The 116666-nt window shown below is 40.4% G+C and overlaps 2 protein-coding genes across 2 annotated transcripts; one reads left to right on the top strand and one right to left on the bottom strand.

Annotated features, from left to right (window-relative positions):
• Positions 1–3592: 3592 nt before the first annotated feature.
• cblb (Cbl proto-oncogene B, E3 ubiquitin protein ligase) lies at positions 3593–72188 on the bottom strand. The gene is made up of 19 exons (XM_070982675.1): positions 71927–72188; positions 70655–70838; positions 69875–70125; positions 45766–45912; positions 39642–39798; positions 32087–32208; positions 24594–24731; positions 23601–23688; positions 23063–23194; positions 18091–18291; positions 17472–17666; positions 16428–16823; positions 13437–13528; positions 9796–9930; positions 9627–9691; positions 9073–9186; positions 7379–7564; positions 7059–7175; positions 3593–6329 (listed from the first exon to the last, which is right to left on the bottom strand). Exons 2-19 carry the CDS (start codon positions 70820–70822, stop codon positions 6076–6078), a joined length of 2958 nt encoding a protein of 985 aa, XP_070838776.1. The 5' UTR covers positions 70823–70838; positions 71927–72188; the 3' UTR covers positions 3593–6075.
• A 4321-nt stretch (positions 72189–76509) lies between these two features.
• On the top strand, positions 76510–107934 carry LOC139345053 (nuclear anchorage protein 1). The gene is made up of 3 exons (XM_070983510.1): positions 76510–76685; positions 78751–80675; positions 82875–107934. The coding sequence occupies exons 2-3, from the start codon at positions 78801–78803 to the stop codon at positions 106704–106706; spliced, it is 25707 nt and encodes an 8568-aa protein (XP_070839611.1). The 5' UTR covers positions 76510–76685; positions 78751–78800; the 3' UTR covers positions 106707–107934.
• Positions 107935–116666: the final 8732 nt, after the last annotated feature.

Here is a 116666-nt window from a genome sequence, read left to right as displayed (position 1 = left end):
GTTTGTGCACTGAGATCAAATTCATTTTAGCAGTTGCAGTATGTGAGCTGCTCTTAAGAGAACACAGGGAATACTTTAAGAGATTATGTTTCAGCTGAAATTCAGCTCACTGAGCACCATATTAGAAGTGCTTTGAGGTGTCATGGTTTTTTTTGTTGTTGTTGTTTTTTTTCTTAGGTGTTTTTCAATCCATCTCACTCCAAACTTAAATATACAACCTGGATCCACCTAAGCCACCAATGGTACACTATTGAGGGGCATCTTAATAGGATGTCTTGAGTATTTAGTATACCAACAAAAAGTGTGGTTAACTGCCATCAGTGTTGTGTGAGGAGGTTAATGAATGTGTTCTGCTCTTATATTGTTGTGGATGTTTATGAACGTTGTCACAAAAGGAGACTAGGTGGATCATATTCTATATTTTTGTTATTGTCACAAAATCATGAAAAGCCCCATACCAATGATGTCTTGGTCACTGATTCCCCCTGAAGATGCAGATCTTTATGAATAACTTATGAATATATAATTTCATTAAAAAATAGATAGATCAAACAGTATTCAAACAGAAATAGTCCATGATCCACAGTTGGTGGTCTAGTGAGTATCTGGGGCAGCAGGCTGGTGTAAGTGTAATGGAGTCAAATTATACTGTCAGCTCACCTTTCTAAATTAACGCAGTCTGTATCTAAAATGAGTAACCAGCAACGTGGATGCAGTCCAAGCCTATATACCACTGTCCAGTCCACCAAGGCAGGGGTGGAGTAGCCTAAAGCACTGCCAGCCACAAGAGTGTGAGGGCCAGTGTTAACGAGCATTTGACTGAATTCAATGTCATGATTGACACCACATTCAAGACCATCACTACAAGCCAGACTTAAACTTTACTGGAAAAGCTGTAAAGATACCAGCCTCCACCAGACAGACCCTACACTGAGTGTAGTCCTTCTGTGCCTCATTCTCTGAATGCCACAGGATGGTGGCCCTCTGAACTTACTGACATCAAACATCCAATTCACTCTTCAACTCACTACTTCAGGCTGCAGCCGACGATACACGTGGCTCCCACTCACTGGTGAAAATCTTGATGTTGATTTAGGGACAGTGACATGGCTGGATAGTTAGCTGCTCTTCTTGTTAAATATACTGTCAACTGTCATCGGTTCATCCTAGCCACTGGAGTAGTGAACCATGTACCTGTGCAGAACCATATGGGATGGCAATGATTGTTCCAGGTATTAGCCTCAGGTGTTACCATGGAAACTGAGTCATGAAAAACTTTGGATTTTGATCGCAAAATGCATGAAAATGTAAATGATTGGAGGTGAGTTTTTTTCTTTGGCAAGTGATCACAGTATAAGCTGGATAATGCAGTGTGAGGTGTCCATAATCAGGAATTAATGCAACAGTTTTTCATAGTTTTTTGGACAAAAATGGAGCTCTATGGCACAGAAGAAGATACACACACACACACACACACACACACACACACACACACACACACACACACACACACACACACAACAAATACTTGTTTGTAGGATACAGTAATTGTTACTTTGAGTCTGCACATGGGATTTGCTGACAATGATATAGAAAATCACCAAACGTATCCTTTAATGTTGTCACACAATTTAAAGACACTAACATTTTTTATTTTTTTCTTGGTTATAAAGGAGTACTCTTCTTGACTATCAGTCCACAGTCCTCGTACAGAATCACAGAGCACCACAGGCATTTCTGCTGTCTGTGTCGTTACTCTATCACTCAGTGGGTGAGTTCACTGATGGGACAATCTCTCACTTTTCATAACTGTCAGTTAAATTCAGTATTCCTTTAAATCTCAAGTACCTTCCATTAGTTGTCAGAGCACTTTCTCCTGATCTGACTTCATAGCTCGCAGGCAGAGTGATGCTCCCTGAAGTCATAATTGTGGGTGACACCCTTTTAAAATTTTTGTTGCATTACTGGAACAAACCAAACCACTTTTGACTCACTAGAAACCGCTGGCTCAAAGTAATGTGTTTATTTAATACTGGAGCGAACTGTCAGGAAGCAGCTATCCCACAGTATCATGGAGACGACACACACACAAAACATAAAACAGTAAGCGTGACTTTTTATTTACTTATCCATGAAAATAACATTTCAAGAAAAAAGCATTAATAATGTATAAATTAATTGCACATTACTCTATGCTTTACATATTATCAACACTTTGCCACCAGAACACATTAATACGAAAATGAAATTAGGAAGTAAAAACTGCCCTTTGCAACCTAAGGCCACTTACCCCCTTCACAAGGGAGTCCAATGGAATGGACAATTCTTGCTCAGAGTCGTTCAAGTTTGAGAAAATAAGAGTGAAATCAGAACAGTGCAAAAATGAAGCCTCAAGTTGAAGGAGAATCCCACTGAATTTCACATCTGAATTCCCTACCTCATGACGTGTGGTGGCTCGGTGTACTGGAAATAAACCAGATGAGTGTTAGCTCATTGTCTAATATGCAACATTAACTGAGTCGGAAAAGGAGAGCAGGCTTGCACATTTCTTTCTGAGGATCAGAGATATTTTCTTGTTCAATATAAACAGCACCGTCACAATTTAAACATCATTTGAATGTTAAATGTAAATGAACTAGGAGAGTGTAGAAGCTCTCTCTGTCATTGTCAGGGGAATAATTACATGTTTATGTATGTTGATTTAGCTGACATACTTTTATGGATGTGCTGCACTGTGGGTGATAACAGAGATTAGAAACTTGGTTGTCAGACCTCCTTGCACACAGCATCACTCATTATCATTATCTCTATTGACTGTTTCAGGCCGACAGCTGGGATAGGCTCCAGCCCTCCCGCAACCCCAAAAAGGGATGGTCGGGTATAGACAATGGATGGATGGACTGTTTCAGGCCCCAGTATTAACATATGTACACTGTAAACCACAGTGGTGTTCCCCTTTAAAGTGCTGCTCAAAAAAGGAAGGGGAGATGGAGGGGTGGTTACATCCTCCTGATGAAAAGACATGGGTGGGATGGGGGTTTCATTTGATGTCTGTTATCTGTTACACTGCGCAGGAGCCATACTCACTATGTTTGCATGCACACAGCAACTGTTTGTTCACCCAGTTGCTATGGTAACCTGATTTTGCCCAGGCGTATATAAATGTCAAATTAGGGTTAAGATAACCTCATAAGATCGAAACTATGAAACGTTCATCAATCATGAGACCTGTTGAGGTGCCTGGCTCATTCCAACACACAAAAACACCACTCAGTGAAAGAAGGTACTCTCTTTCACGTTTGGTTTCACCCTCTCACATTATGAATACAACACGACAGCAAAAAAAAAAAAAAAAAAAAAAAAAAAAAAAAAAATATATATATATATATATATATATATATATATATATATATATATATATATATATATATATATATATATATATATATATATAAAAAAAATTAGGACTGGGATCATCATATCCTCCTGCTGTATCATCAGGATGTTCCAACTCATCCTTTTCATTTTTTCATTTCTATTTCTGTTGCCAGACTGTACAACCTTTGACCAGAAACTCTGAATTATTAAGGAGCCTCAATCACAGTGGACCGAAAACAAAAAACAGTTTCAAGCTCATCTGTGAAAAACTCCATTACCTGAAACTAATTTTGATAGTCTAATAATGGCAGCAGGAACAATGAGCATGCGGAGATGAAAAAGGGTCAATACTACGCGTTGCTCTCTGTGTCTTTATTGTCCCCTGGGTACACGTTGGACTAACTCACAGCACAAAGGAGGAACCTCAGTCCAAAGAGATGATATAGAATGGATCGGATGATATAGTTGGAATCACATTATGTTGACACATCACATTGAAGTGTCAGGAACAAAAGATCCACCCGGCTGATCTATCTATGCTTCAGCAAGTATGCCGTCTGTCTCTGTTAGCCCAATGTTTCCCAGAAAATGAATTCTGCCACACAAAAATGGCTTTGTTTACATAATCTAGCTCGAACTGATTATGCAGCAGCTAGTTCTTGTGACTGCTATGTAAGCAAATACTACTAAGGGAATCATGAGTTCATTGAACTGATCTAATTCCAGATTCTACAGGTATCAATTTTGATGCCAGACTTAGGGGAAGGATATTTTTATTTTTTTACAGCTTTGGTGTTATTTCTGTAGTTTTGGCCATCATTCATCAGTAAGAATAGTCTTATACTCTGGAAACCCAGCAACGTCACTAAAAAATAGTTAGATGGGACAAGAAATATGGGCCTTCATATTCTAAGAGTTTATGGTTTGAAGCAAACACCCATGTAAGACAAACTTCTGACTGCTCGTGTTCCTCGTCCTGTCAGAATTTGTTGGAGTGATGTTGCCGTGATCCCACTTCCAGATCTCAACAATTACTTTAGTGAGTATAATGTTATCATAAGCAATGGTGACGATGGCCAAAACAATAAAGTTCCTGGAATTATCCTTTTATATGTACGAGAGTAACAGCCTGAACTTAGCATCCGTGTAAACATACCCCTGTTTTATAGCAAACTACACCTCTTACAGGTCTGGAACAAATCATATTGTAAAAAGTACAACAGGTTAATAAACACAACACTGTGTTACATTTGGAAAAAAAAAATTAAAAAAAATCCAATATATGCATAGGTGAGACATGTTGCAGTCATTAGGGAGACATACAGCTGATTCTAGATTGTGAGGTACGGGAGGTTTAACTTCACCTGTACTGTGGTCACACAACTCCACATCAGTAAAAATGCGTAATAGCTGCAAAGCTATCAAGTGACTTTCACTCCAACTCAGATCGAAAGCAATTCACCATATGAAGTGGAGACGGCAGCCACAGGGTGATGGCTGCAGAGTGCGTTGTCTCTGAGCACTAACAGATGATGTCTGGCTCGATGATCTGCATAAAGGGTTCGCTCCTGTCGTGTAAATGCTTGAGCTGAAATACAGGCACGAACATGTCTGGCTTTTGATGTGGAAAAATAAAACATTTTCCACAAACAAAAATTTTCAATCGCTTTATCACTGAAGGGAAAACCGGGCCTGAGAAGAGCTCAAAGCGTACAAAGATATAGCTCACTCATGCAGAACAAATACATTCATAGGCTTGCTGTCCATAGATGATGACGGTAATTAAAAAAGACCCCAGCTGATTAGTTCTCTGGTCTAGGAACAGAAACAAAGAGCAAAACTAACCCTCCCACCCTCTTCCTGTTACACTCATCTTGTCCAAATAGGATAGCAAGTCTAACAAGAGCTCCTCTGGAGCTGTCGTACAATTTTTTCCAGGTCTGGGGGAAACAAATGAATCAATAAGGCATCCTCTGGCTCCATCTAACCACTCCCAACTCACCAGACCTTGTTAAGACCTGCAAGTCAGCCAGACTCTGGGCAAACAGTGGAATATTCTCTAATGGGCAATACACACGGGAAGGAAGGGGAGGAAGTGGGTGAAACAGGCGACAAGAGGAGAGAGTGAGAAAAGGCCTGTGAGACGAGAAACGGTGGAGTCTGGCTCCCTCCACTGGTCGTAAATCCAAATTACCCCCAACAAATTGGCTGGCATACAAGCTGAAATGAGCTGGAAATGTCTTCTGAAAGGACCTTAAAACTAAAGTCTGGAGGGTGGCATGACTTGAAAGGAACAGTAGCAGCAGTAGCAGGATCAGGGCTTTAAAACAGGCAAACAGTCCAAGCCCAGAGACAAACAGGAGCATTTAAAAACCAGAGGCCAGCACCGGCAAAGCTCACTGTAAACAACAACAAGCCTGGTTTTTTTGTTTTTTTTTCACAGGTTAAAATCATTCACAGACAGACACAGTCTTTCCTCCCTTTTTGATTCTCTGTGTTGCGTCATGATTTGGTTTTAGCCACTTTGTGCGTTGCCATCTCTGCAACAAAAGGCAAGCCTCCCTTTGAATATTTCTTGTTTCTGTTGATTGTTGTTGTTCCAACAGTCTGAGGCCAAGCAGACTGAAAAAGCCCTTTTTAGTCAGTCCATTCAGAGGCACAGCTTTGTGTTGTGCTCCCCTTTCACCGTCTCTACGACTAGAGGTTGAGTCTCGGGGCCACTAAGGCGAACTCTTGCAGAATGTTTCGGGCCACGTCTACTTTGTACTGGGCGATCATCAGCGCCCGCTTCACGTCTTCAAAAGAGTAACCCTCCCCCATCAACTTGGCTATCTTGGCGTCCACGTTCTCTGCCTCTAGGCTGTGGGGTTTGCTTGGCTGACTGTCTGGAGGAATCTTCCTGGGCAGTGGCTTGGGTGGCCTAGCAGGGGCCTGCAAACAGTCCACCGATACTTGGAGAAAGAGAGGGAGAGAAATCATGTCAGTGGAAAACGGCCCTGGGCACATAGGCTGAAACTTGAGCGCATTATTAGTGGTCAAGGAGAGGTTTGTAAACTCAACACTGCTTGTCACAGAACCAAAGCTTTGGCATTTTTCCAGTACCTTCAGAGTTCTTCATCATTAAGTAATCACTGTCTTTCACAGCTAGGAAGTAGATATTGAGGTATTCACTGCACAAATGTCTTTGATGTCCTGCTCCTAAATGGAATGCCAGAGTTGGTAAAATGTGGTCTGTCTGCTTTAAGGGAAACAGGGAATAGTTTTGGAATTAAAAACCACTGAACCCAAACAAAATGAAGCTGATTTGGAATTCAAAGATTCAGACAAACGTTGCATGTCTGCACAAAGTGAGTCCTACGGTCATCACTGAAAGAGCTGCTCAGGACTTCCTACTCATGTTGTTCATGTTGATGAGGCTCTCTGAGCCCATGAGAGCATACATTAATCTTTCAACAGACAGGTATTTTTTCTCTGAGAGTAACAAGGGATCCTGAACAATTTCAAGTTCAAAGGCTCATGCTTTTTCCAGACCTTAATTCCTCAAGAACAAGGTTTTGATCTTTTTTGGTCACATGTCCTGTCAGAATATGTGAGAGGCCTGAGGTCTAATACGCAGTGAGCATGCCATACGTGTGCGTTTCCTCATGTAGTCATTTGCTGAGAAGGAGATGTAGCTCTACCTTGACTGGCTGGTAAATGGTCGTACTCCAGGCAGCCTCTGGAGCCTTTAACATTTTCTGTGTGTCGTCTGGCTGGAGGCAGAGGAGCAGCACTGTTCAGCATGTCAAACACTGTGTCTGGACCACAGATGACACAGAGAAATACAGGTTATCTGCCATTCAATAATACTGTTGATGATATGCAGTGTGATACTTTTGAACATAATAAACACTTAATCCACTGAGAGAGAAAATCATTAGATCAGCAGAACACTGTAGGAGATGCAGCACATTAATATGTTTCACTTTAGGTTTGATTTGATGCAACTTTGCCAACTAACCAGGGGTTAACAGCAAGTGCTCCAGTCCAGAAGAGGGCCTGTGTGGTCTTGTGATGACAGAGGAGGAGGACATGGAGGAGTTGCAGGGTGGGGACGGTGAAGAGGAGGAGAGGTCGGTGAAGCTGTGTCGCGCAGGTGGAGGAGGAGGCTGGGATGGAGGGCGGCTGTTGAAGGGGTCCTCTAATGCTGAAACATGACAGAAGCCACAGACAAGACTGAACTCTCTGCTATGGTCTGACTCACAGTTTCTACTTATTCCATGTGGAGGTGGCTGACGCTGCCATGAAGCCTAAACCAAATGCAGCTCCGGCAATAGGATTACATGCTGAAGAGCAGCTGGCATGCTTCCCTTTAGAGAAAAACCAAGAGAGGATATTTTTGACGGGAGACTTCACAGGTGGAGGAGGACAGGGACAGGATGTGCGAGGGGGCTGGCTTAGAAACGTGCTGTAGTAAAAATGATCAAAGGATTAGGATGTGGTATTGTTTTAAATACTTACCCATGCACATCTCACACACATTTAGGACTCTGTTAGGATGCTGAATTACAGCGTGTGGGTTAGTAAAGGCTGGGGAGGTGCTTTTCCCATCAAACATACAAATAAAGCACATGACGAGTGATCAATACAATCAGCAAACTGTGTGTGAATCCCAGTTCTGCTGTTTGTTTACAGCACAGTGCACACTCATTCTCAGAGGTGGGATGTAACTACAAGAGCATTTATTCAAGTACTGTACAAATCTGAGGGCGTTGTGCTTAACTTGAGTCTTTCATTTTCATGCCCCTTTTTACTCCACTACATTCATCTGACAGCTTTAGTTACTAGTTACTTTACAAATATGACAAAACATATGAAGTTTATAAAACAGATTTTTTTTTTAACTGAAACAATTAGCCCATTAATCAACTAGTCGACTGACAACTGGCAACTATTTTGATAACCAGAACATGGCATGGCTCCAGCTTCACAAATGTGACAATTTGCTGCTTTTCATTTTAATTATTGCAATAATTTCGAGGTTGCAATCAATGGATTCATTGAGAAAATAATCAGCAGATGAATCCATAATGAAAAGAATTAGTTATAGTCCTACACAAGAGCTCCACCTCAACAAACTTAATGCACCAGAAATCTAATGATGATAGAATATACAATGGGATAACAGTCACAGAGGACATTTTTTTATATTGAGCAGTTTTATTTTTAGAACTTACTATGAACATTTTCCTCCACTGCTCACTGCTATTTAAATGAGGACGATGTGATAATACATGTTTTACTCCTAGCAGAATCATCGGCAGTTGAACAGAAATGTGCTGTATACCAACTGCAGAATATGGTTTTAATAAAATGATAGTGAAGTTAATGTTATTTAGAAGTTATTGTTATAGATCTTATAGATATTCTGATAATTTTCCTGTAATGTATCAGACTGAACGTAAAGAAAAGAAACAGAATTCCTTCAGTGAATCACCTGAGATTCACTGAAGGAATTACAGAAATACAAGTCTGACAGAGGGAGACAAGAGCGACTTTCTAAAATTACACAGTACACCTGAACACACAGGTGTGTTGCAGAGAGAAGACAGGCTCAGACAGTTGGGATACAGAAGCAGAGAGGCTGACAGACAGGGAGCTGTGTCTCGGAGAGGGGACGTGGGACAGGAATGTGTTCTGGCTGGGGTAGAGTACCTTGGGGGGGCAGCAGAATGTCGTAGTCAGAGGGGGTCTTCTTGGTGCTTAAGGGGCAGATGGCAGTGTGTGCTGCCCCTGAGACCAACCCCCTGACCGACTCTGAGGGTCCACCTGAGGAACAGAAGCAAAGGTCAATATATCGTCTTGATTTTATGTTTACCTATAGTCAGACATAATGGTTAATAAGGATCTGTAAAGGGGATGATGCCTCTGTTGTTACCCAGCTACACTTTTCTTTCAGTTCGGATGACATCAGTAAACTCTCTCCCCTGCAGGATGCTTAACAGCTACCAAAGACTGGCTGTCTACCCGTAGCCTCTTCTTTATTTTAAGAATCGGTACGAGAACCTTTTAAGACTCCATAGTGGATTATAAGCAGTGTCCAGATGTGTTCAGTTTCTTCAGAACGCATTAGTGGCATCGGATTCACCTACTCATTGCAACACTCACTATGTCAGCAGAAGATGGCAACGATCTCATTGTGCAGGGATAAAGATTCTAGATTTACAACTTGCAAGGCATAAGTGATCTCTGCTTGTTTTAGGACTCACCAGGCACTGGGGGCCGAGGCTTCTTCTCCTCGATGGAGGGCTCTGGAGAGCCGTTCTCCAAGTGTCTGAATGACAGAGGACATCTTTTTGGTTCACAGCAGCTTAATGAAACTCGAACCATCGTGGATTTATCACCATAGTAACTGATGCCCAGAGAGAAGGCTCATACCTGCTGGGGACAGAGATGCAGATGGGAGCCTGACTCAAGCAGAGGTTGGATGTTGGGATCTGATAGTCGTCCTCCACCCTCTCCGTCACTCCCCGCTGTCGTTCCACCACAGGACTACTGAAAGGGTTGGAGGGTCTGTAAAAATGTGCATACTTCGTGAACTCAACGTTTACATCAGTATCACTCATACAGTTATTACATTCAAACTGCAATCACTGATGTGTTCATGGTCACATTACGAGGAGGACGGTAGTCCTGGGGCAGCGTGAGGAAGCAAGATTAGCTGTGTTTGTTATTATACATTTGAGCAATGTTTCATTTCAAACAACACGGTGACATTTACATTTACTACACCACATACTGGCTTGTCAAAATGGAAGAAATAAGCAATATATATTAAAAACATCATTAAAAAAGCCTGCTCAATATATAGTTTTGCTGCCACTTATTAGATGATAGCTTTGTCTTGATAGAAAATGAAAGAAACCTGTTGAATCAACTGACATTGTAAACTTTATTCATTGTTTATTTTAACTTAACTACTTTATGTATCTGTCAATCAGCACAGTTGTATAGCCTAAAACTGCAGACTTCTTTGATTAAAAGTTCACTGAAAGATTTTTAGGCAGGCTTTCCATGGTTAGCTGAAAAGGGTGCGTGTGTGTACACACCTGTGTTTGTGCGTGCTGTGGTTCTAAAAAATATGGGAACCACTCATCTGAATATCAGAGGAGCAGGCCTGTGGACTAAATGGTGTGTGTTGTAATCTCCAAAATTATCGGGAATTAAAATTAAAGTGGCTGAGCTACACCCTCGTCTTTCTCAGTTAAGCAGTAAACCATGAACCTCTCAGCAGATTTATGTATGAAATAATTGTGATTAATAATAACTCCTTTCTGAAGGAATAAATGTCTCAAAACAACACTGATCATGGCTTCAGTCTCTTCATGGTGCCACAAAAACAGACTGCAGACCATGGCAAGCAGGCCAAATTCATTAATGCTCTTTTGTGTACTGAAATGTGAAAACACTTATCAGCTGTCTCCACCCTGCTAGTTGTGTTTACTGCTGCATGTATTACACTACAATGTTATTGTGCTGTACAGGTACAAAGTACACTAACGCCTTAGTCTTTTGCAGGTAATGATTAAACAAGAAGACAGTGAGGAACTGTTTAGCATGAATGATACAGGGACTTCTTAGGCACACCTAACAGCCAACAGACGCAGTAATTACCAGATAAACATTCAGGTTAGGACTGTTTGGGTACCCTCTGTCATCTTCAATATTTTAAGCAGGGTTTAGTCTATTGTAGAATTTTTGATTGAAAAAAGGAAAGGAACACCATGCAAAAGCTTGGACACCCCAAGACATTTCAGCACTCGATAATTTTTACCAAGGTCTCTGACCTTAATTATGTGTAGCTGTAATCGCTGTTAGAAAGGGCCCGATGATGCAAATTTTAAAGCTTTATAAATACTCTGACTCGAATGTTGTCACAATAATCAGCAGCCATGGGCTCCTCTTAGCAGCTGCCGACAGCAAAAGGTTTTCAGGTGGTTGTTTCCTTATTAATATAATTAAGAAAGAGGAGTTAACATGAACAGTGGAGATCAAGTTGAGGTCTAGAAGACCAAGAGAACTTTCTGAGACGACTGCTTGTTGGATTGCTGGAAAGGCAAATTAAACCGCCGTTAGACTGACACCAGCACAAATTTGCTCTTTATGGCGAGTCATCAGAAGAAAACCTCTCCTGCATCCTCACCACAAAACTCAGCATTAGTCAGTCATTTGCAAAGGAACATCTAACAAGCTTCATGCATTTTGAAAACAAGTCCAGTGGACTTTTTGGTCACAACGAGCAAAGACCTCAGATGTTGTTCCCGGAATCTGCTGAAGCCACTCGCTCAGTTTTTGGGTCACTGCCCCCAGTGCTTCAATTACCACTGGTACCACTGTTGCCTTTACTCCCCACATCTTCTCTACCTCCTCTCTCAGCCCTTGATATTTTTTGAGCTTCCCGTATTCCTTCTTCTTGATGTTGCTGTAGCTCAGGATATCTACGTCTATTGCTATTGTCTTCTTCTGTCCCATGGAATCTTGGCTCGGTCATTCTCCACCACTTCAGGAGGTCTCTAACATTTTGACTTTGGGCTTCCAACCCGTACTCAGTACAGATATTCCTGTACACTATGCCTGCCACTTCGATATGTCGTTCCATGTATGCCTTCCCTGCCAGCATCTTCACCCTGCTACTATGTGCTGAACCGTCTCAATGGCACCTTTGCACAGCCTGCACCTGGGGTCCAGTCTTGTGTGGTTGACCCTTGCCTCTACTGATCTTGTACTGAGGGCCTGTTCTTATGCAGTCATGATTAGTGCTTCTGTGCTTTGAGTTGGCCTCCAGAGTCATTTTCCACAGGCCCACTAAGTTTTTGATGAAGGCTCTTACTGTCCTGTTGATGTTGCTCAGCCATGATCTTTAATCTCAGGTCAGCTGCCCTTGTGTTAAGGGTGTTGAATGCTGGGGCTTGGTACCAAGTCTTGGAGTGTGGGGAGGATGATTGTACCTCCCCTCTGACCTGTCCTCCTGGCTCCCCCTTGCTATAGCATTGGTGTTTTACTATCTATCTATCTATCTATCTATCTATCTATCTATCTATCTATCTATCTATCTATCTATCTATCTATCTATCTATCTATCTATCTATCTATCTATCTATCTATCTATCTATACACACACACACATACGTGTGTGTGTGTGTGTGTGTGTGTGTGTGTGTGTATATATAGATAGATAGATATATAGATAAATAGAGATAAAGATAGATATATACACACACATATCTAAGTGTGTGTACATCACTCTCTAACAGCACTAAATTGTTTTCAGTAGAAGAGCCTTTTTGGCTCAAGCTTCATCGGAAGTGACAGCTCTATCCCCTGCCTCCAATACAGCCCTAAGGATACACAGACATACCTAATCTAATTCTCGCTGCAGCTGAAAGGCCATTAGATGTTCAGCCATCATTTTTCAAAGCTGTTTCTAACCTGGATTTCTCCATAAGGATACTAGAACTCACTAATAGAAGGCTGAAACCATAGAGAAAAGGAGGGTGAGAGTTTGGGAGCTGGAACTTCAGACGCAAAGGACAGATCTAAGAGGAGTCCAGGATAATGGCAAAAACTATGAGGCCAATTTTGTTACTGCTCTCCCCAAAGTTTACTTTAAGACCGCAGACCACACAGCTACTTTGTCCTGTTCCTACTTCACTCTACAAGGTTCTACAGCCAAATAACCTTGCACGGTCTAAGAGAGGAAATTGGATATAACTGAGACTCAAAAAGATTTGGCATGCATGATCCAATGATTAAACAGCCATTTGCCCAGCATTTAATAATTTTTTATGATTATCACAGACTTTCATTTTAATAAACTGTTTTAAGACACAGCCTTATAATCGGATGCATAAAAAAGTTCACTGGGAAATGACAGTAAAGTACCACTGGGATACAGAGAATAAGGACAGGACATTTCCAAGGAAACTTGGTTCATATCTTTCCAGAAAAATATGTGTGTGTGTGTGTGTGTGTGTGTGTGTGTGTGTGTGTGTGTGTGTGTGTGTGTGTGTAATACTCACTTGTGGCTACTGGCAAGTGTGGACTGTGTTGGTGAGTGCTGTGAGGGAAGGATGTCATACTCATCGCTGATTTGCACACCGTTGGAGAAGGGCTGCACAGACACACAAGACAAGGGGGGAGTATTAAAAAACACACAAAGGAACAATTGAAAAGGTCAATATCAACTGAATCTGATGAACTGAAATAAACTCAAATGTTACATCAGATATCTGATGTTCCTCCTTGATTCTGCTGTAGGTGTAGTCATATCACTTATCAAACACAGCCAGGACACTGTATTGTAGTTAGATATTACAGATCTACAACAAAGGGAAATGTTTTATTCACTTACTGAAACTTCAGAGCAACTGACCAAAAAGGAAGTGTGGATTTAAGGATGCAAAACCAGAATTTATGTGCAAACGACTTGTTTGATCAAACTTGATACATGTCAAATAAAGGATGGATAGGAGTTCTCCAATCATCAGTCTTCAGTGTTCTGAGCAGCATTAATTGCTTACTGATATTTGTTATTATCCATTATCACAAAAAGTACTGTATAGATCCTGTGTCATGTAAAACAATACAATTTATCAATGTATTTCTAGCATTTTTAGAACTACTACCACTACTGCTAATAATACTACTAAACCTCTCTTTACCAAAGCCATGTCAATTCTGAAAATCCTGGGCCTTCATAACACTAGTTGGGAAATGCATTCCATATGCACAGCACACATTCAAATGAACGCTCAGAAAGTATGCAAATAACCAAAACAAATTCCTAAATATGACCAAACATACCAAAGCTCTCCACTGCAGACACTTTCTGATCAGACTGTCTCTCAAGGGAGAATGATGGGCTTGTGTGTGTGTGTGTGTGTGTGTGTGTGTGTGTGTGTGTGTGTGTGTGTGTGTGTGAATGTGTACGCTGCACACTAGCCTTTTAAATGATAAGGTGGAGTGAGTGGACAAATTCTACAGATGCTCAGCAGTATTCTGATTCCCACAGCAGTAAACGCTGAGGGAGTCTCTGCATGATGTGCTTGGTCATACTGCAACATTGCAAACACTGAGTTTAAGTCACAGATTTCATTATTTAGCATAGATTACTGATAGATTATCTCTGCCAGATGGAGAGACAGATAACTATTGTGTAAGTATGCATTTACTCATTAGAAGAGTGGCAGAGCAGCTCATTAGTCATGTGCCTGCTGCTCTCCTTATCTACAGAGCCTGTCAGATAATATCCTCAGTCCTTCCACAATCCAACAATAAAAACACGTGAATCAAGATATCATCATCTTCCACAACTGTCTCTCTGCTCAGAAATGAAGCTTTATGCATATCTCACTCTGTTTTATAACTACAGTATATGAATGTAAACTCATTAAAACTTTGACACAACATAAGCAAACGCACATTCAGTTATTTTATCTAATGAAAAATAGTTCATGGAGCCTTGCTGTCGGGTAAGCAGTTAAATTCAGGGGTGCACATAACAGATACTCAGGTACGCACGAGTGACGACAAAAATTAGAAATGTGCAGCGACCAGTTGTTTCAAAATGCCCCTTTGCATACCAGGCAGCAGCTGAATTGGGTCTGGGTTATGGAATGGACAATGTCGTGCGTGGGATTACTCTGGGTGGACACTGCAAACAGTTTGCACTGTGACGCTGTTATAATCCAACAGATGGTAATGTGACCACTATAACACTCGATAGAAGAAAAGATGGCAGTGACTGTCATTGGTCATCAGTACACATTTCTCCTCTCCTCCTCTTCTTGTCAACACATTTGACTGAATGTAGTAACCAACTGTGAGAGCTACCCAAAAAGCAACAGACTACTTCAGAGCTCTGCCACCAACAAAGAAACGTCAAACCAAACCTGAGCAGAAGAGAAGTCTTTTCTCTGAAAAGTAGCTGATGAGTCACCGAAATGTGGCTCAACATACGTCGTTACATCCACATCTCGAAGACAAAATGGTGCATTTTATTCAGGCTGAGAATTTCAATCATCTATCATTTGATAAGTACAAAAAGAGGAAGGACACCAACGCGGCAGAAGCCATTACTAACAAGTAAATTGCTGAATAAAACAAGCTGGATGAAGAACGAGCTGTGATGTTTTTCTCATAAGGCTAAACATATACGTCTTATGTCTTCCTGTACTGAGGACTTTGCTTTATTGAAGCGACTCAGGGTGAACGTGGGTGATCCAGCTGACACCTGGTCCAGCAGATTATTATCATACATAGTACATGTCCCTAATCAGAATGACTGTGTTGTTAAAAAGTGTAAAATAAACAAATGAGAAAACATGGGTGGGGCAGACAGTGAATGGCACTGAAAACATATTAGCCCTTCCCACCTTCTGTCTTCAGTTTCAGTGTCACAGATGACTTCAATTAATCTTCTAAATTAGATATGGAAATGGAAATGGAAATATATGTAAAGAATGTAAAAATACTGGTTTGCTTTCTGGCATGTTCACAAAGCTGCTGTACCACCATCTACAATTTGTTTTACTTTATTCCAGCTGTGAGGAGCTCTTCCATTTCCTTTGTGCATTGCATTGTGAGAGAATAGTGTGCATCAACAGGACACTCAAAGATCAAAGTTGTCAGTTTTCCAGTGTCACCATGGTAATCCATTCAACGTTCAACAGCTGGTCTAACGTTCCCCATGTTCACCATATTAGTTTCGTTTGTTAGCATAAGTACAGCTCGGACTGATGGGAATGTCATTGGTCTTGCAGGTATTTGGTCATAAACCAAACTAATGGACAAAATAACATTGTGACCTCATGATGGTGCTAGATGAAAAGTAAGAGGATCACCACAGTGATTCCAACTCATCCTGAGGGGAACATGACTGTCTGAAGCAAATTTCATGGCAATTCATTCAACTGTTGTCAAAACATTTCATTTAAAAGCACAACAAATAGGTTTTTCCATACTCATCCTAATTTACCCCATAAATGTTCAAACTGACATCTAAGCCCTACCTTGGAGATCTCTGAGCCTCCTGCCCCCTCCATTCTGTGATGTAACCTCACAAATCCCGCAGACGGACAACTGAGTGGTCTTCCATTCAGGTGAGAGGGGCCGGCGAGTCCCGGCTGGAGCGGGTGGAGCAGGTGTTCGGATCCAGTCCTATGGGCATCTGCAAAGTGGCTGTCTTTGGGACACCGTGTCTCAGGGTTGATCTGGGAGTCTGACAGCATGCCAGTAGAAGAGGAGATGGAAGAGGACAAGGAAGAGGAACTTGGGAGCCAAGAGTGGCGAGACTCTGGGGGGATGGGAGGAGGACGCTCAGGGGGGGGCGGCGGAGGTGGGTCCCTCTGAGGAGGAGGCGGGGCTGGGAGAGGCTTGTCCTGCTTCCTGGACATGCCTGGTGAAGACTAGAGAGGAGGAGACACATGGAATGTTCACAGAAATGACAGCAGACAGCAACAGTTCAAGATCATTTTTTTAAATCACACCACATCATTTATGTTGTCGATGCTGTGGACTACAGAGGGACTGGTAAGCTTTTTGTGGAAGCGACGTATATGTGGATCCAAATAAAACACAAAGAAGAAATCCAGATTTTGGCATTCAGTATGGTCACAGGTCTTCGTTGCATGCTGCCAAATAGAAATGTTCAAGTGAAACTGAAAATCTTGCCCATTACCTTTGGCTGAACCTAGTATGAATAGTTTTCCCTAACCATTTCCACCTTTACAAGCCACCCAGAGGAAATGAACAACTGTCACAACAACATGATTTGTGGGTTATAAAACCCTTCAGAAATTGAAACATTTCTTTCTTCTTTTAATTTGTTTTTTGAGTTATCTTTTCTCTTATTCTGAGACTGTAATTATTCTGAACGTGTTTCCTGTGTTTACATTCTCCTTGTGCAAAGTCCTCCTTTAAAGCAATTCCAAAACTTTTAGATAAAATGCGCTTTAAATCATTATGTGACAGCCCACTGACACTTGACTGTAGAGATGATGTGCAGGAACATACAGGTGACCCATTCGTCTTCTCTGGGGAATGCTGTGACTGACCTTCGGGGAGCTGCTGGGACTGGCGGATGGGGAACGAATGGCGCCCTTGTGGATGAGGTCAAGTCGTGGCGGGACAGGGGGAAGGCCGAGGTGCTGGAAGCTGTGGCCGGGGTCTCCTCCGTGGGCTTTTCTGTGTTGGCTGACAGGTGAAGAGCTGGGAGACACCATGGGCGAGTTCTGGCGGTCAGCACAGTGCTGAGGGAAAGGAAATTATCTTTTAGAGGGGTGTTCAGTTATTTATCACTGGAAGATGAATTGTTTAAGTGTTGTAAGAGAGTAAATCATGTGGATTTATCACATTAAACTAGTAGAATTATGGACTTAAGTCAAAGATAAATGCAAAATGCATTCTCTTTTACCGCTAAAAAGAAGAGCAAGTTCATCAAATTTAAAGAAACAGTTCAAGAGGTGTCTTCAGTTGGTTAAGGTTAGATATGTACTACTATTTGCATTTGATGTGAACAATTTATAGGATGTTGCACTTTTTTTTTTTAGATTCATCAGGAGTGCAACCAGCAAAAACAAACAGAACACTACAATAAAAGAACATCAGATGTATGGAAGCCCTTTCCGGCACTGATCAACAGACTGACTAGCAGCCAGCACTGCAAGTCTTTACCTTCCTGATGTTGGCGAGTCCATTCATGACCAGGCAGTCTTCTCTGTCTTCCTCATCATCCAGCTCCAGCATGGGGCAGCTGTGCTGGTCCAGGAAGAAGCACTTGTTGCCCTCATTTCTTGGGTCAAAGGGATCCACAATTATGGGCTCTGTGCCTTTGATCTCACAACGACAGAACGGACAACCCTGACCATCTGATTCCTGGAACAGACAAGGGAAAGAGTTTGCATGAAACACAATATTTCATAAAAAACACAGACACAGGTGCGGAGGTGACATTTGTAACCCAGAGACATTTCTAAATCTAATGATCTGATGACCACGGTTTCATCATTGTGGTGTTTTGGGAACACGAGGAATCACTTGGACCATCGAGCAGGAAGGCTGTTGCACACAGCTGGGATACACATGGTTAAGGTTATGTGCTTCACTGCTACTCTATCTCTCTTCCCCCGATTCATGAAAGGACTCTGGCAAGGTCAACTGGACACATGCTTATGTCGAATGCTGTTTTGCAACTTAACAACATTCATAGGCCACATGTACATATTCCACATGTTGGCCCCTGTCAAACAGGGGTCATAAATAACAGGATAAAAGAGGTTTTGATTTTAAGTGCTTCGCTCTCCACTGACTCAGGGGCTACAATCTAAGGCAGACAATATTTACAGAGAACAAAGCTGCATTTGTGGTGGCCATATGGTTGGGGACTTGGCAGGGGACGCACCAAAGGCATGTTTGAAACTTAATCCTAATTAGAGTGGGTCGAGAAGGGAAGGAGTGGGAGGTTAAAAGGAAGGGAGCCCAGATGGGGGAGGAGATGGTGTGATGCTCATAGACACTGAAGACAAACTAAGACAAACTGCTCCCAAACTTCTGCTATGGTGAAAGAGAGAAAACCTTCCAAGCTTTACTTCTGCTCTGAAACAGACAGAATACAGCATTTACTCTTGATGTACTGCTCCTTCGCACATTGATTTAGTGATTGTTCAGACGTTTAGATGTTAAAACAGGGAGGGCGAAGTTTTTTTTTTAGATATCTAATTTACATATAACCATGGTTTCACCAGCATTAAATTGACTAGACAATATTTCAATATGAAGCATGTCCAAAGATGTTAAAATATAGTCAGTTAAATAGTACTATATGTAACTTTGATGTCTAAAACTGTTAACCTGTATTCTTTTTTTTGGTCACTTAGGAGGAGCCAAACAAACCGTAAACACAACACAGATATATTACCACTTTCTTAAGTTGATATGGTGAATGTGTTAGCACACAGCTGCCTATTTACACGCCCAGCAGACAAAGAGTGAGCAAGATTTATAGGGAGTCATATTTCTTGGTGAAAGTCAACATTCACTCTCTTTTTAACTCTGGTTTAGTCTCCACCACATCCAGAGAAAAAAACAGCTGGCTCTTCAGCTGCTAAATGCTTCACTTTGTTTACCAGCTCGTTTTTAACTTTGTCTGTCTGCTGTTTGGTGCCCAGCAGGTTGTGTGCAGTGGGTTTATCAGAGCCTTTCTGTGAAAGCCGCCTGCTGCAGCTGGAAACAATGCTGATGAGAGCAGTGAGACTGAACCAAACCAATGAAGCTGTGCGCCGTTAAAGCAAAACAATGAGCTGAAAGATGCTCAATAGAAAGATGCTCAGAAGAGCTGAGCTGAACAGCAGAGTCACATGATTAATCTAAGTGAGTTTGTTACTCAAAGCAACACGTCATATTACACATAGTTGTGTGATCCTTTGTAAATGAACAAATATTGACTGGAGCAGCTTTAAAGGATCATGACCCAGATATGATTTGCGAGTAAATGATTGTTCTCTGTGGGTTTGTCACCATGAGTGACACCTTGCACATTATACAGTAGCATCCAGCGTGCTGTCTGGACTGTAATAGGGCCCATGCTGATTCCTGCTGGATCCCTGCTCTCCAGTTGGTTGGGTTATGATGGTATGTGAATGTGGTGCTGCCTCAAAACACCCCTAAGCACCACGTGTGGAGACCAGTTGCTTTATCTATCCACCAGGAGGAGCAGTCAATATGGAAGCTGACACGTTTTACTGCCATAACACTGTTGTAGTGTCACCATTTTACTTCAAGGTTGCCCATTGCCGTTGGACATTTTCATTGACCAGTGTGCCTGAAATTAGCTGGCCTTACCATGTTTGATGTGTGTGAGGGAGTGTGCTCCTCACAGAGGTACTTTTAGTGAAGCACTTATTGTTATCATAACTTCATAAAAATACTAAGCTGAAGCTTTTTCTAATGCTGATTGTTGTTTTTACGTATTAGCTAACATCACAAAGTTCTGGTTCAGATTTAGAGAGGGAGCAAGTGAGTGGGCTGAATGTTGAATATTTTTTCCACAAGGAAAGAAATAACTTGATCTGTTCCATAAAATTCAGAAATTACAAGAAGGCACGAATAATTCAGAATCTCACAGACAGTGTATCACAAGGTTAATTACATTTCCACAAACTCAACAACTACACAAGTTGCCCCTGGATGACAAAGGAGTATACTGTAGTTACCATTTACTGTAAAATTTTACATTAATCGTAAATCTTGTGTTCTCTCTTCACTTTAGTGTAAAGAGTGAAATCAGTAGACACAGACAGTGTGTTCACTTCTTGGCAGATGAGACACACTTTAGATTGTGCCTCAACGATCTTAATCCATTGTTGATATAAAGATACTGATTAGACTAGCTTTCAACTTTTCAACCAAAGCATAGGTTGGTTAACAAGTTTCAGCCTTCATGTCTACATGTCTCTTGACCCAAGAGTCACCAAATCAAAGAAAGAAAGAAACAATGGTCAAAGCTCTGGACTCTGGACAAAGCTGACTTTATACTTTGTGGACAGAACTATTAACCACTTGCCAACACTCTTACAATCAATAGAGTCATTAGTAAGATACAAAAACTTCATCATCTAATGAAACCTACGGTCAGGTGCTTTTAGAGCACAGAAATGCTCCTGTGAAGCCCACACTGCACTGATTCATGACAAAACTAATAGCTAGAACAAGGGAACCCTCTCATGTGCCCCCATAGTCTGGAAAGCTCAGAAATGGCCTTCAAAGAGAACAGGATGTGGAATTACACAGATCATCAGCCAGCTGTGTGTGAAGACTGCATGTGTCACCCCAGCTGACTAATATACAGAGTGAGAGGAAAGTCAGGGAACCACCACTGAGTCAATGACCTGAGCAGACTGGTGCTGGGTTACTCACTGTCACAGGGTAGGAGAGTTCCCTCTTTCTCTCTGACTCACAGTTGCACTAATGTGAAGCAAAATACTTCATTACTGAAGCACACGTACTGTACACACACACACACACACACACACACACACACACACACACACACACACACACACACACACACACACACACACACACACACACACCGACATACGTCACTGGCTGAGGTTGTGGATGAGGAGGGGTCATGCGGAGTTGTCATAACAGGAAGTATGATAAACAAAAACTGTTAACGTGGGTGCTGCTGAATCCTGCTGTTTACAGAGCGTAGGACTGGAACGACTTGCCTCATTTGCTAAGCGTACAACTGTGTTCAGAGTAAAGCCACCCAAGTAAAAGCTTTCCAGCTTTGAAGCCACAACACTGAACCTCTTGAGAGCAGAGCAGCAAAATAAAGTAATGCTCTAAAAAGCTTCTCAAATTCTCATAAGGCTCATGTCAAAGACCCTCAAACTTGCACTGTAACTTAGATCCCATTTAGGAAACAATTTGCCAGCCCTGCATGAATTCATTATTTCTCTGTTGTGATAACTCTGACCACTAACATATGATCTGGGGGAACATATCCAACAGGATTTGGTATAATTTGAGTTATACGTGTTTGTTTTTTGCAAGATCAGAATTTTTTTCTGGAAAAAATACTCCTCAGGATAACTTCCTGCGGCAGTGAGCACAGACTGACTGCACTGGCACAGAAGCGACTACAAAGACTTATCATGATGCTTTCATCTCAACATCACTTTGGTAAGAAAAACCATAAAATCTGATGTTTTAAAGGTATAAAATGTGTTTCATTGTTTGCTCTTAGACATCAGTTCTGATTTCTCAGTTTGAGGCAAACAAAAGGCTCATGATAAATGGAAACTATTACAGTGCTGACAGCCTGAAAAACAAAGTGCACTCAACTTCACATCTAAAACCTGTATTCATTGTCCTCTGAATCATCTTCCATGTCCTCCCTCGCAAAAGCTCCACTGCCAAACACGTAAAGGTGAGATATGCTTTGCTTGTGTAAAAATATAGATAGATAGATAGATTGTGAGGTAAAGGCAAAGGTTGTGTGTGTGTGTGTGTGTGTGTGTGTGTGTGTGTGTGTGTGTGTGTGTGTGGTAGAGGTGGAGAGGAAGTCTCTGGACTCAATGCTAATGACTTATTAGAGGAAGGTAATCATGAACACACTTGGCACAGTTCCTGATTGCAAACCAGTGCACACAGCAATGCAGGACAGTATGCTGTGGGATGGACACATAAAAAAACATGGCAGGAAGCAGAGAAACACAAGATGAAACACTGGAATATGTATACTGTGTGTGCTGTGTGCACATACTCAGTTTTCACTTCCACTTCTAACTGATATGTGGAAATTTGATTAGGACAGATGCAAGGACACAGGGAGGAAGTGAGGGAGGGAGGATTTCCATGAATCTTGCACTGGAGGCTGAAAGCTTTGTTCTCTTCTCACTTATATGTGGATGCGTGTTAATCTTCAAACCAGATTCATTCCAACATATATGTCCAAAAAAATTACAATATTAGCAGTGAAGAAGACTTAAAATGTTTCGATCTTTCATGTGAGGTTTTGGTGTTTTTCTGTAAAGCATGACATGAAGATGTACAGATTGGGCAATTACAACCGCAATCGGCCAAGCCCCTCTGTTCAAAGTTTGGATCTCGAAATGACTTGTACGGTTCATTACAATACCTGCCAGGCTGTAAGGCAGGAAGTGCACATAAGGTGACCGCAGGGTTCAATCTTGACGTCTTTGTCGTTCTCAGCACAGATCTTACAGAGCTGGAAGGTGGAGCCCATTTCACAGTACAGCTCATACTGCTCCTGTTCAGGCAGAGCAAAAGCCTGTTAGTCATCAAGTGGTGCATGTATCAAACTATACAGGAGAACAAAACACAAAATCCTGCAGACACACACATACAGGGACTTCCTATCACTAATTCAGAGCTATTCCGTGACCTTAAATAGTCATGGTTAATGTTGTTGTGGAATGGTCCATTTTTCAATTCAGTTACAGTAAAATATCTGTGCCTGAGACAGAAATCATTAGGTAGGCTGTGCAACAGATGACGATTTCCGTCTGCCATTCACACCTCAATGTCATAAGAAAGAGCGAGTTTACTTGACGTATTCTGACTTAATGAGGCTAAGAAAGGCTGTGACCTGTGGAAACCATGAAAATTCTGCTTATGCAGATGAAGCATGTTGTCAGAAACACACACAAACCCACTTGTGTCACTTTGATGTGATCATGAGGCGTTGGCTCACACAAACCAGTGAGGTCAGGATTGTAACTGCGACCATCAGGGAACAAATAGCTGTGAATGAGAAAACAATATTAGACAAGCAGCATATTTTCTCCAAATGTTTCAGCCATGTTTGTTTGTCATGTCTTCTAACATAATATTATTATTTCAGACACTGCACATGCCTGTCCTACACATGCAAGTGTGCAAAAATGTGATGAACCAAAAATACCAAAACCAAAAAAGTAGTAGAACCACCAGAAGCAACACGGGCACTAATGATTTATAATCAAATACCAATTATGAGCATTTTTTTTTAATTTAAGTCTTAAATGAATTGAGCTAATATGAGTTAGTAATATATCTGCATACATAGCATCAGCGATTATTACAAAGCTGAGTGGAAACTCTTAAAGTCTGGGTTTAACCACAATGACTGTCATTTGAAAGAGCAACTGATGGGAACTTAGTTTCCCCCACAATTGCTGAGTTCTCCCTGCTTGATCAAAAACAGAGCTACTTCAAACAGCCCCCCCACCACCACCACCACCACCGCCACCACCACCACGCCCATCTCTGGCTAGAGCGTGATTGACAGCTGAGGGGAGCAAGATGCCGTGCATTAAATGACAGGAAGCATGTTTGATTTGTCTGGGGGCCTGTCAGATTATCAGGATAAACAGATGGTCTCGCAGAACAACTTGAGCCTCAAAGACGTCCTCTTGTCTGCCTGAGACAAAAACATTCATCTTGGAAGTAGCTTTCAGAAAAGACTTGCGCCTTCAGGCACCGTGCTCTGGTCTGCCAAGTGACATTTAAGGACTTTCTAAATCAGATGTGACTGATTGAGACATAGTCAATCATTTCTCATTTGTACAGAGCATGTACACAGTGGACAGTATAGTACAAACAATCAATATACAAATAGAGAGTGAGCAGGAGAGACTGTGTGTGTAAGTGTGTGATCGGTCACGTACAAGCCCTCCCTGTAGCCATCGATGAGGGCCTGGAACAGCGGTTTGTTGTGGGGGATGGTCTGCAGTATATTGCCATCATTGGTCACATAGCCGATGGCCCACTGGCCCAGTCGTGTACAACTAAGTCTGAAGATGTAACTGTTAGGCAGACAAAAAGAAGAAGGAAAGAGAAGAGCATGGTTTCATCATCATCTGCAAACATGACTAACAAACTTTAAATAATGACACTGAAACAATACACCATCTTTTGAATGTCAACTTCTCTGTGGTGGTGTATCGAGAACATCACTGAGAACTCAATCCAGAACTCAATAGCTGTGATCGGACTGTGGGACTGTAATGTAAACCTAATTTCAGAAAAGATAGATGCTGCGTAAAATGCAATTCAAATGGAATGTGGTCATTCACATATTGTTTTTGATATATATTAAAGTGAAAACAGTATAAAGACTAGACATTTTGTGTTTGACCTCAATCACCTGATTTCTGTAAATATCTGCTTAGTTGAATTTGGGACAGGTTGGGACAGAAGCAACAAAAGTGCTGTTGTGGAACACTCCAGAAACACCTGTTTGGAACATTCCACAGGTAGACAGGTTCAATGGTAACAAGCGAAGATGGAATGACGTTCAGCACTTTCTGAAAAACCCCATGGGCACACAATCCAACAGTTGAACACCTCAGCTCAACTAAGATGGACTCATGCAAAGTGGAAAAGTGTGCTGTGGTCTGATGAGTCCACACTTCAAATTATGGAAATCATGTCCTCCACCCTTCAGAGAAAATGGACCATCCAGATTATTAATGGTGCAAAGTTCAAAAGCCAGTGCCTCCCATTGAAAATGTGTGGCGCATTATGAAGTGCAAAATATGACAGTGGAGATGTGGGACTGTTGAGCAACTAAAGTTATATGTAAAGCAAGACTGTGAAAAAATTTCACTTTCAAAACTTTAACAAATGTCCTGTTTCTTTCTGTGTCTGTATTGTATTTAGATGAATAGAAGTCAGAGAGAATTTGCAAATCATTGCATTCTGTTTTTATCTACATTTTACAAAGTGTCACAACTTTTTTGGAATTGGGGTTGTTGAAGAATTTTTACATCCATCCATCCATTGTCTATACCCGACCATCCCTTTTTCGGGGTTGCGGGGGGGCTGGAGCCTATCCCAGCTGTCAACAGGCGAGAGGCAGCGTACACCCTGAACCAGTAGTTGCCAGCCGATTGCAGGGCACATACACACACCATTCACACTCACACCTAGGGGCAATTTAGAGTCACAAGTAACCCTAATGAGCATGTTTTTGGTCTGTGGGAGGAAGCCAGAGTACCCGGAGAGAACCCACGCATGCACGGGAAGAACATGCAAACTTTTTGAAGACTGATCTTGACCTTTGTTTGTCCTAAAGAAGGTTCGATCCACCTTTTGTCTTTTTAAACCACCATCTTTCAATAAAGACTGTGCTTTCTGAATATTCTTTCTTTAGGTGCAGTTTCTCCAAAGCCAAAGCCCGCAACACACACGCACACATGCGCACAGGTATGGACACACACAGTAGCAGTAGTTATGGAGGCGTGACTGTGTGTGTGAGGGAGCTAATCATTTGCGTGTCAGTGCACTCAGGCCTGTTGATCGTTGCATTTACAGTATGTTTTCAATCTAACAGAAAGGGCTTTTCAACCACACCATGTACAAATGGTGTGATTGAAAAAGATTAGAGTTTGCCTTTTTTGTCGTGACTCTTCAGACAGTTGCTGCAGTGTGGCTCAACCAGTCTGCTGTGCATACTTATGAGGATTAACCACGCTGAATCTCACTGAGATGTGATGTAATTGCTTTTAAGATCTTTGAAAAGAGTGCCCAGATACTAAAACTGATTCAAAATGTTTCAGCAACAGACCAAGTTCTGTCAAGATTGCTCACATGCTTCACATACAATATCTTAATTGGCTGAGGGATCAGTGTAAGACACTGGCATATGTCTCTGTATATCGAGTGATAACAGGCCATAAGCATTACTTGAACAGTGAGCAATTGATAATATGAAGCAGTTTCTAAGCTGAATATTAAGCAGCTGTATGATACTGTAGATGGATAACTCTGGCAGTTTAATACAGCAGAATTTAAAGAAACATCTGATAGATAATAATGCAATATTTTGAACTAGAATGACCTTTTTATTATCAGTAATAGAATTTTGCATAGGCAAAAGTTACTATGCAGTGCATAAATACAACATAATAGGAATAATGTAATTGTATTTACAATTGGAAATAAAGTAAACTGTACTTTTTGAAACGGCACTTTTTGGGTCATTTCATATAGCCATAGCCAGTTTTATTCTCAGAATTAATGCTAATAGCCTTTTCAAATAGTCTCATGCTTTAATTGCACAGTCCCCAAGTCATCAATGAAACCTGGACACTACAGTGACCACTGGAGGGTGGAACAGATCACATGATTACACCTCACACACTTTAACTGAAGAAATGAAATGAGAAAAAAAAAAAAAAAAAAGTTTTTCTCTGATTAAATATGAGGATTCTGCCATTGCCGTTTGTATAAAACTAAAGTGCAACAAACAATGGTGCTTCTGCTTTCAACCTTCATCACAGAGGGATTTCCTTGTGCAGCTGAATACACATGGAACAGCTCAACACAAGCTGGAACAATCTGAATGTGCAAAAGATGTGGGAAAAAAAGGAAAAAAGAGAAAGAGGAGGTTTTATAAATACAGTGCAGCATGAGTACTGGGTTAAAAGCTAGCCTTGACCACAGTATGATCCCACCTCCACCAGCAACAAAGACACCAAGCTATACCCACCAGGTCTTTGACTGAGCAGAGACGTGGGAAGACAGAGTTCCAAAGTTTCAGGCTGTTTCACTGTTGCTAACAAGCTGTGTTTCACCTCTGACTAGAAGACCTTTACTGAGGCCTGAAAGTATGCCTGTCTATGTAAACAATAATGAAATGCTTCGACAAAAACAAATGCATTAATCATCACTTTCAGTGTGAAACCATGTCTGGTGTTACCGTTTAGTTGAGATATGATCAATGCATTGTGGGCTGACTTTTCATCAAAAGTTGTGGCTTATCTCAAGTGCATGCGTGTGTGTGTGTGTGCTCACGTTGTGGGGACAAAAATCTGTTTACACAGTCAAATGTGGGTGTGCGTGTGTGTGTGTATGTGTGTGAGTTGAAGCGGTAACATGTAGCAGGTCATCTGATGACTGCCATCCCCCACACAGCAGTGTGTGTTTGTGTGTGTTTGCTCCAGTGTTGGTTCATAACAATGGTATTTGCATGATTCACTCTGTGATCAGCACCCTAGACATTTGGAGATGTGTACAGACAGACAGACAGACAGACAGACAGACAGACAGACAGACAGACAGACACACACACACACACACACACACACACACACACACACACACACACACACACATACACACACACAGTCCTGTCATTATCTGCTCTGCTCTACCATGCAGCCACGCAAGACTGGCTAATTACAGGGCATGCATGGCTTAGCTCAAGGCTACACGGCTACACGAGCTGCTCACAATAAATTAGCACTGTTACAGGTATTTTCTCAAGCTACTTTCTTCCCCCCACCAGGAACTAGCCACGTGGAGGGAAAAAACACCCCACAAGATTGGCAAAACAACAAATGCAGCAGTCATTTTGTAACCAGTGTGTAGGTTACTGGTGCGTGTGCGCACACACACACACACACACACACACACACACACACACACACACACACACACACACACACACACACACACACACACACACACACACACACACACACACACACACACACACAACTTGTTTCAACTGATCCAGGACAGTTGGATTTCCTTCACTGAAAATGATTCTTGCCGTATGTTTATGTGGGATTGTATACAGGACACACTTTAAAACAAAGATATCAAACATATGACGTTTTATGAATATACATGACAATAATGAGTTTTGAGAAGTTCTTCAGACTGAGGCTTACAGGTATGACAGCAAAGCATAACCTCTTTATGACACCTATAATCCCAAATTCCTAAACATTCTTTATTTCTGAGTGACATCCGTTGCCTTTGAGCCTGAGCTCTAAGTCTGTTTGCTACGGTGGCCAACATCTTAAATATTCATGAGCATATGTGCAGGCCACAGAGATCAATGGTTACATCCCTGAGAGGTGGATTCTGAGACAGCACGTTGACTTTGAGACCTGGCTGTATGTCAGTCACACCTAACAACAGGGAAGCTGCAGGTGACCAGCGGGAGCGGTTCACGCACTGTAAGTCAAGGGTAAACAAACCCTGACATGAATTTAAATGCTCTGAAAACCTATTTTCTCAATCAGTTTCTCATTATTAGCAATTAAGAGCTACATGGACACGGTATTACCTGCTGAAGTTAGATCAGTTTTACTCCATGTGATATTTCTCTCATAACTCCATTGGAAAAAGTGATGTCACGCATTTCTGTGCACCAATCAGAATTTTTCAATGTAAGAATCAAATCAGAATCTGTTGTTGTGGGTTGCTTGCTTACGTTTTCAGCAAGACACCACTGTTAATTAAAACTGATCAAACCACAGTAACACATCCTGATGAAGCAGGTTAACAGGTGTTTGCATCTATTCTTACAAATGCCATGAACTGCTAGTAATTACTCCCATGCTGTGTCTTTTTAACTTCATCATACTTACTTCTTGGTCCAGATGCAGGATCAGAAGTGTTTCTGTCATCTCACCTGGACGTGCCTTTTGATTTGTGATTGTCATTATGCTCATTAAGCAAATTAGTCCTGAAGGTGACTTTCTGCCTTCTGTGAAGTGTTGAACATGTCAGGGATCAAAGACATACAGTGGCTGTGGTAACATGCAGGTAGAGGGCTATCCACACACTCATATAACTGGTGTTACATCCACCAACTACTATTTTCATCTGTAACACGCAGAGGTGTTACAACATGTTGAGCAATATGCACCAATTTCTCTGCTGCTGGCTGCAAGAATCAACACTAGAGTCTTCTTCTACTCTCACCATCCAGCAAGTGGAGATCCAGTGGATAAACTTAATGGAAATGTCCCCACAACAGGAAATTGAAATCTGTTGTTTTGACATTTTTATGTTGCATTACTGTTTATTTTGCTGGATAGCCTTTTGAGTGTTCTGCTAATGTGGCCAGTAGCATCTATTGTAGACACACACTGGAGCAATGTTGGACTATTTCATACTCAGGAACAGTCAACAGAAACTGTGAGAATGTTAAGCCTTGTTTGAAGCCAATCAAATAACCAGAGTAGTATCTTGGATGTGGGAAACTGTTTTTTGACCTTGCTTTTTGTGCAGTCTTGCATAGCCAGACCTAACGTTATCTCCACACTGCAACGCAAGTTCAGCTGGTTTTGTTGTTACAGGAAAGGTCCCTCTGCTGTGTGCATCAGTATGCCTGTTTGTTGCTGCTGTATGTAAATTTTTCTTGACAGACATGCCATGTTGTACACTGCCTGCTGTGCTTATAGAATAGACTGTGGGTTTTCTCTCATATAAAGGCTGTTGAGCTGCTGAATCCTACCACTTGTCTTACTCTGAGAACCAATCACATTACAATCACTAATTAACCTACAATATGGGAGCAGTCTCAGTACTATTTGGAGCTAATAAACACATCTGTTTTTTTAAATAATTTTTGCTTTCTTAAGATATGTTCCCTTACATTGTTAATAGAGTGAAAATAGGTGGAATTATGTTTTGAGTGTAGAATCGCTTTAATGTGTTACTGAATACGGTAACAAAACACACACAGAAATAATAAAGTAATACAGACTTTAGGTCATACTGTCCACTCCTTGCACCTTGTCCTTTGCAATGCATATAAAGATTGTCCAAGTAATATCTTTCTATCTCTTGCTGGTCTTGTCATAAGGCAGTGTTTCTCAATTCAGGTCCTCGGGCCCCACTGCCCTGCATGTTTTAGACGTTTCCTGCTCCAACACACCTGATTCAAATGAGTGGCTCGTTATCAGGCCACTGCAGAGCTTGATGACAAGCTGATCATTTGATGCAGGGCAGTGAGGCCCAAGGAGTGGAATCGAGAAACACTGTCATAAGGTATTGCAGCAGTAAATGATGCCTCTGGTGACAGGCATTGTATAGCTTTGGCACGTGCTCCTTTAGTACTGGCCCTGGTTGCCTCTTTCTATTCACGTGTGTGTGTAAATTATTAAATGGTGGGTTGCCTGTATTTCCACCTTTTGACTTCATGACACAGCAGGAAACCTTGCATAATGTTTAAGTTATCTCCATGTCTGATGATTTAAAACAGAATCAGTTCCAAATAACTGAGGTACCCCCTCTTTCATAATCAAAGTTTCCTCTCTTGTTACCTCCTCATCTGATTCCCACATTCCACTCATCTCTTTTCAGACAGTAGGCTACAGGCCCAACCTTACTTCATGATATGTTTATACCAGTTATCTCCTTATTGATTGATTGACTAACTGTAATTTCATGGCCGCTATAACATATTTGTTTTACTTTTTTTATTTGCAACATGATATACACTGTAAGGGGACAAGTATTCAAACCACTACTGAACTTCTTCTTCTTCTTTTTTTTTTTTTAGAGTTATCATTGATTTAGCACACTGATAACAGTTTTGCACTATCCATGTTGTGGCACAATAATAGATCAGTGATGACCATGAAGTTTAAAATGTGAATTGTGTTCATGGGAAAAAGAGTTTCTGTTGTTGCAAATGGTCTCTCATGGAAGGCATTCATGGTTTTGCACTCAGTTGTTCACATGAACGGTGACAGAAATTATTGTGTAAAAAACGAATGAGAGCTTGAAAGAGAAGCTCAACCCCTATTGACTTTCTCATGTTCTGACAGCTGGCCAATCACAGTACTGGTTGTGATTGTTTTGTTTACTTACAGCAACTGCTGGACACAGTCCACAGATGCTCTATTCCTTAGATGTATTAATACTCCACCAGTCAGCATAAATTAAGTTTCTATTTGATTTCTTGTTGGTTTGAACTGGGTGAGGCTGCTCTGTAATATTTTCAGTTCTGGTCATCAGGAGCTCGTCTTGGTCAAACAGATTTTATAGATGTGAGATTCCTCTTCTACCATCACACTGCATACCAAATTTGTCTATTGACATAGCAACCTACACACATGGCTGTCTTTCCACAGTCCTTCTGATCCTATTTGGATCTAATTATATTGCACATACATCCTGGCATCTGGGCTTCTGTGAGAAATGCCAAAGTAAACTGTTAGTTGATATTTTCTGTTTCTCTCCACAGTTAAGTACATCACATCTATACCAAAACACAGATATGGAAAAAACACCACCAAGTCAAATTTAATAAAATAATGAATGTTTCTTTTCTAACATTACTTTTGCCTGATGCTCAGTCAGTAATGAATGTGAATTTGATTAGGTACTTAAAATACACACACAGTTACCATACCTGCCAGGCTTATTGATGTACTTGTGCAGTCGGGCCTTGACTTCATCATAGGTAAGGAAGGCCATGTAGCCAGGGTGTGTCACTGCAAGGAAATTCCAGTTCCTCAGAATTGATCCCCATGGCTGAAAAAGACCACCCAGTGTTGTTTAAACTAAACAGATTGTTATGAGCTGTACATTCATTTTTCATTTTTTCAGCATAAAGTTATGTTGAGTTAGTATTTCTGCCACAAATAAATGATGAATAGCATGTTAACTTGGCTGAATCTGAAATCTCTGAACAAACTGAATGAGAGAGAATGCAGAGGGCGAGGTTCTTGATTTCTGACCAAGTTTACAACATTAGTTATGTATTGTAACAACACATTCTCAGTATAGGCATAGCCCTGTCAGAGCTGTTGCTATTGGGTTTATCTGTGTGCACTGAATATTTTCTTTACTGCCACTGCACACTGTACAGTTGCCTCTCTCAGGTGCTCATGTACAGTATACATGTGCTCCAAACAGCCAGTATTTTCTTTGGCTAATGTCAGTGGAGCAGGGGACCGAAGTCTCAGAGGCCTATGTCTACACTGCTTGACCTGAGAAATGCACTGTTTGGCATGTGCCAGATCTGAGAAGGCATCATCTGCCATCTAGCACATTTAATGCTGAATTAGTCAGGCAGGACAGACACATCATGCATACAGAAGTGGATATAAGTGCCCAAGATACCGCACGGACGTCAGCCACTGTCTTCCCGCTGAGGAGGGTTGTGGATGAGGATATAGCTATTGTGGAGTGCGCCCAGATGGCCTGTGTAGGCTCCAGTCCCGCTGCACTGTAGGACTGTGTGATGGCATCACACACCACGCTGTTTCTTTTTTTCAAAGCAACGCCTTGTGAGTGCCCTCTGTAATGAATACATAGCTGCTGAATCTGCCTGATGTTTGCTGTGTGCAAGCCATACTGAGACAAAGCACACACTGAGCACACATTTCTTCAGCCTCATTTTCTGGGACGCGGGGGAAGAACTCCTTGAGAGAATAATTCTGGACCAAGAGTTTGATTTTGGCATAAAAAAGGTATTTGGTTGTAAAGTTCCTTTGGAATAGACAGGCAGACAGACAGAAAGTGCACATACGTAGGTCACTCTTAGATTTGGGCAATTGGCTTGAAAAGGGGACGTCCAAAATTTGCATTAGCAGGGGTAAATCCCACTGTGGTGCTAGAGAATGCATAACAACCGTCATCTCGCAATGTCTACAGGTAGGTTAACATGAAAAGCAGAGAACATGACCTCTCTTCACACACTGGCGCTGAAAAGCAGACATCTAGCTGTGTAACATGCTGTAGTAGAAGGGGCTCTCACACTCTGGATAGTGTGCACCAATGTAGGGGGCAGTTCTAGCCTTTCTGAGTGCCCTCATGCAGTGGCCAGGCCCACAGCCCTTGGCCTATCAGTGGGAGATGGAAGATCGCACCATCAAGCTGTGACAGTGCATCTCTGCTGCCAAGGTTTCCCCACTAGCAGCTGCACCATTGTCAGGAACCAACATGCTCTTGTGTGTTCTGATGCGACCAAAATGACAGCTAGATTCTCTACCTGAATATACAGGTATCAGAGGAACTGGGGTTAACGCGTTTGAGACAGCTCTGGCCCACAGCCTGTGAGAGAAGACAAAGCACAGGGATGGCAGACTGACAGAGAGAGAGAGAGAGAGAGAGAGAGAGAGAGAGAGACAGAGACAGAGACAGAGACAGAGACAGAGACAGAGACAGATCCAGTGCGGTGGAGCTCCTGGCCACAGTGGGTTGTGGATATCCACAGATGTGGATGTACTTGTAATCAGACTCCTAACGGGAAGATGGGAGAGCTCCTCTGCATTCAGGTGTGCACAGTCTTGCAGGGCCACACTGAATGTGAGGCCACAGGTGGCCTGCCTAATGCTTGGCCCGTGTGCTTAGCACCTAGGCAGGCCTCAGAGCAGAGGTAAAGTTCTGCCAGTTCAGGGGTCGCCAGGTTGACAGACGAGGCAAAAGCAAACGCTTCAGAGCAACTTTCTTCATCTTCACTTCACTTTACTTCACTTCACTTGTTGACTGCTTGATCGTGCAAAATAATTTGAGAGAAGAGCTCAGCTGACACTGCTATATGAGGACCTGATAGGCATAACTGTACAGTGTACAATGACAGGAAAGAAAATCTTCATGACTGCGCATACAGTACATGCAGGAATAAACCCCATAGTGATGGCTCTTAGAGGGCGAAGCCTATACAAAATAGAACTAGGGGTTTGGGAAGGAGCTTGTATACTGCACAAGTTGTGTTTAGCGTTGTTTATAACTGGTTAGAGGTATTCTGCAGGACAGAGTTACACAGATGCCAAAACACTTAATGTGGAAGAGAACTAGCAAACATTATTGCTAAGGCGTGGAATCTGTTTACCTGACTGCTCAGCAGGAAAGACTTAATAAATGAAGTGCTATAAAAATAGCTGTTTGTGCAACATTACATACAAATACAGAAGACCTTGACCTCTGACTGTAAAGCACAAAGTCAAAACAAAAACAAAACATCTGCATCTTTTCATTAAAAGAAAAATTAAATTAGTTCATATGTGCAGGTGTTTTTGTTCCAGTATAACAACCACAAAAGCTACTCTTCTTCTGAAGCCAGAAATTCAGCACAAATATCTTTTTTTTTTTTTTTGGAAAAAATAAGACAGATACAGTAAGCTGTTTACATCAGATCCCCAAAGTCAGAGCAATAAAGCAGTGGGGAATTGTGTTTGGAGGGTCAGTGGGTCTGCCAGTTAGACCCACATGGTGCCAAGTGCCAAAGTATTCACCTTTATCCTGCCTGTAAGCTTGAGCTCACCAGGGACAATTATGTGTTGCCCTCACTGTGTAGCTGGTTGACAGAAGAAAAAAAACGTAGACATGAATACTGGAATTACTGGCTTTTGAACTAAAATGGCAGTGGAGCAAGCCCTAACCACTCCATGAGTTTGTTGATTTGAGCTGCAAACTGGATAGTGGCACAGCCCAAAGAGACAGGAGACAGCCAAATGGAAAAGAAAACACATCTAACACAACTACTGGGGGGACACATACTAGTAAGCAAGTAAAATACAATCTTCTCATTCTGTTCTTCCTGGTCAGATCACAAATTTGTGTTACATGTGTTGAGTCATTTTGTAAATTTTCGTGTAAGCAACAGCTGTCAGATTACGTACAGCTAGTCAAAACATTATGGAGTGTTGATCAAAAAGCACAACCATAGCTGGAACATTACAGCCTCCTGATCCACCCAACAACATGATCTGTCGAAAGGTTTGACACATTTTCCTTCTTTGTTCACCCACACATTCACACTATCCTGTGGGCCCATCGATCCCCTCTGTGCCTTCCATCAGGATTCCCAACCAGTGAATCAACCAGGCCATGGGCATGAGGTTAACCACAGGGGACTGCCTCCACTGACACAGAGGTTACACCAACCTGGAAGTGGCTTCCCTAGACACGGTCAGCCAATGGCAACTCCCACCCACAACTATACAGTATATGCTTTAGTAAAGCATCACTGATAAGCACAATGACCACCCATGAGTTCATGAAAAGTCAGAGATGAATGAGATGTGTTAGATCCTTTCTGAGCTTTTTGAGATGCTTGATAACCTGCTAAAAAAACACCACACAGCTATTGTGACACTGATCCTGACAAAGTCATTCATCAAGTATTCATAGTCTCACTTTTCATGTTCAAAGTAAGCATGCAAAGTACAAAGGTTCAGCCAAAGTAAAACATCACTTTAAGGCCTCACCACCCACACACCATCTTGAAGCCACATGTCCAGTAATCTGTCAACAGGGGGGGATCTAAAGCCACACATATCCAAAAACCTCAAACAAGCACAAAAATAGAAATGAAAACAAACAGAACAAATATTTTCTACATTGCTTTTGCTTTTAATTTACTGTATCAAACCCATGAATAAGGTTTTGAACCTGCTGCTGTATCTACATTACTCAGTTCAATTTGTAAATTATTTCCCCTTCTCTGAATTGCCTTAAAGAAGCAATGGGCCAAAGACTAATATTGAAATTAAAGGTGAAAGTGAGGCAAAGTGTGGCAATCCATTCAACATCCATATATATTTGAAATTGTTTATTATAGTTTAAGATAATACTATTATGGTTTTGAAGTTTGCTCAGCCTTTTCCTGGTTTCCTGGTTTAATAAAGTTCACTCTCTTCATGTGTCATGTTCTGTTTTACCTCCTGTTTTTGTCTTTTCCCGCCTGCTTTCCATGTCACCTGTGTTTCATCAGTTGATTAGTTCTGTGTGTCTTTAGTCGGCATGCTTTCCCGCCTTCAGTTGTCAGGTCATACGCTTCTGCTCCCTTTTCCTGTGTTTATTGCTTGTGTTCTCTCGTCAGTATTTCTGCCAGTGCTCTTCAAGCCATCCCACTTTGTTCTTCATTCTGATTTTGTACTTCTCCTGCGTTTTTGAATTTGCCTCAGTCTGCTCCCTCAGTTTTTGTTGCTTACCTATTCTGTCAACTGGAATCAGTTTTACATTAGTAAAGCTTGCTCTATGTTTCTTCTTGCTGCCTACCTGACATCTTGCTTTTGGATCCCCTTTTGCACCGCTTAAAACACAACAGTATGACCTGACCACATATGGACCCAGGGGACATGAGCACCACCAGAGCATCTGTAGGGGGTGAGATCTGCCATGGATACATTCTGTTTTTGAATTAGCAATACTATGGATGTTATGGGTAAGCTGAGGGCCATGACAATCAACTCTATACCCTGTTTGGTGGAAGCTCTAGGCCTGGCTGAACTGTTACTGGAGACTGATAACCTTAAAAAGACCATGCTGGCCATTCTGGAGTCATCCAGTGGCTCTATGCTCTATGCTAGGCCTAGGATGGAGTCTGCTAACCCCCTGCCTGTCCTAATTTCTTTCCTGTCATCCAGTTCCCTGGTCTCTCTTCAGCTGGACCCTGCTCTAGAGCCAGACAGCCTCTAGACTGCTAGTCTAAAGCCAGTTGACTAGTCGACTAACACAAAATTAGCCAGTTCCCTGCCTGATCTTAGCCTGGAGCCACCTTTTGAGAAGCCATTCAGAAGGAAACGTGGTTCCTGCAGATGTCATGCCTCCCACCCGTCCAGCTCCTTGTCCTCACCAATCTCAACACCTCAACCTCACCACTGGCCAGTGCTGTGGAGGTCTCACTGGCCAGCATCGTGGAGGTTCTGCTGCTCAGCGCGATGGAGGTTCCACTGACTTGTGCTGTGGAGGTTTTGTTGCCCAGCACTATGGAAGTTTCACTGCAAGCGCCCTGGTTGACATCTCTCAAGTCCCTGGGTCAGCCACCCCAAATCTGCTGCCATGTCATGTTGTTCCTCAATCTAATTTGGCTGAGTTATCCCCAGATCTTTATTTTGATGTCTCTTCAGCACCTGGGATTGGCTGACACCATGTCTGTTCCTAGTTCCTTGTCAGCTGCCTGACTGACTCCTGCCCATGGTTCCCCCTCAGCTGCCCAAATAAATCCTGCCTGTGGTTCCCAGTTGGTGGCCCAACTAACACCTGCTCCTGGTTTTCTGTCAGCTGCCCTGCAAACACCTATTCCTGCTTCCCATTTGGCAGCCCTGCCAACACCTGTTCCTGGTTCCCAGTCTGCAGTCCCAGCCCGCAGACACCTGCTCCTGCTCCCTAGTTGGCAGTTCAGCCAATACCTGTTTCTGGTTCCCTGTCAGCAGCTGATCTGGCATCTGGTTCTACCCCCCGAGTTAACAGCCAGGTTGACACCTACTCCTGAGCTGCAGCTGTCTCCAGTTCCTTTGCAGCAGCACTCTCCTGTTCCTGTCCTGTAGAGATCCACTGACACTGAGCTGAAGCAGTTACCAGTTCCCGAGTTGCAACATTCTCCTCTTCCTGCAGAGCAACAGTAGTCTCCCATTTCTGCTAAGTCACAGCAGCCTCCTGTGGCTGTGTTTCAGCAGCCTCCTGTTTCCCAGGCTCCACCAGGTCACCTGCCACTCACCCAGCCAGCGTTTTCAGTCCTGCAGTCCTGCTGCCAGCCTCCAGCTCAGATCACCAGCCACACGTATCCAGTCACACACTCCATCCGGCTGACTCTTGGCCAAAGACGGAACCCGTCAGACAGAGTTCAGATGCCTTCCCACGCAGCTTAACAGCTATTCACACCAGGACTCACGTGACCCTAACAACTCACATGATGGCCAGGTGGGTCAAAGATCCTGCAAGAGGATAAATGCCTGGGACTTCCCACCAGTCAGTTAGAAGTGTAGAAGCCTCTTGGATGAGATGTGAAACATCCTTTAGAACCTCAAGCAAGTCCAGTTGCCTTTGTAAGGCCCTTAGAAGTACCATGACTATCAGCTGTCAATCACTGGTATGATTTTGTTCTGCCAATTTTGAAACATCTAAGGAGATTCGACCACTCTCAGGAAAAACGGTATTTGGAGTACCTTCTAGAGAGTTTGCACTTCAGTGTACAGGCTGATATTGGCACAAAGGTTGTTGATGAAGTTATGATTCAATGGAACTCTGCCAAGCCATCATTACTCTATAAATAGGTGGAAAATATTATGGCATATCACACAAGCGGCTCAACTAGGATGTCTGTTGGCTCTTGTAAAGTCTGGAAACCTTTCCCCTCTTACTTTGAGAAAAAGTTATATTAAAACATTAAATCTAGATTCCCTGAACCTCTTTTTTCACCCCTCATCTCATTTTATCTTTGTGATCACATTGCTTGTGTATTTGCATGTTGGGTGTATTCTGTTTCTGGAAGCTACTGTGTTTTTTGTGTTGTGATGTAAATAATTTCCTGTTAGAAAAGTACAAAAGGAAGCTTTAAAAATAAAATAAGGAGAAAAGTATTTTTTTTCATCATAGTTTCCTCATAGTTATCTTTACATTTTCAATGCTTCATTAGTGCTTATATGGATTGGAAAATCTATCCAAATATAATGCATAAATGCATTCTGATACGTAGTTATTGCTTATTGTTAAATAGTGATGCGCTTTGTATTCTTTGTTTGAGATGCTACACCTGCAAGTGCCCAGCTGGACGTGCAATGACAACACCACACATTACAAACATCCTTCTGTTTTCACGTTTTCTGTTTTCAGTTTGTCCTCTGGCTTCTCAGAAAATATAACTATGGTATTAAATAGCTTGCCCCCATTTTCATGACACATTAGAACCGAAATGCCATGCCTATGATTATGATGAAGGGTGTCACTTCTAGCAGTAATTTGACAGCGTATGTCTGGCTTGTTATCTCATATCAGCGGGAGACTGGAAAAATGCAAGCCACAGTAAAATGGATCCTAAATGCATTTTTTTAAATGAAGAACTAGACACAAAGAAGATGTGTGCAAAAAGAGCTCAACAAACTGAAGGCACAACATGCAAATGCCAAAACCTATCGTGCATGAATACAGAATTAATCCATAGGTGAGTTAAAGTGCTATATGCTATGCGTGTCAAAATCAACTGATTTGAGGTTTGAAACTTTATTTTGACCAACCTGGAAGAGGCGTGTGAAAATATCGAACTCAAACACAGAAATATAGTCATTGCAGGTGAGGTCGATGGTGGATTTGAGGGCCATGGCTTCCAGGCCCGAGCTGATGGGATGCACTTCTTGAAGGCACTGTCGGAAAACTTTCCATGGCACTATCGTCCTGCAAGAAAACAAGAAATGCAACGATAAGAGCACAGATACAGCCACTTGGGAGACAAAAGGTATTTTAGCAGACAATGCATCTTTATTGATATAAATGCACCTTTGGCAAATGCAAAGCTAGAGTTTCTATGCAACTAAAAAATTCACAGCTGATGTGTGAGGATTCATAAATAAGGCTGTAACTTTTATTCTACTCAAACTGTCATTATGGCTTTAGATTAGATAAAATAACAAAAAGAAAACAAAACAAATCTCCAGGCTTACAGACTACGTTAGATTGATGATGAGTTCCGGTGGTATAAACTGAGGAGGCATCTCACCAACGACTGCATATAGAAATTTGACATTTGATTTGATAGGGCCATGGAAAACGAAAGTATCTGCTGTAGATCTCATTTCAGCTAAATAACAAATTACCAAATGCATGTGGTGACTGTGATCAGCAGCCTCAGTGGCCCTTACACTCTGCTGAAGCTGTTAAAAGAACACAAGAAGTTAACCTCACACTGCTCTATCCTACTTCCTGACGGTTAAAAGCTTGTCGCAGCAACTGTACAAGATTAAAATGCACCACTACTAGACAGCAATACTTTCTCATTAAATTAGAAGAAACACCTGCTTAGGGATTAGTTTATACTGTCGCACTATACATGAAGTCTTCCTTGAACAATGCTTTTGTACATGAGTGAGGAATGAGATGGTGAGGACAGCAACATCTTTTACCCACCAACTGTTAAACCCAAACCCCAACATAGCATATTATTGTTGTTCTTGTCTTCATTTCATGATTATATCTCAAGAGGCTGCAGCACATCAAGGTGAAGATAAGATCAAAGGGAGACAAAAAGACTCATACAGCAAATACTTTAGATTTAATCCATCAAGATTGAGAAGTGTCACAAGGCCCACCAAACTGAGGAGTGGTAATTCCATTATGAGGACATTTCCAGTGGCTCATGAGAAATGTCACTTAGTAAACATTTCCTCCTTGCTAGTTCCACCCGAGGCTTTTTAATTTTACCTCTCAGCCACACGCACTCGAGTGTGGCAACACGTCTTACATTGTAGCTGAAAGCCTTTTTTTCCTATTCTAATGATATTCTTCCTAAATTTAAATACACATCATAGCTGAACAGATGAGAACCTCTCCTTAAAGCTACAAACCACCTCATACGTGTTACACATCATCATTGAATATTATTATCATTGTTGTGTTGCTACTAGGGCAGGCGATTGAAAATGAAAATATTTGAGTCTGACTAAAATTACACTATCACATATTTATGATCAACTGCTTTGTTTATATATCCTTCTTTGATCAGATATTTTCTGATTTAAGTCAGATCTTATATCAGAAACATTCTTGTGTGGCTGCTTGTGTTAAGATAACCCCAGTTTGTCCCTCTGTTTATCTTAATCAATGCTACTTTAACTACTAAAACTAAACTTCTTTCTTTATAAAAAGAGCAAGGACATATCATTCCCCACTAACTAGGCAGGAAATAAAGCTGTAACTTGAGAAACAAATTAAAAATCTTTTTGAAGGGTGTATAAGATTAAGACTTTTTATCATCCAGATGGTTAAAAGAGTCTTTGAGAATTCTGGAAATACATTCAGAGCAGCTGTAGTAGTTGTGACTGACGTATGGCAATTCATGAAAGGCACAAACTGGGGCTTGCGTTTAGACCACATTAATTGCTGCTGTGCTTGAGATGTTTGGCTTCTTGATAAATGAACCAAAACAGGTTTTGAGAATAGTATTCCATCAAATGTTTTGAATGTTTCCGTATTAGCGCTGATATTGAATTGACAACAGTACCAAATATCAAATGATACCTAGCCAATATGTGCAACGCAGTGAACACAGAACAAGCAATACTGTAATCAAGCAAAGATAGGCGATTATGAAACAGAAAGCTGGAGAGAGAAGGAAAAAGAGACAACACAAGGACAATGAGATACTAATGAGAGAGAATACAGCACACTTGAATACTTCATGACCTCAGAGTTGAGCAGAATGCGTTTTGATAGCAATCAAGGCTGCAAAAAAAAGCAAGCCACTGCTTACGGGAACATCACTCTGTGGCTCAACGCATGGTCGACCACAACTTTAATATTCACTTGCCTGTATACATTAGCTTCACATTCCCACTGCTGTGTCTGACACCACCTTACTGGAACATACACGCACATAGAATCATATGATTAATATATAATATATGACTGAATCTGGGAAAACTGTGATTGAGTGACCATGACTGGGTGGTAATTGATGAGCTCCTCTGGCAATTTCTTGCAGGGTACAGGTCTCCCAACAGTCCTCCACCAGGATGATGACAAGCACACATTCTTTCCCCCTGACCAGACTGAGGTTTGTAACAATCTATAATAGATTAGTCTTTGGAGCGGCTGCTAACACACACAGTGGAGCGTGAGCAGAGCCACTTCAACTGCAGCCAGAAACACTGTCACGGGTGGGAGGTTTGTCTAAATTTGCTCTTCTGCCAGTGATTTGACTAAGATGCAAATAAAACCAATAGGGTGCTATGACTTCACTCATCTACAACTTTATCAAATGAGTAAATGGGCATTTGAATTTCCTCTTTATTCATTGGGCAGCACAAAATAGTGGCTTAACCTATAGCCTTTCATAAAACAGTCAGATTTGCTGGGATGGTAAAATGGAGACTAGCATTATGTTGAACATGAAACCCTAAAAATATAGCATCTCTAGGATGTGTGTTAGTTTAACACCATAGCCATTACTGACGAATAATACATTAGAATTTCCTTCCTGCTCCAGTTTGGTTTTCCCTTTTGTTTATTATTCAGCCAATTTACTTAGATTTTATTCCTATTTATTTATCCATACGTCATAATTATATTAATGGCAACAAGAGACATAAAGGATAGGTTCCCAATTTTTCCACGCAGTTTTTCCAACAGTCAAGTTCCCCGTATGAATATTAGGAACTGATCTCTTAATTTAAAGGAAGAAAAACCTGTTTCAATGTTAATATGGTCACCTGATTATTGTTTTAGGACAAACCCCAGAAATCTTTGTCTCTGATTGGTCATTCCTGCTCTGAGTACACGTGATAAATCATGTGATAACTTGTGATTTGCTCTTTAAAGTTCCTCCAGCACTTCACTGTCAGAAGGAATGAGCCACTTGAGACACGTCGTCTTCATGTCAGAGAACAGCGTTCTTTTTTACTCCTCTTTTGATTCTTTCGAGCAGGGGTTCTCAAATGTGTCACTCAAAGGTCTGCATATCAGCTGATTAACATAACATTTCTTGTGATTGGGTCAGCATGAAACTGAGGCAGACAAGGCTGCCAAATTTCTGAATGAGACATTTTCTTACAGCTATATTTACACTACTTGTAGAATTTGTGTACCAGAGAAAAGGCGACACATTCATGCAGTTTAGTAGATGATTTTCTGGTGTGATGTCAATGTATGAACTCTGTGGCAACAATACAAAACAGTCTCCTCAACAGTTAAAATCACCATGACAACAATGTCAACAACATATAAATTAGCCACATTCACCCAGAGACAGCGTTGCTGTGAATGATCTCCAGTTGTATATTTAAGGTAACAACAATTTATTGATCAATAGAAAATTTATTTCCAAATAGAAAACATTACTTTTCATAACTTATTGTAGCTTATTCTTAATGAGAGGTAGCAGGGGTCCTCTACTTAACTAGAAAATGCTCTCAGACCTCTCAGGCGGAGGAGGTGGACAGTGCTCAATACAAAACCCACAGTTCAACTACCAATGAATGAGTCCTTATCTTAACAAAAAAACTTCTCTTTAGGATTACGGGAGGCAAACAAAAATACTCAGTATGGGACTCAATACAACATTTGGCCAACAAAAATAAACCCAAGTGACGCCTCTTGCATCTAACAGACAAGCTTTGTGAGTCTCCACGACTATTTGTAGAGCAGGTGAACTACAAATTATGGCTTTTTGACTCATTGCCAGGTGTTGGCAAGCTGATCGAGCATCACTCTCAGGAGGAGTGGGGAATGTAAGATGTGCACATTTCTGAAATCATAAATATTCTGCAGGCCAGATGAGAAGCTTTTCATTTTTCTGTGCTAACTATCTTTGACAGCATGCAATGCTGACCTGCAGTCTGTGGAAATCAACAGTATGTGGAATAACAAATTTGCTTACATCAATCAATGCAGAATGTGTTCCTCTACTTTGGGAATTCAGCAAATGAATACAGCTGTGTTTTTATTTTATCAGTAAAATACAGCTGATGAATTTCCAAGGTCTTTATAAAGGCAACCGGACTTGCCTGTGGTTCTAGAAGTTTTGCCTCTCATCCAACAGGCTTCTTCACTTCTAACTGACTGCTGGGGAGTCCCTGGCATTTATCCTCTTGCAGGATCATTGACCCACCCAGCTATCATGTGAGTCGTTAGAGTCACATGAGTCACGTTGTTAATGGGTGAGTCATGGTGTGAATGGGTGGGTCATGGTGTGAATGGGTGGGTCGTTGACCAACCTGGCCACCATGTGAGTCATTAGGGTCACATGAGTCCTGGTGTGAACGGCAGTAAAGCTGCCTAGGGTGGGATCTCAGACTGCATTGTAAGTGGCTGAGAAGTGGTGTCGTAGACCACCTCCTCAGTGATGGCCTTTCCACTTTGACATGGATGGATTCTTTCATTCATTTCAAAATATGTACATTATTGTCCTCAAATTATTTTTGTCCCTCGTCCTCAAGGTGCAGGTGGACTGCTGAGACTTGGCCTGAGGTGTTGTGCCAGGCGCTTGTGAAGCAGTTGCTTTGTTTCCTAAATGTACATGTCTCTGTATTGCACTGCATACACCACATTACTCTGCTTGTGTCTGGGTGTTTTGTCCTTAGGGTGGACAAGCTGGAGTGTTACGAGGCTCAAAGTGCACAGGGATATGGTGCTTCTCAAAAAAATCCTCCTGAGTTTTAGTCAGATAATTCCACAATGCAAGAGATGACAATACTGTTCTGTTTTTGGTCCTTTTCTACTCTTTCTGTTCTGTGACTTTTCATGGTCTTGATGAAGGCCTAGTTTGGGTAACCACATGTTCAAAGTGCTTTCCTGGTGTGTTTCTGCTCTTTCTCCCTGCCTTCTGCCCTTGTGGGCATGTTGGGTTGCCCAGTGGTGTAAGGGTCTGATAACCTCATGCAACTGATGAAGCAGTTCAAACGAGTCTGAAACAACACCAAACACTGGGCTGCTAGTACTCACAGCAGTTAGTCTGCATATAGTAACAGGAAATAAAAACACACAAATCTGTATTTAGAGCTATCAGATACATCTCAAACAGTGACACAATTGGAAGATGGCTCTAAAACCCTTGGTAATGACTTTTGAAATTTGTCTTGTTTGCCCAAATAAAGTGTCATGTCTGTTATTTGCCTGGCACACAGGAAGTGATGAATCTAACTTCTGTAAGATCAGCCTGTCAGTCCAAACCGCAAAATGTCATTGTCATTTAGGGGAGGTAAAGTGTGAAGCTGCAAAATGCATCTGTAAATACCATATGAAGCTGAGCAAAAGGTGAAAAGGTACAGACATACAGACAATGTCCAACAAGACTGAGTAAGTAGGAGAGGTTCCACAGGTTCACACACAACCAGACCTTGTCTTAGCAGCGCATGTTTGTGTGTGTGTGTGTGTGTGTGTGTGTGCAAATGTAAGGAGTGCTCAGTGTGACAGTCTGACACTGTCTGGGAGTTGAGATCTAGTCTTCATGTCATTATATTGAAAAAAAGTATGCGCATGCTAGGACCATCAAGAAAGTGACAGGATCTGGGAGATTAAAAATCAGGAAACATCCACACACACTGACATCACAAAGCTTTTTCTGCTCACAGACCGAAAACTTGATCTCTCAGAAAGAGGAGTGTCAGCTCAAAGCTGCAAAAGAAGAAGCAGAGATGAGGAAAGGCTTACTTTTCTCCAAAAAATTTCCTCCAGAAGTCAGCAGCATCAGCTTTGGTGATCCTGAAAGTGTCCCCCTGGAACTGTCCTCCAGGGAAGATGGCTTTGATTTCAGCCAGCATGTGGCTGAAGATCAGAGACAGCTTCGTCAGGTTCCTCCTGCAGAGAAGTGGTCAGAAAAGAGATGAAACAGTTGGTGTCCCATTATGGCCTCAAATGCTCGACAGACATACGGAAATTATATGACCGTCAGAATTCCAGACATATTTGTAAATATTTTTTTGACTTACTGGTACTGATCTGTGCAATATACAGTAAATCAAAGTACAGAGATGATTTACAAAAGCAAATCTCAAGAAGTTGTATATATTCCACAAAGTGTCTCAAAAGTCTAGAAAATAAATCACAAAACATAAAAGGCTCGAGTTGAGATCTGTGCTATATCACACATCACTTAACACATCAGTCACATGAGAAATCAAACTGAACATAAAAAACTGTGTGTGCCAAATCACTCAAAATGTGTTGTAATGACACATGATGTGAGGAACGTCACACTTATCACATTCAGAGATAATTATGCAATAAATTGAAAACCAAAGCAAAATGTGCTTGTCGCCTCTGCAACTTTCAAATCTAATGTCATCAACTTGGTGCTGCTGGTTTCAAACCAAACTTTAAGTATAATTACACCTTGTTCTCTGTCTAGCACAAACCAAAATGTTAGATAAGGTAGATACTTTGTTAAGGTCACGTTCACTTAATTTCTACCTGTGCACAATAACAATCCAGTCTATGTGGGCGTGCACCATTCACTCTGAAAGCCAGAAAACACACAACAAGCCCTTAAAAGTGAGATGACAGATGCAAAATGTCAGAATTAGTGCTGTCAGGTGATTAAAAAAATTAATCTAATTAATTACAGGATTTGTAATTAATTAATCTAATTAATCGCATTTTAATCTCATATCTGCTAAAGGTCCCCAAATAAAGAATTTGAATTCTAGGACATTACAATTCACTGACATTCACATTACAGCTGGTGAATTCTTTTCATCACTGTAGTTCTCGACGGTAGCTGGAAATTAGAGTCAGATGACGCTATCTGAAACGCCTCTTTTAGGCCCTCGTCTTCCACGATTGAAATCGGCCTGCAATCAGCAGCAACCCACTTTGCGATTGAGTTTGTCAGTTTTTCTGTCGTGGCTCTGCTCATTCGTTTTCCTAACTCAGCAAGTGTGGGTTGGCGGAGTGAGCTCACGGTAGCACTAGCGGCACTAGCAGCAACTACATGTTTAGCGTTTAAATGATAATTCAGGCTGGAGCTGCTGCGGTGATAGGAAAATTCTTTTTTACACAAGGTACAAATCACTGCGTTCTTGTTAATAATCCCATCTTTGTTCTTTTTATAAATAAACTTGCCGTTCAAAGGTCCAAGTAGGCTTGCCTCGCTCTCCGGTGTCGCATCCATGTCTGTTGTCACCCTGCTTTTGACTAGTGGCGCAGGTTGGATGCGACCTGTCACCGCAGCCTACGGGTCACTCAAAGGGCCAAATTTAAAATGCTTGCGCATTGACTTGCCACTCATGATTAATTGCGTTAATTTTTATAGCGTGTTAATTTGCAGTGTAATTAATTAATCTGATTAACGCGTTAAACTGACAGCCCTAGTCAGAATGCAAATAAACCACTGACTTTGTTGACCTGTAAGACCTTTTCTTGCTCCCATAAGTGTATTCATCTTTTTGTGACAGTTGCATTGGAACAACATGGTAGACTACCCAGTACCTGGCTTTAATGCACTTTACTATGATACACCTGTACTTTACACTCGATTACATATTATTATTATTACTATATTAGAAGTAGAAATTGTAGTGACAACTCTGACACTATATTACTAGGGCGGTCAGTTTCATTCTAATGTTTGACGTCAGCAGTGTCACAATATAGTATTACTATACTATTACTACTTATATTATTATTATTGTGTATGTATTATCATAGTATTCTTTCTAAGTGTTGTATTGCACACACACACACACACACACACACACACACACACACACACACACACACACACACACACATATATATACACACTATAAATATATACACTCACAAAAATATTTGCACAACTCATTTCCATCATCTTATGTCTTCACAGAGTCAGCGACCTCTTCATTTTCAAATACGTTTTCACATTCAAGTGTCAGGAACACTTGGAGTTCTCTTTCTATCTATAAAGCAAATATTAATTTGCATTTTAATTGCATTAAGAAAACAGAGTTGGCCACTGCTACAGAAAAAGAAATCATTTAAGACTTGAATTTTCAGAACAGAGTAGTTAAATCTTTTTCACAGAAGTCAGACTTTGATGAGGTATTAGGAAGTGAGTTGAGATTACTGTTGAAAAGACAGAGATATGGACAGAAGAGTTTAAGAATTCTCCCCAGCAGCCACATATAAGTTAGCAATATTCCTAAAGAATGAAGGAAGGAGGGAAGGACACTCCAGGAGGGTTCTTTTTTAGCTTATTCTTTGTGATGTCTTGGTGATTTTTGTCTCTCTATCCTCTGGGACAGGGATTTGCTTCCAGCTCCCTGTGAGATTAGACGGTAGGCTCATAAATACTCCACGGTAACACACAGACACACACATCAGACAGGGTGACTTTGTCCAAGGTGTGAGTGTGTGGGACAAACACAGCACACTGGCTGTGGGGTGCTGATAACAAGCTTTGTGTGTATATGTGTGTGTGTGTGTGTGTGTGTGTGTGTGTGTGTGTGTGTGTGTGTGTGTGTGTGTGTGTGTGTGTGTGTGCGTGTGTGTGTGTGTGTGTGCGTGCGTGCGTGCGCGTTATACTTTGAGCACACCATCCAAACTTTTAATTCTTCTTTCAAACCTGCACAAAACAGGCTTAGTTTTGTTTACAAAACCAGCTCAGTACAATCATTGCACTGAATTAATAATTTTAAGTATGTCTGTGTTTGGGGTAATAAGGGTGTGTGTTGTGTCATTTTTTCAAGTATTTAGTCAAACCTAACAAAGCCCCCCCCAAACACAACTGCAAAATATGATTTAAAAATATGACTTCTTTTGACAGTTTCGTCACAACAATGCTAATCCTGATCTCACACAGTGCATAAAATATGAGATCATTATATTCATCAGCATTATCGCAACATTACCTCTATTTAGTACTGAAAATCAGTGTTGCATTTCAAAATACTCATAATCAAATTATGCTGTGCACACCTGTCCACATATCCCTTTAGGGCTGTCAAAACTGCCCCAAAATGGCGTTTGAAGATTCTTTAAACACCACACAGATTCGACCCATTCGAATATCTATTTGTGTGCATTGTACATTATTTCAACATGAAAGTCTATTAAAAGACCTACTTGCCTACACATTAGAAAATAAACTAATTAAACTAAATAAAATCAGGTCCTCTAACATGCTGTTGAATTTTGGCCTTGTCTGAGCTTGACGTACATTTCTATTCTCAATCAGTGAAAGTCACATTGTGTGTGCAGTGGTATCAGTTTTTGTATCACTAATGACAACGACAAGTTCTTGAAGTTCTTGAACGAGCGAAGCAGCAAGTAATCCAACAAAGTACAATGTAATCTGCTAAAAGTTTTTGTTTTTGCCACTGACAGGCTCAGACTGTTATTCTAAGTTTCTGACATTATAGAAAAGAATTATACAGAGATACCTTTTTATTAAAGAGTAAGAACATATGTTTGACCAGAATCAGCAGTTATATCACTCTCACCAAAACCACCAGACTCCATTCACAGAAAAAGTCATTTTATCACTGTAAAACTCACTTCATTCAAATGAGACTAAAAGAAAATAAAACTCACCAAAATTGTCTTGGTTTGTGTTTCCACTGTTTTAACAATCACCAGTAACTTTGAGTTTGGTTGAAATAAACTATTCATTTATGGACTCGGGACAGGAGTGAGAGAGGGCAGACAGCAGAGAAGCAGCGGAGGACGCAGTGTGTAGAGATGGAATATTTTCAAATCTAACTCAGGAATTTCACTGGACATTATGACTGTAGAGATTTCAATGTTGGAAATCAACAGATTTTCCCGGTAAAAACAAACAAACAAAAAAAAACCCTCCTAATTACTGGGCAACAGAAACTGTTTTTGTGACTCCTGTCATGCAGTGCTGTGTTGCCGCAGTAGCCCCTCCCCATACAAGTGTTCATTTTCACAATTGAATGTATGGATTTTTTTACAATTCTATTACAAATTCTAATTTAGAATATTCATTGATGGCCATACACCCTTTACATTTCGACAAGGGGTCACACAGTGAATCCTACAATCACCATTAGACAACCACATGCTTTAAAATATCAGAGCAACAAGGACTGAGTGAACTAGTTTAGGTGAGTACAGTCAGGTGGTCTGAATCAGATACCTGGTCGAAAGTGAAAGGCTGTGAACATTATATAACCATTATAGAAATGAAAACACACAAGGGCAGATAAATTCAGCACTTAAACACATATTACTTGAGGGATGTGTACACATCACTGACACATTATGCTTCAGTTGTGATTGTGAGAGAGGCTACTGGCAAGACAGACAATTGGTTGAAGATTGTGATTATGAAAATGGATAGAAGAAATAACTGCAGTCATTGGTGAAGCATGTTTCTGCGCCTCTTGGGTATTTTGCCTCCCCTTGCGTGACATTAACGGACACAGCTCTTCATTGGGAACAGCTAAGCCACCTCCCGTTTGGTGAGGTATGTGTACAAACTCTTAGCCTTTTTGGCAGCCCCTGGCTGTGCCAGAGGGGAATTTAGAAAACATGTCATATGGGCACACAATCTGATATCTTGTTGGTCTTCTTCAAACAACATCATAATTATGTTGCTCCAAGACCATCACTGCAACTGACCAATCATGCTGTTTTGGTGTCAAAGCTTTGTGACTGTGAAAAAGACCATAAAAATACACACATGGGAGAAGTTAGCCTTTCTATCACATGGTTAATACTGTGATCTTTTCCTGAAACTAACCAAGTAGTTTTGTTGCCTAAACATAATTAAACTGTGACAGAAAACTGAAAAAAAAAAAAAAAGTGCTTAGAAATAAAAAGTAAACAATATAACAATGAGTTCCACCTGAGATTCAGACCACAGTGTCTCAGGTAATCCAGCAAAGTACAATGTAATACAAGTACAAAGTTTTTGTTTTTGCCACTAGATGTCTTTTGGAGGTATAAGTTACTGTATCATCTGCATACTTTTGAATATTGATGTTTTGATATGATATGATACAGCCTTGTGGGATCCAACAGGAGATTCTAGTTAGGAGATTTGGTGCAATTAAAACACACATTTCTTTCTGTTGAATAAGTATGATTTCCTGCACATGATAGCTTCTTCAGAAAAATTTTAATTTGTGAATTTAGACAAAAGAGGGGTGTAGCCTTTATTTAGCTGTCCAGTCAGTTACTTGGCAACCCACTTCTCAGTGACCTTCGATATAACCAGGAGGAGATCTAATTTATTATCTCCCAATTAATTTGTCAATATTGTAATATAAGTTTTTTTCCATTCACTTTTGCACCTTCAAGAATGTCATTGGCCTTTATTATAGTCTATATTACTTTGTTTCTCAGGTGATTTTATGTTAGGTCAGAGCAGATTTCAAAGATTTTTTTAAGCAAATGGTCTCTTTCTTTCATCGGTTCCCTAAATTCATCATTCAGCCAGGGCAGAGTATTCCCTTTTCTTTTATTTTGGCTTTTCTTTGTAGTGAATGACATCATCACTTCATTAATTGGTGCACAATGAAGCCAATCTCAATGTCTCCACTCGCAATGACTTTACCTCAATCAATCTCTTTCAGAGCTCCCTCAAGGTTTTTGGCTGTAGTTGAAAATGAATTTGAAAAAATGTTTTGTGAGCTGTCTTGGCAAAAAATATCACATTACAATCTGACAGGCTGGTCAAGAGGTTATGGGTCTTCAAGTCAATTAATGAACAATAAATCAATTCTTGTATTTGAATGTCGGGTTATTCTAGTAGGCTGAAGCGATTTGTGGTCTGTTTAAGATTTTTTCTTTCCTTTTCATTCCTATTAATATTAAAATCACCCATGACAATTACTGTTTTGTTGGAATTGAAAATAACTTTTAATTAGTCATAACATGTTGGGTTTGTGGCTGATAGCAACAGGCAGTGCAGGGAAGTCAGGCAGGCAAGTATTAAGAGATGGACTGACATATTGCTGGTTTGGGTCTTCACATTAGATTTGTTAACTAAAAACGAAAAAGAAATGCATGCTTAGCAGTGACATATCCCAACTTTCAGTTGCAAAGGCTCAAAAACACATTTCAGATTTTAAAGAAATATCTTAAATCAATCACTGTATAGTCAGCACTGTGCTGCACTAATGGAGTCTTGTTGGAGTTTAATTTCCTTTAATTTCCTTTTAATGATCAACACCATCGCATCCAGCAGGTACACAGTCACTGACAGTTACATTTGCGCAAATGCTACCAGTAATGATGGCAGTTGCATAATCTCAGCGCCTGTGTCTGTGTGTGGCAGGTTTTTGATGTTTTCTTCTGCGAAGTGCCAATTGATGCAGTGAAACCATGTAAAATGACACCCACATACAGTGTGGTTAAGTTCTTTCCCTTCTGGCTTCAGAACACTGATTCTTCATAATTATTTATTAAAAGAGAGTTCTGGGAAATATCAGAGCTTCAGGGGACGATTATATTTCTTGTGTCTCACATTCAAGGTGCAGTTGAAAGAAACTGCTTGTAGTTTAGAAAATGCACTACAAGCCTACCCGCGAGGCAATTCAGAAATACTGAAAAAGCCATTATTTTCTGTCAACAATAGAGAAAATAATGTTGTTCCAAGTGGTCCCTCAATGCAACATACACGGAGCAGCTGACATCAGTCAATGCATCAGGTCACCTGTCAACCAAAATGTAAGTAGATGAGTGTCACATTTTCCAAAAGAAATGGACATATGATTTAAATCAAAAGGCAAGCCAGTGTGTCTAAGTTAGTTTGTGGGGACAAACTCAGAGGGATAAAAAAGCCTAATCTCAAGCATTATTACAGCTTGAAGAATGCTAAACTGGATGCCCAACAAGCAGCTTTCACAAAACCATATTGTTATGAAGGCAAGTTTTGTGGTGGGTGAGCTAATATCTAAGAAGCTGCTAGCACCTGACAAAGTAAAATTGTACCAAAGTGTCAGTTTGTCTGGAACAATTCATAGAGATGAAGGAAAACCTGATGTGGTCTCAGCTCTCTGTTTTCAAGTGTGAAACCATTTGAAGTGAAATTAAAGCTGTGGCAATAGCAACTGAAAAGAGGTAACACTGTGCATGTTCCTGCTCTATAAAAACCAAAGCCTGCTATGACATCTGAATACACTACTGAGTGTGAAAACTCCTTCAGGCATTTGGTGAGAATTCATGTTTATCTGTGGAATGTTTCAGTGTTTTTTTAGTAGTCTTTTGTTGCCCCTGTCCCAGCTTGAAGTTGATAACTGAAACATTAAATATATTGTCTTTGTACTGTTTTAAATTGAATATATGTCAGAAAGTGTTAGCAAATTATTGCAAACTGTTTCATTTACATTTCACACAGTGACCCCACTTTTTTGGACTCTGTGTTGTATCTCCATCGTCTCTTTCTCGCTACAACTGCATGCTGGAAGTGGGCGTGGTGCGTGCTTCTGAGAGCCTGTTGGATTGTGTGAGTTTTCTAACACTTTTTTTTTGCTTGTTTTCCTACTCTTGTTTCACTTTCTGTGGAGGAGTTCTCTTCGTTTGTGGAGGCAGTTGCAACCGGTGTGGCTGGTCAGCATGGCTGCAGGCAAAGGCTCAGATTTCCACAAACTAACACACCATCAAACTTTCTCTGACTGTCATGTCTTCAGTTGAAGAGTATAGTCTAGCTGTGGGTGAGACTGTTACATATGAAAAGTGCTGACAGTGATTAGGAGAACAAAGTAAAACACAACCTGAGTTAAAGGAAAATAATGGTCACACTGCGAGTAGAGTGTCAGTGCTATCTGATGAGGAAGCCATGATAGATGATGTTTTCAAAGTATCAATCAAAAGGAAAAATCCAGAAAACAAATGAAACCACAAACAAGCTAGAAAAGTGCCGAAGATAAACCTGATGTGTTCTTCCTCTCAGTCAGAGGACAGTTTAATGAATACACTGGAAGATGAAGGTGATCTGGAAACAAACAGGTGGATGCAGGAAGTGTTTACTCCAACACCAGAATCTGGCCTTTTTTTACAAAACACAAAAGGCACAAGACTAATTAAAGTTGATGATTTCCTCCCAGATTCAAAGGTGTTCTCTGCGTAAGTGAAACTTTTCATGGAAAACACACAATGCACTGGCCAACCATCTTTACTGAACAAGAGGTTTGTCATCTCAAAAAACTGATGCAAAAAGTCACAAACAACAAATGATGGTTCAGTTTTCATTTTCTCTAGGGTTAGGTTAGGTTTTAAGGAAATATACAGCACAGCTGAGAATGAACCTGCATGGAGATTTTTAACTGCATTGTACTGTAATGTCCTTTAACTGTAATGCAAATGCAGCTGTACACAGCAACCATCCAGAACCATATGGAGACTCAAGGTGTTGTCTTGTTATGTTAATTGGGGCTAATGACTTCCGTGGTGCTTGGAGGCTTTTCATCACAATCAGCATCAACATACTTAGGTTCATGGTAATTATATATGTTTATCTATGACTAGACTTGACAGATTTTACTGTTTCAAAAATCAGACCAATGTACTTCATATTTATTTTCAGAATCAGTCTCTTGTACAGATTTTTATTTTTGATGTTTTTAAAAATGCTTGCAGTTTCATTTGGAATAACTTCACAAAGACAAAATTGGAATACACTTCATAACAACAGTGGTGTGATATATGAAAGGGTAAAATAAAACCCCTGTGCCTCCATAGACTCTTAGTGTCACTAAGGGACATAACCAGGTCTGTAAAGGTCTAGCTTTAGCAGTCTCCACAGAGAGAAAGAACACACTGAAGTTCTCAAAAACAAAATGTCAGCTATGTCTCACCTGCTGGGGTTTTCTGTTCAAGGTGCTCCAGTTCGCCCCCATTTCCAAAATGTTGTCCCTCTCACTTTTACTTTGCTCTCACACTTAAAAATTGTCAGAAAGAACCTGTGCATTCCCTGCAGTCCAACACTGACCAGCGTCTGCTGAGACCCACAGATGTGCAGTCGCCTTCTATGAGGAGCTCTTCAAGAATGAGTTCCATGAGAAACCAGAGGTGGCACAGCTGTTCTATGAGGGCCAACACAGAGCTGGCCCTCACTCTTTATCACTGTTTGTCAACCTTGGCTACAACCAAAAATAGTGAATAAAATGTCCGTTATCTAATTTTGTTTTGGGTAAAGCAAAAATCTAGCTCAGCAGACGGAGTGAGATGGAAGGCTCTGTGGACTTTGATGTGAATACTGTATTTGCCAGGATGATGAAGGCCAGATTGAAAGTGGATTTCAGTTTTCACACATGAACAAACAACATGGAAAAGTTTCTAAGCATGTGGTGCTGCAAGAATGTTTTGTGTTCAGTGGTGAGTGATCACCTGATTTTTTGAGTAAAATTCAGTTTATTCATTTATTTTCATTTGTTTACATATATTTCTTTGTTTATGAGTGTTGACATTGCGTTAAACAATCTGTTTTGAGAAAATATAGTTTTTGAATTGGTTCAGTGTTCTCTCTCTTTGCTTCCAACTCAATCAGCTGACTAAGAAAACTCACTCTATCAGTTAAAACCATCACTTTTTGCTACAACCCCTTTGAGACAATCACAGCATTACTGTCAAACTTTAAAACCGTTCATTTCTCTGCTGCTGTCAGTGTCAGATAGATGACCATTTTTTTCAGGTTTCATCACATCAAGATGATGATCAGAAGGCCTGCTCTACATCTCAGCCATCAAGATCTTCAGCCATTGCTTTTCACGCCTTCACCACCACCACAAGTGTCTAGACTAGAGATCAACCGATATTGATTTTTCAGGGCCGATACTGATACCGCTTATTAATAATCAAGTGAAACCGGTAGCCGATATTTAGAACTGATATTCGTTTGCAGCAAAAAATTAAATTTTGGTGTCAAAATTGAGAGTAACACACCTGGGATTAGAATGAATACAGTATACTGTTTGTTTGTTTGTTTGTTTGTTTGTTTGTTTGTTTGTTTGTTTTGTGTACACTGAAAAAAAGGCCTTAACTTTTTGTAAAATAACACAAACACAAAATCTTCATTGAAATGCCTTTAAGTTTAATTATTTTTAAAACAAAAAGTGCAGGGGCCTTCCAGCAACATTTCTTAAAACTCACTCAAATAAATAAATAAATAAATAAATAGCTCCCTGAATTTTTAAAACATCAACAAAATGAACTGAACTGTTCTGAAATTTGGGTCTGGGTTAGTACTCCCAATTCAGTAGCAGGAGACATGCCAGCACCACAGTTTTCATATCTTGGAAAAGCGTTTCATTACACACGTGAGTTGTAGACGCGACGGTAAATGTATTGATTGAAAATAAAACACACAGAATAATCTCCTCGACGTGTGCTCTCTGCCTGACTCATATCCCTGGACTTTACGAGTTACAGGCAAAAAGACGATCATTTAACACCTGTAGTTACGTTGCTGCATCATAGTGTAGTGAGAGCACGAGCGCTGAGGGAGAGGCGACTGTAAACAAACAGGGACACGTTAGCATGTAGTACTGTTCAACTTATAGGCTAGAATCACCTCCGGTGTTGTTTATTGATAAACCAGGAGCCGCCCCACGGGCTGAGACACGTTAGGAGATTTATTATTCCCACAAAGTAACGGTAACCGAAAGGGCCTATATTATTATTGTGCGTCTGGCCACAGCTACTGTATAAAGCGGTTGCGGCGATTATAACGTAGCGGTGGGTCATCATGAAATACGCTTTGTTGAAGTTGTTGTGTTTCATCTCCAGAGCCAAACAGCGGAATTCAGCAGGTTTTCCTCCCTTATACTTGTTATAGTCTACCTACCGGTATGTCGTTATGTCTTTTTTTAATTATTATTATTAAATAAGGAGCTTCAGGTCATGTTCACTTGGTTACGGCTTTTTGTTTTTGTTAATTTTGTTTTGTTCTGTTTTTTTGTTTTTCGTCATATGCTTGATGTGATTAGACAAGTAGGTCGTTGAAATGTCAACTCTGGGCTTGCATGTTATCACTGAAATTGATCATAAGGTTGTAGTATTTTTAAAACGTCATCATAGAGGGTTTTTATTGCAACTTCGGCTGACTCCGTTGCCTTGCATCTGCTGGATAACCGGAGCAGTTGTCTGCCTCTCCTTGTCTGTGGCGCTCCATGTAGAGGCTTCAGTGTCGATTGGCTGTCACTGACTCAGTTGTGCCATGTAGCCAATCAGTGAGGGCTGTAGGCGGGACATTGTTACACAGCAAGGAGTGGTGACTTCAAGTGGAGAGACGGCTGCATCAGAGCCAAAGGAGAGTGTTTTGAAATACATTAATTCATTTTATCGGTTATCGGTGGAAAAAACGGCCGATGCCGGTGATCGAAAAATATGCCGAATATTGGCCGATAATTGGTCGATCCCTAGTTTAGACACCATTCAGGGGGACACTGCTGTACAGCTCATGGCATCATTAGTTACAATATGCCATCACAATGGGGTTTAATTGCCAAAGGCTCCTGTCATATTTCATCAACTTCCCAACTGTGCACTACATCAGATAAATCAATTATTCTTTAACCATCTTTTCAACAATACCTCAGTATGCTTTCTAGACTGGCAACATACAGTGCAACCAACAGACGTCAGGAAAACAATGCACGTGTTCTCCACATAAACCTGTCTTTGACATACATTGGACTGCTGACTCATGTTGAAAGCACTGAACTGCAGATGGAAGTTACAAAGTGAGGCAGGCATGATTTATTTATGATTTCAATGTGTTATTTTACTGATAGCTTACCAAGACTAATCAAACTCAGTGCTGGTTGATTCAAATTATTTCTGACATAGCAGATGCTGTGTACTTCATTCATTTTCCACCCATGGACAGCATTTGCATGTGCTGTATTCAACATAGCTGAGTGATATGACTCAGCTGATGACTGTAACTGCAAGAGGCATAAGCTATTTAGAAAATACATTGACAGCAAACACCAGATGTTCTCTTCATACTAGATTTATCGAGATGTCAAGTAACACGCAGTTTTGCTATGTATTGCACTTGCAGAGCAGTGACTGAAATGAAGTTAAAAAGGGGAGAGCAGTTTAAAGTGGGATAAGTGAGAATCAAAGGTTCTGTGCCTTGGTGGTAGCATAATACTGCAGTGTGTGTGTGTGTGTGTGTGTGTGTGTGTGTGTGTGTGTGTGTGTGTGTGTGTGTGTGTGTGTGTGTGTGTGTGTGTGTCTCTGCACTGACAAAGCCAAACCCGTCTCAGTAATTTCATGCTCATGCTTTCATGCTCTCCGGTCACCATTAGGTCTCTAATCAACCGGGGACCAGCCAAGAACTCTCCATTGGGATGCAGAGGGAAAGGCTGCAGATGCTTACATAATAGTTGCGATTTGAACTCAATTTCCAGTCTTGCTGTGGAACAGGGCTCAGCTGCGAAACACCCCGAAACAAACATAATGAATTTTGTGCTGTACGATGTATTTGCAGTGTTTTTGGTATACAATATTTCTCTTACTGCAACATGAGATTGCACTGCATGCTAACAAAGAGATTGCACACAAAGTGCACGGAAGATTGTATGTTAAAGTCCTCTGCAACAGCGTTCTACATGGTTTGGTTCGTTAGCCTTCCTCATTTGTCCTTGCCATGCCCTGTGCCATTAGACCAACTGTATAATCTGCCTCTGCTGTCTGTTTGACAAGCACCGCAGGAAAGCCAGCCCATTCATTAAGGCTAATGTACTCAGTGTGTGGAGCAGGGTGGCCAGAAACTGCTGGCTCACTAACACATAGTTGTTACAGACATCCTTCGAAGGCTCCAAATGAAACCATACAAAACAGGCTTCCACCAAAATGTTCAAAAACATTCACATTCAGCCTCCTTTGAAATTAACTGATAGCTTACAGTCAAACAACTTTACAACAAAGACACAAAGTCGCTGACACCGGCCGACATGGTGTCACATCGTTGTTGTGGTGACACCTGCAGTAGTGCAGCTCAACCTCCCGCAATCTCTACTGGTTTCCTGTCACCTGAACGATATCACGATCTTCTGTCACAAACTGTTGTTCCTCTAGCTCACTATGACACTGTACATTTTCCTCTAAAACACTTGGGCCACTATGAGAGAAGTCGCAAAATAACAATCTGACAGTTAATTAATAGTGATAGAAATGTATCTCTTTCATAACAGCCTAATTTACAACAATTTGACCCATTTTGATGAGCTGTAAGCGGCCCGCTGAAGTGTCACTGTAGTCATCATCAGATCCCCATCTACGGTGTAGAAAGTGACATAAATCAATAATCCGAAATTGCAATATTTCTCTCACATGGGGGGCAAAATGATGTCATGAGGCCCGGAGGTTAAAAGTCAAAGCTGGGGCATGAGGGTAGGGAAGTAAAGCTTCATGCTGAGGAGAGGCCAGTCTTCTTGTTCTATCTGTGTATTTGTGTTTGGGTGTGTTCATGTAGCTAACAGCAGAGATAAGGTGAGAGCAGAGTGGCCATGAGAGACTGTAATGGCTTCACAAAGGGACTGTCAGACAGATGAGATGTCTATCAGATCGCATACATGCTGCTGCTGCCGCCACACTAAATAAGCCAGAGGGTAAGATGGAGGCTGGCAGGGAACAAACAGCTGCCATGAGGATGAAGATAAGACTACAGAGTGAGGAGGAGAGTTGGAGGAGTGGAAGGTTGGGTGAAAACACACGACGTGTCAAAGCAGACAGATGGAGGGCGCAGACAGCCAGTCCAGTTCCTGATTTTATTGTTTTTTTAGGATTGTTATTAGCATCAATTATTCAGGCAAATCATTTGCTGCCAAAAAAACCCCAAAAACTACAGAACACATCCATTAAGACAGAGCGAGAGAAGAGGGAAAATGAGCACTTAGAAGCATTTCATTTGAAACAAAGAGAAAAACAGCTGAGGCCATCAATCAAGAGAAATAACAAGCAAGAAAGGTGAAGAATGGGGAAAAATACAATACCATAAGAGACTGTGTTCACAATGATTTTCTGTCTAAGCTCAGTCATCCTGACTCAGAAGCTCTGAATGCATAATGGTTGGGTGAGCAGGAGGAAACAACAGATATCTCATCCCTCTCTCCAGAAATAGACATACACCAAACAGTTACAGTTAAAATACTGGCAAAGGGTGAGAGTTTGAGAGAAACCCCCGGAAAAGCCAAGTCCACCAGCTTTGATACTGTCTGGATTTTTAGAACTTAATATAGAACTTTTTAGCATATACTTAACAAAATGTCTTTGAGGTCCGATAGTTTTATGTGTAAAACTTTAATCATCACGCTGTTTAGCAGAAACATAAAAAACGACAGGCTGAGATACACGTTAAACAGTGTACTTATATGACCTCATCAGCTTCATTGATTTTTGTAAATATCTGCTTATTCTGAATTTGATGCAGCAACACATTTCGAACAAGTTGGGACAGGAGCCAGTTAACAGGAATGTTTTGGATCATACGTAGTAATTCACTCAATAACCACTTAACTTAATGTCCAGTGTCTCTGGGCATTAAGTTAAGACAATGTACAAACTCCATACAACAAGGCCAGATCAGATTCAAGTGATGGTATCAAATGATCTGGGAGCATTTATTAGTCAAACTCTATTGTGTACTGTCTCTGTGTATGCATGGCTGTGAGTGAGAGGTGATAAAGGTTGTACTTGTAATCTTTCGGTACAGCAGTTGAAGTAAATGTCATGAAGGAGTTTGTGAAATACATGGTTTTAACTTCATCAAGTCATGAAGGTTTTACTTCTCCGTGTCATTCCATACAATGTGTGTCAACAGATTGAGACAAAACCTTAGTCAGAGCACAGTGAGTAAGCCTAGCAACGATCCTTCCTTACCACAGACACACACACACACACACGATCACACACACACGATCACACACACACACATACACACACCTCCCCCGTGCTCTGAGCCTATTGGTTCCAGACTGAAGCGCTCTGGCTTCCTCCTCTGGTGCTCCACTTCCTCCCCAGATGGTTTTACTTTCTGGAAGCTTACTCATCTCAGCCAGGCTCAGGCCTTTAAAGCTTTCCATGGCGCGTGTGGCATCATCACTTCAAAGCACGCCTAGTAGCTGTGACGTACAGACATGCGAGGACGTGAAGTCTGTGGAAGTGATACCAAAGTGCATTCCGCATTAAGGATTATACATGTTGCTTCTTGAGATAAAAGAACTTGAACTTGATAAAAACATGTGCGGACTGTAACAAAATACAATCAAAGGAAAGGGGATCTGGAGAAACAGAGCTTTTTCATATACACAGTCAGTATCAAATGAAAGGCAGAACAGGCTCATTTCACACCGTCGCTGACACTGTGATCCTGATTCACCAGGAAACACTTCCTGTCCTTTCAGCTCAGTAATTCAACCACATCGCTTCCATCTATCCACCTACACCCTGCACTGGTAACATGAATGAGGCATTCAAAAATGAATGTTTTTTTTTTTGTTCTCTTTTAATAGAAGCCAGTGGTGTCATTAACTCTAGTTTTTTTTTAGTTTTTCAACTAAACTGAAAATTTCAAAACATAGAAAGTTTCCATAAATATAACAAACAATAGGATTTATTTAAAGCTAAAGACTGATTATCATTTAGCAACATGAGGTACATTAAATGTCTCCATGGTTACAGTGTGATATGACTTTTCCTGTGATAATTTGGTATGTTAAAAATGAAGGTAAATAAATTGCTATTGACAAGATTTTTTTTCTTGTGAAAAGCTATCAACTCTGCCTGGATGTGTCTGACTTCAGAGGTTTCAGCAGAGGGTACCACGGTCAATAGGAAACCAACTGAAATAGATCATTTTAGTGAGCGCTACAAACCAAGGTGGACAGCAGAAGAAATTTAACACCTGTAACATAGCTGATGACTACTGTTCCAGGTTAGATGGAACATTTACTTAGGGTTTAATGCAGTGGTGGGTAATATCCGGCCTGCAGGCTGTATGTGGCTCCAGCAACATCTCAGAAATACAAAAAAAAAAAGAAAAAGAAAATCTCTGAACCGCAATTACTTTATTTTAGCAATAAAACAAAATAACATAAAATCAGTACACTAACACATCCACCCAGGTGGTTCCTGAATGCACCATGCACGTAGTGGTTACATGTTATCGATGGCATGCATCATCACAACTGTCAAGAGTAAATGTGGAATTTTGGGCTTTCAAAGAGAAATTAGCAAATGATGAGGAAAAAGGCGAGCCAGTGTGTCTACATTAATTTGTGAGGGTGAGCTCAGAGTGATGAAAAAAGCCAATCTGGAGTGTCATTAGAGCTTGATACATGCTACTTCATGGTGGACATTACCAAGAACCTCTTAGAGCTGAACCTTAAGCTCCAGCCAGCTTCTCAGTTCTCTGCTTTCCAAGTGAAACCATTTGAAGTGAAATTAAAGTTGTGGTAAGAGCAACTGGAAAGAGGCAACACAAACAGAACAAAAGCCTGCTCTGACATGTGAAGATGCTGGTGAGTATGAAAACTCCTTCAGGCACTTGGTGAGTGGTTTCAGGACATGAAAAGTAAACAAAAGGAACTGAACATATTTGATCTGCTGTTTAATGTGGAAGCAGCTGATGCCTGACAACCTACAACATGAAATCACTGAGCTGCAACGACAAGCTCAAAGTTAGGAACAGCAACCTCCTCTGCTCCAGTTCTACAAACTGCATGTACCGCATGAGGATTCTCCCATTCTGAGGAGACATGCACTGAAGTCTGCATCTCTGTTTGGGACAACTTACTACTGTGAGCAGTTCTTTTCAAAACTGACTCTGTTCCACTCAAGACTGACTGAGCCAAACATGGAAAAGTATCATCTCACATCAGACACCTCGCCAAAGAGAAGCGTTCCAGCCATTGCAGAGGTTAGTGTGATATGTGTTTAATAATTCAGTATGGCTCCCGAAGGATGTTATAAAAATTGAGATGGTCCTTGAAAAAGGTTCCCCACCCCTGGTTTAATGTAAGGTGTTCATTCTCTCAGTGATAAAGTTTCAGCAATGGACAGCAGCCTTCCATTTCAGCACAACAGTAAAAACTCTTCATTTACTGGGAAAATCATGTAGTCTGAAGCTAGAAGCTGAAGCTTCAACTTGTTGGCAGTCATGCAAATGCTAGAGCCATAAGAGCCCAGAACTTTATTTACAGTCTGATCCTCACAGCATCTTCATTTAATATCACAAACAGCTCTTCACTCAGCCGCAGCTTTTGCTCCTAGAACTAGAACTACTTGTACTTGCCAGACTCCTAGTGATCTCAAAAGCACATTGTCTTGATTTCTAAAAGTTTTCTGATGCATAATTCTGAATGATGACTTTGTTTGGTATAGTACACCACTGTCAAGCACATTCCCCTCTTTAAAAAAAAAAATAAACTGGCAAATCATTAAGCACATCACTACTCTACTCTACTCTCGGTCTGTATGTGGTTCATTTCTCTGCAGAATATATTTCCTGTCAGTGATGGACTCATCTAGACCTTGTCTTCACTCAATCTTAAAGCCCCAAATACTATTGTTAGAGAGTCACCATCATTACTGTTGGTCACAGCAAAAGGTTACAAAATAAAGAGGATGTTCCTCCAACACGTCTCCACCAGGGTTTATTCACAATCAGAGGAGGCAGGCAAGGGGATGGATCGAGGAGGAAGGGAGCTCAGATTGTCTTTTATCTGCAACACTCTGCATCCTGGCAAAAGAAGTGCACTTTTAATCCAGCTGAAAATCAATTTAGGAAGCTGCTAAATCCACGCACGTCAAGCAGACTATAAAACGCTCTCCTGTGCAAATCACTTCAGATGTGCTCTAAGGCAGTATCATGGAAGGGCATGAGAAATCTTGCAGTGCAGCCACACACGCTAAAAATGTATACAGTCACACTGCTAATGTGCTCTGGATAAGTGTCTTTAATGGCGCATTTCCATTACACAGTTCCAGCTCTACTTGACTCAGTTCTACTCTACTCTACTTGGTTTGGTTGAGTTTCCATTACAATTGAGTACTTCATAGTACCTCCTCAAAGTAGGCGGGGTCGTCATACCACGGCTGCGCGAAACTGCCATGACGTCAATTTGTACGCGACACAAACAGAGCCGACAAACAATGGAGGACATCGAGGCGATGTTGTATTTGCTGCTCGGTTTGTGGCTTTTTGTCACACACAAAGCAAGAGAAGAAACTGAGCAGCCATTTCCCTCCAGTAAGAATAAAGAATAAAGTCAACGGTTGCTGTTGCCCGGTGTTACAATGGAGGGGGCGGGATTGTTTTTCTGGTGTTGGACGTCACAGACCAGTGACGACACTCTCTGGCCAATCAGTGGCTGACAGGCTGTTGACATCACACATATAGTATCGCTTCTACTCGCTTGGAACCTCGCCAGAGCAGGTACTAAAAATAGTATCGGGTACCAGGTACTACCCCTAAACACAAAACAAACGGGTAGAGTAGAGTCGAGTCGAGTTGAGCCGCGCTAGTGGAAATGTGGCATAAGTGTGCAAATGGGATACGTTATTCTAAGAATTTCAGTCATCTTCATAGCCTGTGCTGGACCTGAGAGAAAATATCACAGAAATATAACATGGAGTTCCATTAAAGGCACTGTTTGTGGCAGTACAGCAACATCTGATCTACTCTACCAACAGCTAGCAGGCACAGTACCAAATGAGCACTTAGGTGGTAGGGCTGTAATTGTGTAATTACTCATCTTGAAGCTAACTGATTGACCATGAAAGCCTGGCTTTATGGGATCACTCTGGAAAAAAGACAAGTTGACCCAACCTTCAGCAAAGGCACAGAGATGTCTAAAGCAGAGGCAGAGTTCTCATTTAAAGAGCAACGGTATATTTTACAGCTGAGCTGCTGCAAATGACATCTCCTGCACTGAATTGATCCTCTGCAGCGGCGGGTTAGGAAAGCCACCACTCTCATGTTTGTCAATGTCATTTTATGCTGTGGTTGCAGGTCTCTCTCCTGAGAAGAGTTTTCATCTGGGAAAAGATTAATGTAGCTGAATGAAGAATTACACCAGCTGTTTTAACCATTAACTGCCAGCAGTCATGACAGATTGACTATGGTACACCTCATGCGAAGGAAGGAAGTGTTTTCCTACACTCAACAAAAGCTCATCCTCTACACGGATACCTCTTTACTGATGCAGAGAGTAGGACTTCAGTCATTGCCAAGGTGTTATGGTGCCAAAGGTTTGTTCTAGAAAATGTCAAGAAAACCAATTTGCCTAATTTAATAAAACAGCCTGCAGACTCACATGAGGGGCTCTCCAGCATTCTGATTCAAAAGAGGCTACAAAGGCAAAGAAAGAAAAGGGGGTGGTCAATACACCCCCAGGGTTAAACAAAACGGACTCAAAGAGACAGAATATTTAAAGTAAGAACAGAGAGTTTCTGTGCATTCTTTGACAACTCTTTTACAAGAACGGCTGTTTGCAATTTTCTTCCATCCTTTAATTTCCTAATTAATATTCTTATCACATCCATGTCTTGCTCAGCATGTGGAAAAGAAAGATGCAGTGGGATGGGGGGATCAGATGGTCAGATGTGGAGACTAGGACAATGAAGACAAAGTAAAAAGGCTGGGGGTGTGATGCATGAACATCAGATGGCTTAAATCAGCCATGAAGAAAGGTTTGGAGGTGATCAGAGCACTTAATCAAGCATATGAAACAGACTTGTGCCAGACAGGCACAACAAAGACACAGCAGGCCACATATGGGTACCCATGTCCCTGGAGACAGGGATGATGCCAGATGTGAGATCACTTCGCTATTTCCTCAAAGAGAATTTGTTCCTTTCATGCATCTTTGTCAGAGGACATCGTGTGTTGTGTAAAACATTATTATACACTTGCAGAGCTGCTGATAAAAAAGACTGAGGAGTTTCTTCACATCCTCCCACTTCAGAACACGACACTGCTGACTGATGTTTACCATAACACAGAACCAGCAGTTCAGTCCAGTCTGATGTCAATTAAGTCCGATTAATTTGTCATTTTTTGTTGTATTGATGTGCACCTCTGAGGAACAGATCTATGTGGCTATTTACAAAACTCCCTCTGCTTACAATTTTTTTCTTCAATAATTTAGAGAGGGTCACTCTAATGAGATATTAACAAGCAAGGATGATTACTGAATGGGCCAATTCACAAGCAAAATGTCACTGAAGGAGATCTAAAACAGCTATAAGGTGACATGTCTGCATTGTGGTTGTTTGGTTTCTGTTTCAGTGTGGGTGTCTTGCTCCTGAGTAGTCAGGGTGTGGAGCCTTTCACATGTCTGTGCCCAAGGGCGCATTGCCTCATAATCTGGCCATGTCGACAAGGAGTTACAGAGACTGTATTGAGTAAATAGTAATATATTAAGTGTTTGGTAGTAAATTGAGTATGAAAGAGCATATCCACAGAGCAAAATAACATACAGGACGTGCAGGAAAAGCTGCAACTATGTGTCTGCACAAATGCCAGTCTGACCATGGTCATTTGACACTGCACTGATTTTTGAAATGTTCTGGGCAAGGTCTGTTTTAAAAAATCCAAACCTGTGTTTTATGTGGGCTCCGGTTGCCTAGAGATTAGACTTGTACAAAAGGTTGCAGAGAGATATGGAATTCATTCTGATCACTGTCATTGCTGCATTGCCAGCATTACATGATTACACTCAGGGGGTGAAAACAGCTTTCTGTATTCTTCCTTCTGTTTTTTAGTGGTCAGGTTTACTGCTGCTATGACAAGTGAATTATCCTGTGGCCTGACTCTCATCTAACAATTGCCAGAATGTATAATTGTAGAAGTACCACTGTGATAGCAGATTTTCTTAATGTTAAATTAATTTTATAGAGAAACACAAAGGAGCAGAAATATAATCAGTGTCAAAAAACACAGATTAGTACATTTCTGTATTTGTATAGTAATTTATTCATTAATCCTTGGGTCAGAAAGGTCGCTTACAGACAACCTAGTTTGAAAAAAAGGCCGCTGGTTGACGGACGGTCTTCCTGTTCACTAGGACAACCCTCTGCCTCCAAAATTAGAAACAGCACAGCCTTAAATAGGAGAAGTAACAATGTCTGTAAGTGTGTGTCAAAGCAGCGGAGGAGACATTAGAAACTGTGAAACACTTCTCACTCAATGTCTTCGAACAGACAACATTTGTAGCATCCAGCAACACCTGCCCACAATGGAACAGCTTACACTAATGTGATAAAAGTAAATGCAATAAAGTCAACAACACGAGTCAAAAATGAAATCAGATCCTGGCACATCACACAACAGTGTTTTTGCCAGTAATGCAATAATGTGTGCATGCAATACAACAGTGACTGGACACTGTATTTGCATGTCAGTACTCCTTTCTAAAGTACCTCTGCTTTGAAAACTGCGCCTCTCTTACGGCTTCAAAACAATGTCGGTCATCTATCAGACATCCTGCATAACTCTAAACATCTAATACAAATATGAAAGGTGTTATATTTAAGTAAGGAAAGTGACATGTATGCTGACTTGTAACAACGCCTGTTTAAACTTGCCTAAAATGAGAGAGGTGGAGGGTACTGATTGGTTTCTTGTCGAGATAAAGTGAGTCACAGTTTTTGGTTGCATCTTGAAATATCATGTAATTACCAAAGAAAAACAGCCAAATCACAATTTACTGAATAACTTGTCATGTGATTTAACTTTAATTTAACTAACTGTTAAAAAAAACAGAGAATTCTTAATTCTTCTTTTACTGTAAGGACAGCAGCGATGTCTGGTGTGTCCACTGTTAAAGCTGCTGTTTTCACTGTGATAGATTAAGCCAACGCAAGCAGAGTCTATTAGGAGCTTTGGGACGAAGAGGCAATTAATGACTGGTGCAACAACAAAGAGCTCAGGTTTGAGAAAGAAAAAGAGTGTTCACACAGATAGATCAAACACTGCTGGGTGACTATTTCAGAGATCAACCAGAGGAAATATATGAACAGGATGTAAAGTGCGTGGGGATTTTCCCTTTGCTCTGCACATGGCAATCAGAAAGAGTTCCTGAGAACGGCTGGAGCCTTCCACAGCCTCGATCATCTCAAGCTCTTCACTTGCAAAAACTGCTTAATAAAATGAAAAAATGTGTGCGATGGCATCCAAAACGTGCAGTAATTTGTACTGAGACAGTCTACTGAGTCCTTTATTATCAACAAGTACAATTTTACTCCTTAGCAGTTCCCATTCACCCAGTCTCATTCTGCTTTCACCCCCTGCTCCAAAGTCATCATCATGTGTTTAGCTTATCGTTAAGAAGGAAATTGTGTAAACTCAAAGCAAATTTCATCGTCATAATTCTGAAAAAATGGTTGAAAAAAGGAGAAGCTGTTTTTGAGAATTAACAATGTCACACTTCCCGTCAGTAAGTCAGAAACTTGACTATCTCAGTACTACAGCAATGGGGCATTTGTGCATGAATGAATTTGCGAATATAAAGCGCTGTGAGATAAAGCATACAGTAAAGCAAGTGCAGCAGCATTGGCTGCCACACACAGATAACCAAAAATGACTTCAACACTTATTTTCTGATGACTGTGCCCTTGCTTTCTCTTCTCCCTCCAACTCACCTAACTTTCACTCTTCCATCTTCACCTCCCACTCTCTCAGTAATCTGAGTCAGTCAGGCTCAGGTCTAACACATCACAATCACAGTGGGCTGATTTAAGTTAAGACGACATGCCAAACGGTTACAGACCACAAACCCCGCAGCTCATAAAGCAGCCCATGGAGTGGCCTGAGCTGCAGGGTGTCCTTCCTGTAACCCTGGTGAAATGGGCAAACCTCTCAATTAATATCACCATGATCATCATCATGATCATCGTCAAGATCATCATCATCATCATCATCATCATCATCATCATCATCATCGCCATCGTTACTGTCGTACCTCTGCTGCCAAGCCATGTTGAGGTATTAAATTGTAGCGGTGATAGGCTTCAGATCAAATAACAACATATATTGTTGAGTCAAGCTCATTTTGGAGTAAATTCTGCACAATCATGTCCAAAATAACAATTACTACTTTGAAGATCAGTAACTTCCAACTTAACTAAGACAAAGTGGGCTCTAGAACTAAGAGTAGTTTTTGTTTTTGACATAATGCTAATGAAAACTACTTTTTGGTATCACTGAATGTGACAGACAAGAGTCCATTTTGGATTTAATTGATGCTGTGGGAGGTTGGTTCATGCCATCTGTGAGACAGACTGTCACTTGTCAAATGGAACATTGACAAAACACATTTTCCATCAGCCATGTATCGAAATAAAAATGCTGATGGAGACTCCACATTTAAGTTGAAATACTTCTATAGCTCTGACTGTCCTCTCTTGTCCAGCCTCTGTTACCATGGTTGTTAGTGAGTGAGACTGAGAATGAGCACAGTGACACCAGACATCCTGTCTCTTACATTATCTTAAAAGGACGCTGAGAGCTGAACAGAGGGGATCCTGCAGCATCAACTGCGTGCTTAACCCACAGAAATCTGCACACAATCTTGAACCTGTACCCTCAGAACTGTTCTGACCAAGATGACTTTTAATGCTTAAATCATCAGCAGAATGATAATGTATTAAACTACTGTCACAACTCCCTTCTGCCCATTTTTGCAAGGCATCACAGGATCACTGCTTTGAAGGTGCTTTTCCAGGTCAAGGCAGGTCAAGACAATTAGCCTCTGTTCACCATGAGCACAGTCAGCCTCCATTTCCATCTCAAAAGCCTCAACAGGAAAAGTACAAAAATAAAAATGAATAAGAATTTTCTCTTCAAAAGTTCTGTTACCTGTCCTGTGACTGCTCCTCGTACATCCTCTCCTTTCCCTCTTTGAAGAGCCGAATGGCCCGTTTGGATTTCTTCATAAGGCTATCAATGTAGATTTTGAAGTACTCGTTCTCACTGAGCTGTGTGAGTCTCTGGTTCTCTTCATATTTTCCCAGTATAAGCCGCAGGTGCTGGTAGGCATCAGGTAAGATATCCAAAATGTATGGTGGACTGTTTTTCAGCTGGAGTCTGGGATTTTGGCAGAGGCGGACCTGTGGCAAAGAAATCCATTACTGAATGCCAGCCTGATGCTCCAACGTTTACGTATCTTTACCACCTGACAGAAATAAGCCAGCGTTGGACACAACAACCAAGCAGGATCAAGATGTATATTAGATGAAAACTTATATGCCCTTGAAAAATGAGCTCAAGCTCTGCTCAAATGCAAACTCAAAGATGTCGTTCAAGTCAATAATGGAAACAGTATCATGCAAACCACTTCACTACTTTCACTGCAAAGACACACATCTCCATCTCCAGAATGTTTATTGTATATCTGGTTGACTTCTGCTGCTCTTGGAAGCCTCATTAATGAGTTACCATAGAGTTTGATAAATATGTGCCAGCCATGTGTCACATTACAGTACATAGTTTCAAAGAAAATACCACCATCAGAAAATATGTGAACACACGTACACCCCATTAGCATTATCTCTACCTTTCCATGTGCAACTACAAAAAATGACTGTTCGTACAACCATCTGGCAGACAGACTTGACGGGTTTGTCACTCCAAACTTACAACTTTATCCATGAGCTTCCAAGTCTTCTCCACCGTCCGCCGGTCAGCAGCCGCTTGTTTTGGTGGCCCCACAGCATCCTGGATGGCATCAATGATGCCTAAAATCCTACCTTTACTTCGGTTCGGTCCACGTCCACCAGGATTTCGGCCACTGAGAGCAGTTGCCATTTCCTATTCACTGAGGCTAAAAAAAAGGGATGGTTGTAGTCAGTAATTGCTGAACTCATATGGAAAAGAATACACTTTTGGTCATACGTTTAGACAGTGTCTGCTGTATAAACCTAAACCTTCTTTAGCTTGGAAACAGAATAAGTTAAAGTTGTCCAATTTTTAGTCCCTATTCAGTCATGGATAGGTAGTTTTTAGCCTTTTTGGCTCGCTATTACTGTCACTTGTCTGTTTTTTGCTTACAGCCCCTCAACTTTAATATCAAATGACGAGAGTTGGATCTTTTTGGTTCATTAACCAATGTTAAACACTCCAAGGAACAGTTACAACAGCGCAAATACTCGTGTTATTTCCACTGCTTATCCCTTAAGTACTGTTCAGCAGATACATGAAAGGTCTCTTTGTGTGTGACTGATGCCTCACAGGCCTGTTCATGAAGGGAGTTCAAGGACCACCAGGAGTCTTTGAAGGTATTCAGAGAGTCCCAAATCCAATGTAGATTTTTATTTTTATTTTATGTTTTGTTTTGTTTTTTAACTTAAAAGAGCTGATCACGATGATAGAGAGTGTCAGTATAAGTATACTGATCAGAGTCATTCTCCACCTGCAGTTTCTGTGGTGGCAGTCCCATAACAGTGAGTGGGCTTCATCGTTTCTGTGTTTGTCTGCTCAACTCCTGTTTGAACGCATCCTATTGTGCTCCCTCGGGACTGTTATCGTCCGCTAATGATCATGTCACTTTAACACGTTCATAATTCACCGCAAAATTGAACAGATTGCACAAACTAAGAGCTGCTTACACTCGGCCTTCTTAGTTTTGCGGTTTCACCCCGGACTAGCCCCCAGTGTGTAGTGCTTCTGCTGGGATCCAGCCCTGTGTGGACTCGGTGTGTTCGTGTCGCTGTTGTTTACACGGCGATGTGGTGTTACTCGGAGTTTTGCTGTTACTTAAGTGTCATCCTACATTTTTTCCTACGCGGTGATTTTCTGAGCGACTCTGACTGACCCGCCACAGCCTCGAACAAGAGCTCCGTTTACAGCCACTGTGGCTTTTTCGACTCTCATGAATCCACCGAAAAACACAAAGTGCTCATGTTAACTTACCAAACCACCAGGGAATGTCTGCTGGGATTCCGGCTGAACTCGGTACACATCCAGCGCACAAAAATTAAGGAGTGTCCAAGTGTCCAGAGGATACGAGTGGCAGGAAAGTATCCAGCGTGTTAAATCCTGTCACTTCACGACAAATCCTCCATATTTTATATTCGCCTTATAATAGCTGTTCCCAGTTGCTGTCGGAGTTGGATAAACGCGAAGCTGGGAGGTCTGTACCTAATGTTTTGTTCAGCGACATCAGAGTAAAGTTAGCTATTCTACAAAGAGCAACATCCTGCTTATTACAAAATAAAGCCTCTATTAGCGAGCGAAATCGTTCACATCAAATTAGCATTTTGGAGCTACATGGTCTACTTTTGCTGAATTTCATCCTTCAATTTAGTGTTTGAGTTAATCAAGTTATTCTAATTATTCTCTTCCCAGTCTTGTCCCTTCTATCTGATAGTGGTACATTTCCGTCCTGTATTTTGAAGGAGGACTCTTGATTTCCTGTGTTACACGTCTGTATTTTGGGTAGCTTGATGCAGCTGTTCCAGCGGTAGGAGGGTCAATGGGAGTATGAAGCAATATTTTCCAGGAACCGACCAACGCAATGACAGCAGCGAATAGACACTCATTGGTGCTCTGTGAGGATGTCACTAATGTCAAGTTTGACAGACTCGGAAAGAACCTTTCCTGTCACAGAATCCATAAAGCTGAAATAAACTCTTTCTAATGTCAGACCACTGGCTAACATCCTTTTTAGAGTTTTTAGTTGAGACTTGGCTAAACAGCACTTCTGGTGTAGCAACAATGATAGAGGCTTCTCCTCCAAATGATCATTTTTAGCTCCCACTCAGATGGCCCTGTTCCTACGGCATTTTTAAAGTGGTTTCAGTGTTTCAAGTCATGTCTTGAAGATTATAAATACATCTCTGCAAACAGGCATCTTCCCACATCTGTTTAAAACAGCCGCAGTTAAGAAACCCAACCTAGATAGTAATGCACTCAGCAACAATAGGACGATATCCAACCTTCCATTCATCAGTAAGATAGTGTACAGTGTACATTAACATAGTTATGCAGATGACACACAATTGTACATCTGTGCTGAACCAAATGATTCAGCTACAGATTCCATTATTAACTGTTTTTGGCAATAAATAAATGGATGAGCAATAATTTCTTGAAGTTAAATGCGGAAGAAACGGAAAACCTACAAGTTGGCCCTAAAACAAAATGCTATTTTAGGAATCTGAGGAATCTAACTTCCTCAGCTACTAACCAAAACCGAGAGGAGAGAGAACATTGGTCCAGTTTTAGCTGCTCTGCACAGGCTTCCAGTAACATTTAGAATTGATTTTAAGGTCCTCCTGTTTGTATACAAAGCCCTTAATGGGCTACAACCAAACTACACTTATAACGCCCTTATTCACTATTTGCCCTCAAGAACACTGATGAGAACATTGATCTGCTGCTGGATTACTGCTGGAGGTTCCCTACAACAACTGAAAGAAAGTCAGTGATGTAGCCTTTATCAATAACGCCCCAAAGCTGTGGAACAAACTACCTTTAGATATCAGGAGAGCTAGCTCACTGAATAGATTGAAAAGAAAGCTGAAAATGAATGTTTTCACTTTAACATTTAAGAAGCTATGACTTTTCTATTACAGGCCTGAAACTTTGGTGCTTTGCCTCGCAATGACGCACTGCAGTGCTTCTTATAAAATGTTCCATTGTACGTGCATTGTATATGCTCCATTTCTTACCTTATTTGTCATCACATAATCGCAGGATACAAAATGACAACACTGAAAGCAGCACAAACCATATCTCACATAACAAGTAGATGACTAGGCAGAGTGCTAATTGCTATTGCTTATCAACACTGAAAGAAACATAGAACCTTGTAGTCCTCTGAATGCTCCGAATTGCTTCCCATCGCATCCCAAAACATAGATGGGACAGGAGAAATTCATATGATTCCTCTACCTCACAACAAAATAGCAACATTTTAGCAGAAATGACAAGCAGTGTGGGTGTTACAAAAATACAGTTACTACTACAGTCCTTTAGTTGTAAATGCAATAAAACAATCATAAGAAAATAAATATAAATAAATAAGTTAAAAATGAGCACATTCAAGTATATGCAGGCCAGCATTTTACTGCTGTGGGTGTTCAAGGTTGTTGTTCCAGGCCGGACAGTCATTAAGTGTTCTTTGGTGACCCCTGCTGGTCACTTACCATAGTGCAGTGTTTGGGCACAGGTACTTTTTTAGTTCCTGTGTGACAGGAAGTTAGTCCGAGTACCCTGGCTGTATCAAATCGAGCAAACATCATCTTGAATACAGCAATAATTTTTGGCCAGAGGATACAGGCAACATGTAAAAATAAAACAATAAAACAAATCAAGATTGGGGATTAACAATACAAGAACATGTAAACTTAAATTCTAAGATGCAAGCATACCTTAAAACAGACAGAGACATGACTTCATTCCAACTTGTTAAGAGACTGATTTTTTGGGGGACAGAATTGTAAGGGCGGATAAATATCTCAGGGAGGCTTTACTTTTCTTCCACTTAGACTTCTGAATATGATATTTACCCAATGTTAGAATTAAACTCACCACATGCGATAAAAATAAACATTGTTTAGAATTCTCAATTGAATGTTCTTCATTTTAGGCCATTTCAGATAATTCTAAGTTTTATTTAGTAATACTGTACAGTCATCAATTATTCTTATCTTTGGTGGTGTTCCAATGTCAGCAAACTAATTAAGATCAACATTGACTTTGTTGTTACATTTTCAGCAATGTGGACTTCACCAATCTTCAGTTCAGGTAACCGAATATCTACGTTAGGGTTAGGGGTTACACGTCACGAGAATGTAAGAGTGCTTTGTATCATGTTTTTCAAGGAAATGGAATGGCTTCGCGTACGTGACAGAATTCTACGAGGGAGCATATCAGGTTAGACTTTTCAACAAACCAATCAAACTGCATAAAATGGTCATCCATGTTCCATTCATCCATCAAGTCAACAGCGTGTAAAACTTTTTTTTTTCTCATACCACTCTTGCTCAAATGAGCCCTTCCTGTTGATTGTAATGCTTCCATTATTCCACAAGGTGGAGAAATGAGTGTGAAATTATGGATAGATACAATTTCCCAGTTGTCCAGTTTTGTATCTGTAATGAGTTTTATTTTCACAGATAAAACTGAAAATTACAGAATTTAATTTATCAGTCATTTGAGGAGAAACATAAAGAGACTGACATGGATAAATTCTTTCTGCCTTTGATGATAGAATTCTGCCTCAAATAAAAAGATCTCTTAAGAGACCATGATTTAGAGATGTCTTCATACTATTTTGTCTTCTACATTTGTTTGTTCTCTTGTAGGTTTATCTTTAAACAGATTTACACCAAGGTATTTTATTTCAGCTTTAATAGGAGTGGATTCAACATTTGCCTCAATACAGGTACAAAGTTGTCACAATTCACATTTTTTCAAATTTAAACACAAGCCAGATGCTCTAGAAAACACAGACATAGATCATAGAGTTGTCTTTTAATGTGTCCCAATAGAAATTCCATTTGTAATAATCCATTATTTGATTGGTAATCATAACAACAAAAATAATCATATAAAATGATGTTGATATGCATACATTAAGAAGACATATAAGAAGAAATGCAAACCACAAACAAACTTGTGGATCTCGTGGGCATCTTCATCACCAAACAATCCTTAAATTACTGGAAAAGTTACAAACAGCTGTTTGTTATGTTTTTTTTAAAATGTCACACACACACACACACACACACACACACACACACACACACACACACACACACACATATATAGGGCTTTTTAGCCTTTATGATAGCGACAGCTGAAGGTATGACAGGAAAAGCGGGCAGAGAGAGGGGGTGACACACAGTAAAGATACTATTGCTTATCAACACTAGTTGATAAGCAATAGTATCTGGGGGTTCGACTCCCACCTGGCCGCAGGTGGGAGTCGAGCCTGCGGCCACTGCCAAAGACAGACAGCCTCAATACATGGGGAACACACCCTACCAACTGAGTTACAGGGGCACCCCCAACTGTTTGTTATGTTTGCTGGAAGTCCACTTATTACCACATACAGTACAGAGCATTTTCATTAAGTGTGTGTAGTCACTTGGTAATTTTCATGCAAGATCACACTGAAAACCAAGACAGTTCAAGACAAGGCAGCAACATAATATTAACCAAATGTTTATGGAATATGTTACTTACAGAGTTCTAGCACACCTTTTCTATTGGTATGTAAACAGTAAAGACTACATGTAGGCGTATGGGCTCGACTGCCTGTTTATATGCGATTATTCAAAGCTTACGTACATCAGAAGAACTGAGTGAAACCCTGGGCATGGAGCCACTTGGACCCCACCCTTATCAGCTGAGACCAGACTCCCAGAGCAAGGTGTTTCACCACCCAACATCACTTACCATCCAATCATATGCAGACCAACTGGGTGTTACGTCTTTCTGACAAGCAGACCTTATGGTAAACAAACGTCTGGAGGGAAGAGATATACAATGTTTTGAAGACAATAGTGCCAGCCTGCCTCATCCCTGCAGATCTCTATAGAGTGTAACACCAAGTAGACCAGCACAGCAAATTCTCTCAAATGACTCGTTAAAATGTGCCTTCTCAATGGGAATTTAAGTTGAGGACTTAACTTATCTTAAATTAAAACAAAAGGAAACTGAGGTAAGAAAAAAATAATAAATAATGTGACTCACAATTGTGCATATTTTACATTATGAACAAATGGACCTCTTCTAATTGCAGTAAATTAGGTTTTTATGTTTTCATGAATTTTTTAAACTTAATTTTATGTCAATGTTAGTGTCACACCAGTTTTGAATTTGTAACATGGAAACAAGATTAATTTATCACTTGAAATAACTGTGTTGGGTTTTCGACAACAAACCTGTGTATTTATACTGTACCTATGAATGGATGAATTGTGTGGGAATCATGCGTTCAAATGTTAAACTGCCACTGTGCCATTGCCTTTTTCTGCAGTAATGTGCAGGATCTCAATTAAAGAAAAACAAAAGAAAAATCCTTCTCAATGAGGTGTATCTTTGAAAAATTAGGTTCTAACATTTTGTATGTATTGTTAAGCACAAAAACTTACCTTGAAAAATACACTACCTATAATTTGAGTTGTATTAGAACTAAAGTACAATACTGCCTCAAGCAAAGTGACATGTGATATGATTAGTAGCAGCAAAGCATAGTAAATGGACTGTATTTATATAGCGCTTTTCTAGCCTGATAAGTGTGCAAAGTACTTTTATAACACAAGTATGCATTCACCCTTTCACACACACATTTGTATGATAGTGGCTAAGCATTAACAAGCATTAACCATTCAATCACACTCACACACTGATGGCATAGTTCAAAGGTTCATCATCTTGCTGAGGCCAGGGCTCGAACCACCAACCTCCTGAGCCACAGCCACCCAGTCAGCCACATACCATCAGCTGTAGCAGTGGACACCAGAATAACATATAGTATGATTATGTAATTATACTTGTAGTTGTCTGTATTAATATTGAGATATAATGCAATCATCAGAATGACACACACACACACACACACACACACACACACACACACACACACACATAAACACACACACACACACACACACACACACACACACACACACACACACACACACACACACACACACACACACACACACACAGGGAGAAGGTATCAAGAGTTTTAGGATTTAAAGCAACACCTGGAATCATAGAAAGCAGTTTAAGTAATAGACAGAGAGGAAGAGAAAGTCAAGAGGAGAGATTGGAAGTTAAGAAGGTCCTCCAAGAGTTTGTTTTTCCTCCACTTAGGCTCAGCCACTCTCACGCTGTGTCTCTCAGAACAATGAGTCAGACAGCCAAGGGACACATGGAGATGGCCTAGCAGGCCATTCTTACTCACAGCTTGTCACATATGAACACTTTTTAAGGTACTGGCTACCCCTTCAGTGTCACTGTTCAATGTGTAATGTAGTCTGATAGGCTTCCATAGACAGCCTGCCCTCACTCTCAACATGTCAAGTGACGTAGGTTTAAGAGTGAAAAAAATCTGCCTATGTAACACATGGGGTGGTTTGAAAGGTTAAGCACAGGACCTTCTCCCAGGAGACTGGGTTCTGTGTCCCATGAGAAACCATAAGTTCATGTGGAATTAACATGCTTGCTTTAAGCCAAACCATGATCTTTCCTTAAGCCTAAACAAGTAGTTTTGGTTCCTAGAGCGACTCAGTGTTAACCATGTGTTAATTATTGTTCTCAGCAAGCGTTATTTTGAAAGACTAACCAGACGCTGCTAAATGGAAATCGTTTCATTACTATTGCTAACTTGACCATGGATTCTTTTATGTTGAAAAATTATGCTAAATGAGTGCCTTAAAAAGTGATGCCAAGGGGTCACATCAGGGAGTAGGAGACAGCAGCACAGACAGAGCCAGGGAGATGAGGGTGGAGGTTATGAGTAGAGGTTGTGTGGGTGGGGATGGGTTGTCACTGGACAGAGGAGAGGCCATTACTTCGTGAAAAACATGTCTTTTCTTGTTCTGCTTGTCTTCTTTTTGGTGTGATTAAACAGGATAAATATGCTGGAAATGTGTTTTTTCAAATGGCTCTTTATTTGTGCCACCACCTCATTTGTTGATTTTTTTTCTGGCTTTGTTCCAATATGAGATGCAATGTAGAGTGGCAAGTGATATTTTGTCCATTTCCTTGATCAACAGAGCAAAGACAACAGAACAGCAAGACGACCCAAACAGAACAGAACTGGACAATGGAAAACGCCGAGCAATTAGAAGAAAGACAAACAAAAAACATAAAAATCAAAATGGAGACAATTAAAAGACAAAGACAATTGACATGTCAAGTAATAGAAGAAATTGAACAAATTTGGGAAGAGACACAAAGAGAGAGAAATGAAATTGATGACCTTAAGACAAAGGCAGAGCAGCAACAGGAGGACATTGACGTCCTGGTAGCTGAAAAACATGAGCAGAACTTATTAATAAAAAGACTGAAATTACAGCTGGAAAATGTTCTTGAGAGACTCGTAGAGAATAAAAATGAAGCCACTCAAGAAAAAATTCAACTTCAGAAAATGTGGGCTGAAATATACCAAGAGAAGAAAACTCTGGAAAGAAGAAGTAATGAAATCATGAAAGAGCGACACAAGCTGGAAATGATCAAGTCTGAGAAGAGAAAAACACAAGAAAATACGGAATCCAAAGAACCCCCGGAGCAGATAAAGCATGGGCAGGAGATAATGGAGAGACAGATGGCTGACAGTCTGCTGAGTATCATGAACAAGAATAAGGAAATAATGCTTGAAGCAAAGCAGGCACAAGAGCAAATGGAGAAAAACATGGCAGACATAAAGCAAGAGTTAAAGAAGAACACAAATGAGATTACACAACACAGAGAACAAATTGAGCACATTAAACATAATATGAATGAAAATATTAAAAAAATGAAGCAAAGGTGGACAAAAATTCAAAGACACATTCAAATGCAGCAAGCCACAGTTCCAGAGATGGAAAGGAGAGAAAGGCAGAAAGAAGGAAAAGACACCTTTGACACTGCAAAGATAAAACTCAGCAGAATCCAGGAAGAGATGGAGACACTTTGGCAAGTGTTGGAAGACAGCGAACAACAACTGGAAGTTACCCTGAGAGAGAGGCGGGAGCTAAAGACAGAGAGTGGACAAATGGAAAACGAGAAACAAATGAATAACTTGGCACAGGTACAATCTGAAAGAGATGAGATAGAAAGAATCAAAGCTACAATACAGACTGAGAGAGAAAACATTGTGAGGGACAGGCAGTTAATTAAAGCAGAGATGGATGCACTGAAATGTATGAGGGAGAGTACTGAAAGGCAAAAACAGGAGCTGGATGATAAGTTACAGAGGACAAAGAAAGAGATAAAGGAGATGGAAGTAATGAGCGCTGAGATTGACATTAAAAAAAGGGACCTGGCAAAAGTGATAAGAATGAGCAGGAGAAAAAAGGAAGGGATCAGCATGGCGAAGGGCGAGACTGAACATGCTGAAGAAGACATGGAGGAAAGACAAGAGAAGTGTGAGGGGCAGAGGTCAGACCAGGTGCTGGAAGAGAACATGGTGGACAGATCTGATGGGCAGAATATAGGACTTCAACACGATGACAGAACCAGAGAAATAATACAACATACAGAACACCTGAAGTCTGAGGAAGACAACATAGAGACAAGCGCCAAGAACAATGTGAACACTGACATTTGCAGAGTGATTCTTGAGGTAGAAGAAATCAGAGAGATGTTGCGTAAGGTGAGAGAAGATAAAGAGCAAAGCAGGAGAGACACCACACAAGAAAAGAGTCAAATCAAATGGATGAATTTTCAAACCAAAAAAAAGAGATGGGCGCTAGACCAACAGCTGGAGAAGACCATGAAAGAAAGGGACGAGTTAGAAATCGTGAAGATGAAGATACAACAACAACAACGGCAAGAAGTCGGACAAAAACTGGAAGATGCAATGATTGCAATTCTGGCTATGGGTGAGATGAAAGCTAACATTGAAAAAGCTACTGCAGAGATAAGCAACACCCTGGAGGAGATGCTCAAAGCCAAAAGAAAGATGGAGGAGAACACAGAAGAAGTAAAAAAACACATGGTAAGGAAATCTTTTCTTCTCAGTTTGTTTTCTTTTCAATCTTGAATCAGTAATAAGCTCTTTCGTAGCTGTCAACACTGGGACTTGAAAATATGAAAATATAGGAAATTTTCTGGCACTGTGCCCTGGGCCATTCCACTGCCTTTACCACTGTCCACATACCCCTTACATTTAGACAAGGGTACACAAAGAATCACCACAAGGCAACCACTTACTTTAAAATATGAGAGCAACAAGGACTGAGTGAACTAGTTCCTACATTAAGTGAGTGCAGTCAGGTGGTCAGAATCAGATACCTGGTTACTTGAGGGACGTGTACACATCAGTGACACATTATGCTTTAGTTGTGATTGTGAGAGAGGCTACTGGCAAGAGAGACAGAGGGTTGGAGGTTATGAAAATGGTAGAGATGCTATAAATACAGTCATTGTTGGAGCATGTTCCTGCTTATGCCAGTCTATGCTCGGCGGATTTGTCATGCTGACTCACATCGCTTTTCCCTCCATCTGATACACTAAAATCTGTGGGGCATATTGTACAAAAAGCATGACTTTGACGTTGCTCTTCATTAAGTATGGTTAAGTCTTTTCCATTTGGTGAGATACACACCAGATGGCAGCTACTCCATCCCTCTCACATCTCTCATTCATCCTCTTCCTTTGCTTGTTTTATTGGTGGGCTTTACCTTGAAAAATAAACAATTTAGAGATATGTAGTTCCATAATGTAGTACCACAATGTCTCCTGTTTCACTGAAAAGGCCAATCTCTATGCAAGCTGGCCGTTTCAAGTTTCCACATCACACTTGTGTAAGTTACATATTGGACAATAATTTGGATCCAAACTAATTGTGGTGTTGCAAAGTCCACCTGGCATTTGGATGTCTGTTTTCAGATTTCAGTTGTGCACAGAGAAGCTTTCCCTCTTGAGTGGATAAATGTGAAAACAGTCTTATTGTGTCAAACTCTGCACATACTGTCATCCTCCTGCACAGTGAAGCTCAAACATTCAAGTGAAGGAGCAAAGAACAAAACAGTTTTGACTGGAGGCGGACTTTAATGTGATGTGCATTTGTCAAGGCATTTTGAGTTTGTTGTTCTCGTATTGAATTTATTATTATTTTACACTTGATACGATTTATATGCTGATATGGACCCATGAATCAGAAGTTGAAATGAATGCCACAATTAAACAGGTTCATTGGTAACAGGTGACAGTGTCATGATTGGGTATGAAAGCGGCATCCTTGAAAGACTCAGCTGTTCACAAGCAAGGATTTAGCGAGGTTCACCACTTTGTGAACACATGATTGTATAAAGGATGTTACTACATGGGCTTGGGGACAATACATTAAACATAGTTTGTTTGCAAATGATTGCATTCTGTTTTTATTTATGTTTTACACAGTATCCTAACTTTTTTGGGATATGGTTCGTAAGTGTTAACAGAAAAACAAACATTCAAAAAGGCATTCAAAAGTAAGACAGTCATTCGATCACACAGTAGTACATAATTTATCTTCAGGAACATTTTCTCAATACAAACTTTTACAATTAAACCAACACGTCCTCATACAAAAATGGCTCAACAGTCTGATTGCCAGTGACTCCCAAAACAACATTTATCATCATTGGAAAGTACCAGAGAGAGGCACCTGGATTAGGTCGAACCGGTTGCTAACGGCAAAGGGGTGACCTGCCCTACTCTTCAGCTGATTGGCTGGCTAGTACTTGTTTCATTCGTTGGTTGAGTTGGTTAGGTTTAGGCATGACAAGGTTAGGTTTATGCATGAGTTTTGATGATTGATTAGGGTTAGGGTGAGCCTGTCAGAGGCTGAGCAGGATGAGTCATCCCTTTGCCTTAGTGGGATTCATAAATTTGTGCACCAGACTTTTGTTGTACCAGATCTTCTTGGTCACGGGGTTAACGCTGTGAAATGGTTGCAGTTTCCTTAGATTTAAACACCAAAACGAGATCCCAGAATCACTAAACTTAATGCCATGTTTGGCAGGCAGCAGCGATAGAGGAGTTTTTCATATATTTGTCTGAAGTGAATGTAATTATTTCATGAAATTGTGATAATAAAATTGTGATATTAAACAAAGAAAGTTATTTAGATGGAAACAGAATTATTGTTGACTTAATTTCATATCATGACAAACAATAAGAAAGTCAGTGATAATTCTTTCTTTTTGTGAAGGAGAGGATGACTTCCATGAAAGCACGGGTCGGCAAATGGACATCAACAGTCAAAAAGACTTTTCCAGTGCATACATTTCAACTTCAAGAACCACGGAAGGAGAGACACAGAGTCTCCCTTGAAGATCAAACATTTAAAATTCTAACAGGCAAAGAAGGAGCAGAAAATGGCATTATAAATGAGGCCATGTCTTTGCAGCAATCTTTAATATTAGAAGATCAGCATCAAAGTGAGGACATCAAAAAACAGGAACATATGCATTCAGAGCACACACAGACACAAAAACTCAAGTTTGTTGCGGTGAACATTAAGGAAGAGCAGAATGTTTTCTCACAGATGCAGACAGAAATTCATGAAGAAACATCAGTGGATGATGATCAGGCAGAAATAGCAATACATGGAAGAGAAAAGGTAAAATTGGAAAATCAGATATACAAACTCAAGGAGAGAGAGGACCAAATAAGGGAGCAAATCACGTGTGCTATGAAGAACATGAAAGAAAGAAAGCAAGAGATAGAGAGGCTCATTATGGAAATAAATGACCTACAGAGCCAGAGACCAGGGACTGCAACTGGGTTACCAAGTACAGTAAGGGAAACGGGAATTGTGGAGGAAGGACTGACTGGACTCTGGAAAGAAACCAATGTTTCCAAACATGAAATAATTGAACATGAAGTGAGAATGCAAAAAGAGAAGGGCAATATGGTGAAACAAGAAGTAACTGATGAGTCTGACTTGAAAAGATTAGACACTGAGAAGCACAAACAATGCCAGGAATCGAGAGACAATCTAGAGACACATGTTCCTGAGATGGATGGACGTTCTTATAAAAAGGACACAGGAAGTGCTGATATACAAAGACTTAGGGCAGAGATTCATAGAACACAAGAAATCATAAGATTTGTGAAACTAGGACTTGAAAACCAAGCTGAAGAAAGTCACATCATATCACATGAGGACGGTGAAATTGAGGGATTGCTGCAAGACATGAAACAATTCCAAGAGCTTTTGAAAATGGTAAAAGCTGGAATGAGACAAAGTGAAATGCATCTGAAAGAAGAGAGGAGCAACATGAAATCCATGAAAATCACAGCCAAAAAACAGAGAAGAGAACTGGATCAAAGGTTGGAGAAAATTTTGAGAGAGACAGACGAACTGAATATTTTAAAAATAAAACTGCAGAGACAAACTGAAGCGACTGAGCAGAAGTTGGAGAAAATGGCAAAAGTGAAGAGCGCCATGGTGACAATGACTGCTAAGATTAGACAGAAAAGTGAAAACATAGAGATTATTATGAAGGAGACCAAAGTCAAACTGGGCCAATTAGAAGACCGGAATGAGATGATTGAGGCAACAAAACAAGAACTGGAATACAAATATCTTTTAATATCACAGGAAAGAGCTGACCTTGAAAAACTCATAACTGAAGTTAGGCAACAAAAATCTGCCTTGGAAAATCTAGAGGGAGAGAACGGAGACATAAGGAAAAATGTCACAGCTGAAACAGATACAGAAAAGGACAAAATGACAAAAAACAGAATGTGCAATGAAATGGAGCAAATGCAAAATGAAATTGTCAGACTCAGATCAGAAAATAAGACACTGGAGGAGCAAATGAAACTGATAATGGAGAGTTTGGTTGAGAAAAACAGTGAAATTGAACAACTGAAAAGGGAAATAAGTGAGCAAGTGAAACAGAAAACTGAGAAAGAAGAGCTTGAGATGCTCAAACAACAGATTGAAGTCAAGAGGGAGAAAGTGAGAATAGGAAGACAACAAGCTGAGGCAGAAATCCACGAGATGAATCGTTTAAGGGAGAGTATTGAAAGACAGAAGCCAGAGCTCGATGAAAGAGTGTACATGGCCAAAAAAGAAATGAGAGAGCTGGAGCTGCTGAAGTCAGAGCTTGAAACAAAGAAAAAAGAAAGCGAACAGATATTTAGAATGACCATGAGGAAGAAGGAGGAGGCTGAAATAATGTGGAATGAAATACAAAGAGAAAAGAAATTACTGAGGATAGATACCAAAAAGAGACAAAGAGAATTAGACCAAAGACTGGAGAAAACCAGGAGAGAGAGGGATGAGTTAGAAATGCTGAGGATAAAACTGCATCAACAGAAGGCAAAGTTTGCTGATGAAAAGCAGAGTATCGAAGACAAGACGACTCTTGTCCAAGTATGCAAAGAGGATGAAAAGCAAAGGCAGGAAAAGCAAGAGGTGGAACTGCTCAGGCAGAGGGCTGAAATGGTACACCACAGCTCAAAAGTCATGAATTCTATTACTGATCTTCAAAACATGACACAAAAGGTTCATGCACATTTGGAAGTAATTAAGGGGAAGATGAGAATTCTGGAAAATGTAAATGTAAATTTAGGGAAACAAATAGGTGAGCTTGAAGCGTTAAAAGCACAGAGTAGGACTGCAAGTGACAAAATAAGCAAACTTAAATCTCAGATAAAGATGGACTTTGAAAAAATGACAACACAAGCAAAAGCAGAGAGGGATGAAATGGTCAGTGTATGGGATGATATCCAAAAACACAAACAGGAACTTGAAATCAGTCTAGAGAACATCAAAAGAGAAAGAAGAGAGATGGAAGTGTTGAAGTCAGAGTTGGAAATCAGAAAAAGAGAAAATCACCAGATGACCCGAAAAGGCATTAGAAAAGAGCAAGAAGTTAAGAATATGTGGGCTGAGATCCAAGGACAAAAAGTTGCCCTCAAGAGGGACACATGGAGGAGGAAGAAAGAGCTCGACCAGAGAATGGAGAGGATCATCAGAGAGCGCGATGAACTAGAGATTATGAAACTGAAGCTACAAAGAGAAAAAGAGGAGAGCAAAGGTGAAATGAAACAGCCAGGAATGTCAGCTGTCACGAACATTCCAAATAAAATTCAAAGGGCCTGGGAGCTAATTCAGTTATGGATGAAGAAATATGAACTTAGGAAAAAACACAGTGAAGATTTGAAAGGAGAACTTGAAGATCAAAAACAACAAATGGAGGCCCACGCAAAAATCATGAACCAGGAAAGAGAGGAAATGGAACATATGAAGATGGCCATTAAAAGAAAAAAGGAAATGATGATATGTGCTTTAAAGAATATACAACTAGAGCAGATGCATTTGAAAAAAGTGGAAATGACTATACCAAAGGAAAATCTACTGTTGGAAATGGAAGAACTTGACAAACTGAAGGCAGAGCTGAAGCAAGAGAGAGAGGATCTGGATAGAGTGAAGGAGATGATGAACAAAGAGAAAATAGACTTGGAGCTGATGAATTCTGACATCCAGAAACAAACGGACATATTAGAACAAGAAAAGCAAGTTCTTAAAGAGGAAAGAGACAAGCTGGATATCACAAAGGCTGAGCTACAAAAGCAGAAGGAACAGGCAGACAGTCTGTTCCAAGAGGTAGACAGAGAGAAAAACAACATCAGAGATCTGACCCTTCAGGTTGAGACACAAAGAGACAACCTTGAAAATGCCACAAACATGATTACCTTAAAACAACAAGAACAAGAACTCAAGGAACATGAGTTTGAAAGACGAGAAGAAGAACTGGAATCCAGTAAGAACAAGGTGCTGACAGAAAGGGAGGAATTGGAAGTTTTGAGGAAGGATGTCCACAAGAAGAAAGAAGATCTTGAAGTTGCCATGAACAACATGAGTGGAGAGAGAGAACAACTCAATCAGATGAAGATTAGCATTGACACGGACAGACAAGCACTTGAGAATGAGAAAGTTAAAATGGACGCAGAACTGTCTGAGTTTAAAAGGAGGGAAGTTCAGTTCATGAGTGATACACAATCTCTGAAAGATAAAGTCAAGGAGTTGAATGACAAGATGTGTAGACACATGAAAAACAAAATCGACAAATTAGACCAAAACAATATAGATGTGCAAAGATTATGCCTCGTATTGCAACAAAAGCTTGAAGACTTTGATCAAGAGAGAGACCAGATATCAATTTATGCTAAGATGATACAGAGAGAAAAGGATGATCTGAAAGGGAAATTATCAGATATGGTCATCCAGAGAGAAGACATGGGAAATCAATGGAAGCAAAATCTACTGTTGGAAATGGAAGAACTTGATAAACTGAAGGCAGAGCTGAAGCAAGAGAGAGAGGATCTGGACAGAGTGAAGGAGATGATGAACAAAGAGAAAGTGGACTTGGAGCTGATGAATTCTGACATCCAGAAACAAACTGACATATTAGAACAAGAAAAGCAAGTTCTTAAAGAGGAAAGAGACAAGTTGGACATCACAAAGGTTGAGCTACAAAAGCAGAAAGAACAGGCAGACAGTCTGTTCCAAGAGATAGACAGAGAGAAAAACAACATCAAAGATCTGACCCTTCACGTTCAGACACAAAGAGACAACCTTGAAAATGCCACGAACATGATTGCCTTAAAACAACAAGAACAAGAACTCAAGGAACATGAGTTTGAAAGACGAGAAGAAGAACTGGAATCCAGTAAGAGCAAGGTGCTGACAGAAAGGGAGGAATTGGACGTTTTGAGGAAGGATGTCCACAAGAAGAAAGAAGATCTTGAAGTTGCCATGAACAACATGAGTGGAGAAAGAGAACAGCTCGCTCAGATGAAAACTGACTATGACAAAGAGAGAGAAATGATGTTGACTGAAAAGGACAGCATGGAAGATGAAAGGTCTGAGCTGAAGATGAGAGAAGATCAACTCATGACTAAAATGAAGTCAATAGACACTTTGAGATTACATCTTCAACAGCTGAAGGAAAGAATGACTCAAGACATGAAAAATAAAATTGACAGTTTGCAAGAAAACATTGAAGATGTGCGAAAGCTCTACACTGAATCTGAACAAAAGCTGGCAGAACTTGACGAACAGAAAGAAAACATGACTTGTCATAGTGAGCTGTTAGAGACCGAAAAGAAAACTTTGATGAGTATAATGTCAGACATGATCCTACAGAGAAGGGACATGGAAAATCAATGGAAGCAAAAGGTTGTGTTGGAAGAACAAGAACTAGATAAACTGAGGGCAGAGCTGAAGCGAGAGAGAGAGGATCTGGATAGAGTGAAGGAGATGATGAACAAAGAGAAAATAGACTTGGAGCTGATGAATTCTGACATCCAGAAACAAACGGACATATTAGAACAAGAAAAGCAAGTTCTCAAAGAGGAAAGAGACAAGCTGGATATCACAAAGGCTGAGCTACAAAAGCAGAAAGAACAGGCAGACAGTCTGTTCCAAGAGATAGACAGAGAGAAAAACATCAAAGATCTGACCCTTCAGGTTGAGACACAAAGAGACAACCTTGAAAATGCCACGAACATGATTACCTTAAAACAACAAGAACAAGAACTCAAGGAACATGAGTTTGAAAGAGGAGAAGAAGAACTGGAATCCAGTAAGAGCAAGGTGCTGACAGAAAGGGAGGAATTGGAAGTTTTGAGGAAGGATGTCCACAAGAAGAAAGAAGATCTTGAAGTTGCCATGAACAACATGAGTGGAGAAAGAGAACAACTCAATCAGATGAAGATTAGCATTGACACGGACAGACAAGCACTTGAGAATGAGAGAGTTAAAATGGACGCAGAACTGTCTGAGTTTAAAAGGAGGGAAGTTCAGTTCATGAGTGATACACAATCTCTGAAAGATAAAGTCAAGGAGTTGAATGACAAGATGTGTAGACACATGAAAAACAAAATTGACAAATTAGACCAAAACAATAGAGATGTGCAAAGATTATGCCTCGTATTGCAACAAAAGCTTGAAGACTTTGATCAAGAGAGAGACCAGATATCAATTTATGCTAAGATGATACAGAGAGAAAAGGATGATCTGAAAGGGAAATTATCAGATATGGTCCTACAGAGAGAAGACATGGGAACTCAATGGAAGCAAAATCTACTGTTGGAAATGGAAGAACTTGACAAACTGAAGGCAGAGCTGAAGCAAGAGAGAGAGGATCTGGATAGAGTGAAGGAGATGATGAACAAAGAGAAAGTGGACTTGGAGCTGATGAATTCTGACATCCAGAAACAAACTGACATATTAGAACAAGAAAAGCAAGTTCTTAATGAGGAAAGAGACAAGTTGGACATCACAAAGGCTGAGCTACAAAAGCAGAAAGAACAGGCAGACAGTCTGTTCCAAGAGATAGACAGAGAGAAAAACAACATCAAAGATCTGACCCTTCACGTTCAGACACAAAGAGACAACCTTGAAAATGCCACGAACATGATTGCCTTAAAACAACAAGAACAAGAACTCAAGGAACATGAGTTTGAAAGACGAGAAGAAGAACTGGAATCCAGTAAGAGCAAGGTGCTGACAGAAAGGGAGGAATTGGAAGTTTTGAGGAAGGATGTCCACAAGAAGAAAGAAGATCTTGAAGTTGCCATGAACAACATGAGTGGAGAAAGAGAACAACTCAATCAGATGAAGATTAGCATTGACACGGACAGACAAGCACTTGAGAATGAGAGAGTTAAAATGGACGCAGAACTGTCTGAGTTTAAAAGGAGGGAAGTTCAGTTCATGAGTGATACACAATCTCTGAAAGATAAAGTCAAGGAGTTGAATGACAAGATGTGTAGACACATGAAAAACAAAATTGACAAATTAGACCAAAACAATAGAGATGTGCAAAGATTATGCCTCGTATTGCAACAAAAGCTTGAAGACTTTGATCAAGAGAGAGACCAGATATCAATTTATGCTAAGATGATACAGAGAGAAAAGGATGATCTGAAAGGGAAATTATCAGATATGGTCATCCAGAGAGAAGACATGAGAAATCAATGGAAGCAAAATCTACTGTTGGAAATGGAAGAACTTGACAAACTGAAGGCAGAGCTGAAGCAAGAGAGAGAGGATCTGGATAGAGTGAAGGAGATGATGAACAAAGAGAAAGTGGACTTGGAGCTGATGAATTCTGACATCCAGAAACAAACGGACATATTAGAACAAGAAAAGCAAGTTCTTAAAGAGGAAAGAGACAACCTTGAAAATGCCACGAACATGATTACCTTAAAACAACAAGAACAAGAACTCAAGGAACATGAGTTTGAAAGACGAGAAGAAGAACTGGAATCCAGTAAGAGCAAGGTGCTGACAGAAAGGGAGGAATTGGAAGTTTTGAGGAAGGATGTCCACAAGAAGAAAGAAGATCTTGAAGTTGCCATGAACAACATGAGTGGAGAAAGAGAACAACTCAATCAGATGAAGATTAGCATTGACACGGACAGACAAGCACTTGAGAATGAGAGAGTTAAAATGGACGCAGAACTGTCTGAGTTTAAAAGGAGGGAAGTTCAGTTCATGAGTGATACACAATCTCTGAAAGATAAAGTCAAGGAGTTGAATGACAAGATGTGTAGACACATGAAAAACAAAATTGACAAATTAGACCAAAACAATAGAGATGTGCAAAGATTATGCCTCGTATTGCAACAAAAGCTTGAAGACTTTGATCAAGAGAGAGACCAGATATCATTTTATGCTAAGATGATACAGAGAGAAAAGGATGATCTGAAAGGGAAATTATCAGATATGGTCCTACAGAGAGAAGACATGGGAAATCAATGGAAGCAAAATCTACTGTTGGAAATGGAAGAACTTGATAAACTGAAGGCAGAGCTGAAGCAAGAGAGAGAGGATCTGGACAGAGTGAAGGAGATGATGAACAAAGAGAAAGTGGACTTGGAGCTGATGAATTCTGACATCCAGAAACAAACTGACATATTAGAACAAGAAAAGCAAGTTCTTAAAGAGGAAAGAGACAAGTTGGACATCACAAAGGTTGAGCTACAAAAGCAGAAAGAACAGGCAGACAGTCTGTTCCAAGAGATAGACAGAGAGAAAAACAACATCAAAGATCTGACCCTTCACGTTCAGACACAAAGAGACAACCTTGAAAATGCCACGAACATGATTGCCTTAAAACAACAAGAACAAGAACTCAAGGAACATGAGTTTGAAAGACGAGAAGAAGAACTGGAATCCAGTAAGAGCAAGGTGCTGACAGAAAGGGAGGAATTGGACGTTTTGAGGAAGGATGTCCACAAGAAGAAAGAAGATCTTGAAGTTGCCATGAACAACATGAGTGGAGAAAGAGAACAGCTCGCTCAGATGAAAACTGACTATGACAAAGAGAGAGAAATGATGTTGACTGAAAAGGACAGCATGGAAGATGAAAGGTCTGAGCTGAAGATGAGAGAAGATCAACTCATGACTAAAATGAAGTCAATAGACACTTTGAGATTACATCTTCAACAGCTGAAGGAAAGAATGACTCAAGACATGAAAAATAAAATTGACAGTTTGCAAGAAAACATTGAAGATGTGCGAAAGCTCTACACTGAATCTGAACAAAAGCTGGCAGAACTTGACGAACAGAAAGAAAACATGACTTGTCATAGTGAGCTGTTAGAGACCGAAAAGAAAACTTTGATGAGTATAATGTCAGACATGATCCTACAGAGAAGGGACATGGAAAATCAATGGAAGCAAAAGGTTGTGTTGGAAGAACAAGAACTAGATAAACTGAGGGCAGAGCTGAAGCGAGAGAGAGAGGATCTGGATAGAGTGAAGGAGATGATGAACAAAGAGAAAATAGACTTGGAGCTGATGAATTCTGACATCCAGAAACAAACGGACATATTAGAACAAGAAAAGCAAGTTCTCAAAGAGGAAAGAGACAAGCTGGATATCACAAAGGCTGAGCTACAAAAGCAGAAAGAACAGGCAGACAGTCTGTTCCAAGAGATAGACAGAGAGAAAAACATCAAAGATCTGACCCTTCAGGTTGAGACACAAAGAGACAACCTTGAAAATGCCACGAACATGATTACCTTAAAACAACAAGAACAAGAACTCAAGGAACATGAGTTTGAAAGACGAGAAGAAGAACTGGAATCCAGTAAGAGCAAGGTGCTGACAGAAAGGGAGGAATTGGAAGTTTTGAGGAAGGATGTCCACAAGAAGAAAGAAGATCTTGAAGTTGCCATGAACAACATGAGTGGAGAAAGAGAACAACTCAATCAGATGAAGATTAGCATTGACACGGACAGACAAGCACTTGAGAATGAGAGAGTTAAAATGGACGCAGAACTGTCTGAGTTTAAAAGGAGGGAAGTTCAGTTCATGAGTGATACACAATCTCTGAAAGATAAAGTCAAGGAGTTGAATGACAAGATGTGTAGACACATGAAAAACAAAATTGACAAATTAGACCAAAACAATAGAGATGTGCAAAGATTATGCCTCGTATTGCAACAAAAGCTTGAAGACTTTGATCAAGAGAGAGACCAGATATCAATTTATGCTAAGATGATACAGAGAGAAAAGGATGATCTGAAAGGGAAATTATCAGATATGGTCCTACAGAGAGAAGACATGGGAACTCAATGGAAGCAAAATCTACTGTTGGAAATGGAAGAACTTGACAAACTGAAGGCAGAGCTGAAGCAAGAGAGAGAGGATCTGGATAGAGTGAAGGAGATGATGAACAAAGAGAAAGTGGACTTGGAGCTGATGAATTCTGACATCCAGAAACAAACGGACATATTAGAACAAGAAAAGCAAGTTCTTAAAGAGGAAAGAGACAACCTTGAAAATGCCACGAACATGATTACCTTAAAACAACAAGAACAAGAACTCAAGGAACATGAGTTTGAAAGACGAGAAGAAGAACTGGAATCCAGTAAGAGCAAGGTGCTGACAGAAAGGGAGGAATTGGAAGTTTTGAGGAAGGATGTCCACAAGAAGAAAGAAGATCTTGAAGTTGCCATGAACAACATGAGTGGAGAAAGAGAACAACTCAATCAGATGAAGATTAGCATTGACACGGACAGACAAGCACTTGAGAATGAGAGAGTTAAAATGGACGCAGAACTGTCTGAGTTTAAAAGGAGGGAAGTTCAGTTCATGAGTGATACACAATCTCTGAAAGATAAAGTCAAGGAGTTGAATGACAAGATGTGTAGACACATGAAAAACAAAATTGACAAATTAGACCAAAACAATAGAGATGTGCAAAGATTATGCCTCGTATTGCAACAAAAGCTTGAAGACTTTGATCAAGAGAGAGACCAGATATCATTTTATGCTAAGATGATACAGAGAGAAAAGGATGATCTGAAAGGGAAATTATCAGATATGGTCCTACAGAGAGAAGACATGGGAAATCAATGGAAGCAAAATCTACTGTTGGAAATGGAAGAACTTGATAAACTGAAGGCAGAGCTGAAGCAAGAGAGAGAGGATCTGGACAGAGTGAAGGAGATGATGAACAAAGAGAAAGTGGACTTGGAGCTGATGAATTCTGACATCCAGAAACAAACTGACATATTAGAACAAGAAAAGCAAGTTCTTAAAGAGGAAAGAGACAAGTTGGACATCACAAAGGTTGAGCTACAAAAGCAGAAAGAACAGGCAGACAGTCTGTTCCAAGAGATAGACAGAGAGAAAAACAACATCAAAGATCTGACCCTTCACGTTCAGACACAAAGAGACAACCTTGAAAATGCCACGAACATGATTGCCTTAAAACAACAAGAACAAGAACTCAAGGAACATGAGTTTGAAAGACGAGAAGAAGAACTGGAATCCAGTAAGAGCAAGGTGCTGACAGAAAGGGAGGAATTGGACGTTTTGAGGAAGGATGTCCACAAGAAGAAAGAAGATCTTGAAGTTGCCATGAACAACATGAGTGGAGAAAGAGAACAGCTCGCTCAGATGAAAACTGACTATGACAAAGAGAGAGAAATGATGTTGACTGAAAAGGACAGCATGGAAGATGAAAGGTCTGAGCTGAAGATGAGAGAAGATCAACTCATGACTAAAATGAAGTCAATAGACACTTTGAGATTACATCTTCAACAGCTGAAGGAAAGAATGACTCAAGACATGAAAAATAAAATTGACAGTTTGCAAGAAAACATTGAAGATGTGCGAAAGCTCTACACTGAATCTGAACAAAAGCTGGCAGAACTTGACGAACAGAAAGAAAACATGACTTGTCATAGTGAGCTGTTAGAGACCGAAAAGAAAACTTTGATGAGTATAATGTCAGACATGATCCTACAGAGAAGGGACATGGAAAATCAATGGAAGCAAAAGGTTGTGTTGGAAGAACAAGAACTAGATAAACTGAAGGCAGAGCTGAAGCGAGAGAGAGAGGATCTGGATAGAGTGAAGGAGATGATGAACAAAGAGAAAATAGACTTGGAGCTGATGAATTCTGACATCCAGAAACAAACGGACATATTAGAACAAGAAAAGCAAGTTCTCAAAGAGGAAAGAGACAAGCTGGATATCACAAAGGCTGAGCTACAAAAGCAGAAAGAACAGGCAGACAGTCTGTTCCAAGAGATAGACAGAGAGAAAAACATCAAAGATCTGACCCTTCAGGTTGAGACACAAAGAGACAACCTTGAAAATGCCACGAACATGATTACCTTAAAACAACAAGAACAAGAACTCAAGGAACATGAGTTTGAAAGAGGAGAAGAAGAACTGGAATCCAGTAAGAGCAAGGTGCTGACAGAAAGGGAGGAATTGGAAGTTTTGAGGAAGGATGTCCACAAGAAGAAAGAAGATCTTGAAGTTGCCATGAACAACATGAGTGGAGAAAGAGAACAACTCAATCAGATGAAGATTAGCATTGACACGGACAGACAAGCACTTGAGAATGAGAGAGTTAAAATGGACGCAGAACTGTCTGAGTTTAAAAGGAGGGAAGTTCAGTTCATGAGTGATACACAATCTCTGAAAGATAAAGTCAAGGAGTTGAATGACAAGATGTGTAGACACATGAAAAACAAAATTGACAAATTAGACCAAAACAATAGAGATGTGCAAAGATTATGCCTCGTATTGCAACAAAAGCTTGAAGACTTTGATCAAGAGAGAGACCAGATATCAATTTATGCTAAGATGATACAGAGAGAAAAGGATGATCTGAAAGGGAAATTATCAGATATGGTCCTACAGAGAGAAGACATGGGAACTCAATGGAAGCAAAATCTACTGTTGGAAATGGAAGAACTTGACAAACTGAAGGCAGAGCTGAAGCAAGAGAGAGAGGATCTGGATAGAGTGAAGGAGATGATGAACAAAGAGAAAGTGGACTTGGAGCTGATGAATTCTGACATCCAGAAACAAACTGACATATTAGAACAAGAAAAGCAAGTTCTCAAAGAGGAAAGAGACAAGTTGGACATCACAAAGGCTGAGCTACAAAAGCAGAAGGAACAGGCAGACAGTCTGTTCCAAGAGATAGACAGAGAGAAAAACAACATCAAAGATCTGACCCTTCACGTTCAGACACAAAGAGACAACCTTGAAAATGCCACGAACATGATTACCTTAAAACAACAAGAACAAGAACTCAAGGAACATGAGTTTGAAAGACTAAAAGAAGAACTGGAATCCAGTAAGAGCAAGGTGCTGACAGAAAGGGAGGAACTGGAAGTTTTGAGGAAGGATGTCCACAAGAAGAAAGAAGATCTTGAAGTTGCCATGAACAACATGAGTGGAGAAAGAGAACACCTCAATCAGATGAAGATTAGCATTGACACGGACAGACAAGCACTTGAGAATGAGAGAGTTAAAATGGACGCAGAACTGTCTGAGTTTAAAAGGAGGGAAGTTCAGTTCATGAGTGATACACAATCTCTGAAAGATAAAGTCAAGGAGTTGAATGACAAGATGTGTAGACACATGAAAAACAAAATCGACAAATTAGACCAAAACAATAGAGATGTGCAAAGATTATGCCTCGTATTGCAACAAAAGCTTGAAGACTTTGATCAAGAGAGAGACCAGATATCAATTTATGCTAAGATGATACAGAGAGAAAAGGATGATCTGAAAGGGAAATTATCAGATATGGTCCTACAGAGAGAAGACATGGGAAATCAATGGAAGCAAAATCTACTGTTGGAAATGGAAGAACTTGACAAACTGAAGGCAGAGCTGAAGCAAGAGAGAGAGGATCTGGATAGAGTGAAGGAGATGATGAGCAAAGAGAAAGTGGACTTGGAGCTGATGAATTCTGACATACAGAAACAAACGGACATATTTGAACAAGAAAAGCAAGTTCTTAAAGAGGAAAGAGACAACCTTGAAAATGCCACGAACATGATTACCTTAAAACAACAAGAACAAGAACTCAAGGAAGATGAGTTTGAAAGACTAAAAGAAGAACTGGAATCCAGTAAGAGCAAGGTGCTGACAGAAAGGGAGGAACTGGAAGTTTTGAGGAAGGATGTCCATAAGAAGAAAGAAGATCTTGAAGTTGCCATGAACAACATGAGTGGAGAAAGAGAACAGCTCGCTCAGATGAAAACTGACTATGACAAAGAGAGAGAAATGATGTTGACTGAAAAGGACAGCATGGAAGATGAAAGGTCTGAGCTGAAGATGAGAGAAGATCAACTCATGACTAAAATGAAGTCAATAGACACTTTGAGATTACATCTTCTACAGCTAAAGCAAAGGATGACTCAAGACATGAAAAATAAAATTGACAGTTTGCAAGAAAACATTGAAGATGTGCAAAAGCTCTACACTGAATCTGAACAAAAGCTGGCAGAACTTGACGGACAGAAAGAAAACATGGCTTGTCATAGTGAGCTGTTAGAGACCAAAAAGAAAACTTTGATGAGTATAATGTCAGACATGATTCTACAGAGAAGGGACATGGAAAATCAATGGAAGCAAAAGGTTGTGTTGGAAGAACAAGAACTAGATAAACTGAAGGCAGAGCTGAAGCGAGAGAGAGAGGATCTGGATAGAGTGAAGGAGATGATGAACAAGGAGAAAATAGACTTGGAGCTGATGAATTCTGACATCCAGAAACAAACGGACATATTAGAACAAGAAAAGCAAGTTCTTAAAGAGGAAAGAGACAAGCTGGATATCACAAAGGCTGAGCTACAAAAGCAGAAGGAACAGGCAGACAGTCTGTTCCAAGAGGTAGACAGAGAGAAAAACAACATCAGAGATCTGACCCTTCAGGTTGAGACACAAAGAGACAACCTTGAAAATGCCACAAACATGATTACCTTAAAACAACAAGAACAAGAACTCAAGGAACATGAGTTTGAAAGACGAGAAGAAGAACTGGAATCCAGTAAGAGCAAGGTGCTGACAGAAAGGGAGGAATTGGAAGTTTTGAGGAAGGATGTCCACAAGAAGAAAGAAGATCTTGAAGTTGCCATGAAGAACATGAGTGGAGAAAGAGAACAACTCAATCAGATGAAGATTAGCATTGACACAGACAGACAAGCACTTGAGAATGAGAGAGTTAAAATGGACGCAGAACTGTCTGAGTTTAAAAGGAGGGAAGTTCAGTTCATGAGTGATACACAATCTCTGAAAGATAAAGTCAAGGAGTTGAATGACAAGATGTGTAGACACATGAAAAACAAAATCGACAAATTAGACCAAAACAATAGAGATGTGCAAAGATTATGCCTCGTATTGCAACAAAAGCTTGAAGACTTTGATCAAGAGAGAGACCAGATATCAATTTATGCTAAGATGATACAGAGAGAAAAGGATGATCTGAAAGGGAAATTATCAGATATGGTCCTACAGAGAGAAGACATGGGAAATCAATGGAAGCAAAATCTACTGTTGGAAATGGAAGAACTTGACAAACTGAAGGCAGAGCTGAAGCAAGAGAGAGAGGATCTGGATAGAGTGAAGGAGATGATGAGCAAAGAGAAAGTGGACTTGGAGCTGATGAATTCTGACATCCAGAAACAAACGGACATATTAGAACAAGAAAAGCAAGTTCTTAAAGAGGAAAGAGACAACCTTGAAAATGCCACGAACATGATTACCTTAAAACAACAAGAACAAGAACTCAAGGAAGATGAGTTTGAAAGACTAAAAGAAGAACTGGAATCCAGTAAGAGCAAGGTGCTGACAGAAAGGGAGGAACTGGAAGTTTTGAGGAAGGATGTCCACAAGAAGAAAGAAGATCTTGAAGTTGCCATGAACAACATGAGTGGAGAAAGAGAACAGCTCGCTCAGATGAAAACTGACTATGACAAAGAGAGAGAAATGATGTTGACTGAAAAGGACAGCATGGAAGATGAAAGGTCTGAGCTGAAGATGAGAGAAGATCAACTCATGACTAAAATGAAGTCAATAGACACTTTGAGATTACATCTTCTACAGCTAAAGCAAAGGATGACTCAAGACATGAAAAATAAAATTGACAGTTTGCAAGAAAATATTGAAGATGTGCGAAAGCTCTACACTGAATCTGAACAAAAGCTGGCAGAACTTGACGGACAGAAAGAAAACATGGCTTGTCATAGTGAGCTGTTAGAGACCGAAAAGAAAACTTTGATGAGTATAATGTCAGACATGATTCTACAGAGAAGGGACATGGAAAATCAATGGAAGCAAAAGGTTGTGTTGGAAGAACAAGAACTAGATAAACTGAAGGCAGAGCTGAAGCGAGAGAGAGAGGATCTGGATAGAGTGAAGGAGATGATGAACAAAGAGAAAGTGGACTTGGAGCTGATGAATTCTGACATCCAGAAACAAACGGACATATTAGAACAAGAAAAGCAAGTTCTTAAAGAGGAAAGAGACAACCTTGAAAATGCCACGAACATGATTACCTTAAAACAACAAGAACAAGAACTCAAGGAACATGAGTTTGAAAGACTAAAAGAAGAACTGGAATCCAGTAAGAGCAAGGTGCTGACAGAAAGGGAGGAACTGGAAGTTTTGAGGAAGGATGTCCACAAGAAGAAAGAAGATCTTGAAGTTGCCATGAACAACATGAGTGGAGAAAGAGAACACCTCAATCAGATGAAGATTAGCATTGACACGGACAGACAAGCACTTGAGAATGAGAGAGTTAAAATGGACGCAGAACTGTCTGAGTTTAAAAGGAGGGAAGTTCAGTTCATGAGTGATACACAATCTCTGAAAGATAAAGTCAAGGAGTTGAATGACAAGATGTGTAGACACATGAAAAACAAAATCGACAAATTAGACCAAAACAATAGAGATGTGCAAAGATTATGCCTCGTATTGCAACAAAAGCTTGAAGACTTTGATCAAGAGAGAGACCAGATATCAATTTATGCTAAGATGATACAGAGAGAAAAGGATGATCTGAAAGGGAAATTATCAGATATGGTCCTACAGAGAGAAGACATGGGAAATCAATGGAAGCAAAATCTACTGTTGGAAATGGAAGAACTTGACAAACTGAAGGCAGAGCTGAAGCAAGAGAGAGAGGATCTGGATAGAGTGAAGGAGATGATGAGCAAAGAGAAAGTGGACTTGGAGCTGATGAATTCTGACATCCAGAAACAAACGGACATATTAGAACAAGAAAAGCAAGTTCTTAAAGAGGAAAGAGACAACCTTGAAAATGCCACGAACATGATTACCTTAAAACAACAAGAACAAGAACTCAAGGAAGATGAGTTTGAAAGACTAAAAGAAGAACTGGAATCCAGTAAGAGCAAGGTGCTGACAGAAAGGGAGGAACTGGAAGTTTTGAGGAAGGATGTCCACAAGAAGAAAGAAGATCTTGAAGTTGCCATGAACAACATGAGTGGAGAAAGAGAACAGCTCGCTCAGATGAAAACTGACTATGACAAAGAGAGAGAAATGATGTTGACTGAAAAGGACAGCATGGAAGATGAAAGGTCTGAGCTGAAGATGAGAGAAGATCAACTCATGACTAAAATGAAGTCAATAGACACTTTGAGATTACATCTTCTACAGCTAAAGCAAAGGATGACTCAAGACATGAAAAATAAAATTGACAGTTTGCAAGAAAACATTGAAGATGTGCAAAAGCTCTACACTGAATCTGAACAAAAGCTGGCAGAACTTGACGGACAGAAAGAAAACATGGCTTGTCATAGTGAGCTGTTAGAGACCAAAAAGAAAACTTTGATGAGTATAATGTCAGACATGATTCTACAGAGAAGGGACATGGAAAATCAATGGAAGCAAAAGGTTGTGTTGGAAGAACAAGAACTAGATAAACTGAAGGCAGAGCTGAAGCGAGAGAGAGAGGATCTGGATAGAGTGAAGGAGATGATGAACAAAGAGAAAATAGACTTGGAGCTGATGAATTCTGACATCCAGAAACAAACGGACATATTAGAACAAGAAAAGCAAGTTCTTAAAGAGGAAAGAGACAAGCTGGATATCACAAAGGCTGGGCTACAAAAGCAGAAGGAACAGGCAGACAGTCTGTTCCAAGAGGTAGACAGAGAGAAAAACAACATCAGAGATCTGACCCTTCAGGTTGAGACACAAAGAGACAACCTTGAAAATGCCACAAACATGATTACTTTAAAACAACAAGAACAAGAACTCAAGGAACATGAGTTTGAAAGACGAGAAGAAGAACTGGAATCCAGTAAGAGCAAGGTGCTGACAGAAAGGGAGGAATTGGAAGTTTTGAGGAAGGATGTCCACAAGAAGAAAGAAGATCTTGAAGTTGCCATGAAGAACATGAGTGGAGAAAGAGAACAACTCAATCAGATGAAGATTAGCATTGACACAGACAGACAAGCACTTGAGAATGAGAGAGTTAAAATGGACGCAGAACTGTCTGAGTTTAAAAGGAGGGAAGTTCAGTTCATGAGTGATACACAATCTCTGAAAGATAAAGTCAAGGAGTTGAATGACAAGATGTGTAGACACATGAAAAACAAAATTGACAAATTAGACCAAAACAATAGAGATGTGCAAAGATTATGCCTCGTATTGCAACAAAAGCTTGAAGACTTTGATCAAGAGAGAGACCAGATATCAATTTATGCTAAGATGATACAGAGAGAAAAGGATGATCTGAAAGGGAAATTATCAGATATGGTCCTACAGAGAGAAGACATGGGAAATCAATGGAAGCAAAATCTACTGTTGGAAATGGAAGAACTTGACAAACTGAAGGCAGAGCTGAAGCAAGAGAGAGAGGATCTGGATAGAGTGAAGGAGATGATGAGCAAAGAGAAAGTGGACTTGGAGCTGATGAATTCTGACATCCAGAAACAAACGGACATATTAGAACAAGAAAAGCAAGTTCTTAAAGAGGAAAGAGACAACCTTGAAAATGCCACGAACATGATTACCTTAAAACAACAAGAACAAGAACTCAAGGAAGATGAGTTTGAAAGACTAAAAGAAGAACTGGAATCCAGTAAGAGCAAGGTGCTGACAGAAAGGGAGGAACTGGAAGTTTTGAGGAAGGATGTCCACAAGAAGAAAGAAGATCTTGAAGTTGCCATGAACAACATGAGTGGAGAAAGAGAACAGCTCGCTCAGATGAAAACTGACTATGACAAAGAGAGAGAAATGATGTTGACTGAAAAGGACAGCATGGAAGATGAAAGGTCTGAGCTGAAGATGAGAGAAGATCAACTCATGACTAAAATGAAGTCAATAGACACTTTGAGATTACATCTTCTACAGCTAAAGCAAAGGATGACTCAAGACATGAAAAATAAAATTGACAGTTTGCAAGAAAATATTGAAGATGTGCGAAAGCTCTACACTGAATCTGAACAAAAGCTGGCAGAACTTGACGGACAGAAAGAAAACATGGCTTGTCATAGTGAGCTGTTAGAGACCGAAAAGAAAACTTTGATGAGTATAATGTCAGACATGATTCTACAGAGAAGGGACATGGAAAATCAATGGAAGCAAAAGGTTGTGTTGGAAGAACAAGAACTAGATAAACTGAAGGCAGAGCTGAAGCGAGAGAGAGAGGATCTGGATAGAGTGAAGGAGATGATGAACAAAGAGAAAGTGGACTTGGAGCTGATGAATTCTGACATCCAGAAACAAACGGACATATTAGAACAAGAAAAGCAAGTTCTTAAAGAGGAAAGAGACAACCTTGAAAATGCCACAAACATGATTACCTTAAAACAACAAGAACAAGAACTCAAGGAACATGAGTTTGAAAGACGAGAAGAAGAACTGGAATCCAGTAAGAGCAAGGTGCTGACAGAAAGGGAGGAATTGGAAGTTTTGAGGAAGGATGTCCACAAGAAGAAAGAAGATCTTGAAGTTGCCATGAAGAACATGAGTGGAGAAAGAGAACAACTCAATCAGATGAAGATTAGCATTGACACGGACAGACAAGCACTTGAGAATGAGAGAGTTAAAATGGACGCAGAACTGTCTGAGTTTAAAAGGAGGGAAGTTCAGTTCATGAGTGATACACAATCTCTGAAAGATAAAGTCAAGGAGTTGAATGACAAGATGTGTAGACACATGAAAAACAAAATAGACAAATTAGACCAAAACAATAGAGATGTGCAAAGATTATGCCTCGTATTGCAACAAAAGCTTGAAGACTTTGATCAAGAGAGAGACCAGATATCAATTTATGCTAAGATGATACAGAGAGAAAAGGATGATCTGAAAGGGAAATTATCAGATATGGTCCTACAGAGAGAAGACATGGGAAATCAATGGAAGCAAAATCTACTGTTGGAAATGGAAGAACTTGACAAACTGAAGGCAGAGCTGAAGCAAGAGAGAGAGGATCTGGATAGAGTGAAGGAGATGATGAGCAAAGAGAAAGTGGACTTGGAGCTGATGAATTCTGACATCCAGAAACAAACGGACATATTAGAACAAGAAAAGCAAGTTCTTAAAGAGGAAAGAGACAACCTTGAAAATGCCACGAACATGATTACCTTAAAACAACAAGAACAAGAACTCAAGGAAGATGAGTTTGAAAGACTAAAAGAAGAACTGGAATCCAGTAAGAGCAAGGTGCTGACAGAAAGGGAGGAACTGGAAGTTTTGAGGAAGGATGTCCACAAGAAGAAAGAAGATCTTGAAGTTGCCATGAACAACATGAGTGGAGAAAGAGAACAGCTCGCTCAGATGAAAACTGACTATGACAAAGAGAGAGAAATGATGTTGACTGAAAAGGACAGCATGGAAGATGAAAGGTCTGAGCTGAAGATGAGAGAAGATCAACTCATGACTAAAATGAAGTCAATAGACACTTTGAGATTACATCTTCTACAGCTAAAGCAAAGGATGACTCAAGACATGAAAAATAAAATTGACAGTTTGCAAGAAAACATTGAAGATGTGCGAAAGCTCTACACTGAATCTGAACAAAAGCTGGCAGAACTTGACGGACAGAAAGAAAACATGGCTTGTCATAGTGAGCTGTTAGAGACCAAAAAGAAAACTTTGATGAGTATAATGTCAGACATGATTCTACAGAGAAGGGACATGGAAAATCAATGGAAGCAAAAGGTTGTGTTGGAAGAACAAGAACTAGATAAACTGAAGGCAGAGCTGAAGCGAGAGAGAGAGGATCTGGATAGAGTGAAGGAGATGATGAACAAAGAGAAAGTGGACTTGGAGCTGATGAATTCTGACATCCAGAAACAAACGGACATATTAGAACAAGAAAAGCAAGTTCTTAAAGAGGAAAGAGACAAGCTGGATATCACAAAGGCTGAGCTACAAAAGCAGAAGGAACAGGCAGACAGTCTGTTCCAAGAGGTAGACAGAGAGAAAAACAACATCAAAGATCTGACCCTTCAGGTTGAGACACAAAGAGACAACCTTGAAAATGCCACAAACATGATTACCTTAAAACAACAAGAACAAGAACTCAAGGAACATGAGTTTGAAAGACGAGAAGAAGAACTGGAATCCAGTAAGAGCAAGGTGCTGACAGAAAGGGAGGAATTGGAAGTTTTGAGGAAGGATGTCCACAAGAAGAAAGAAGATCTTGAAGTTGCCATGAAGAACATGAGTGGAGAAAGAGAACAACTCAATCAGATGAAGATTAGCATTGACACAGACAGACAAGCACTTGAGAATGAGAGAGTTAAAATGGACGCAGAACTGTCTGAGTTTAAAAGGAGGGAAGTTCAGTTCATGAGTGATACACAATCTCTGAAAGATAAAGTCAAGGAGTTGAATGACAAGATGTGTAGACACATGAAAAACAAAATCGACAAATTAGACCAAAACAATAGAGATGTGCAAAGATTATGCCTCGTATTGCAACAAAAGCTTGAAGACTTTGATCAAGAGAGAGACCAGATATCAATTTATGCTAAGATGATACAGAGAGAAAAGGATGATCTGAAAGGGAAATTATCAGATATGGTCCTACAGAGAGAAGACATGGGAAATCAATGGAAGCAAAATCTACTGTTGGAAATGGAAGAACTTGACAAACTGAAGGCAGAGCTGAAGCAAGAGAGAGAGGATCTGGATAGAGTTAAGGAGATGATGAGCAAAGAGAAAGTGGACTTGGAGCTGATGAATTCTGACATCCAGAAACAAACGGACATATTAGAACAAGAAAAGCAAGTTCTTAAAGAGGAAAGAGACAACCTTGAAAATGCCACAAACATGATTACCTTAAAACAACAAGAACAAGAACTCAAGGAACATGAGTTTGAAAGACGAGAAGAAGAACTGGAATCCAGTAAGAGCAAGGTGCTGACAGAAAGGGAGGAATTGGAAGTTTTGAGGAAGGATGTCCACAAGAAGAAAGAAGATCTTGAAGTTGCCATGAAGAACATGAGTGGAGAAAGAGAACAACTCAATCAGATGAAGATTAGCATTGACACGGACAGACAAGCACTTGAGAATGAGAGAGTTAAAATGGACGCAGAACTGTCTGAGTTTAAAAGGAGGGAAGTTCAGTTCATGAGTGATACACAATCTCTGAAAGATAAAGTCAAGGAGTTGAATGACAAGATGTGTAGACACATGAAAAACAAAATCGACAAATTAGACCAAAACAATAGAGATGTGCAAAGATTATGCCTCGTATTGCAACAAAAGCTTGAAGACTTTGATCAAGAGAGAGACCAGATATCAATTTATGCTAAGATGATACAGAGAGAAAAGGATGATCTGAAAGGGAAATTATCAGATATGGTCCTACAGAGAGAAGACATGGGAAATCAATGGAAGCAAAATCTACTGTTGGAAATGGAAGAACTTGACAAACTGAAGGCAGAGCTGAAGCAAGAGAGAGAGGATCTGGATAGAGTGAAGGAGATGATGAACAAAGAGAAAATAGACTTGGAGCTGATGAATTCTGACATCCAGAAACAAACGGACATATTAGAACAAGAAAAGCAAGTTCTTAATGAGGAAAGAGACAAGCTGGATATCACAAAGGCTGAGCTACAAAAGCAGAAAGAACAGGCAGACAGTCTGTTCCAAGAGATAGACAGAGAGAAAAACAACATCAAAGATCTGACCCTTCACGTTCAGACACAAAGAGACAACCTTGAAAATGCCATGAACATGATTACCTTAAAACAACAAGAACAAGAACTCAAGGAAGATGAGTTTGAAAGACTAAAAGAAGAACTGGAATCCAGTAAGAGCAAGGTGCTGACAGAAAGGGAGGAACTGGAAGTTTTGAGGAAGGATGTCCACAAGAAGAAAGAAGATCTTGAAGTTGCCATGAACAACATGAGTGGAGAAAGAGAACAGCTCGCTCAGATGAAAACTGACTATGACAAAGAGAGAGAAATGATGTTGACTGAAAAGGACAGCATGGAAGATGAAAGGTCTGAGCTGAAGATGAGAGAAGATCAACTCATGACTAAAATGAAGTCAATAGACACTTTGAGATTACATCTTCAACAGCTAAAGCAAAGGATGACTCAAGACATGAAAAATAAAATTGACAGTTTGCAAGAAAACATTGAAGATGTGCGAAAGCTCTACACTGAATCTGAGCAAAAGTTCACTAAGTTCATTGTTGAACATCAGATGAGAGAATCAGAAATGTCTGAGCTCAGTGTCAGACTTTGCAGGCTCAGTAGTGTAATGAACTCCTTCGGAAGTCTGAGAGCTAAACTCAGACAGCTGAATGAAAGGACACATCAAGACTTTTCAAAGAATATGGACAGATTAGGGGAGAAAAGTGTCCACATACTCCAAATGTTATCAGTTCTGGAACTCAAGTGTGATGAAGTTATTCAACAGAATAACAAAATCAATGAGTATTTTGAGCTTATCCAAAGAGAGAAGAAGAACCTGACAACAATCACGTCTGATCAGGTGGTTAAAAATAAAGTTGGAGCAAATGAATGGTTGCAGGAGCAAGATGTGAAGAAGCGGGATTTGAATAAACTTGAAGAGATTCCTTGTGGGACAGATGTTCTGCAGCTAGAAGTAAGGATGCAGACTGAAGATTTTGAACATCAGTGGACATCAGAGGAAGATAAATATGTAACACTGTCCAAGTCAGCGGCAGAACAGGATGACTTTACAGGTGAAACAATGTCAGTTAGAGATTGTTTGCGGAACATTTGGAAGGACACTAAAATGGAACGGAAGGAGATCGATCAGATGAAACGCAGGGGTCATGAGATGAGAAGCAATCTGGAGGAAAGAATAAAGGTGATCAATCGGTTTGTTAAGAGGACATGGTTACAGAAAGAAAAGGAACCACTGGAGAAGACAAAGCTGGGCCAAAGACTAAGCAAGGACACATCTTACAGTGACCTCAAGAAAGGCGACAAAACCCTTGATGAAAAATACACAAAGATTCTTAAACTCAAGGTTCAGACGCTTGGTGAGATCGAGAAACTTCATGTCAAAGAAAAAGTGTCTGAGACACAACCAACTTGTGACAAAGCTAGTCAAACATTCGAGGTGGATATAACCACAGGAGATGCAACAGTGCAGGTAACAGAACAAGCTTCTCCTGCAATGTATGAAGAAACTGCAGCAGCTCCACAGACAGCCACTGGACTCCTCTGTCAGCTCCGACATTACTGCTGTCGCTGCTGCTGCCCTTGCTGTAAGCAAGAGTGCCCCGAGGAGAGATGAGAGACATGCATATTTTACACCTGTTTCTGGCATACATTTTCAATATAGAATTTCTATTTAAATCACACATTTGACTTTACCACAGGTAGTATGTGATGCACATGAAATGCATGGTCAGATTTTGTGTTGATGCTTTTATCTTGGGAATGTTTTTTTGTGAGAGGAATGTTCTGGTATGACCCATAATGATCAATAATTGCCTTTTGATAAGACTACAAAGCCTCTATAAGACACTGAACATTCTGGTGTTGCCAGTAGGAGGCAGTGTACCCCGTTTCTCCAATAGACTCTTTGTGAGCAGACTGTTGGTGCTATCTCATTCTCCTGAGCAAGAGTGCATCCAACAGAAGCATTCGTTCTCATGTTTTTACAGGTTTGTGGAGTTTTAAAACTTGTATAACTCCATATAACAAATGTGTTGTTTCACATTTGAATTATATGTTAGATCGATTTTGTAAGATTAACCAGTACATTTATATGTGATCTTGTGACCAAATAGAGAATGGTCATCTCCAGGCATGTGTTAATTTCCGGCTCCAGTACATTTCATTTTGAGTTAAGTATTTTTATTGGTGTTACTACTTGTTCTAAATAGATCTAAGTTAGATCTAAATAGTTCTCAGTCCGAGACCTGTTACAAATACAAAGATAACAGCTGGAAATTTGGGTTGTGAATGGTTCTGTTTTGGCAGTCCAGAAACTTGAAAAACTGAAAATTACTAGGCTGATGTTAGGTTTTGGAATTAAAAAAAAATTGCATAAGTGAAATCCAATTATTCTTTTGACATTTTTTTTAAACCATCATGAGAACCCCTTTAAAAGTGTTGTTGAAAAGTTAAAAATGTCAAAGTTTTTCTGAAATATATGAGACTTAGTACACATTTCAAAAAATGCTTTACCTTTCATTGCTCTTGCACCATGTTTTATTTTTGCTTGAGGTTTAATAGTGTATCTGAACCTTCTTATTGCATTTCCATTCCTTCATATTAAACATAATGTATTCAACTTAAGCATCAACTTTCTTCAATATTTAAGAAGTGACCTTAACAAGTTAATTTTCCATTTGTTTTTTGTGTGAAAACAATATCTAATTAAGAAATGATAATCATGTGGGAAAATTATGTGGAGGGACAGCACTATATGCTTTATGCTTCAATGGAAAAAACAAATGTATGTGTTAAATAATTTATTTCTTCTCGAAATCTTTGTCAAATAAAATTATCCATATTCTGACAACATTTTTCTGTCAGCATATTTATTTACAAGTATTTCAAGCTACTTGTTATTCACCATGATATAACTTGGATTTTAATCTTCTACTGTGCTCTAGCATTGTACTTGTTTAGTATCCTGCTTCTCTGGTCTCCTAAATTGTTCATCGTCAATTTGGTTGTAGTTGCAACTGGGGACATAGAACAATTGAAGCAAATACATTCAAGGTATGCTCATTTAATAAATCTGTTGTTTACCTTATATCTTGAATTCACTTTCACACATTGACATGCAGCCAAGAGGAGTTGGGGATTGAACCACCGGTCAACTGGTGGACAACCCACTCTACCTCCTGAATCGAGCAATGGTCACAGATCACAGGAACTCACTTAAAAATACAGTGTATCAACACGAATCCTGGCCTTCCTGCAAAAGGTGGCATATACTGGAAGGCATTAAGTGTTGACTTTCAGATAAAGCTGACTTGCATGAGAATCTGAGAGTGAGAGTGCCTGACTGGACCAAGTAAGTGGATGATCCTAAATATGAAAACATTGTGATCAGACTCCAATGTTTCCCAGCTAATCAAAATGAGTCCCTATATTTAAAAATACAATACAAAAAATACAAAAAAGATGTCGTCATTACATTTCCTGCATTTATCATTTTATTTGTTTGACTTTGTTTGTATCGTACATGCAAATCAATGTAACACAAAGTGCTTTACAGAATAAAAACACACACATACAAAAAGAAAACGTTCCCTCCCTAACCTCTAACACACACATTCCCCACACACCACCCTGATCCATGCACAAACATTAACTGACTATGTTATAAATATCGATTCAATAAAAACGGGAAACAAGGAAACGCTGTCATAAGTTTTCATGAATTCGCAATGAGGAAACACCAGAGGTAGAATAAAAATGCAAAAGGTTTGGAATAGCCAACTAAAATAAAAGACAGAAAAAAATTAAAAGACCACTCAGAACACCTGAGGGTTGTACAAGGTTCATAGAATAAAAGCAAATCTGATAAACAGGTAGGACAAAGACCATTAAGAGTTTAATAAACCAATGAAAGGATCTTAAAATCAATTCTGAACCAAACAGGCAGCCAGTGCAGAGACTTTAAAAATTGGTGTGAATATTTATCACACAGCAACCCACATTTACTAACATCAAAGAACTATATAAGGAAACCTTATATACTTTTATTATAAAGTCTTATTCTTAAACTTCAATTTTGATTATTTATTTACTTCATATGTATATGTAAACCTTGTTATGATATACACGATATGATAACAGAGCACAGGTAGGTGATAGTCAATAATAATACCTGGACTAGTAACAGAGGACTTTAAGTTCGTAAGAGCCCTTATTTTTGAATGTGCATAATGACATAAGCAACAACGGTGTGAATTTTTTGTGGCCACTTATTATTGCAAATTAGTCAGACATTTGAACATACAGCATTTAACTGGAACAACAATGTATGGAAAATAACAAACTAAAATAATATAAAGCCAGCAAGAGAAAAAACCCTCTGTTCCCAAAGTTATTTCTTGCGTTGGGGCCCTTTCTGATCAGTGTATCAGTGTTTACTTTTGTCCTGCCACACAGTCCGTGAGGGAGGGGGTATCAGGAAATCCCTTGAGGTTCAATACCAGTGGTTCGACTCAGCTCGCCACCCAGTTTACACTGGGAATCTATGGCTCTTGGGATCTGGGAATCACCTTGGGATCTGGAGAAACCTCGCACAAGCCCAGCAGGACAGTGAGACATGGCTAGCTGAGACCTCTTTTTAATATGTTACCAAAAAACCTGACCTATAGGCAGGTCAGACAAGATCCAAATGGCTTGTTACATTCAAACACTGTCTACATAAATCATGTTCACTTTCCAATTTCCCATGAATTATTACTGATTACTTATTATTACTGATTAAATGCACTGTGGTTACCTTAGTAACTAAAAAAAGATCATTAAATTCAATTCAATATTCCTTTATTAGTCCCACGAGGGGGAATTCCAATTTACACAAGCAAATTCAAAACAAGTATATATACAAAAGAGTGGGATAAAAGAATAACACCAACCTAAGAAATTGTAAATAGTATTTACAGATTGTTATGCACTGATTATTGCACTGATTATTGCACAGGTTATTGCACTGATTACTTGGAGCAGTTTCTGTTGTACAGTCTGACGGCTGCAGGAAGGAATGACCTGCGATACACACTTTGTCTGAAGAACATCCATCACAGTAAGTGACTAGTACAATTCAGATATGATAGCTTATTAGAACTGGCATAACATAACAGGAATGACATAAAAGTGCACATAAAATAACAGTACGTTCATTTTATTGAATCAGTTTCAGAGATATTAAAAAAAGTGTGCTTATTTACTCCTCCTGCACTATAGGCCTACTAGTGCAATAGAAAAGCTGCACCAAAAATTAATCTCTGAACCACCTCAAACTCACAAGCGAGATGGTGTAAGTTCGGTAATTTGCATTTGACTGATTCAAATTTCATCAGCATGAAATTGTAAACGTAGTGCTGGCTGCAGTCACGTATTTTAAAACATAAGAAATAATATCGAAGCAGCTCTGAGGGACACATTTCTCACCATTGGTCTGTGTTCGAGGGGCTGCACGGTGGCGCAGCAGGTAGTGCGCGTGTCTCACAGCAAGAAGGTTGCCGGTTCGATCCCCGGGTCAGACGGGGCCCTTCTGGGTGAAGTTTGCATGTTCTTCCCGTGCATGCGTGGGTTCTCTCCGGGTACTCCGGCTTCCTCCCACAGACCAAAAACATGCTCATTAGGTTAATTGATGACTCTAAATTGTCCATAGGTGTGAGCGCGAGTGTGAATGTTTGTTTGTCCTTGTATGTGGCCCTGCAATCGGCTGGCGACCGGTTCAGGGTGTACCCCGCCTCCATTGTAGCTGGGATAGGCTCCAGCCCCCCGCAACCCCGAAAGGGATAGGCAGTATAGATAATGGATGGATGGTACAGTAAGGAGCTAGCCTGCGAGACACCGAGCTAACATTAGCATGTACGATGACGGTAAGCATAATGAGCTTTCTTTTTAGCAAGTATCCGACTCGTTTTACCAACGTAACTTGTTTCCTGTTGCTGAGTTGCTCGGCTCTGTATTCACAACAGGCAAGTTAGTTAGCTTGATCGCTCTCCTTCTCACCGTACTTTCTCCTCTTCGCTCTCTTCTAAGCATGTAGCGACCCTCACTCCTGCGGTTTCAGTCGGAAAAGAGCGCAATCGGGAAACGTGCCAGGACTTCACCTCTGAGCTGACGGGCTGAACCATAAATATGTAGAATGGCTAGATAGCTTACAGACGCTGTGAGCCAATGAGGGCTGACGTTGCTACGCGGCGGCCATCTTACCTACAGTAGGGGCTGCTGGCTCACTGATAACATTAATGCCTATGGAGCATGTACTATTTAATTAACCATAACTTGCTCAATTTTCAACCAATTTTTAAACAGTTTGATTTGTTATAAATGCCAGAGATGTAGTTAAGTTATTGCATATTTGCGGATAATTATAACCATGGACTTTCATATTAAATTAAAAAAGTAGATAGTAGACCATTACCTGCCATAGCTGTACACAGTGAAATTAAATCGTCAGTGTTTATGTTAAACATTTAATAGTTTGATATTTTATATTTCTAATTAATACATATATTAAATATAAAGGGGTAAGTTGACCCACATGATATTTCAAACTTAACCTGAATAATGTATGTACATTATATGAATTGTGATTCATATTGGCAATTTACCCCAGGGCTTTTGGTTCATCTTGCCCCATGACCATCGTTTTGATAAAACCTAATTAATTTAATGATTCAGAATGATCTTTTGCTAAATGATTCACATAGTTCTATACATTGAATATCACTAACATGCATAATGTATAAGTTTAGACCTGGGTCCATTTGCTTTAGCATAAAAAATAATTATACCACAGAAGTCATAGAATTCCACAGCCAGTTGGAAATGATGTTTGTGTTCTTATTTTAGGGTCTCGTGACAACTCATGTGTATAGTTTTAAAGGGGATGGTTTGTTCATCTTACCTGTTCTACCCTACATATATTTTATTATCAATTTTTAAATCAACACATTCAGTAACATGACATCAAGGTTTCTTTTATTAACAGGTGCGCACAATTACAAAACAATTCAAGATTCACTCCAAACTAACAGTAATACTAAACCATGCAACATTCACTCCAAATAAACAGTCACTCTAAACCATTCAACATTCACTCCAAACCAACATGCACCCAAAACCAACATATTAACATTTAACATAGGCCTTTATAGCCTTGGGGCAGGAAGGCAATGCGTACAGGTGGTCAGGGGCCTTCCTCTTCAGGCTCTTTCTCCTTTCTCCAGTGGCTGCCTGAGGCTTTGGAAAAATATAATAATAATAATAATAATAATAATAATAATAATAATAATAATAATAATAATAATAAGGACAGTATTAACGGTAACTTTTTAACAATTCATGTTCACCTATCAGTGCTGAGTTCAAGACAATGCTATGTTCTTTAAATCTACAAAATAAAACCCAAATCAGTGCTCTTGTAATAAATTGATTTTAATAAACTGGCTTGGCTAAAGGCGAAATTATGTTTTGGGTCTCTAGACAAAATTGTCAGTTTTGATTGTAAAGGTTCCCTTCACCTTGTTGTAGTTTGTACATGCTTATTCATAAAAGTGTATGAGTGACATGAGCAAGTGACAGCCTGTGGTTCTCAATCCTTTTAAACAGATTACCACCTCAAATAATATCGGGTTCTTCAAGTAACACCATCATATCCCTTCCTGGGCACCACTGAGATAAATGATTTAATGATAAGCCATATGAAGCTCTTAGTTGTGTACAAATACTCACATCAGGTGGAGGCTCATCCTGGTGCAGGTCCATGGGCAGGTTTTCTTCTGCTCTTCTAGAGGCAGCAGTGCTTCTTCTTGCTACCGGCTAAAATATACAGTTAAATATTAAAATGTCCTTAATGCACAACACTTTATGTATTCCTAAACTTGCAGAAATCGTGACAATACGTATATCACATATTCTTGTTGGCCAATGATACACATACCCTTTGGAGATGAGCAGGGAAGTTGAAAATGGTTGGCACAACACCAGCCTTAAGCCGGACAGTCTGCCCTGTCCTGTCAAAATCCTCACTCCTGAAATGTTCGCTGCACAGTTTGCAGTTTTTTGATGCAACAAAACCGTCCCTTCTTAGAGCAAGTTCCCATTGCCTCCTCTTCTCTGCGTTTTGGGGAAACCTTAAAAACATGAGAAGATACCACGATATATGAATTATTGACAACATTTTACACCCTTCTTACCTTTAACATTAATGGTAAGGACAAAAATACTGAGCTAAATTATGATATTGTTGGGGTAATTCATGTAGCCTATGCTTGAATGCCATTGTGAAAACCTAAATAACAGTAACATGTTAAAAGAAATGTGAAAAAGAAATATTCAATGATTATTATGTAAACAAATGGTAGAAACATTTCTAAAACGTCAGGGTCAAAATAACTTGTATTATACAAGTACAAATCCACTAAGTTAGCAACAATTATCCTAAATATGTCCCTCAAGTCATTTCTTACGAGTGAAAAGTGATTCCACGGGCTCTTGTTTTGAAGGAACGTTCGTTTGAGCATCCATACGCTGCACAAAAGTGTGGCATCTTGTACTGCAGGGGGGTATTTCTGCAAACACAAAGCCAGCCAGTTACTGTATCACAATAAATCTAAATCGAGGATATATTTCACTAATGAAACAGCTTGGAAATCATGTTAAAATGAAGGAGTAATTATGCCTTTCCCACCTGTATAGAATTAAGTCCAGGTTACTTTGTAATAGTCCAAGTGGCTCACATGTCTCATTCACAACCTCTTGTTTCTTTGCTAGCTAATACCCAACTGCATCCACACAAATTGTCATTTAGACAATATATGTTGTTGTCATACAATTATTATTGGTCTCACGGAAACCTATATAATTGAAACTCCCAGATTGCAGCCTTGCAAATGGCTGTAACAAACACACAACTATGCAGCGATTTTCGAAAAGAAAAACTGCAATTTCAACAGGTCTGCGTGGCCTGAATCATAGCCACGTTAATAAGGTTTTTAATAAACCAAACCGTTTGTAAATCCGTCAAGAATTCAGCAAGTTAAGGTTATTTTTATTTGTGTAGGTTGCTCACCTTCCATCGACTACGAGAGAGCACTCCGGAAAAGTCCCCCTAGGTAAGATGGCCAACCGGGGACGACGCCGGCAAAAGTCCCATCAGCCATCTAGCCTTTCTATGTATATCTATGGGCTGAACGGCCTGTGTGGGCCCTGATTGACTATTGAGGCGGTGAGAATGTAATGGTGCTTTTAAGTGCAGTAGGACATTCAAAAACTCTGTCAATGCACCAAACAAATATTAAATTAAACATATATCTTCCCTCTTTTTTTCTTTAATTTCATTACCTTAAGGTTTTTTTTTTCATCTGGGCTACACCCTCCCCTCCTGAACTCATGCACATCCCTCTGCATGGCAGACAGTTAAATGATAATTACTTGAGTGGCCAAGGCAGGAGTATGCGCAGGCTTCTCACCTTCAATTATGACATAAGTCAATGCTGTGGACAGCCCTTGGAAGAATGATTTCACTGCTGAGATCAAGGGATTGCCTAGCTCAGTATAGTCAAGCCCTCATGGTGGCTGACGGTTCCTCTCAGATCTCCTAATGGAATAGTCTGTATCCACTCTCTCTTCTGTCTCCTCAGTATTCCTTGGGGCTGTCTTGTCCTTTCCTTCCATTGCATCGGTTTCCTCCTTTCTTTCCCCAGGTTCTGCACCTCTAGTGCCATCCTTCTCCTCATCAGTATCTGACATATCTGAGGGAATGGGAAGTTGCTCATCTCATATGTCTGGATATTCATCCTCAGGTAAGTCATTTTGAATCAAGGTTGTGTCATGTGCCTGTTTGGTTGGTGAGATTCTATCGGTGGATAAGTACTCAGAGTCACTCTGATGACAGTTAGGCTCATTGAGCGTCAAGGGACTATCTGAAGTACTGTTGGACATATCAGGTGGGTTGTAAAAATCAGATTGGTTGTCAAGATCGGGTGGATTGTCAACATTCTGGGCAATTACAGGATTCTCAACAGGACGAATGCCTGGAGGTTCAACATGGTGAGTATCGTGGACATCGGTCATAGGTAGGTCAGGCTGCACAGGACTCTCACAGACTGTAGGGGCAGGGGGACTTAAATAGATTGGAATGAGTACATCATCTCCTTCATCTGAGGAATTCTCATCCTCCGTTGCAGGGTTTACACCGGTTCCTGGCCTGCGTGGTACTGGTTTTTGCTGTTTTCAGGTTTAAATGTATTGGGAGAGTGCCTGCTCTTTTCACCACTACATGGACAGTAGACCCCCACTTGTCTGAAATCTTATGCTTGCCCCAAATGCGAACATTTCTGACCAGTACTCGATCTTCAGTTTCCAAGTCTGAGGCAGTTACATGTTTGTCATACCTGGTTTTATTCTTGCGAGCCATCTTCGCAGCCATATCCGTAGCTATTCTGTAGCTTTCTTTGAGACATGACTTGAGGTTTTGCACATACTCGGAGTGAGATGAATGTTGACCCTCTTGTACTGGCAACTTGAATGCGAGATCAACTGGTAGGTTGGCGCCCGAACATCAGTTTGTACGGGGTGAAGCCAGTCACTTCATTCCGGGTGCAATTGTATGCGTGGACCAGGGGTCTTACATGGTCGTGCCAACAAGACTTATCTTGATCTTTAAGGGTACCCAACATGTCGAGCAGGGTGCGATTAAATCGCTCCACCGGATTGCCCCTTGGGTGGTATGGGGTTGTCCTAACCTTGTGGATACCAACCACCTGACAGAGTTCCCTGATGCTGCGGAACTCAAAATCTGGGCCCTGGTCACTCTGTAGCTTTTCCGGGATACCATAATGCACCATGAAGTTCTCCCACAGACACCTTGCTACTGTGCGGGCCTTTTGGTTGGGTGTTGGAATGGCAGCTGCAAATTTGGTAAAGTGATCTGTAATCACGAGTATATCGTTGGTACCGCTTTTGTCAGCTTCCAAGGACAGGAAGTTCATACAGAGGAGTTCAAGGGGTCTAGTGGTACTAATATTGACCAAGGGGGCAGCTTTCTCAGGTCGTGCCTTCCTCCGCACGTACCTGCCACATATCCTCACCTTTCTTTTCACGTCCATAACCATCCTTGGCCTATAGAACATAGTCCTCACAAGGTCCAATGTGCGGTCGACTCCCATGTGACCCATATGGTCATGCAGGCTGGTGAGGACTGTGTCACGAAGCTCAGCTGGGAGTACAAGCTGGTATGTTGTCTGGGACCCCACTTGGCATCGCCTGTACAGAATGTCATTGCGGAGCTCGAAACGGTTTAGTTCTCAGAGGAGGAGTGGGAGGTCAGGGAGTTGGGTGCGCAAGATGGGGGGTGGCGTATCCCCGTGCTCTATCTGGGAGATAACATGCTTGATACATTGATCAGCTCTTTGTTTATCTGCCAGCTCTCCTTCAGTTAGATGAGGGATGGTTGGCAGACCTCCAAACTGTTCTTCTTGCTTATAGCTATCTGGCACAGCATTAGGAGACATGACAAGACTCTTCACTGAGGCAACACAAT

This window comes from Chaetodon trifascialis, chromosome 16 (genome assembly GCF_039877785.1).
Source record: "Chaetodon trifascialis isolate fChaTrf1 chromosome 16, fChaTrf1.hap1, whole genome shotgun sequence".
Taxonomy (NCBI): Eukaryota; Metazoa; Chordata; class Actinopteri; order Chaetodontiformes; family Chaetodontidae; genus Chaetodon; species Chaetodon trifascialis.
The sequence above is the reverse complement of the archived record's forward strand: the minus strand, read 5'-3'. Positions and strand labels throughout refer to the sequence as shown.

Coding starts and splice junctions, on each gene's coding strand:
- LOC139345053 (XM_070983510.1), top strand. CDS start 78,801: ATGGAAAACGCCGAGCAATTAGAAGAAAGACAAACAAAAAACATAAAA. Junction 80,676..82,874: donor AAGAAGTAAAAAAACACATG/GTAAGGAAATCT, acceptor CTTTTTGTGAAG/GAGAGGATGACTTCCATGAA.
- cblb (XM_070982675.1), bottom strand. CDS start 70,822: ATGGCAACTGCTCTCAGTGGCCGAAATCCTGGTGGACGTGGACCGAAC. Junction 70,126..70,654: donor GGAAGCTCATGGATAAAGTT/GTAAGTTTGGAG, acceptor TCTTTGCCACAG/GTCCGCCTCTGCCAAAATCC. Junction 45,913..69,874: donor GAGGAGCAGTCACAGGACAG/GTAACAGAACTT, acceptor ACTTCTCTGCAG/GAGGAACCTGACGAAGCTGT.